The sequence below is a fragment of the Rutilus rutilus genome, assembly GCF_951802725.1.
Source record: "Rutilus rutilus genome assembly, chromosome: 1".
In the NCBI taxonomy this organism is placed as follows: Eukaryota; Metazoa; Chordata; class Actinopteri; order Cypriniformes; family Leuciscidae; genus Rutilus; species Rutilus rutilus.
Genome location: NC_140209.1, coordinates 38,932,903 through 39,050,978, shown reverse-complemented (window position 1 = coordinate 39,050,978; position 118,076 = coordinate 38,932,903). Strand labels below are relative to the sequence as shown.

Here is a 118,076-nt window from a genome sequence, read left to right as displayed (position 1 = left end):
GATCTCTGCAATTTTCAATAACCCAAACTTTATAAACATTACAAAACTCTTTTTCTCTTTTCTAATTTCTACTGTTCCAATCTGCCAACTTAAAATATGGCAAATGTAAAATTGTACTGATCAATAAAAAAAAAAAAAAGCCTTTCTTTTTTGAAGATAAAGTAAAAGATGAATAAAACTAAATATACAGTATGTAATATATATTCACACACATATAAAATAAATTGATACTTACATGCTATGGTAACCTCTTCTTGGTTTTGCAGTGTCAGTGTATGCATAGAGCAGTATCCAAAAAATGAGTTCCTTGGATGAACTTTATTAATTTTGGAGTCCTAATTTATGGACAGCCTTAGCTTTGGTGGGTGGAGCAAGTCATTTGGACCATCCTACAGCTGAATTTATCTGAATAAACTACATGAGCTATTGGCCTATGCAAATTATGAGGCTTTTCCTCTGAAAGGCATGTTCTGTAAAGGTCATTAAACACTAAATGACTATCTGCCTCTGTCAAAGTGCCTTCACTGAAGTCATTATTAAATATTTCTGTTTAACCTGGTGAGTATACCTGGTAATTGTAGCGCTTATCCAATGGACAAAGTCAGCCATAAAACTCATCAAGGTCATGTTTATAATTGGCATATTATGGTTCAATTTCATAACTCAAACAGTTTCTTTGACCCATAGTTGTCTAGAATGGCAAGCCGTTTTAACATTTAAACCAGAACCAGTATCTATTTTCAAGTTGCGCTCATTCAAAATTACCATAAATACGAGATTCCGACTTGTAAAAATAAAAAAAAACCTCGTAAACTCTGAATTTTCTGAGAGCTCTGACTTGTATCATGTGATCGGTGTACCATTTGACCTCTGCATATTAATTTTGTAGTTGATGGTGTTGCCATAAACACATAATTCCGAGAATGTGGACAGCTCCGAGTCCAAGTAGGACGTCACAGTATTACGACATGCGGTGAAGTACTTTTTTTTAGCTACTTGTATACCGTATAGTCAAAGTAAAAAAAAAAAGTAATAGTAGCCTATATTACAGTAGGTTCAGGATATCCTTTGTCTAGAAATTACTTTAGGTCTTTAGGTAACTAATTTATTTCTACTATTTGTTTTAATCTAGTCAAGTATAATCAAATAGACTATAGTCACTATTAGAACTATTTAGCCTATCTAGTATCAGCCGCTGTTTAAATAGGACAGAACACATCTGAGTTAACCTTACCCAGCAGGTTGATTAAATTAGTTCATTTTTTACAAAGAATACAAGTTTTTTTCTTGCCATATTTGACGGTGACCTCTGTTACGTCAGTTATTAAATTGATAAAGTAACAGCGCCCTCTATGCTTCAACTCACACATCACACTTCCATACAGGTCCCTATCATCACCATAACACACAGCAGTGGTTATGAAACGGAGGCAGTGTAAACCCAGCACGCTATAACAGATCCTTCCTGCGGCGAATGGGTATTGATAGTTTCTGCAGTTTGGACGGTTCTGATCCGTTTTGGGTAAGTAAATAAACAATTCTACCGTCATGAACTATGTTTTACCGACGATATTGTTTTCAACAAGATTTTGCCGGGTTTGGGTTCCACAGCATGAGACTCTGGCTGTGTCTCAAAACATAGCCAACTGTCTACATAGACAGCATTTTTTTTGGGCGTCTTAGGCGCGTTTGAACGACCGTTTCGAGGGCCAGATAATTTCTGGACATCAAATGCGCTCGTGAAGAGTTCACTTCGGATTGAATGCGCCTATAATGCCGAATAATGCTGTCAAGGTAGTAGGCACTAGGCAGCTCACTAGGTTTTGAGACGCAGCCACTGTTGCTAAGCTAACCGGTTAGCCACACAGCAAACTAACATACGCATATCTCCCCGGCCCGGAGACTTGCATTCTGTAACGTTAGTGTTGATATTCCTCTATGACAATTTAACCGTCGCATATAAGAGCGATTTATAACACTGACACCTGCTCAATGTGTGTCTTTATCGCCATGTGAAGCTTAAGAGTTGACTTGTCACTGCTCTGACTTGTTTTTGTTTAGCTTATTCCTCTCATATCAGACATTATCCTTTTAACTAGAGAATTTGTGTCATTATTTGTCATATTTAGAAATAATTAAGCTTTGTTTTTTTTGTGTTCCAGTTTGTGGAAGGTCTGACTAGTCAGTGGATTAACAGTATTAATTGTAGTCTGACAGGTTTAAGTTAGACAGTCAAGTTTGTCCTTCGCGATCAGAGGGCCAAAACATTAAATAATAAATCACTCTGACAGATAACATGCATGCCAAGAAAGCGTGTTGCTTCTTTTGAAATGCTCTCAGCTGTTATGTTTACAAAGTCCTTTGTTTGCCCAAGGATTTAATGCAATGAAAGATTTCGAAGTTTGTAAATGTATTACAACTTGTATTAAAATGTATTAAAACTATTGAAGTCATAGGGCGAAATAGTAATAATAGAGGAAATATAATTACTTGCATACACAAATTAAAGAATTTTAGGAACAAATGATCATTCACAACCATACATTATTTTAATGGCAAGTCAGCACATTTGAACTCTTGTTTTGTTTTACGTACAGCCCCCCTTATTTTTGCATTTCGTAAGGTTATTTTTTTTAGTTAATTTATTTTTACCGTAATTGAAAAAAAAAAAGAATAGTACAACTAATACCGCTATGTGGTATTTAAATAATTTATAACTTAAATAGCATATTATAAATTTTATTTTATTATTCATTTTTCACATTTTTCCTTGTCATAGTACTAGAAAATTGAGGGGAAAATGTGTTCAAGTGTAGCTTTTTGTTTTGTTTATTGTTTTTTCCATATTATTTATTCAGTAAAATTAACCATCTTTTTACTGTAATTTAAGTGCATCAAATACTGCCATGACAAACACAATAATGTTTTTTATAAATTTAGCCTAATTCTTCATGTTTGTTTTCTTGTTAAAATGCTGTGTTCAGCTCTTATTAAAGTATATTTATGTAGCTTTTTTTGTTAAACTTTCTGGAATAACTTTGCTATAATTCAGTAAATTCAAATATATGATCATTTTCTTTAATCAAAGATATGTTTTTTCCTGGTTACACTATTGTGAAATATGTTCTTGACAGGTTTTGAAAGATTCACATGATTGCTGTCATTACAGATGATGATGGCAATGCTGTTCAAATGCATTTAGTTCAATAGCTCAAATGTCAAGAAAATCACATTTCATGTCCCGTTCTTGAGAATTTAGCAGAGTAGCCTTTTATTTATTGATCTATTATTCTCTTGCACATATTGATCTATTTGTCCTCTTCAGAGACAGGTTTATGGGAAGAGATGCTCCCTACAGAGAACAAGATTAGATTTTCTTTGTAAGAAAAGGTTCAGTACATTTTTTTTTTAGGCATGTTTTGGATGTCACTTCTTAAAGGAGACTTTTTTTGTCAAGAGGCTGAAGACTTTCCTCCCTGCTCTATTGCGCAGAAAAGATCCTTGACTTTGGTTCTCTGAAAGAGCTGCTCAAGAGTTCTGGAGTGTTTGTTCCTTGCACACATCATTGGGTCTTTGTGTGCTTTACCATTCGGCCAAGAGCTCTTTGCCTACTCCAGTTGTTACTTTGTTTCTAAGTTCCATCCAAAGAATCTCCAAAGATGTAGAATAGAATGAAACTCCCCCCCTTTATCCTCTCATGTTTTCAGGATTGGAACCGGACATGGCAAACACACAAACCAGACCTGACACCATGTTTCCAGAACACACTGCTGGTTTGGATACCCTGCCTCTACCTCTGGCTGTTTGCACCGTTCTACATCCTATACATCAAAAGCCATGACCGTGGATACATATGCATGACCCACTTCAACAGAGCCAAAACAGTGAGTTTTAACAAACAGGATTCCAGTGCAAGTAAACAACTTGCTTTTATCTAGCAGCGTGCTTTATGACTGAGCTGTTTGAAGGTCATGTGACTCTCCTCCAACAGGTTATTGGGTTCACCCTATGGCTTATCTGCTGGGCAGATGTTTTCTACTCTTTCTGGGAAAGAAGCTGTGGGGCTACAATAGCCCCAGTCTACCTAGTCAGCCCCACAATGCTTGGCATTACAATGGTGAGATCCATATCCTTTTATTTTTCATATATATACAGTACAGGCCAAAAGTTTGGAAACATTACTATTTTTAATGTTTTTGAAAGAAGTTTCTTCTGCTCATCAAGCCTGCATTTATTTGATCAAAAATACAGAAAAAAATGTAATATTGTGATACATTATTACAATTTAAAATAATTGGTTTTCAATTTATTATACTTTAAATTATCATTTATTTCTGTGATGCAAAGCTGAATTTTCAGGATCATTACTCCAGTCTATCACATCATGATCCTTTAGAAATCATTCTAATATGATGATTCATTATCAAAGTTGGAAACAGTTCTGCTGCTTAATATTTTTTTATAACCTGTGATACTTTTTTAGGATACTTTGATGAATAAAAAGAAAGAAAAAAAGCAGCAAATGTTTTAAAAATAGAAATCTTTTGTAACAACAATATACACTACTGGTCAGTGATTTGGGGTCAGTAATTTTTTTTCTTTCTTTTTTTGAAATAAATCAATACTTTTATTCAGCAAGGATGTGTTAAATTGATAAAAAGTGATAGTAAAGAAGATCTATATTATTAGAAAATATGTTTTTATTTTGAATAAATGCAGTTCTTTTTAACCTTTTATTCATCAAATATATTAGGCAGCAGAACTGTTTCCAACACTCATAATGAATCAGAATATTAGAATGACTTCTAAAGGATCATGTGATCGACTGGATGTCACATGTGACACTGAAGACTGGAGTAATGAGTCTACTATTCACATAATTTAAAGTATAATTATTTTTAATTATTATAAAGTATAAATATATAATAATATATCACAATATTAAAAATATTTTTCTGTATTTTTGATCAAATAAATGCAGGCTTGATGAGCAGAAGAAACTTCTTTCAAAAACATTAAAAATAGTAATGTGTCCAAACTTTTGACCTGTACTGTGTATATATATATATATATATATATATATATATTGAATTATACTACTTTGCTTGTAATTTACTCTTTGCTTTGCATTTATTTCATATTCAAATGACATGAATGTGTTCCTCTCTTCTTGCCTCAAGGAATTTTATTTGCCTGATGTTTACAAAGTTGAAATGTTGTGTAATTGAATGTGTTGTTAAATGTTTTAGTTGCTGGCTACGTTCTTGATCCAGTATGAGCGGATGAAGGGGGTCCAGTCCTCAGGGGTGATGCTCAATTTTTGGCTGATCGCCATAGTGTGCGCTACAGTCACCTTTCGCTCCAAGATCCTGTTTGCATTGAATGAAGTAAATATGACTTTTGTGCTAAAACTGACAGTTTCTGCAGTCAGTCCACATTCATGTGTGATATGTCAGATTTTTTTGGTAGTAGGTTCTTTTGTCATTCGAAATACATTGTAATATCACACAAATTGCGTAGTGTCTGAATACACTCATTTTGGTTAATTCTATCCTCATAAATTTCCTCATGTGATGTTCACTATGTCAAGAATTGTGCATGAGGGAATGAATCAGCAGTTTTGAGTCCAGTATATTCACAAATGCGTAAATGTGTTGCTTATGATCTCTCATGTGTCATATGGGTTCTGCACCGCAGCAGAGGCCAAATTTCCCGTTTCTTTCTACACTGACAACTAACTACTCATCAGTTTCTGTAGAAGAAAGTCTCTCAGTATTACGCTGACTGTTACGTCATTACTATAGCAACCAACACATAATTAATGATATGCAGGATGTTGAATAAACTGGACAAATGGATCATAGTTCACCAATTTAAAAACCAAATCAGATTTGTCTGTAATGCGAGCAAAGCCTTAAAGTGTTGTTTGATCCAACAGTCTTTCTTTTCAGCCTGCCAGTGTGGATGTGTTCAAATATACCACATTCTACATATATTACACCATGCTGCTCATCTCTCTGATCCTGGCCTGCTTCTCCGACCAGCCTCCGCTCTTTTCACAGGCTGTCAAAGATTCGGTTTGTGAACTTTACTTAATGAAGGTAAAGGAATGCTTCATTATATGGATGTTGAATAGATGGCCAATACTGTGAATGTTTGTGTACAGAATCCATGTCCAGAGTTGGGAGCTTCGTTCCTGTCCAAAATCACTTTCTGGTGGATCACAGGGTAAATAAATAAAAATAACAACAAACAAATTACTGCGCTTCTAAAATTGCTTAGTGGTTAGTGCATTGCCTCTGACGCATGGGGCTATCTAGAAGTTGTAGTCTGACTCATGTAACTACTTGATCCCATTTGTCCTATAATTTTCTGTATTATTATTCTTAGTATTATCTATATCAGAAAAAAAAATTCTTCTGAGTATCCTTTTTGAAGGATCCTTCATTTTGCTGATGTTTTAAAGGGTTAGTTCACCCAAAAAAATTCTGTATTTAATTACTCACCCTCATGTCGTTCCAAACCCATAAGACCTTAGTTCATCTTCGGAGCACAACTAATGAAGATATCTTTGGTGAAATCCGAGAGATTTCTTGACCCTCCATAGACTGCAATGTCATTACCACTTTCAAGGCCCAGAAAGGTAGTAAAGACATAGTTAAAATAGTTCATGTGACTACAGTGGTTCAACCTTAATGTTATGAAGCGACGTGAATACTTTTTGTGCGCAAAAAAACTAACAAAAATAACGACTTTATTCAACAATTTTTTCTGTGTCAGTATCTGACGCTGTTCACGTTGTAAACACAGTATAGCTCTTCTGGGTTCTACATCAGAACGCTGGCTTAGTATTGGCTGGCTCCCTCGTCAGCATCACACACACGTGTGTCATGGTGCTCACGTGAACAGCGTCAGACACTAACACAGAAGAAAAGATAATCTATAATTAGAAATTAAGTAGTTATTTTTGGGGGGGTTTGTGCACAAAAAGTATTCTCGTCGCTTCATAACATTAAGTTTGAACCACTGTAGTCACATGGACTATTTTAACAATGTCTTTACTACCTTTCTGGGCCTTGAAAGTGGCAAGTTGCAGTCTATGGAGGGGTCAGAACGCTCTTGGATTTCATTAAAAATATCTTAATATGTTCCGAAGATGAACGAAAGTCTCACGGGTTTGGAACGAAATGGTGCGTAATTAATGACATTAATTTTTGGTGAACCAACCCTTTAAACTTGTATTCAAGCTGGATGTTGTTTCTTGATAGTTAATTCATGTCCCATACTTTTCCTCACAGATTGATGGTGAAAGGTTATAAAAGGCCTCTGGAGGAGAAGGATCTGTGGTCGCTCAACGTGGAGGATAAATCTCAGAGAGTTGTGCCACAGCTAGTGCGGCGCTGGGACCAAGAATGCAACAAGGTCAAAAGGTTAGACTCAAGGAGTTACCTTTTTTTGTATTACCTCCTCAAGGAGGTACTTTTTGAATGAAGTGTGTGGGTTTGCTACTCAAATTACTAATCATCTGGTTTGTTTATGGTTTTTGTGCCAGGCCAGTAGATAAGACACTCTACTCCCCAAAACGAGCAGCAAGGGAAGAAAAGAAGGATGGACAACCAATAGAAGAGTCCGAGATTTTGCTTGCGAAAACCCTTCTGAAAACTGGCGATCCGTCCCTCTTCTGTGCTCTCTGCCGAACCTTTGGACCCTACTTTCTTGTCAGTTCTCTTTATAAGATTATTCATGACATCCTGATGTTTGTTGGACCAGAGATTCTCAGGTATGAATTTACAGCATCAAAATGAGCTATTTATGTTTTCCAGGTGTAATTATTCCCATCTGTTGTGTTCAGGAACAATAGTACTCTGCAGGGGAAAGTGCAAGCCTTCCCCCTGTGTTTTCACAGTCATGTGGTTAGAAATTACTTTAACTCTCTGGGAACGACACAGTCAAAACAACAGCTGTGGCTCTTAAAAAGAGCTCCAGTGAAGAGTTAGTTTTGGCATGCTGGAAGTCGTGCCATCAGATTGTGCACTGGACCATGTTCAAATCCTCTCTAATCTTCTTAATATATCACCTGAACTCTCGGCAGTAAGCCTTTAACCAGTTTGCCCACTTTCCTCACTTTCCTTTTGCTTGAATCCAGAAGAACTGCATTCTGCTGCATGAAACATAATTGACGTATCAATTTTTACTCACGTGAGTTCTGTCTTTTGTATCTTAGGCTGCTTATCCAGTTTGTGAATGATTCAAGTGCCCCTACTTGGCTTGGCTACTTCTACACCACCCTGCTTTTCGTTTGTACCTGTTTTCAAACCCTCATTCTGCAAAAATATTTTCACGTTTGCTTTGTGACTGGCATGAGGTTACGTACGGCTATCGTTGGTGCCGTATATAGGAAAGTAAGTGGACTCTTATTTGATAAAATGTGCATAACATGGTGTAATAAGGTGGTTATGCACATTTGGTGTGTATTTGCTACATCACATTTAGACTTCAAATAATGCATTGTCCAATGTGAATGTGTCATACTTTAACTCTCAGAACACAAAACATTTTATTTATTGAAATAATAAATAAAAGAAAAGAAATGCAGTATAAAATCTGACTTTTAAATTGCATATACACTGCAGTTCAGAAGTTTGGGATTGGCAAGAGTTTTTTTTTTAAATGTTTTTGAAATAAGTCTCTTATGCTCACCAAGGCTGCATTTATTTGAACAAAAATACATTAAACAATTTATGCCTGTGATACAAAGCTGAATTTTCAGCATCATTACCCCAGTCTTCAGTGTCACATGGTCCTTCAGAAATCATTCTAATGTGATGATTTGCTGCTCAAGAAACATTATTAATAATGTTAAAAACATAATGTTTGTGCTGCTTAATATTTTTGTGGATAATTTGTTTTCAGGATTCTTTGGTAAATAGAAAATTCTAAACAGCATTTATTTGAGTTAGAAATGTTTTATAACACCATAAATGTCTTTAATGTTACTTTTGATCAATTCAATGCATCTTTGCTGAATAACATTTTTAATGGTAGTGTAGATTTATAATGTTTTCCTTAATTCTGTCTAGGCCTTGGTTATTACCAATGCTGCCCGTCGAACATCCACGGTCGGAGAGATAGTGAATCTGATGTCTGTAGATGCACAGCGGTTTATGGACCTCATCACCTATATCAACATGATTTGGTCGGCACCTTTGCAGGTTATCCTGGCTCTGTACTTCTTGTGGCAGGTATGTGCCCAAACAAAGGAGTATTATTGGCATGTTTAATTTGTGTGCTCATTTAATTAGTAATACCAGTTTTTTTCTTTTTTTTGCTCTCTTTTTTTTTATTATTAGAATCTGGGTCCTTCTGTGCTTGCTGGAGTTGCTGTGATGGTGCTGATGGTTCCCATAAATGCAGTCATTGCCATGAAAACCAAAACCTACCAGGTTTTTAACCTCTTTTCCTGCTCAGCAGGTTTATTTGCTTCCATTTCATTAATCAAATCATCATTGTTTAATCTGATACACTCACCCACAGGTTGCCCAAATGAAAAGCAAAGACAATAGGATCAAGCTTATGAACGAGGTGCTAAATGGCATTAAAGTGCTTAAACTCTACGCATGGGAACTGGCGTTCAAAGACAAAGTGTCTGCCATCCGGGAGAGTGAATTGCAGGTGCTGAAGAAGACCGCTTACCTTGGTGCCGTGTCCACCTTTACTTGGGTCTGCGCACCATTTTTGGTAGGTGGTGCCTTTGAGTGAATCATTTGACCAGACTTCCAGTCTTACATGGGCTCTTTCATTATGCCCATTGTTTTTGATGCTACCTTATGGTTGTAAGACCTTCACTCATGTGATCTTGTTTCTTTCACAAAGGTTGCCCTCTCCACATTCGCAGTGTACGTGTTAGTGGATGAACATAATATTCTGGATGCGCAGAAGGCGTTTGTTTCTCTGGCTCTGTTCAACATCCTGCGCTTCCCTCTTAATATGTTGCCCATGGTCATCAGCAGCATGGTGCAGGTATTCTTGTCTTTCTCCTTCTTTCTCTCTCTGTTTCACTGTTTTTTTTAAAGCTGCATGTAAACCTTATAATAAGAATGTGGTTTATGTTACGAGAACTCAAAAGGTTTTGGACCCCGAACACAGAGCACTTGTGATCTTCTCAAGCAAGACCCAGGAAATCGTTGTCTGCCTAATTTTGAATTATGACCACGAAATCTATTGTTTCTTTAGGCCAGTGTATCTTTGAAACGTCTGCGTGTATTTCTGTCCCATGAAGAGTTGGATGAAGACAGTGTGGACCGGCCAGCCATCACCGGATGTAAGTTCAGTGATTCACAAGCAGTTCAAATCTACAAAAGACCCAATGATGTGCTGTGTCCTGTGTTGTGCTTTTTCTAGGATGCTGTGCATGTTTGACTCTCAAAGCTCTGCAGTCCCCAAACTGTTTCAACCGACAGGGGGGGAAAAGGATTGTATGAGAGAGTAGCACAGCTGTTCGATGAATCTGTGGGTTTAAAGTCATCTCATGTGTTTTGATGTTCACTTAAGAGACTTTATTGTTGTTTCCTGCTCATTCAGCTCCTGACTGCATTAGGGTTGTGGACGGAGCTTTCAGCTGGTCTAAAGGCGACCCCCCTACTTTGAAGAGGTAACATCATTTTGCAAGTACTATATGGTACAATGAATAGCATCTTGTTCAATGTTATAGAGTACTAGGGATGGGAATTGACTGGAATTTTAAAATCCTGCTTCCGATGAACGATTCCATGATTATTTTTTTATTATTATAATTTTCGAAGAAGCACCACCCCCCTCCACAATTAGTCCTAACTAAACAAATACAATATTTTTTTTATGCTATTTGTTACAATAAAGAACTGTTAACGTAATAATGTCATGAAATTCATTTGATTTTGGTTTTTATTTGGTTCTCAATTCCCAGCCCTATGTAGTACTCTACACAAATGTAGTTATACTATGATATATATTTTTCAATGCATCAAAATGACTTTTAGCATTGACTTGAATATTGCGGTTACATAGAGCAGAACTGGTGAAACGGGCTTCTGAGGACATGACAGGCAAGTACATGTGCATGAACCCCGATACAGGAGAGCGTCAATCGCCAGAGGAATTGTAATCTGGTGAATCTCCATCGATATTAATGAGAATGATGAAATTTGGGTTGCCGAATTCCTTTTAATCTTAGCTTGATTTCTACCTCATCTACTTCAAATCATGCATTAAACGATTTAATTTGTCTTGCGTTATTGTTCACTGTAAATTCACTTGTTAATATCAGTACACTAAAGGATTTGCCCATAATCTTCAATCAACAATGAAGTGAATTAAGAAATCCTAATGAATGAATGAAACTCCTTTATACCGTTTTGACACAATGCCGCCTGTGTCCACATGATGTTTGAACTGTTTGTTGTTCATTGTATCTGCTCTTGTGTCAGCGTGTCTCTCTCTCTCTCTCTTCAGGATTAATGTGCGTATCCCTGAGGGGGCGCTGGTTGCTGTGGTAGGGCATGTGGGTTCGGGGAAATCCTCTCTGCTTTCAGCTTTGCTGGGGGAGATGGAGAAGCAAGAAGGAAATGTGTCAATCAAGGTACAGACTCAAGTTACATATCTGAAAACAGTGGCACTTTTAAATATATAGTGCAATGTTGTATTCAAGTTTAACAGAATATACAGTACAGGCCAAAAGTTTGGAAACATTACTATTTTTAATGTTTTTGAAAGAAGTTTCTTCTGCTCATCAAGCCTGCATTTATTTGATCAAAAATACAGATTATTTTTTTTAATATTGTGATATATTATTACAATTTAAAATAATTGGTTTTCAATTTATTATACTTTAAATTATCATTTATTTCTGTGACGCAAAGCTGAATTTTCAGGATCATTACTCCAGTCTTCAGTGTCACATGTGACATCCAGTCGATCACATGATCCTTTAGAAGTCATTCTAATATGATGGATGATTCATTATGAGTGTTGGAAACAGTTCTGCTGCCTAATATATTTGATGAATAAAAGGTTAAGAAGAACTGCATTTATTCAAAATAAAAAAATATTTTCTAATAATATAAATCTTCTTTACTATCACTTTTTATCAATTTAATACATCCTTGCTGAATAAAAGTATTGATTTATTTCAAGAAAAAGAAAGAAAAAAAATTACTGACCCCAAATCACTGACCAGTAGTGGATATTGTTGTTACAAAAGAGTCTATTTTTAAAACATTTGCTGCTTTTTTCTTTCTTTTTTTTTAAAAACTTTTTATTCATCAAAGTATCCTAAAAAAGTATCACAGGTTATGAAAAAATATTAAGCAGCAGAACTGTTTCCAACTTTGATAATGAATCATCATATTAGAATGATTTCTAAAGGATCATGTGATAGACTGGAGTAATGATCCTGAAAATTCAGCTTTGCATCACAGAAATAAATGATAATTTAAAGTATAATAAAATTGCAAACCAATTATTTTAAATTGTAATTATATATCACAATATTACATATTTTTTCTGTATTTTTGATCAAATAAATGCAGGCTTGATGAGCAGAAGAAACTTCTTTCAAAAACATTAAAAATAGTAATGTTTCCAAACTTTTGGCCTGTGCTGTACACTGGGGCTCAAACATTTGAGACCCCTAGGGAAAATGCTTATAATTTTGCATTATTATTTTAATATGTATTAGATGTAATTTACTATATATTACACGTATTAATGTTTTATATTAAATATATGATCATAAAATATTTCATAATGTCTCAGTATTTGATTTCTTCCCTTTTAATGACAGCAGCACTTGAGCTGCATAAACTCCACGAGATTTGAAAATGATCCAAAAAGCATCTTAAGCTTCAATGGAAGCAAGAACATCTGACCGTCACATAATCAATGTCCCAAATATACTTCTTTGATTTAGAATGGTGCAGAATCTGAAATACTTGTTATTCATTGTATGTCATACATTTCTTTGTTTTGATTTCTTAAAGACAATGTCTTAATGACATTTAAGGTTTAAATAAAAGATAAGAGCCAAGGCTTTTGGAACCCTCTGTGTATTTGGATAACTGTAATAATGGGATAATAAAGAGACACATTGAGTGTCTGACTGTGTTTTTCAGGGCTCTGTGGCTTACGTGCCTCAGCAAGCATGGATCCAGAACGCCACCCTCAAAGACAACATCTTGTTTGGACGGGAAACCAAAGACAGCTGGTACCAGAAAGTGGTGGAGGCCTGTGCTCTCCTACCTGACCTGGAGGTCCTACCTGGAGGAGACACTACGGAGATTGGAGAGAAGGTAAACAGATTTTAGAATGATTCCTACATTTTCTCTTAACCAAGTACGATAAAAAAGTGATTGAAGCTACATACCATCAAAGGCTGATTTTAATGCAACAGTCAAGACTCTATAGACAATACATGCAGTATGCACGTTTAACTGTTTGGTTTTATTACACCTCTTCTTCATCTTCTAAATTTAAATTACAACACATCATTTATTAGTCATTTTATCCACCTTATTCCAGACGAGCTTACTGCATTTATGGGTGGAACTTCCATTCAAAAAGACTGAAATGAATCATTTTAAATCATAAGGTTGCCCTACAAATAAAGCTGATCCGTCAGTTTTCCTTCATGATTTATTTTCAGACATAACACTTAGCATTTTAACATGACATGTTATAACAAGAATATTGGCAATAGCTCTTTTCAGTCACTGCATTTCTTTTCCTCATGATTCTTTTCTTTTTTCCCTTTGCATTCCACTGTAATATGTAATGAATGAAAAATGACAACATCTACTGCACATTTGTGGTCTGTCCTCCCGATTAAATTTACGATATATCCCATTAATAATTCACTGGAATGCACAAAGAATCTCTCGTTTTTCTCCTCAAATCCTCACGTCTCTTTCCAGGTTTGTTTTCACTGGTAAATGCAATTTATTATCTGTCAAAATGACGGAAATCACTTTGAAATATTATCACGCAATGCTGAAGTTAATGAACATTTTTGATTGAGGCAACGTATGTTACATAATACAGATATATATATTACTACAGTGATATTGAACCCGTCCGTTATGGCTGTGGAAAGAATCGCGCTTTTGGGATTATTCATGGTCTGTTGAAAGTACCTTGTTGATGCCTGTTGAAACATTTTTCACGCAAAGGTCATTTTCTTCCTGCATCGAGCCAGAAATCTCCAGTTCAGTAGCACTTACATATCTGGTAACATTTTATTCCTAAAAACATTGTGAACATTGTGCCTGTTGACAGTATTTTCTGATTTATGGAGTGATAAAAGTGGACATCCAAAATCCAAAACTTTTACTTCTAATATTTCAGCAAAATGAAACAAGAATTTTAAACCTGGCTTTATACAAAGCTCAGATTTCTGTACTAGAAATATATGCAAATTAGTGCATATTTATTTGGATAATGCATCATATGCATATTAAACCAGCACATTTCATAAAACTTGGAAAACAAAACAATTGTGTTAATGTATTGCGATTCATTAATTGGGAAGTATGGTAATTAAATTTCTTTTAATTAACATTTTTACCCTATTCACCTATGGTGTCTTGCCTTAAAAATATGATAACGTATAATTGGGTTAATCATGTGACACTGTGATCTTAGGGTGTGAATCTGTCTGGAGGTCAGAAACAGCGGGTGAGTGTGGCCAGAGCTGTGTACTGCAACTGTGCTGTGTATCTGTTGGATGACCCGCTCTCCGCCGTGGACGCTCATGTAGGAAAACACATCTTTGAGAAGGTCATCGGACCCCAGGGCTTGCTACAGGGCAGAGTAAGGCCATTTCCCATGCATTATCCAAATATGTATACATCTCTTACAGACATTTCACATCACGCATGGTGCTTTTTTCAGACTCGGGTTCTGGTGACCCACGGGCTGAGCTTCCTGCCCCAAGCTGACCTGATCCTGGTGATGGTGGATGGAGAAATCACAGAGATGGGCTCTTATGCCGAGCTTTTGAGCAGACAGGGCGCCTTCGCTGAGTTCCTGCATATCTACTCCAACAAAGAGCAGGAGGAGGAGGAGTCATCAGGGGGAGGTGAGGCTAGCCTCCTCATGTCTGAACTTTTATGCTTTCATGCATCTGTCCTTTCACAAAGCCATTTCCTCTGAATGATTACCATTGTTCACATTGTTGTGATCTTCCCCCCCAAGTAATCCATGTCTAGAGATAAATCTCTTTTTGTCTGTGTGTATATATGTCTTCATCTCCTTGTGTTCCTATTTTTTGTATCCCCTCTGTTGGCTCTTCAGAAGAGGGAGGGGAGGCAGAGGACGAAAAAGGGAAATCTGAAGGTTTGAGGGTGTAATTGGTCCCCGGGCCATATAAATTGAATAGGTTTGCACGTACTGCATGTTAGAGTAGGGCTTATTATGCAGATCTGAAATATTTGAGGTTTAGACTGAGTTAGATTCCTTAGTACGTTCCAACTTCATTACCATTGGATTATAGCTCACAACCATTACATATTTGATATATTACAGCAATATTGTGAGATAGTATTACAATTTTAAATGAATATTTTCTATTTTACTATATTTTAAAATGTAATTCATTCCTGTGATGGCAAATTTACAAAGCTGAATTAACATCCGTCAGAAATCATTCTAATACGCTGGTTTGTTGCTCAAGAAACATTTCTTATTATTATCAATGTTGAAACCAGTTGTGCGTCTTAATATTTTTGTGGAAAGGATGATAAAGTTTTTTTCGATAAATAGAAATATTTGAATAATTAAAATATTTTGTGATTCTGTACTATCATTTTTGATCTATTTAATGTGTCCTTGCTGAATAAAAGTATTAATTTCTTTATAATCTTTCTGCCCCCGAACATTTATACATTTGTATTTTAACATCAAAAGACATTTAATTCAACGTCGTATTGCCTTCACATGCTGCTTTTCATGAAATGTTCGGAAGTAATTTAAATATATAAAATGCAAAGTATATAAGTTACTATATTTGATGCACACGATATTTGTAAATAAGCTAATTTCATGTCAGACACGCAGGGAAAGGTCTTATAGTATGTGTAGGACATTTACACTCATTACTCTGCTAGAATGGAGTGAATCACTGTGAATGTGCTTCAACCTTTGACCTTCACCAGTCTTGTGTCTGTCTTGTGTCTGAGATGCTCAGCACTGTTACAGCGCAACCTGCTGGTGATTCTTCTAACTGTGACCCACACCTCTGAGCCTAAAAACATTGCTTTAGCATTTGTGTTTTTGTTAGACTGTCTCTCGTTTCAACTGGCCTTAGAGGTGTGGTTGCTTAGAAGCAAATTATTATAGTGTTTTACTGCTATTTTAAATTTAGACGTTTGTACTCAAGGGCACACTGATGCTCTAGTTGCTGCTTGATTACAAAAATTCCATAGGCATAGGCGTTGCATAGGCGCTTTTGAATTACATGACTTATAGATAATAGTGAGAAAGGTTGAGTTCTGTTAGTGTAAATGTATGGACATGGAATGGCATGAAGCATGCAGGAAGATGTATGTAATTCTATCTGATTTAGTCAATATTTTCTCATCCACAGATGCAGTCCCACGGAAAGGACTCGAAAATGGGGGCCCTGCTGCCCTTTTGGGGTAAGGAATCGGTGATTGTCTTTTCTAACTCATTTCTTTGTTCTGAATAAACTCTGTGTCCAGACCTGTTGCGACGGGACCTGCAAGCGAGTCAATTTTTCTGTCTTGCTTTGTACGCTGCATTCTGTATATCCTCCTGGGACCCAGGAATAGACTTTTGTCCACTGTAGTGGCCATTACATTTTAGTGAATTTCTCTAACACCATACATGTCACATTGTATGTCTGGATGTCCTGTAAAGAGCACATTCAGGGCTTTTCAAAGATACCAAATGTTTGGAGGTTTTACCATGAAAACAACTTCTCTTTGGTCTTTAAAAATGACTGGCAATAATTTAGTGATCAAAATTGTGTACTCTTATGGAAATATGAGAATATTTTGTAATTATCATTTAAATCTGACTAATTTTCAAATAGTTAGCCCATAACATTTTCCTGAACTGTTGATTTATGACAATCAAAATATGACTTTCTGTTAGTTACAAAACAGGGCATTGATTTTATACATGTCCACTGTAGAAGACATCAGGACTTAAAGCATGTTTATCAGTCATTTTTAGACACACAACAAGTGAATAGGGAATGAAATTATACATCAATATTCCTATGAAGTATTAGATAATATTGTGAAAATGTTGCCAATTATTACTTGCTTTATTACACCTTTTTTATTACATGTTGCCCCAAGAACAGATTAATATGCAAATTAGATACAGTGTATAGATACAGTGTATTGAATGGCACTACACAATTATGCCCATTTTACTCACATATTGACTATTAAGTAAACACATAAGTAAAATGGTATATCAATTAATTCCATAATATGTTTCATAACATAGTTTAGAATCATCTTTATAAAAAGTTTGGTTAAAAAAAATCCTGAAACCTAAAAATTGATTGGTGAATGAAAAATAAAAAATCCCATTGTTTTTGCCTATATACATGTCATTTCATGACTTTATTTTTTAAACAACTGAGTCATGGTGGACATAGCATAACATATGAATAAAATTCAATACAATTTTCTCCAATTGTTTCTTATGTTCTAAACAATGTAATGACGAAAAACCTTTTTCTTTCCTTGGTCTCAGAAGAATAAGTCTTTTGAAGTCATATGACAGCTTTGTGTGGGAAACAGATTGAATTGCAACTAGTTATTCACTGATAATTTCATTCTCCGTGAGAAGAACTGTTGTGGCCAAATCAGAGTCAGTGAATAAGTCGTTGCCACATCTCTCATGAATTCCAAATTCTGTCCATCAGAATGAAAACCAAGAACGAAACCATGTAACTGATGCATCAGATGTGCGCACTCGCTCATTTGTGCTAGATTCTAAAATTACTTGTGTTAAGGTTGATTAGGACACCATCTAATATGTAACAACCATTTAACGTTTAAATCAAGTACTAATAATATTTTAACATTATTGACTAGCCTGGTGTTTCTCTGTGTCCTGTAGAGAGAGTCTGAACTCTCTAAATGCAGCCGGGACAGGTAAAACACAGAAGACTGAACCAAACGATGCTGATGCTGCAAAGAAGACCAAATCTGCAGAATCTGCCCGACTGACCGAGGCAGACAAAGCCAACACTGGCAGGGTATGAATCCACCGTCTCTATGTCAGGATGTGAGAGCATGATTCCCTGAGGACATATTATTTGTTTTTGGTTATGGTCAATAGTTTCTCTCAAAATCATGTCAAGCCTTAATTTGTGTCACTTGAGCTGACTGGTTCCTTTTGATTCTGAGATTTTGTGAATTATGTTTGTTGTGTAGGTGAAGCTATCTGTGTTTTGGGAGTACATGAAGGCTATCGGCTTGCCCCTGTCCATCTTCAGTATCTTTCTGTTCTTCTGTCATCATTTGTCCTCTCTGGGCTCAAACTACTGGCTCAGTCTCTGGACAGATGACCCTGTTATCAACAACACCCAGCCCAACAGAGAGATGCGTTTAGGGGTTTATGGAGGCCTGGGACTCTCACAAGGTGATTTTAAAAGAACTGACTTTCAGTTAATTGCATTTGATTGTATAAATTCACATTTTAAATTCCTGAAAACTGTTATTAATTTGGCTACTTGTACTCAAGGTCCAAGTGCATTACACAACTTCTTAAAAAGTTTTACCAAAGTAAAGCTTTTAGATGTAGATATATATGCATATATGGATAATGCATATACCATAGCTATTTGGAATACTAAGATAAAAGTCTCTGAGACCAAAGACCATATTGAATTGCTCTAATTGAAATATATATAGACATTTAGCAAACATTTAGCAATTTGTAGGTTGCAGTTTAACGTGAATATATCAGTTCAAGAATTTCGTTTAAAAAGTCACAAAAAAAAAAAAAAAATATATATATATATATATATACAGTGAGGAAAATAAGTATTTGAACACCCTGCTATTTTGCAAGTTGTCCCACTTAGAAATCATGGAGGGGTCTGAAATTGTCATCGTAGGTGCATGTCCACTGTGAGAGACATAATCTAAAAAAAAAATCCAGAAATCACAATATATGATTTTTTAACTATTTATTTGTATGATACAGCTGCAAATAAGTATTTGAACACCTGTCTATCAGCTAGAATTCTGACCCTCAAAGACCTGTTAGTCTGCCTTTAAAATGTCCACCTCCACTCCATTTATTATCCTAAATTAGATGCACCTGTTTGAGGTCGTTAGCTGCATAAAGACACCTGTCCACCCCATACAATCAGTAAGAATCCAACTACTAACATGGCCAAGACCAAAGAGCTGTCCAAAGACACTAGAGACAAAATTGTACACCTCCACAAGGCTGGAAAGGGCTATGGGGAAATTGCCAAGCAGTTTGGTGAAAAAAGTTCCACTGTTGGAGCAATCATTAGAAAATGGAAGAAGCTAAACATGACTGTCAATCTCCCTCGGACTGGGGCTCCATGCAAGATCTCACCTCGTGGGGTCTCAATGATCCTAAGAAAGGTGAGAAATCAGCCCAGAACTACACGGGAGGAGCTGGTCAATGACCTGAAAAGAGCTGGGACCACCGTTTCCAAGGTTACTGTTGGTAATACACTAAGACGTCATGGTTTGAAATCATGCATGGCACGGGAGGTTCCCCTGCTTAAACCAGCACATGTCAAGGCCCGTCTTAAGTTTGCCAATGACCATTTGGATGATCCAGAGGAGTCATGGGAGAAAGTCATGTGGTCAGATGAGACCAAAATAGAACTTTTTGGTCATAATTCCACTAAACGTGTTTGGAGGAAGAAGAATGATGAGTACCATCCCAAGAACACCATCCCTACTGTGAAGCATGGGGGTGGTAGCATCATGCTTTGGGGGTGTTTTTCTGCACATGGGACAGGGCGACTGCACTGTATTAAGGAGAGGATGACCGGGGCCATGTATTGCGAGATTTTGGGGAACAACCTCCTTCCCTCAGTTAGAGCATTGAAGATGGGTCGAGGCTGGGTCTTCCAACATGACAATGACCCGAAGCACACAGCCAGGATAACCAAGGAGTGGCTCTGTAAGAAGCATATCAAGGTTCTGGCGTGGCCTAGCCAGTCTCCAGACCTAAACCCAATAGAGAATCTTTGGAGGGAGCTCAAACTCCGTGTTTCTCAGCGACAGCCCAGAAACCTGACTGATCTAGAGAAGATCTGTGTGGAGGAGTGGGCTAAAATCCCTCCTGCAGTGTGTGCAAACCTGGTGAAAAACTACAGGAAATGTTTGACCTCTGTAATTGCAAACAAAGGCTACTGTACCAAATATTAACATTGATTTTCTCAGGTGTTCAAATACTTATTTGCAGCTGTATCATACAAATAAATAGTTAAAAAATCATACATTGTGATTTCTGGATTTTTTTTTTTTTAGATTATGTCTCTCACAGTGGACATGCACCTACGATGACAATTTCAGACCCCTCCATGATTTCTAAGTGGGAGAACTTGCAAAATAGCAGGGTGTTCAAATACTTATTTTCCTCACTGTATAAAACAAAAACTCTATTTCATCAGCACTGCCAATTAATAATGGTAGTATTTTGTAAAATGTTTGAATTCATTTTTAATGATAAAATTGTGTAAGAAATGTTTTCAATAAAATGTTTTTACCAGTGGTCAAATTAAAAATACAAACATGTTAAATTATAGCCCCTAATATTAATGTTAATGCAATTAAACATCCTTATTGTATCCAAATTTTTTGTTTTACTTCTATATAGATGTATAGGTAATTTTTATGTAAATTTATATTTTATTGATTATTGTTTTAGTAAATTGGTCCAGAAACTAGTTTGATTCTGAAAAGCCAGCTTTTTATACTTTTTTTTTTTTCTTTTCTTCTTTTCTCTCTGTGGCAGGCATTGCGGTGTTCTGCTATTCTGTGTCAGTGTCTATTGGTGGGATCTTAGCCTCCCGCTACCTGCACCAGACAATGCTCTACAATGTCCTGAGATCGCCCATGTCTTTCTTCGAACGCACACCCAGCGGCAACCTGGTCAATCGATTTGCCAAAGAGACAGACACCATTGACTCGGTCATCCCTAGCATCATAAAAATGTTCATGGGCTCACTGTTTAATGTGCTGGGCTCATGTGCTGTCATCCTCATCGCCACGCCGCTGGTAGCCGCCATCATCCCCCCACTGGGTCTGCTGTACTTCTTTGTACAGGTCAGTCAGTTATTTTACATTCTGAATGCTAGCAACTCTTTACGGTAAAATAGATTTGAGATGGAGAGTTGCTGCTCTAATGTGTCTTTCCGTCTTTGTTAGCGTTTCTACGTGGCGTCTTCCCGGCAACTGAAACGACTGGAGTCTGTGAGCCGCTCTCCGGTCTACACGCACTTCAATGAAACTCTGCTGGGCACCAGTGTGATCCGAGCGTTTGGAGAGCAGCAGCGCTTCATCAGGGAGAGCGACGGCAGAGTGGACCACAACCAAAAAGCTTATTTCCCCAGCATTGTAGCGAACCGGTGAGAACTCACAGAACCTCACTAGGTTTTAGGTCTCTTTTACTTCGGTATATTAGTGTTTTGTTGTTTGGAAAGTTGAAGTTTTCTGTGTGTCTTTGTGCCTCTGTGTCTTGGAGATGGCTGGCGGTGAGGTTGGAGTTTGTGGGGAACTGTATTGTGACATTTGCAGCTCTTTTTGCTGTGATGGCCAGGGACAGTCTGAGTCCAGGAATCATGGGGCTTTCCATCTCCTATGCGCTGCAGGTCAGTCTGACATCTTCAAATGCTGAGATACAAGGCAGATGAAGTTCTTACTACTCTTGTATTTCACACAGGTCACAGCATCTCTGAACTGGTTGGTGCGGATGTCCTCTGAGCTGGAGACTAACATAGTAGCGGTGGAGAGGGTGAAGGAATATGGAGACACAGAGAAAGAGGTCAGTGCACCAGCAGGCAGATTGTGTGTGATCATTCTGTACTTCTGTAGAGTCCAATCTGTGATTAGCCTGGTTTCCTTATCTCACACTGTACTAGAGAGATAAGGACAGTTAGCGCCCTGGGAGGGGCGGGGACTAGTTTATGTCTACAAGATGAGCCACTCGTTTCCAGAAAGAATTTGGTCTCCATGGATTCTTTGCCATTATGAGGGTTTTAGGTTAAAATGTATGTGAAATGTATAAAGGGAATGTGTATATCTGAGATTTTGTAACTGGTCATTTTTTACCATTTGTCTTTCGCTATTTCTAAATGTAATTTCTTCACTAGTTCATTATAAATGGACCTGCAGTGTGACAGATAATTCTTTTCAAGTACAAATATGCTATGTTCCTTTATAATTATTACATACAATTATTGAACTTAACATTAACTATATACACTAACATTCAAAAGTTTGGGGTCAGTCATTTTTTTTTGGATTAATTTATTCAGCAAGGATGCATTAAATTGAGCAAAAGTGACAGTAAATACATCTAAATGTCACAAAAGCATTCTGTATCAAATAAATACTAGTCTTTTGAACTTTCTATCCATCAAAGAATCCTGAAACAAAAATGTATCACGTTTTCCACAAAAAAAATTAAGCAGCACAACTGTTTTCAAAATTTGATAATAATAAATGTTTCTTGAGCATCAAATCGCCATATTATAATGATTTCTGAAGGATCATGTGACACTGAAGACTGGAGTAAATCACAGGAATAAATTACATTTTAAAATATATTAAATTAGAAAAGTTATTTTAAATTGTAATAATATTTCAAAATATTACTTTTTTTACTGTAAAATAAAGGCAACTTTGGTGAGCATAAGAGACTTTAAAAAACATCAAAGAATCGCACCAACCCTAAATGTTTGACCGGTAGTGTAATTAGCAAAATTAGCAGATTAAAATAGTATTAGATGTCTGCTACGAAATGTTATAGTTCATGTCAAAGTTAACTTTATTTACTTTCAATCATTTGTTTCAGTGTTAAAGATGGATTGTTGAGGATGTGATTGTTCTGTGCTGTATTGATGTCCCTGTTCACAGGCTGAATGGAGGTTGGAGAATTCAACTCTTCCTGCTGGCTGGCCGACCGTTGGTCACATTGAAATCCGCAACTTTGGCTTGAGATACAGAGAGGACTTAGAGCTGGCTATTTGTGACATCTCGGTCAACATTGAGGGAGGAGAAAAAGTGTGTGAAACCATTTCAATATCCAAAATCTGTTCATGCTTTGACTTTATCAGTAAACAATGTTCATTTAGGAATCTTTTCACCTGCAAAGTCAATCGTGTCTGTGTGTTTTTCTTAGGTGGGAATTGTGGGTAGGACCGGAGCAGGAAAGTCCTCTCTGACATTAGGGCTCTTCCGCATCATTGAGGCAGCTCAGGGAGAGATGTGTATAGATGGAGTGAACATTGCTGAGCTGGGCTTGCATGAGCTACGATCCAGAATCACAATCATTCCTCAGGTATCGCGCTTGAATAGACCTAAACACTCATTTAAGTCACTCATTTGCTGTTATCAATAATACAGTTGTCACATTGTTGGTTTCCTTTCAGAATATATATATTTTTTTCCCTGTTTACTTGCCAATGACAATTGAACTATGCTGTTTTTGTTTGTCTTTTGTTTTTTCTCAGGATCCAGTGCTGTTCTCAGGCTCCTTGCGTATGAATCTGGATCCCTTTGATGGCTACACTGATGAGGAGGTGTGGAGATCTCTGGAACTCGCACACCTCAAGAACTTTGTGTCTGGCCTTCCTGACAAACTCAACCATGAGTGTTCAGAGGGTGGAGAGAATCTCAGGTACAAACTCTTGACAAGATTCCTCCCTCTTTATCACTTGACTAATACCTGATCTGATTGTTTCTGACTGGATATTCTGGGCTTCAGTTTGGGTCAGCGGCAGCTGGTTTGCCTGGCTCGAGCTCTCCTCAGGAAGACCAAGATTTTGGTTTTGGATGAAGCCACTGCAGCTGTGGATCTGGAGACGGACAATCTGATACAGTCCACTATCCGAACTCAGTTTGAGGACTGCACCGTTCTGACCATCGCACATCGCCTCAACACCATCATGGACTACACAAGGTAATCTGCATACTTATTCTTTGTTTTTGTTCTATGAATTTGCAAAAATATCAAATAAAAACTATATAATTTAAAACAACAACAATGTTTTGTTATTATATTTTAATATTTAATAAATATTTATGCAAATAAATACTTTTTTTTTTTTTTTCTCAAGGGTGCTGGTTCTCGATAAAGGCAAGATGGCAGAATTTGATTCTCCATCCAGTTTAATTGCCAAGAAGGGAATTTTCTACAAGATGGCCAAAGACTCAGGTTTGGTCTAATAATTAGAGGGGCTGAAGAGCCCTCTGTTCATCTAGGACATTTCACTGGGTAGAGCCCATGGAGAGTGGACCTGGTGAGATGTGGACTCTGAAAGGTACCTCTTCTGTGGGCCTGGAGCTCTTACACACACACACACACACACAGTGTGAATATGACACCACTCCCTTCTTCCGCTCCTCAGCTACTGTAGCCCTCCGTTTTTCAATCGCAGAAAGGTTTCGCAGCTTTTGAAGTTTGTTTGATGCCAACATTTGGGATGTTTGAAACTAGTTTGATTTCCTCATCACTGTATTTGTTGTCAGTTTTCATTTGAAAGACTTCTAATTTGAACTCTAAACCATGCTTTTTCTGGTAGTTGTTTACTGATGGAAACCTTTGTTTGCAACATTGTTTCACTTGAAGGAGTAAAGAACAAAGTTTCTCTGTGCAGTGTACCTTTGATGCATTGGTCAGTTGTATACTGACCAAACAGCTGCTGTGAAATCCCTCCATGAGCATGAGGGGCTTCATCCCACGCCAAAGTTCATATTTGAAGCTATTCTCATCATCAAAGTTCTGTAAAAAGAGACATTTGAGTTTTATCTCCAGATAGCCATTGTTTTCTCTCAATTAAACTTTATTTATACTTTAAGAATATCTGTTACAATATATTTCTTTTCTTTCATATAATATTATTTTATCATATAACATATTTATTACTGGGTATTACCCAATGATGGTGACTTAAGCCTCGTCTTACCATTATCGTGCAGTAGAGGCTACTTTGGCCTACTGCTTTCATTGGTGAATGTATTTAGCTGGCGTATTTGATTTATGATCCTTGTTTACTGTTATTGTTTTTCAGTGATCATTTTACCAAAAACAATGAATGCACTTATTGTTCTGTGTAAAAAAAGGTCAAAACCAATTTAAGGTCAGATACCCAAATTGTAGTAGTTCTGTAAGGACAGGTTGACTTGCAGATTGCTGTACCTGCTGAGCTGTGTGCTGTGTGCTTCACTCGGTGTGCTGTATACCATATATCTGTTGAATGTACGCTTGAGTGCGCCATGTTGTTTCATTCATCAGTTCCTCCTCTCTAGATCATTTAAGCCTTTTGAGTTTTTTTTCAAGGCCAATTTTGTTTTAAAAGAACTGATAAAGACAGACTTTAAATGAAAAAAAAAAAATGTTACATACTTGTATGATTTGTATGTAAGCATAAAGGTAATTATTTGATATTTGTATACATGCACTAGTTTTAAGTGTACTTAGTTTCCTAAATCAAGCTATGTAAAGGGGAAATATGAATAAATTTTTGTAAAGAGCCCATAGTCTGTTTTTCTTATCTTTTATCTCATTGTACTTAACCGTTTAAGAACCTGTTCTTCTGAGAGAGAAAGAAAACAATTACTTTAATCAATACTACCAACATTTATTTTTACTGAAGCTGTCCAGAGAATACAAATAGCATTTTCAAGTCTGACAGTCACACATGAAGTGTGCATGGAAAGGTTATAAATATATAAAAATACAGTTATCATACAGTACAAAATACATAAATACTGACGTAAAGTTTTAGAGTATGGAAAACGTACTACTATTAAAACAGGCAAATTCTTTATAAGGATGACTGTTGCATTGTTTTTAACATGAATCGATGTTTCTCACATCATAAATAGCTTTCACCTTTATAAGAATTTAGGGTTTAATGTGCTGACATGATGATTAATAAACTCCTTCAAGTAGAATTTTGACTAGTTCTATAGCTGTGTCTTTTCAGGATCTTCTACAAAACTTCAATTTGACAGCAATGAGAGATGGTGGACATGGCTATAGTCTGACCATCTGAAGTGTGCATTATTTTGACCTCTGCAGTACATTAATGTTACTCAAGTCTTCATTTTCTGAGATGAGAATATTGACGACATGAGAGAATCAGTCTGTTCCTTTAGCATCTCAGACGTCAGTTAAAGATTCAGCAGGATAATGCCGAAGCACACCGCTTCTGTAATACTGGAGAAAATGTGGACACCTGCTCTTGTAGAACGGCTATTACGGACAATACCTCTTCATCCTGAGCTTTGTGCTTCTCTTGATTGAGAAGGCAAGACATGCCCTTTGGTAAGTACTGTGATGAAAAGTTTCAGGTAGTCTCAGAAGGTGTATTGGTGAGATGTTCTGCACCATTATTTTCATAGTCTCTCACGAGTGAAGAGTTGATTCTGTCACCGGTGGTTCTTTTACAGGATCACACTAGCCCAGCCTCGCGGCACATTCGGTAGAACTGACCACGCTGAGAGATCAGATTGGATGGAGAGTCCATCTCTGTGATGTGCCCTCTGTCCATCACAATCACCCTGTTGGGAACAGTTGAATAGGACTGGGTTAGAACATTATCATTAATCATAATAGTATTCTACTTAGAAATACACGTGCACTTTTTTTTGCACCTTGTGTAGTCCATGATGGTGTTGAGGCGATGTGCGATGGTCAGAACGGTGCAGTCCTCAAACTGAGTTCGGATAGTGGACTGTATCAGATTGTCCGTCTCCAGATCCACAGCTGCAGTGGCTTCATCCAAAACCAAAATCTTGGTCTTCCTGAGGAGAGCTCGAGCCAGGCAAACCAGCTGCCGCTGACCCAAACTGAAGCCCAGAATATCCAGTCAGAAACAATCAGATCAGGTATTAGTCAAGTGATAAAGAGGGAGGAATCTTGTCAAGAGTTTGTACCTGAGATTCTCTCCACCCTCTGAACACTCATGGTTGAGTTTGTCAGGAAGGCCAGACACAAAGTTCTTGAGGTGTGCGAGTTCCAGAGATCTCCACACCTCTTCATCAGTGTAGCCATCAAAGGGATCCAGATTCATACGCAAGGAGCCTGAGAACAGCACTGGATCCTTGGGCAAAAAGGTGTGGTTGTAATTAAAGCACTCAATCATTGAATCTTTTTTTGAAAGTTTGTGTCATTGCTGTGCTATTAAATATTTTTCCAGTTTCAGCTGTACCTGTGGGATGATGGTGATACGAGATCTCAGTTCATGCAATCCAATCTCTGCAATGTTTATCCCATCTATGTAGATCTTTCCTTTTGCTGCCTCAAGGATCCGGAATATTCCGAGAGCTAGAGATGATTTCCCAGCCCCTGTTCTTCCCACAATTCCAACCTGAGTGGATTAGATGAACGGCTTAGTACGTAATAAAAAGTAAAAACACAAAATGTGTTTATTTCCTCCAGATGTTATATTTACTTTTTCTCTCTCATTAACACTGAGGGAAATTTCTTTCAAGGCCCAGTCAAGACCCCTGCGGTACTGAAGTCCATATTCCTGGAATCCAATGGATCCTGATCTGGGCCAGTGTGACGGGAGTGGACTGTCCTCGAAGGTCCATGGTGCCTGCGACAACCCAAGACAGACTTAGTGACCTCAAGAATTAATGTAAAAATATACTTTGGGGTCACTTTGCATAAAGGAATTTATGTGAAAAACAAAGCATTTAAACCAACATTACCTCCTTTTTTGTTTCGGCATATTCCTTCACTCGCTCAACAGACACAATGTTGTTTTCTACATCAGTCCATGCCCTCACAATCCAGCTCAGGATCCCAGTTACCTGAAATGTATTTTTCTTGAGAACTTCTTCCTTAATAGGCAGAAAATAGCATGCATGGCTTTTTGACTTGCTTAATAAGTTCCTTACCTGGAGAGAGTGGGACACAGCTAGCCCTACGATTCCAGGGCTTAAAGTGGCCCTTCCCAAAACAGAGAGGATAGCTGCAGCAAGGACCAGCAAGTTACCCAGAAACTCTAGATTTACTGCCAGCCACCTTTTGGAATAACATTGAGGATATTGTACAGAGTTAGACTGAAGGGCCAGGACTAGTAACAAAGAATGAATAAGACTGAACCTGACCTGGTGGCCACAAATCTTGGGAAATAAGACGTTTGATTGTGGTCCACGCGGCTGTTAGCCACTAGGATGAACCTAGGCTGTTCACCAAAGGCCCGAATCACGCTGGCTCCTTGAACTGTCTCGTTGAAATGAGTATATATGGGTGAACGGCTCACCGACTCTAGTCTACGCAACTGACAGGACGTGGCCACGTAGAAGCTCTGAAAACACAGGAGAATAGATGTCAGATAAATGACTGGTGCTCCTTGTTATAATACTCTTGCCTGCTGAGCAATCTGTAGAAGCATACCTGGATAAAGACATAGAAGAGAGTCAGTGGCAGTATGATCACTCCTGCAAAAGGAGTTGCCATCAGCACGATAATGCAAACCTCCAGAAGTTTGAACACATAGCCCAGCATCATCTTTAGACCATCAGGGATCATGCAGTCAATGGCATCTATCTCTTTCGAGAAACGATTGAGAAGATTACCACTGGGCGTACTCTCAAAGAATGACATGGGAGAGTGAAGTACATTGTTGAGAAGGTCCAAATGAAGATGCCTGGAAGCAATTATTCCTCCAAGTGAAATAGCCACAGTAGTCCCAAAAATTGCAGTTCCTGCAATACGACATCACAGTTAATGATCAAGAACAATACAAAGCCCAAGGAGAAATATAAAGGATATTTAACCTTGTGCAAAGCCGAGAGCTCCAAAAACACCAAGCTTCAGATCTGTGTTGACCTGAGTTCCATTCACAACCGGCTCATCTGCCCACAGGCTTAGCCAGTAGTTGTAGGCCAGGGAGGCAGCCTGCTGAAACGCATAGAGGAAGATGATGGGGATGATGAGGGCCAGGCCAATGGTCCTGAAGTACTCCACATACAGCTCCAGTTTCACCTGTGTGACCCATTATGAAGAATGTGTGAGGAACAGTACTCTGGATGATATAGTGCCACTTTCAAGCTATATTATGGTGTTCAGAACAATGAAGGCAAAAGGCCTGTAATCAGGGCTTGAAATTAGATCTTTGTGGTGACACAAGAACATCTGAAACGCTTTATGCTGTAGCTGAGCTTTAAAATTGACCTTCCAATCCAATTCTCTGGCTTTTGGTTACATATGAAGGTATATTTTGATGCATCTACCCATTGTTTGCAATGTCTGTGGATGTGTCTTTATAACTTACTCGGCCTGTATGGGCTTTGTCAGCCTGGGTCAGTCTCCCAGTTTCCTCTTGGTCCTGCTCCTGTTCTGTGTCAGATATGGCCTCCATGGTTTGTATACTGGCACTTCCCATGTCTCCACTTCATTAAATAAAATTGGCAGAAAGGTGAATATGTATTCTTCAACAACGGTTGCATTTGCATTTTCAAAACTTGGTTACCTGATGAGTTGCTCCTGGGAGAGGTCAATTGAGAAGTCTGTCATGCTGAGACGAGAGACTGATTTCCTGGTCCCTAAAACAAAGTGAATCTGCATTTTTAACCGCGTTAACATGAAAATAGCGTTGTAGTGTTTAGTCATTTGTTAAGCTGCACTCAATCTTTTTTATCTTACCTCTGTGGGTGGCACTTTCCTTGCGTTCGCTAACAGAAAAGGCTTGAACGAAGTCAGCAAAGGCGTTTTGTCTGCTCAAAAGCTCGGCATAAGAGCCCATCTCTGTGATTTCTCCATCAGCCATCACCAGGATCAGGTCAGCCTGGGGCAAGAAGCTCAGCCCGTGGGTCACCAGGATACGAGTCTGTTTTAGGGAGCATTATTAAATAAGCTAGTTAGTTAGTTTGTTATTTTAAGCCTGTTCATGTCTGCTGCAGGGTTGGACAAAATTCAGAATTGAAGAACGTTCCCTTTTCATTTAAGAGTTGGAATTCAAGTTAAATTGTCCACATCATGATCCACATAAAGTTTAATTGGAATGACAGGATGATTAGCTAAACTGCAATTCAAAGAAATTCAGGACAGGTAACCCTATCTGTCTGTCTTTGTCTGTCTAGCATGTCAACCTTTAAAGCTTTTTATTTTATTTTATTTTGATCTAAACTTGCTTTTCTAGTTTAAAATCACACTTTGCATTTTGAATTTGTTTATTTTAATTCTACTTGCATTCAAATTCAAATTGCTACTTCAATTTAGAATGTAGCATTTCACATATTAGTTTTTAGGGTCACATATTTTGTTTATCTTACTCATATTATTTTATTTGTACCTTATTTTTAAGAACTCCATTAGGTCCAATGACCTTTTTGAAGATGTGCTGACCCACATGTGCATCCACAGCTGACAAGGGATCATCCATCAGATAGATATCAGCCTTCTTGTAGACTGCGCGTGCCAGACTCACTCTCTGTTTCTGACCTCCTGACAGATTCAGCCCCTGCGAACATTGTAGAAATGCAGTGGGAGTTTTACTCTGCTGGTATCCCTCCATATTTGAAATTTAAAATAAATGTGATTCTTCTTTTTTTTTATATATATATATAGCTTTACACTTTATTCTATCATGTCTGGTTCAGACACGGTGTAACAGTCATTCTCAATCTATGTTTACCTTCTCTCCAATCTCTGTCGAGTCTCCTCCGGGTAGGATCTCCAGGTCTGGTAGGAGAGCACAGGCCTCCACCACTTTCTGGTACCAGCTGTCTTTCCTTTCATGTCCAAACAAAATGTTGCCTTTCAGAGTGGCATTCTGGATCCATGCTTGCTGAGGCACGTAAGCCACAGAGCCCTGAAAGAAAGTGCTACCAAAATTATATGTGGAATATGTGAATGATGCCAATATATTTTTTAATAATGTTCCTGAATGATTTACTGTAACTGTGACGTGGCCACTTTTCTTTTCCATCTCTCCCAACATCGCAGACAGAAGAGAGGATTTTCCACTGCCCACATGACCTACCACAGCCACCAGTGAACCACGTTGCACTTTGACATTGATCCTGCAGAAATTAATCGTTGCCGGATTATTGTCTTCATATGCTTAGAAATGGTGGATCTACAAGTATATATTCAAAGTCACCTACCTCCTGAGACATGGTGTACTATCTTTAGACCAGCTGAAAGTGCCGTTGTCAATAACAACACCATCGACATCTGACAAAAGAAGGAAATGAAGAGGTGAGCTCATGTTGTTCCAAACCTGTATGACTTTCTCTACTCTGCAGAATATTTGAATACATTTGGAAGATTTTTCCATGCTCTTTTCAGTGCAGTTGCAGTTCTCAAGCTTCAAAATACAAAGATACCATAATAAAAGTGTTCTATACAACTCTTGCACAATCACATTAATATTTAAAATATTTTGAAGGCATTTGAGCTTCATGGACTGCTTGAAGTCTATGAAACTTTGTGAGAGGCATAGACTAAAATTATTTTCACTGAAACCATGAAAATAAAAAAAAATCCATGTCTTTTTCATGTGAGAAAAAGACAAATTTATAATGCAATACATATATTAAGTCAGGTCTTTTATAAGAATCAGCTAACCTGTTAACCAGAAATGAACTGAATCTGAATTTTTATCACAAATCTGACTGATTCTGTTCTCAAGTTCAATTCACTGATTAAAAAAGTTAATTCTTATAAAGCCTGTTGCTGAGGTTAACAGCTCACTGGTACATTATTCAGAATAGTTCCTTTTGGTTATATGGAAGAAAGAAAGCCATACAGGCCATGAAGTTGAGTAAATTGACACATTTCATTTTTGGGTAAACTATCCCTTTAAGTGTGCTTTGCATTTGAGGCTCATAAAACTATACCACAAGTTAATGAGGGAACAGGATGATGATAATGATTTTGCTTTATACATTTACATAATTTTTTTTTGACCATAATCCATGGGATATTATTGGCTTGTCTCCATTATTCGGATGAAGTAGAGAGAAAGACACAAGCATTCTCACAAAAACTTCTCTTTGACCTTTGTTATAAAAAAAGTTGCATTTTAAAATGTGTCTTTAACACACAAAAATGTGGAAAAAGTCATATAAATATAATTACAGCTCCAAAGCTGAAAATCCCCTTCCAGTGACCACTGCATGAAGTCATCATACGAATTTCAGCCACTACCAACACCCACCTCCTAGCCGCACAATTTCCTTGTAGTGTTTGCAGAATTACAGCATTTAAATGAATGTTTCTGACTGACTGCCTGCACAAATGGCCATGTCTTGTATTAAAACTGCAAAAATATTCTTCAAGGTGGGTCTTTTTGGCAGATCAGTAACTCATTATTTTTGTTTTTTGAATGTCGGGTTTTGTTATGGCTTCCTGCATTAGGATTCCACCATCACATTGATGAGGAAAAATCTCTTTACTGCTCAACATGTATAACAATGTTGGTCATCTAAGGCACATAAAGCATTTTATAAGCTTCAGGAAAGTTTGAAAACAATGACAAGCTAATGCACTCACCAGGATTGTAGGGAGCTCTCTCCACACTATCTGGTTTCAGCTCGTCTTGACAGAGAAACTTTCCGAGACGTTTGAGAGAAACCACAGCCTTAGAAACAAGAAGAAACAAAGATAACTTCTTTTGGATAATTGACTTGAAAATACACAAATATATAAATACATAAGCGTTCAAATATTTGAATTGCGGTAATGCTGCTCACCTGCATGGTAGTGCTCATTGCGAAGGGCAGTTGACTGAGTGGAGCTTTGAGAATATTGATGAGCGCCATGGACACAAAGACCTTCTGAGCATCCAGAACATGCCTATCATCTATCAACACGTACACTCCAAACATGGCAAATGCAATCTGAAGGCAAAGTGGTGTACAAGGTTAAAAATTTTCAGTTGTTAGGACTATATTCATTTGTTAAGATGATGAAATGTACCAAGAAAGTTGAGGAGTTGAAGGAGGCGATCGATATTGAGTACAGGATCTGAGACTTCTTCAAAGCATTTAGCTCTTTTTCCCTGTAGCCAAGAACACGTTCTCTGAAAGCATTCTCCCAGGCATAAAACTTCAGGATCTTTATTCCGCTCAAAATCTCATTCATAAGCTTAATGCGGCCGTCCATGTACTTCATCTGGACCTCCTGAGTGCAGAAAACAGGTTAAAACATGTGTGAATTGAGAATCATGCAAGCCAAGTTGTTTATAAGACCAGAAAGAAACCAATATGGGCAAGTTTCAATTCTTTAGATGTTTCAGTCAAAGCTAATAAAGACATTTCGGTTTTACAACAAATACTGTGGTTTTTATGGACAGAACTGGACTGACTGGCCTCATGCTCATGTTTTAAATTATCAGTAGACATGAAGTTCCTGGGATGACGCTGTGTACCGACACGACCTCGCCACTGCCCGAATATTATGGAAATGTTATTTGACTCCATGGAAAAACATGGATGATACCTGGAGCTTGCTTCTCATTTTGGCAATTAACCCATTTAAAGGGAAGATGAGAATCACAGTGGCGATGCCAGCCAATGCAGATGGGCCGAGATGCTGTACAGAGATGAGACATTGAAATGAATGAATTTTACATCTGCACTCTTAGAAAAACTGTGCAAATATTTTAGGACATCTTTATACCTTATTTATCCCCAAAACATTAGTAGTCGCTTACATATGAACACATCTTTATTGCTTCTCTTCGTAGAAGCAGCACTTCTCACCTGCCAGAGGAAGAAAAGGCATAAGGCGACTTCAATCGGGGCCACCCACACTGCATTGAAGTACACCACGAAATCCATGAGTTTCTGGGTGTCAGCCGAAACCAAGTTCACTATCTCTCCGACTGTACATGTTCTACGGGCCGCGCTGTTGATGACCAGAGACTGTGGAGACAAAAATGAATGTGAGAACCATTATATGCATCTTTGCATTTCATAGCAAACAGTTCAAAAACCTACCTTCCTGTACACTAGTCCCATAACTGCAGTTTTAACCCTCATGCCCACCGTGAAGCAGGTATACATGTACTGATGGTTGAACAGGGACTGCAGACAAGACAACAGGAACATCAGAAAGGCAAAGAGGTAACCCTTCCACAAGGGGGCATCTTCATCCCTCACAAAGCCGAGCAGCAGGCTGAAGAACAAGAAACAGACATTGTTATGATTTACTGACACCCAAACAGTAGCACACCATTTTTGCTAGTTAAGTTAAATTTAATTTATTTTTGTCTTTATTTAACTTGAAATATAGCAAACCCAAGCCAAACCTAAAAAAAAACTGGGACTGAACAAATATGGCCGAGCCCAAACAACAACCCCGGGCACATGCATCAACGTTTCTCAGAGTGCACAAACTGTAAAGGGGTGTTTTGATAGCCACAGTTCCTGTGGTTCTGGAGCAGTGAACCCGCCACACTGCTCTTGGCTAGTTATATGCCAGATGAAATGGCTTAATTTGATGATCCAACTGCAGTTTCTTTGCATTTTTAGGGCTAAAGCTCAGCCACAAACAATATGATGCTGCAGAGAGCAGACTCTCCTTAGCGTCGTGGTGCATGGGACAAAATTAACAATGTGTGGCTATACCACAGCAGGATGTGGGGGGCTGGCTGAGTGTGAACTCAGTATTGAGTTCACACTCAATACTGAGAAAGGGCAACAAGTTCATAGACGGTTAAGTTTCCCCTTACAAATTTCTGTTTTTGCTGCACAACACTTTAAAATGATGTGCCAAAGTTCTTGCTCTACATTTTCACAATGGCCTTACACACTGTGGATGTTTTGGTTTTGCGCACAAAGAAATGAATAGGAATGAAAAATATTTTTATTTTTGACGAGATTCGACATTTGAGCTTGTCTTGTGCAGTAAAGTTTTGTAGTAAAGCAGTCAACACATTCTAAATACACTACCACTCCAAAGGAGCAATGTAAGATAAAAAATAAAAAAAAGAATTATTTTATTCAGCAAGAATGCGTTATATAGAATTTTTATGAATGTCTTTACTGTCACTTTTAATCTATTTTTAAATAATGCCTTTCTATCCATCAAGGAATCTTGTAAAAATGGTTTCCACAAAAAAACTAAGCAGCACAACTATTTTCACCATTGATAATAATAAGAAATGTTTCCTGAGCATCAAATCATCATATTAAAACTATTTCTGAAGGATCATGTGACACTGAAGACTGTTCAGTTATGATGTTATGATGTTATGATGCTTTGACTTCACAGCAATAAATTACATTTTAATATATATATTATAATAGAAAACAGTTATTTTAAATTATAATCATATTTTTACTATGTTGCTGTTTTACTGTATTGATCAAATAAATGCAGCCTTGGTGAGCAGAAAAGACTTCTAAAAACATAAAAAAATCTCTCAGACCCCAAACATTTGTACAGTGTATGTTTTGCACTATATACAGTATCACTGTATATGCCATGACAGAATTACTGCCTCTCTCACCTTAACACTTGCGGTATGGAGAACATGAAAGCATCTTGAATGACCAAACAGAGAGTCCCAGTCAGAAAGTAGGGGCCAAAGTTTTTGGCTAGTGTGCGTAGCAGACAGAAGCCTGAGCTTTGTTCTGTATGGAGTTTTCTGAGCAGCTGCTTCTGCTCGCTCAGCTTATAACCAAGAGCTTGTGATCCGTTCAGAGAGCTCCCTTGCCTGTGTTTGAAGGAGAGAACACAACATTTGTAACCACACTTTAGTCTCTGGAATGGCATTGCTAGCATTGTTGCAACAGTAAAAAGTAGCACTTTGTTAACTAATAATACAAATAAATCAGTAGTTATGAGCAGGCAAATCATGGATGTTACATATTTTACTGACTAAATCTCTACTTGTGCACAGTATAAATCATCATCCCAGGATGGAAAACATGCAGTTAAGGAAATAGCAGGTGTCTTACTGTTGCAGTTTGGCGCGTTGCTTGGCCCACTCTTTCTCTAGATCACAGATGATTTTTTCAGATGTATCCTCTTCACGTAGAGACCAGAGGTCTTCAGCTTTTAAAGGTGAGCGGTAGCCCTTTACCACCAATCTGTGGAGCACAAATATGTGTGTTTCTCTATATCTCAGTGGGTTTTTGTTCCCCAGACCTTCACAAGAACCTCAGAAGTTCATGTAATGAGAGACAAAAAGATGACTCTACCTGCCGTACCACCAGAAAAGTATTTTTGAAAGGAAAGAAGCATCCTCAACTGGACATGGATTCTAGTGCAAAAAGCAATATTTCCAGGTATTATTTTTGGACCGTTTTCCAAATAATAGTTTACTCATAAAAATCAACACTGATGACACTCTACCTTTACATATACAGGTTTAAAAGTTGCTGGGCGTTTATCAGCAAAACAGCTGAGGATGAGCTGAGCCAGCTGGAGAGAGAAGAATGTGAAAAATGCCACGAATCTCATCGCATCCGCAGAGAAACCCTGAAACACACATGACTGGATATCAGTAGAATGTAGACAACAGTGTGGAGAACAATACGGTCGGTGCACTGATTTAAAATTGGAAGCATAAATGTTTCTTTTTTCCATGCTTTTTTGTGTGGTGATTTTAGATAAAGTATAAAACATAACAATTCATAATGAAAACTTATATTTAATTTGTTGTGGTAAAAAGTATTTTTAATCAGCTAATAATTCATCTGTAAAATAAGTACTTTCCATGCTAAGTATATATAATTGCTTATATTAATATATTATAATAATAATGTATATACATATTTTGTTTAATGCATGTTTTCATTTCTTCATAAAAATTTGATCAAACAATAATTTTTAGATCCCCTGTAGACCTGCCAGGCAGTACTGAAAAAACATGATTTGCTTGATTTCTTAGCACAAATTGAATTATACGACAGATGAATTATTAAATAACCCTGCATGTTTTCATTCTCCCCTTCTGTGGAGATGCACATAAGTGATGCATACACATTTGCCAGGGATTTCCCAAGGAGTCATTCGCCACATAACCTGCATGCTTCCTGTGGGACTATAATCCGTATTTCCTCTTCTGCCTGCCCTAGTACCAGTGCTGATCTGAGATCAGCCGCCCACTTTGTCTCACCGCAGTGTGCAGAGGCGGGACTGGTGGCTGATGTGGGGAGTGTTCTTTTGGGGATGATGCCTGCTGTTCCCCGCCCTTCCTTTCAAAGACCTCAGCTTATTATAATGACCTAAATGTTCCATCAAACTAGGATTAATGACACAACAAATCTATTTATGAACACCTCTAAATCATGGTATAAAAAATACAAACCACAGAAAGATCTTCATGCCAACAGACTGAGACTCTTCATTCACAACCTCTAATAGTAGAAAGTTATTGGTAATGGTGTTCAGTGAGTATTCAATCGCACACTGGCCTGTGAAGCTATCTTGTCATTTTTCTCCTGGTATCCATGCTCTTGTCATATTTGTGCAGCCTATAGGAAAAATTGCACATTTTATTCAAATATTAACTTGTTAAAGATTTTGTTAGCATATTGCGTAGTTGTGTTCACACAGTGAAACATGCTAAATTGTGCAGACATAGTTTTTTTGGGCAGGCTATCATACAAAGAAATTATGAACAAGTATATTTATTTAAAGGTATAGCGAAGGATTTTCTTTTTCCGGGTGGATCATCAAGACTATTGGTCCTCCTAAGTGTCAATCATTCTGGTGATATGTTTATGTAAGGCCGTCGTACGTGCTCGCGCACACGATTCACACGATGGCGTGCGCTCAAAACACAGGTTGGGCTTCCCACTGATGCCTCAGTCGCAAAGTTTCGACTTGACAGGTAAAGTTTGGCATGCTATTTGGAGAAATCCATTTAAAATCACTGCTAGTAAAAGTTAATGTAAGCTATGATTAGCTCGTGCATGCTCTCTCGTGCACACGTTTAATAGGCGTTCCCTCTCGGGAGCAGGTAGAGTGTTGCGCATGTGCATTTTTTCAAAAAGTGGATAAAATTCGGGAAAATCCTCCGCTATACCTTTAATTAAAGGGGTAGTTGATTATGATTTAACTTTTTTAACTTTAGTTAGTGTGTAATGTTGCTGTTTGAGCATAAACAACATCTGCAAAGTTACGACGCTCAAAGTTCAAAGCAAAGGGAGATATTTGCTTTTAAAGAAATCACTTTTTAAGGACTACAACAAACGGCTGGTAGGGACTACATGACATTCCTCCCGGGTTAGTGACATCACCAACCCTAAAATTTACATAAACCCCGCCCCCCGGAACACAATTTATGGATTATCAAGACAGAATATGCTAATCAATGACTAGAAAATACCTACACATCAGCTACATAAATTCATCAACTAACCATTCAGAAACGTCCTGTTGCATTCTACATGTTGTCACCTCTTCTTGAGTCTCTCCATCACTGTCTGAATCCGGTTTAAACATAAAAGGTTAAACGTTTTAGAAATTTTCAGTGCATGTCTGTGTGAGTGCAAGCTGTTGAAGCTCCGCCCTCTGTGCCGGGAGCAGCAGCTCATTTGCATTTAAAGGAACAGACACAAAACGGTGCGTTTGTGCTCACCCTCAAATATTTACAATTTTAACATGCTATATAAAAATATCTGTGGGGTATTTTGAGCTAAAACTTCACATACACACTCTGGGGCCATCAGAGACTTATTTTACATCTTGTGAAAAGGGCATTATACCACCCCTTTAAAGATAATATTTATGAATTATAAAACACTTTTGCTTATAGAGGAATAATGCTGATGTTTGTATCATTGTATTACAGTTTTCGCATTTGTTGTTTGGGACAAAGTTTTACCACCCAGCACTTGATCTATGTGTGTAGACAGTGCATAATACAAGGTTCAAGATTTGTTCGAGAGAAAATATGCCGAGGCCTGGATCTGCTGCTGAAAGTTTTACAGGGGCCACAGAAGGCATCCATTCCCATGGACTTCTGACAGAAATGGTGTCAAATGGCCAAGCTACAAGAGAAAGTGACAGCGCAGGCCTCTTTAAGAGTATGTAAACACAAGCTTTACTCAAATGGTCACAGTCCAAACTCTGGACACCACAATGCAGGATACTGTGATTATTTGCCTGCCCCACTTTATGCTTAAACAGTTTGGAGAAACTCAAATTGGTTAGGGAACATTTCCTCCCACAGTGTGGTATGAGAGGACCAAGCACCAGTTATTTTGCTGTTTCTTTTGGACCTGCTGCTCATTGCCAGAGGGCTCATTTGGGGCACAACAGATCCCACCACAAACCAAGCTTCAGTTCCTATGTAAACGATGTCATCACTGAGCTTTACGCGGCTTCATTACTTTTTTTTTTTTACTTCCTTACTGTACTTAAGTAGCCTAGATTTTTCAAGTATCTGTTTTCAAAAGTCAGTATTTTAATTTTGGGAAACTCACTTTTACTACATGTAAAGAGGGAGACTTGATCTGGCGGCAGGATGGCGCTGGCTCTGACACACACACACACACACACATTCTAATTGCAGGTCTCCCTCTTTACACTACAATACATTCCAAAGCATAATATCTTTGAAAGCGTACATTTATTATATTTTAAAATCTTGCAGTTTTGGTCCATCAGACTGTTGTAAAGTGGCATATGGGTTGAGCCTGTTTTGTTGCCATACTTTTATCACTTTTGTTGAGGGGGCCCCACGGTGAAACGGACCAAAGAGGACCCCACCCAAATTAACCCCACCCCGGAACGCTATCAGACCGAGGGAGGGCCCCTCTTCCGCTACCTCACACTGGGCCCCGCCCCATGCTTGGAATGGCCCTGCTGGTAGCCACATAAATAATATAAATATACAACAAAATATAGCCCTAAAGATTATACATTCCAAACTCAATATATTGCCTCGGCATGTGAGCTACATATATATTTCCCCTTCCAGTGTCAAGCTATTTATTGTTAGTCTGTGACAAGATGCAGTGACATAATTATGGATCATCACAGCAGACGAGATACAGACAGACCGATGAACACAGTAACAGCATCCGCAGACGTATGCGGCTTCTCCTATCTGTCCCGGAAAAACACCAGCGGCGATTGTGGCTGCTCTCCCCACTGCCTCAGCCTCAGACAAAGAGGGCACTGAGGGAAGTGGAAAGGGAAAACCGACAGGCCTGCCCAGAGAAGAGCACCATCTGTAAGCACTCTGTGTACACACCGCTGTGTTAGGCTCTCAGACACAACACAGTTAAATTTAGAGAGTGAGATTGAGTAACATTCATTTGAAAAAACCATTCGAGGGCCCGTGTTACGCATACGTAAAGGGTGAACAACAAAGTTTGTCATGATTCCTGTCTTGTGTTCCTCTTGTCTCGTGTGGACTTTTATGCTATTTTCCTGTTCTGTGCCATGTTTTGTGGTCGTTTGTAGTTTTTCTTGTTGATTAGTTCCTGATTGTTCCCAGGTGTGTCTTGTTTGCCAATCTCCCCTTGAGTGTATATATACCCAAGTGTTTCTAATGTTATTTGTCTGGTGTTATCCTTAGTGGATGTTTTGTGTGAGTTGGTTTCAGTTCTGTGTTTGGATGTAGGCTACTCTGGTTTTTCCCTGTTCCCTGGATGTTTTTGTGTTATTTTGTTAATAAACTGCCCTACTGCACTTGGATCCTCCTCTTCCTTGTTTCTGAAACACTCCGCGCTACAAAAGTATAGACATTTTGTATTGCCAGAAATTCAGAGATTAAGGCAACAAGTCAAATGTACTCATTTCTCAAAGCACCATTAATGGCTTTTATATTAGAAACCCTACAAAAAGGGGTCCAAAAGTTTGTGACCACAAGTATAAATGCTTATTTTTTTGTATTTTTCCAATTTAATCTGTTTTATTGCTTTTATTATTAGTAATACAATTATATTGTCAGCAGTACTCCTAAAATAGTGCAGAATCTTTTTTAGAATCCTAAAACTTTCTGGGGTTTAAATTAGATTTCAAATTTGAGATTTTTAACGTACTATCAGACATTTGAGCTCCTTAGTACATATTGAGTGAACTAAAAAAAAAATTTCACTAAACTAAATTAGAATATATGCTAATAATATATTTTTTATACAGTAGTTTGGTATACTAGGGATATACAAACCTCGTCTATGATGGCTTGTATGTTGGCTCTGAGAGGCACAAGCGAGCAGACGATTGCAAGCGTCCAAAACAGGAAGAGAAAGACAGAGGACCGAAAGCCCCTCAGCCTCTCCAAATGAATCACCAACACTGCCAGTATCTGAGGACACAGTTTATTTCAGTCAGTGTGCTAGTTGAGGTCAATAGAGAAATCCAACACTCACTAGAAGAAGAGGACTGAATACCATTAGACAGCTTAGACGTGGAGTTTTTGTTGATACATTTTGTATTGATTCTATGCAGGTAAGCATAGACTACTGTGAATGTTTAGTCTGTGCCAGGACTTTAAAATTGACTTATCTTGTTAGGCAGATCTGGGGGAGAAAAGTCATTTACTACAACCACTGTTGACACTGCTGTCTGCTGTGACCAGAGGTAAAAGAAGCTTATTTATCCTGACCCCTTCAGGAAACTTCTGCCAGACGTCTAGCCACAAAGAGATTTCTTCATTCAAGCTTAAATATAACAGATCATAAATCTTAACTATCCTCTATAAAAGAGTTAATTGAAAAAAGAAATAGAATTCCAAACATTTGGACCCTTATAATTCTGAAATCAACATGGTATTTCATAACAGTCCTTAATGGAAAGGGGAGGTTCCGGAGAATAGTAATATTGTGATTTACCATGGTAAGGCTGCGAATTATAGGGCTCAGGAGAAAGACCATGTGATGCTCGATATCTCTGCTCCTTTCCACCAGCAGATAGACCATCTCCAGGAAACCAAAGGAAGCCAGACAGAAACCCAAACCCTACAAGACATGAACACAGACTTGTAAGCATTAACTGCAACATTGTGGTGTCATGCCCCCCCCAATTTTTATTAACTTGCATTACCGATCACAAGTCTCTTATGCTCATCTATAGGCTGCATTTATTTGATCAAAAATACAGCAAAACAGTATTATTGTTACAATTTAAAATAACTTTTCTACTTGAATCTATTTTAAAAGTAATTTATTGCAGGGATGTCAAAGCTGTATTTTCAGCATCATTACTTCAGTCTTCAATCTTGAACAGAGTTATGCTGCTTCATAGTTTTTGTAAAGCAATCTTTTGTAATATTATAAATGTCTTTACGTTCACTTTTGATCAATTTAATGTGTCCTTGCTGAATAAAAGTTTTTTTCTTAAAAAAAAGGGGAAAAAAATAACCTTACCCCAAACTTTTGAAAGGTATGTGTGCTCTATTAGAATTGATTTACATGTCAACTAGGTCGTATGAAATTATATGATCTGTTTTTCTTCCTGTAGAACCATTTTCCTGCCTTTTACATGCTCGTTAATGATGTCACTTATTTCCAGTGTTGGGATAACTCATTACAAGTAACTTGAGTTACGTAATCAGATTACTTTTTCAAATAACTAAAGTGACGCATTACTTTTAAAATTTACAACAAAATACCTGAGTTACTTTTCAAATAAGTAATGCAAGTTACTTTGTTTTCCCATTTATTGACTGACAGCTCTCTTGTCCCTCATGTTGAGACAAATCGAAGTGCGAGGGGAAATCGAGGCGTTGTGTGTAAACATGATGGTTATTGTAGTAGACTAAATGTGAGCATGCATTTACTCATCTCACTTGCACAAAAAAAGATTCAATATTCCTCAAAACGAATAAAATCATTGAAATGCAGAATCAGAATACTATGCAAACCTCCAATAAAACATTTATTTTTATGCATTTAATCTCACTTTATTGTCCAATGTACTCACTGCTGACCTTCGATGATTCAATTAAACCATAAGCAAAAATGACTATACATTTTTTTTGTTTTTATTGGTAAAGTAAGCGTTAAACTTTTTTCTCCTGCATCCTATTATTAGGATGTTATCCAGAACAGCAGGACAGCTGAAAGATTTGTTTGAACTGCTCCCTTTACTGTACAACCGTGAATTTCCTTCAACCTGGGTCTTATTATTTCACTTTAGGTGTGAAAAGGTCTTTACATTTGCCCAAAAATATAACTTTTTTGTTATAAAAAAACAAGCCCAGCCCAGGTGAAAAAAGTAACGCGAAAGTAACATAAAATGTTGCTTTTCTAAAAAAAAAGTAACTTAGTAACGCAATTAGTTACTTTTTATTGCTTATTTCTACATTGCCATGCACACAACAATAGCCTGTGGGTTTTTCAGGTGACTGATGCTATATTCAAGTCAGGGTCTTAGAGAGGTGGAAACTAGATCTTAGTTTCAACGACTCACCGTCTTGGCACAGCAGAGGCTGGATATAGATATGCGTCCATTGTCGTAGAATTTGAGGTACAAGCAGTAGAAAGGGGCACAAACCCAGAGATAGAAACAGGGGAACCACACCAGTATTGTGTGCTGGAAACACTGGGTGAGGTCTGGATGTAGTGTGTACCATGTGACGTTCCAGTCCTGAAAACACAGTGTTAAACCATTAGTCCTCTTTAACTTGTTACATGAGTAATATAATTATTAATAACTAGCTGCAGTTTACAACTTATTCGATTTCATTCACTCATACTGAATTACTTGGTGAACAAAATACAGTTCATCAGATTGCTGAATGTTCATTGATGTTCCCCAGTATTTGTTCAGTCCAAATGGCTCTGTGAATTTGTGATTTATATTAGTTGTCTTGCAGTGTTTGCAACAGACAAATTGTGTGAAATTGCAGAGAGGTGAAAGGTAAAGCTCCTGTAATAAATCTTCACTGTTTGCCAACTGGGTTTATGATGAGTATAGCTGGATTTGTCTTGGTTGTTTTCAAGTCATGACAGGAAAAAAACATCTTTACCTCTATGAAAGTGCACTGATCCTTTTTGAGGCAGTGACTTGACATGTCGTTCAAATGTCTAGGTGCATTAAATATTTTTTTCTTTGTTTTAGCCCTAGGAATTGACTAGAACTTTTACGAAGTATGTTTAAAATATTATAGTCATATCAGCATAAAAGCTGCTTTATATTACATCACATGAACAGTCAAATACAAATTTTGTAGATACCAACACAACCAGCACTTTTAATCTGCAGCATGTATTATCCTAGTTTTAGTTTCACAGCTTGTTTACCTGTAAAGATAATGAGGACAAAGTGAGGTACTATTAATTTTCCCCTATTCTGATTGTAGAAAACCACCAATTTCCACAAATGTAATGTACAAATAAACAAATTAATTTAAAGATTTCCCTGTAGGCAGATATTGTTTCCACTCAGAAGCATTGCAGCAGAACAAAAAGCATGTAGTGTGTACAAATATTGACATTGTAGAACAGTTTGTACAGTTTGTACACATTTGATAGATTGATAGTCTGAAGTGAGTGTTGCTTTCTTTAAACTGCATTATTTAAAGTAAATGCAAACGTATTTCACAGCTGAAAACAAGCAGGCTTTGATATGTGACAAAAATGCTGATCTGTGCATTTCGATTACATCAAAGTTGGACAAACTCAGTTTGAAATCATTGCCAACACTTCTCTCTCAAGCTGAATTTCACAGGCTCGTTCTATTCAGGCATCAGTAATTCACACAGTATCTCTTCAGTTATTTCTGGCTTTTCTATGTTGGAAAATAGGCTGATGTCCAAACGTAGCTGTAGAGCTGTTATGTTAGGTTTTTTTTTTTTTTTTTTTTTTTTACTTTCTCTGGACTAATGAGAACTTGTTTGGCTGTGCCTTATGCTGTGGTTATTCCAGCAATGGCACATCTCTGATAAATACTGCATGCTGGTTGGAAGGAGTCTTGTGGTATGGCAGTATATAAGAAGTGCACCTTTGGCAAGCCACAATGTAAACCCCATATACACCATGAGAACGGCCATGAGCACCAGGCTCAGCTTTGTTTAAGCTTGTTTGCTCATGTACATATACAGTTGGCTGATGGAGAAGTTCAACAGATCTCCAGTGCATTATCTGAACATATTTTCTCAGCCTTATGTTGTTCCCAACCCCATTTTTCCATGAAACACAAAAAGAAGATTTTTGACTGATTAAAGCTTAAAACTTCGAAAAGGATGCAAAACCACCATAAATATTCTGAAGTCATGCAAAAACTTTTTGAGGAATAGACCAAAATTTAACTTGTTCTGATAATCTCTCCCTCCATTGATCTGTTCACTGTTGCAACCATATTTTTGAAGGCTCAAGAACTGGATCAGATTCATATTGGTTTTGTGAACTGGATGACCTGATTCTATTAAAGTCTGAATCAAAAGTATGATTCATTTACAAATAAAACGTCTTAAAAATTTTTGCTCATGAATGCGCCAAGGAGAGTTGTCAAGATTTTCCGTTTTGGTCTTTATTTCACGTCAAGTTTTGCATGATTTCAGGAATGTGGAATATAGTGCAAAAGTCAAATGGACCACTTTTATGATGCTTTCTTGGTGTATGATATGATACTCTTGTATGATATGATATCTATTTATTTAGACCAGTATCTATAACCCTGCAAGTGCAATCCAGTGCTGCAGGTTCAAGATGAGACACTCTGTTCATTACATTGTTGTTTTGGCCAGGATATGTCCTCATCTATGAGGGGGTGTACTGTGGTCTGGGCCCAGGAAGGGAAAGAGATTCTCATTCATGTGGCAGCGCACAGCACAGTCACAGTTTTCCACAGGGAGTTCAATGGACACCGTCTTCTACCCATCCTACATCCTCTAAGACTATGTTTGCACTGGTCTAAACCCAATGACAACCACAGTCTCAGGAAGTGATTCAGAGTGGTGTGTGTACCCTTCCTGCAAGTGTAGGAGTACAGACTGCCAGTCTGCACAAAGAAACGTTTAAAAATTACACCGCTGATGTTTGGATTTATGTAGAGGAAATTTGTAAGGGTGGCTTGTAGTTCACAAATCTCAAGTTATTTCTTTTGGAAATGGAAATAAATACATTTTATTTTGATTGTGCACAAGCAGGTCAAACAGTGATGCTGTCAGACATTCTGCAATAGACGTGAGCTTATAGCCTTGACCTCTTCATCTCATTTCACATGCTTTCCCAGCTAAAAATTTCATGTTCTAAGAATGTTGTTCTTATGTTCCCATTACATTATGAAAACGCTATTTCAAAAAGTTCTGAGAATGTTCACAATGTTGTTTTAGAAACAATTTTTTTTTTCTAGGTTATATGAACGTTCTGAATAATGTTCCATTGGGTCAAACAGGATTGCACAAAATTATATTCTAACAACAGTAAAACAAAATAAGTAATAGAACTAACGAAACACTGTAGACTGTAAGGCAAAGTCCCATTCAAGGGAAGTCAGTTCATCCACGGCCATAATTGCAACTCGTATCTACTTGAATGGGGAAATAATCACAAAATCTCACAAACTGTTTTCCAAATTCACGTTTATTAACATATTTCAAGTCAGCAACAAACTCGGACATGAACTGCCACAAAAACATTGTTACTTCATATGCTCAAATAAGATTTAATAAATGTTTCAGGTTGGTCCAGTCAGTGGACATGTGCATTGCCAAGTGTGAGTCTGGACACTAGCTGTTTTTATGGCAAGCTGAGTTTATACCAACTCTTTTATTTATAAGGTATGATTTATTCTGCCAAATTGTGTGTTGTATTTTCTCCCATTCATAGTATTCATAGTGTGCACCTTGGTACAGTATATATACAGTCTTCTGATTACAGTTTTGATCAGTTATCAGTTGCTAATGCCATATTGCTCAAAATGTATTAAATAGTTCTCTGTGCAATAGTCTTACCCCTCAAACCATCTAGTCATTAGTTCATCGTATAAGTCATTAAATGCAAAATGGTTGATCTAGTTGTCATAAACTGTCAAGCATATTTTCTACACATTTCTATTAGACTTTTTGTAAATGTGCCATGAATTGATGAATTGTGCAGGTGAATCTTGACATTCACTAATGAAGAGAATGTAGATCAACCAATGAGAAACCAATTCTCTGAAATAGCTCAAAGTTGCTTCAATTGGCAAGCATATATATAGTGCTGCATGCAAAAGCAAAGTTCTGCCTAAGGGGTCTTTCCTGTGTTTGCCTTTCTACTGTTGTATTTTCGCCTTTGTGCCCCTATTTCTTTTTCTTTTCTATATCACACTAATATTGGAAGGTTTTTTTTTTTGTTTTTTTTGTCAGACCACTAGTAAACGTTTAACTGTGAATCCTATCCAGTCTCTTTCAATAAATAACTTTTGAAATGGATATATGGCATACAGAAGAAGCACAGCTTTGTACATTTCAATACAGTAACTGTCATCCAAACTGTTGCCATTGTTTACATACTAACAGAGTGCAGCGTTTCACTGACAACACGCATCTTGTTTGCGAACAATGACACAAGGACTTTTCATTCTGATGCCACTGATATGTTCATTGCCAAATACTTACTTTTGAGAGATGAACTAAAGATTTTAAGTAACAGGCTTTTGCAGGTAATCCAATGTGTGGTGCTGTTTGTACGAATTGTTTTGAGAATGCACATACTTCTTTGCAAATATTAAGGATGATTTGAGAAATGCACCAAAGCGACTGAGAAACACTGTAAACTAAACTTGATTCATTAACTGCTGATTCGTTATTATAAAACAACAATGGTCAAACTTTTCCTGTAGTGACTGTGAAAGAACGGTGCACTAATAATGTATTAATAAAGCCGATATAGTGTTAAAAGTTTGGTCTGTTAATGTTACTGCAAGAACGTTTTGTTTGTACATTTTGGCAACTTTCTGAGATTGTTCCGTTAGCTGGGCTGCAACTCTAGAATTTTAAAATCATCTACAAAATGTGGCCTGTTACTTATTGAATGTACATCATCTGGTCCACAATCATTGTGCAATGGTAAATATTGCTTAATGATTAGTGTGTACCATGGAAGGCCCTAATAAATAAATATCATTACATCTGATTTTAAAAGAGCCTTGTATATTCATTAATCTTTTATTTATTTACCTGAATTTCAACACTGGACATCTGTAAACATTGTTAAAAATATAGTTTAAAGTCCAGTTACATCATGCACTGCACACTTGCTGATACCAGCTGTTTGAATGTAAACACACATTTAAAGCATGTCAAAAAAAATATTTTCACACATTTAACAAATGTTATGTGTGAGCGAGACAGAATAACCATATAACTGATGATTAAAGTTTTGCATTCTGTCCTGCATTCAATCTCAGTCAATGAATGAAAAATTCACGACTCACCCCAAATGTATGTTACAGTGTCAAAAACAATGATTTTTCCAAGAATAAAGGGGCATGAATAGCAAAAACTGATTACTGGATACAGTTCTTTTTAAGCAACCTTCATATATTTTTTATCTCTGTTTTAATTGGCTATTGAAGTGAGTGAGTTTATTATTCATCTGAGACTCACCCAGAGAGGGTCCAGGCCACTGAGACTGCAGAGGGTGTCCATCCAGGTTCCTCTCTTCTTCACTTCCTCTAGTAAATCCCTGCTCCCTGGACTCAGCAGTGTCCCACTCTCCTCTCTATGTAGTCTCTGTTGGCAGAGCAAGTGTTTTTGATAGTAAATGTGCCTGTGTGTGTGTGTGTTTCAGCCCCTTTTTTGTAAGCCAGCCTCCCTTCTCCTGACTTGCGTCTCGTCAAAACTAGTCTGAGGCCAGGTTTGTGTAACTGTCCTGTTTATGAGTGCTGGCCTGCGAGGTGGGTGGAAGATTCGGACTATCTTCCCTGCTCTCTTTCGTCACTCTGGCCCACATGTGCCGAGGCCACAGTACCACAAACACTCCCCTTGAGGAGATGAGAGCGCCGCAGACCTGGCCACACCCCGCTCTCCTTCAGGTCTTGCCTCTGTAAACTCCCCCAATCACACCCTCCACCCTCCACCCTGGTTTTCAATAGAAAGGGAAAATGTTTAATGGCAAGTGTGATTTGTATTCTTCAAGTAATGTGTGTCGTTTTTTAACAGGTGGTGTTAATTGCATTTTATGTGGGGTTTAGTGGGGCTACAGGTCTCCTTGAAGGAAAATGTGATTATTTATTTCTTTATTATTATTATTCATTCGGGTGGCACAGTGGGTAGCACTGTCGCCTCACAGCAAGAAGGTCCATGGTTTGAGTCACGGCTGAGCCAGGAGTCCTTTCTATGTGGAGTTTGCATGTTCTCCCGGTCCAAATACATGCAGGTAAGGTGGGTTGGATATACCAAATTGGTGATGTAGCATTTTATTTTTAATCACAAAAGTCTTGTGTCTAAACAGATGTGTATTATTTTTAGGGATTTATTAGCTACATAAATCTGTGTCGTTTTAAAAAATGATTATAATAAATTTTAAATAATTTTATCACAAAAACTTCATTATCCATCATTGCACATAAGGCCTGCATAGTAACAAATAAGAATAGTGATTTTGGAGAAAATACATTAAAAGGGCCTTTAAATGAATATGAAATTCCTGTCATTAATTACCCACCCTCATGTCGTTCCAAACCCGTAAGACCTTCGTTCATCTTTGGAACACAAATGAAGATATTTTTGATGAAATACGAGAGCTTTCTGAACCAGCCATAGGCAGCAACGTCATTTTAACTTTCAAGGCCCAGAAAGGTAATAAAGACATAGTTAAAATAGTCCATGTGACTACAGTGGTTCAACCTTAATGTTATGAAGCGACGAGAATACTTTCTTTGCGCAAAAAAAACTAACAAAAATAACGACTTTATTCAACAATTTCTTCTCAGTGCAGCTCTTCTGGGTTCTACGTCAGAACGCCAGCTCATGCGTGTGATGCTGATGCAGGAGCCGGCCAATACTGAGCCAGCGTTCTGACGTAGAACCCAGAAAAGCTGCACTGTGTTTACAACGCTATCAGAGTCGGAGATTGACAGTGACTAACCCTTTAAGGGAGTCTTCAAATTCTATCTTTTCAATATTGTTGGCTGTAGGTGAAGATAAATAATGAATAAAGAAAATAGTTGTTTTGCTTATTATGTTGTGTATAGTGAACATGTGAAGTATTATATCTTCTCCAGCACAGAGATGAGAATGACTCAGATGAGGTGAGTGTGTCCAGAGGTTCTGCAACCCATCCCTACACACACACACACACACACACACACACACACACACACACACACACACAGTTCCCTTATTCCTGTACATATGGTGGAATTATGACATAAGCTTCTGTCTTTATTTTTCATTCAACTCCGACTTCACTGTACAGACAGTCATCAAAACAAACACAGGGATGTTAATGGTACGTTGGAAAAATCATCATTTACAAATGAGAATAGCGAACATTTGGTTGGTAGTAACATTTTATATTTGTCTAAACATGTTGATGTGGAGCAAATAACCACAAAAACATTTAATTTTCACTGGAACTGCTTATAAGTGTTTTTACAGTGAGACATTGCTCACTATTTCTGTATTCATTAATGGTTACTGTCACAGCCTGTTTCAACGCTTAATGAATGGTCATTTCAGATGACAATGGAAACTTTCTTTTGCAATAATTTTCAGAAAGCAATGGATTTATAGGCTAAAAATGAAAAATGTGTGAACTGATAATTCTTTCCAGAATGCCCCAAAAATATGCAGATTGTCATACACACGACTTGTCGGTGACTTTTCATATGCACTCACTGGAATTTTCCTCATGATTTATTGTGATGAATACTTAATTGTATGGCAGGGTAACTATACTGCGTTGTATTTGTAGTCTGGGGTGCATACATTCACAGCCAGCATTCTCCAAAGCTCAAAGAGATGATTGTTTGCTGAGGCACTGGCCCGTGCTTTTGGCATTGTCCACTGAAAATGAAAATCACAACAGTGAAATTTGGCTGAAAAATTGCTTTGTGTTTTGAAGTAAACTGCAATTTCTCCTGCTGATTTTCTTTACAAGTAGAGTGTGTTTTACAGGTAAACAGGGATAATTGCAGGCTTCCTGACCATTTTTCAGGTCAAAAGAGTCAACAATGGGTGAGTCTATTTAGCTTTTTGTCTGGTTTTTTAGTTTTTCTGAACTACTTGTATACAAGTCTATGCAGCCCCATACATCTGAAGACAATGTTGCACAACCAAATTGTTTTTTAAACCATAAACAGGCCTGGAAAGTGTTGTATGGTTGTCAGCTGAATGGCATGCATTCTTAGGATGCTTGCTTTGAAAACCTCATAACTGAACATCCCTACAGGCCAGAGGGCAGTCACTTTACTTAAAGCTTGAATATTTAGTTATCGTAAATGATCATTTCTTGGTTTTTGCATTCACTATATGGAAAAGAGCAACTTAAATATTCTTCAAAGCAACACAAGTTTTGAATAACATGAAGGTGAGTAAATGATCTTCATTCTGTCTTTTGTTTTGGGTTGAACTATCCCTTTTAACACTTACAATGCTGAAGTCTTATTATGGTTATACTTTCAAAACTGTGTATTTCCATGTTTATTCTGGAGCAATGCCTTGCCTTAAAAATTTCCATTGTAAGTGGAATACTGTAAACATGTTTTTTGTTTATTTTTACAAACTGAGGGGCAAATCAAATGTGCGTATAAGAGCTTGTATCAGACTTTTCTTCAAAAATACCTTTATAATGTACTATATATAAACATAATTCAGGCTTGAAGTGTTACTAAATTAGTCTTAGTAACTAATTACTAAGTTAGTAATTACTAATTACTAAGTTACCCCCCCCCCCCCTCGTGCTCTTTCTGTCCTGTTGTTGGACCCCTCTAATGGAACGTAATGCATGAGCACTTCCCAAACCAAAACAGAAGGAGGGAGCAGACAGAGGAAGTGTCAGAAACATACAGACAGCTGCCTCAGAGGCCTCGAACGCGAGCTCCGCTGAGGATAACATAAGCGGCCTGTTTGCATAAGATGCTGTGGGAGGACTCACTGACTATGGGGATGCAATGAGGAGATAGACTGTTTGGATCCCAGCCACCTCCACACTTTCAATTACAGCGTTTGGCTGCGCCACTTCTGGCTGGCCGCGAAAAAAGCGGCCTCCGCCAGACGGTCTGGAAGCAGCAGCCATGCAGTGGTAAACCAGACGCAGATCACCTACACTTCCTCTGGCTTCTCGCGCTGCAGCAAACTGTCTAGTCAAAATAATAGCGTATGTTTCTTTTTGAGTTCTCAGACAAAGTGTAAATATACTCACATCAGATAGAGACAGAAAGACAATAATTCTTCTCATGAACAGAAAAAAAAAACTCATGTCAGAAAACATTGTGGTCTTTTAGACCTCTGTTACACGGAAGTCTTCCTGATTAAGCAATATTGTACTGCTGTACTGAACATTAGACTGCAAGTAATCAGCCAATATATTGATATTCACAGACCAACAGCAAATGTGATTTTGACAGTTCATGAAACAAACAAATTTATGTTGAGTGAATAGATCCGACAAAATTGGGCCAGTTTGTATATTTTTCTCTGGCCCACCAATGAAAATAGTTAGGGGCCATTCTCACAAAAGACATTGCTTTTCTCTGTAAGCATGTGCTGTGTTTGTTTGACCATTACACTCCTCTTGTAGAGTAAAATTTCTTTAGACCTTGCGTTCTTCTTTTTTTTTATTACACTTAAATGCAAAAATGCGTTCTGTGTGAATTGAACCTGAACCTGAATTTAATCTACTGGCCTGCTTGAGGACCAATACTAAAAGTCACATAATGTAGGACAAAGCACATGAGATGATGAAATATAATGTTGCTCAACTACACGAGCACATCATCATGAATGTAGTGTCTTTTATTGTTCCCATTTGTGCTAGCTTACTGTAAGTACTCCAGAGTTCATTTCATTACTCATCCTGTGGTTTTCACTGATCTGCCTGCCAGGAAGAGGTTTAAAGTGGGGGATGTAAAAACTTAAAATGTAAGTTGGACTTGAAGGATAATTTTCTAATGTACTTCAAAAGATTTACTCTTTCATTTGGACCTATATTCATTTATATTCTTGGTAAACAATAGTTACGTTTAACTCAAAATTCAGAGTAGTGGTCAACTGGTTTGTTTTTTAAATGTGGGTTCTTGAATTATTGCAATAGTTCCCCCTTCATTTTGAACATGATTAAATTATTGATACTAAACACTTCTGTTTCACTGCTAGAAATCAAAATATTTCTGTCTCCAAATCTTTATATCATCATAGGACATTTTCTGCTTTCTGACAGATTGTTGCACTAACAAAATATGCCCTTAAGAGTAAATGTCCTCACAGTTCATGCTGTGGTGCATTTTATATAGTTTGACAACTGTTAAATGAGCTCTGAATGCTAAAGGTGGAAAATTATTCTCTAGCTAATCAGTGGTCTTGAGACTTTGTTTCTCTCATTACTCCTAATGTAAGACAATCTCATGTCCTCAAAGAACACCAAAAGTATCTTTCATTCTCAGGAACTGGTGTGTAGATGATTTACAGGAATTTGGAGCCCAAGGGCAAAAGACGATGATGCTCTTGTTCTTTTCAGAGGGTTTCAGAGGTTCAGACTAAATTTCCCTGAAGCTTTTACGACAGTACCAGTAACTGACTGTACAACAAAAGCTATTTCATATGAATTTATGTCCAGTATTCTACACATTGTATTAAGGGCTACATTTATATGAGGTGTCGATGATTTGCTTCTTGTTAAATTAGCTCTTGTTTGACTGATTGGTCATTATAAAAAAAAAAAAAAAAAAAGCAAATATAACTAAGGTTATTATATTTATTTGCTATATGCTTCTGAGCTGGTATTTTAAAGGTAGGGTAGGCAATTTCGGGGAGGCTAGCAATAGCAAGTTAGCTTTGAAAGAATAAGATCCCACCCTCCCTTTAGAGCACTCATAAATTGGACCGAATGCAATGATTGGATGAAATTGTTTTTTTTTTTTTTGTCCAAAGACTTCCACAGAAGATATATGTACATATTTTAATATTTAGACAACATCTATCATCAATTGCTATCAGGATGTGAAGAAATTTTCAACCAGTATAACTAAAAATGGGTTTATAAAAAAATTACCTACCCTACCTCTAACTAAACTCGTGTTTTATATGACAGCTGAAAAATTGTGTTAGTGGCATGTGTAATTATATATAATTATTATAACAGCAAAATGACTGCAGGCATTTACGTGTTTTTACAGGTAACGTTCCACCACTCGTATAAGAAAATTGTGATAATGTATGTATTTAGCTCACTTTAGCAACTTGCAGAAGAAAAAGAACAATACTTTTGTAGTTTTAGACAAATTTCTGTTTATATATGAGTAGCTTTCATTGTTCAGCTAATCTTTTCATTCATATGTGCATACCTGTACTTGTACATACCTCTTCTGTTTGTTTTCTTTTGCTCTCACGTCACAAGAATGGGAAGACATATTGTGTAACACCATGACCATCAACAAATAGTTCCTAGCGTGCCATTGGTGAAAGACATTTTCACGATGTGGCATCCCACACTCCCCCTCTGACCACTGCTGTCTGTCTGAAACCACCACGCCATGGTCATTGTCCAAATGAAATACACTGGCTGACCTCAAGCCAGACCACATTTCACACCAGCAAAGCCGACAACACTCTTGGCCTCTCAATGGGTAATTGCATGTACCAACAACAGTCTAGTTTAACACAGTGAAACACTGAACTCTGAGTGTCTTTATAGACCTTGGTCTGACATACAGAACTTGAGCATTCTTCCGCTTTTTAGTGTCTGAACTCATCAAGTGTGATCCGGTTTTCTGCCACATAATGCAACCTATGAGATTGTGCTACACCAACACAATAGTTGCATTGAGATTGCTCTTCCACTTTTTGAATTAGAAATAGAATTAGTTATGCAATGAATAAATATGGCTATAATTGGCTGCATATTTCTGTATTATTAAAACAACTACAACAACAAGCAAATGCAATATAGCTATAACAAACAAACTAATTTCTAAGTTTTGCTGCCATCTATTGGCACAATAGCTACAGCCTAAGAATTAAAGAGCTGCTCAAAAATCCTAATGATTTTCAATCCTACAACTACTTCAGTGAAAACACTTAGTTGCATGTTTTTCACAAACCTTCATATCTTTCAAACCATTTTATATAATCTATGCCATTTGGATATATTGAGGATACTGTTTATAATAGCTTTTATTTACTGTTGTGTGTTGTTTTACTTGTTTTTTATGTCAATTGTAGTCCATTCCCAGGCTAGGGGTCAGCTTAGCCAGCCATGCAGAGGGGTAAGATGAACCATCAGCTCCTTGTTTTCCATATGTAGTAACGTTTAGAATGTTTAATAATGAAATGGGGATTGAGGATGGCAATAACAATTATTTCAAACAAATAAATTACCACTCTAAATTCATGCAAAACATTTTAAATGCTCATGTTGTCTATTTATACTCCTCGTCTTGACACAAGTTTAATGTGAGTTGGGTCAGTCCAGCAAACAACGGGTTGCTTCATCAGATACTAACAGCCACACAAATGTATGGCATTACTGTTATATATAACTGCAAATTTGTGGATAAACAATGAATCACATAAATTGGGTTAATATGAACAAACTGTTTCTATTTGCAGACCATAACATCCACACATTTTTTCACAAAACGTGTTTGGACTCTAGGTTACATACACACACACACACAAAGTCCACATCCTTTTTCATCTGTCCATATATGTATGCTGAAATGGGAACGCAAGCAGGAGAACAAGAATGACAATTCCTCTGGTAAGTGTCAGAAAATGTATTTTCAAGATACTGTATCAGTGTGCCGTTTTAGGTGACATTGCAAAAAATACAACAGCACTTACAACACAACCATGCTGGAGATTCATCAATACATTCCCTTCATATTCCTCATAAACCTTTTTGAATTTAATTACATTTCAAATTCTTCTTCATTGTGTCTGTCTTCACTTCATGTTTTTTTGAGTATGCTTTAATCATTCTCTCCGTTCTTCACTTTTTGTTTCATGTCTTTGTTCAAATCAATATACAACATGTTTAACTTTGAGTACTTAAATAGTGTGAATGAACATTGTTAACATCTGTTGAGCTATGAAAGTTTTACGAAGAGCTCCCCAAATATCGAATACCACGGTAAAAAAAAGGCATGTACTCCCTAAAAAATAAAATAAAATAAATAATAATAATAATAGAAAAATTGTGAAACAGTTTAGAAGCAAAGATCAGCATTAAATAATTGCAGCAGTCTGAATGAAGTTCATTCAAATGAACACTTTTGGCGAGATAACATTTTGATAGGATATTGAACATAACTTTTTATTGGATTTGGATAACTCCAGTTTAAACCACTGGGTGGCAGTAATGTCACATAAATCTTCTCTATTAACTCATTTTTAGAGACGTTTGTGTAAATGGAACAGAAACGAACAAACCAGTTAGGTCTTATTGTCCATAGCCGGTATTCAAATTTGATAGACATGTTTATTTTAATATGCATTCAAATTAAATTGATAAAAATACAGAATAAAACGGGTTAGCCAGAAACTCGTGAGTAGTGCTGTATGCACTGCAACTGTAAGATCGCTGGCCAGGGGAGGGTACAGATGTGAATCTGTGTTTTGGATCAGTGCCGGGGATCTGGCAGTAATGAAGGCCAGGAGCATCTGGCCGGCTGTGAATGGCTGATTGCTGAAGATGTGAGGTGTGTCCTCTCTCCCGAGACACGTGAGAGTGACACCGGATTGGGTGATCTGTTTGCGGAGGGCGTGGCCTGTGCCTGATCTGAGCCGGAGGAGGACGAGGACGAGGAGCAGAGCCGAAGAACGAGACAGAGGAGGAGGAGGAGGAGGAGGGTGATTACTCTCGTTCCCACCACACCCTGCCAGGCCGAGTCCCGACAAACACATAATGTTTCACACAGTGTGTGTGTGTTTTACAGTGGATTACTAACCTACTCTTGCAAAACATTGTAGTGAGCAGCAATATACCTGCAGAAAAAAATATCTTAAAACTGGTTTGAGAGAGGTTTAGCAAAATTGTTTTTAAGGCTGACCAGGCTGGGAGACCATCTTAAATAAGTTGTTTTTACAGCAGTGATTTCATCTTAAATTCAGTTGTTTATACTATGAACAAATAAGACCTTGTATTTTTAATTGACTTTAATAGAGTTCACTGGAACATGATGTAAGACTATAAACAGCTTCTTCTTTCTTTTTTTCTTTTTAACTCTCATTCCAGCATTTTCCTCTCCAACATCAACCCTTCTGTCTGAGGTGTGAGGGTAATTTTAAATATTTGAGCTCTCTGTCACAAATCCTTTTCCATGTAGAGGCAGCACAAAACATGAAATATTATTAATATGGAAGGTTGCAAAAAGGACACTTTTACTAAAATCACAATAGACTCCAGGTAAAACATGTGGTTTAATTATATAAAAACATTTTCAATCAAAGTAAAATGTGAAGTGTAAAATTATTCACAGGCTCTTAAAGTGGTTCTGTGAAGTACATTATGTCCATTAAGAACACTGTAGACATACACAAAAGCATTCTAGTATAAGTGATGTGAAAACATGCTGTCCTTCACTTATAATAATCCATTATTGAAATAATTATAAAACACAAACAGAAATCTCATTCATGTGGCCACATTGATATAGTAATTATATTGCTAAGTAAATTACAATGCAGTTCTGTGTAAAGGGCATACACTTATAAAATTAAAATTAGTAAAATGAATTGGACAATGCAAGTAGACATTACAATCTATATAAACCTCCATTTTCTGACATCCCCTTCCCTCTCACATGTTTTTATTTTATTTTTTATTTCCTCAGAAACATTTGTACGTCATTAACTTATATAAATAAACAGATATTCAATAAGCTGCCTGTTGAAATGGACACTTTCATTTGGCTTTGTTTTGTCATGCATTTGACTCATTTATGCTTAATTCTTCAATGACTGTCACAATAAATTTAAAAAGTCAATCTTTATGACTTGTGTCAAAATAGAAACGAAAAGACACTATGCTCAGAGTTAGCTAAACAGCTCATGTCACCAAACTAACAGCGAAATCTACATTAAAACATGGGTTAAATATTTCATACAGTGCATAAGGTGGACACTCAAATCAGTTTATGTTCTGTGTTGTGATGTTTTGTTCACCTGGTTACGTATGCAGTGCATTTGACTGCTTCAAATGAACCTTTTTTCCATTGCCATTGCCATTTCACATTTTATATTTCATTAGATTATGCATTTACATCCTGAAAACCTATATGTGCAGTTTGTAGATGTGATTGTCATAACAATGCCTTGAATTATCTGAAATGCACATCATCTGTAGGTTAATGATAAATATATACAGTTATTTCATTGAAGTACAGTAACATTTTCCAGTCAGAAGTCACCCCTAGAGCAATGCTCATCCTGCATGCTGGTTTATTTGAACCTGGAGTCGACCAGGTGCACATTCACTGCAGGGGAGTGTTGGGCCAGGACATTATCCCGGAGTGGGATACCATCCCGAATGAAGAAGAAACGAAGCAGAATAAGGAATAAGAACAAAATCTTCTTGCACCTGGAATCTTCTCTAGGACCTCCTGTCTCCATTTTTAGTCTTGAGAACAACTAGGACCACCATGGCAGGGATTAGGCATATGGGGGTCATGACAAGGGCAAGGATGATGCTGGGAGGGGGGTCCCTCAGTGCCTCTGTGGGGCAATCTTGAAAATAGGTGGTGTGGATATCCACAAATATGCTTTCAACGAACTTATTCGGCCAGGGAATCAGCAGACATTCAGCAACAATCTCAGTACACGCAGTGAAATTGTTGTATGCACTGCCAGAGAAACAGACAAAAAGAAAGCCACCAATAACTATCAAGCACATACATTAATATATGGCATTTGATAATGAATCCTTAGAAAGTACCTTTTTACTCTCTCCAAAGAACACCAGTCAGTACTGTTCATGGAATCCATAGCCACTTTAAAATTATATGCACAAAAGTGCTCCACCAGCAATTCATAGCATTCTTGAGTTCTCAAGGAATTGTTCTCACAAAATGAACAGTATGTGTCACAGTTGATCTTGTTAGCACAGCCTGTAATAATAATAATGAGTGATATAAGTCACTTACAGTGAGTGAATTATCTTGTCATACATAATGTCGTTTTTGCATAATGTATCTTTTAGGTGTCACAGTCAAGTTGATATAAAAACAGTAGCCTAGGCTATTTGACAAGTAATGTAGGCTACATACCAAATGTTCCTCCATCTCCACGGCCAGGATCTAAAAAATGTAAGTAAATCTTATATCATCATTAAGTTCATCCTACATCATATTCATCATATTAGATAACCGATTTGTGACATCTTCATCCGGCAAGCATAGATTTCTCATGCACTGCTAGTGTCTAATTTAGGTTTAATGAAAGCTGAAGTTGTATATCGACGCACACAAAACTTACCACAGAGAAAAGACAGAAAGATGCCAAAGAAGCTGAAGGATACCCTCATATCAGAGCAAACGAGCGCTGGCGAGATGGTCGAAACCCGCCACTGAATGTGCCTGAACTTTTACACCAAAGAGCGCGAGGCATAACAGGAAACGCGACGGGTGGAAGCGTGATGCGCCGTATCCACATGTGGAACCGGGGTTACCAGATGTTCAGATTTAGAAAGCTGCTGACCGAAAACGCTTTAATTTTCCCACGTAATAATGCTCCACCTCTGGCCGCCCCTCTCTCTCTCTCTCTCTCTCTCTCTCTCTCTCTCTCTCTCTCTCTCTCTCTCTCTCTCTCTCTCTCTCTCAGACTTGAACAGAAAAAGACTTAAACTTTTTAATGCATTTTCAATTACTTTTAAAGGAGGCATAAATAGGCCCTATACAATCCATTAATTAGCCATAACTAAATATTGAAATATTAAACAGACAAAAACCGTGAATGAGATTTCAGTCATAATTTTTTTTTTTTTTTTTTTGTAGCTACTATTAATTACAAAACTCTTAATGTCTATAACTATGTTTAGCTATGTAACTATATACCTGTCAGTTTCCATGTGTCTCACAACAAAAGCCTTCACAAGTAGCTAGGCTGTTATAACCTCTGGTTCATTTGGAGTTGGACATAATATCTTGCGTTCGACAGCGATTGTAATTCTTAAATGTGTTTTTGATAAAGAACCGCTTCATATGAGTAATCAGCTCGGGAATCGGGACCACACGGATCTACTGTATTTTCTGATTCAAGGGCAGCTAGCTCACACAGGACTGAATGTGGTGCTCACTACACAACAAGGTTTAAACCAGTTTGACTTTATTTCTGTCATACATGCTCAAAAGTTCTAATTGAGAATTAACAGAGGTTTAGATGTTGATGTTTTATTGAAAATAACAGTTTGATGTCACCATTTTGGTGATCAGTGTTTGCTTTAGTTGGGCGACTCTTTACCTTTAACTTAAGTTGTTGTCTGGTTGCTGTAACTGTGCTTGTCATGGCCAGAACAATAGTGAGAAAATGTGATCAGATGCTGTTGGCTACTTATTGGTGATACAGCTATAATCATCAATTCACTGATCTCATCCAGAAGCTAATCTTTGATTATGTAGATGTTATTAAAGGAACACACCCCTGTTTATTAAAATAGCGGTTATTCACCGCCTCCCCTACATTTAGATAGGTGGGCAAACGCATTTTTGTCTCAGTGCATGCATTGTCTTAGTCTGGCAGCGCCGCCGCTAGCTTAGCTTAGCATAATGAATGAAATCCTTTGTTGCCGGATAGCATGTCGTGAGTAAAGCACAGGTGTGATATCTCTGCGCCAAAAGTAGCAGTGCTTCACCTGTGCTTCACCTCAATATAGTCCCAAGTCAATATCTGCCTAGGAAATCGCCTAGTCTTAATGTGCATTGCTATTTGCACTCGTTGTGAATACGCAGGCCACAAGAAGTATTTCGTTTTTTTTTGGATCACTTTTGGACATGCTATCCGGCAACAAAGGATTCCATTCATTATGCTAAGCTAAGCTAGCGGCGGCGCTGCCAGACTAAGACAATGCATGCACTGAGACAAAAATGCGTTTGCCCACCTATCTAAATGTAGGGGAGACGGTGAATAACCCCTATTTCAATAAACGGGGGTGTGTTCCTTTAAATTCACGTGATTGATTATAATAAACCTGCGAAAGTAGTCCAGCATGAGATCCAGCAATTCTTTAATCATAATCTGAAGCATTAAAAAAATCCTGGTTGTCATCTGTCGTCGCCTTTTCATAGCAGCACGCATACTATGCAAAACAATGCTGACAAGGTGCAAAAACTACAAGATATTTGGTCAAGAGGCCAACAGCGCAAAAAACTCGTTCTCACATAAATTCACGAGAGAAATTCATGCAATTACGAGATTTTTTCGTTTATACCATCTGCACTGTGATTGGCTGGATTTGTTCCACCTTGTCATTGTATAGAGTGGTGCAGGTATGAAATCACGCTGAAGGCCAAAACACAGAATTAGCATTTTAGATCTTCCGGTTCCATCGTCCTGAAGTCAATGGGTTTTTTGGTTAAATGGCTGAAATAAGTTATGTGGTGAACACAAGCTCAAGACACTTTCAAGTTTTATTGTATGACATAAAATACATCAGTATTACCCCACTCATGATTTTTTGTTGCTAAGTGGCTAAATGGGACTACTGAGGCTGTCGAGGGGATTAAATGTCATCACGCCGAAAAGGTAAGCTCAGTCCGCTTTTACAGCATTATCATTGTGCTCTTACACTTGATCTGTTGATTGTGCAATACTACAAGTTGGAACTAATCTAGCCAATCACACTGCAGATGGTATAAACGGAAAAACTTTGTAATCATATACATGAATTTCTCACGTCTCACATTGCTTTGGACTGCCTCTTGACCAAGGCTAGCTGCATCTGAAATCGCATACTTCCCTACTATACAGTTGGTGAAAAACAGTATGTCAAAAGACAAAAGATGTATGTCCAAATTCACAGTGCTCATAAATGAGTAGGCAGAAGGTACCGGACGCAGCCCTAATGTCTTGTAGTTTGTGCACCTTGCAGCGTTGTAGTATGCATGCGCACTGCTATGGCAAGATTACGACAGATGACAAGAATCCTTGTTGTGTAGCGTGAGCTCCACAGCAATTCAGGTAGTCCACAGTCCTGTAGTGTGAGCTTGCTCTTAGTAGTTGTGTTGTGGTGAGTAGTAGAGGGAACTTTAAGAAAGAGGAAAAGTTAACTGAGCTTCATGAAAGTCCTTCTTGTTTTAATGGAAATGTTTCTGCATAAGAACTGGTTCACAGTTCTAGTCTCGATTAATGATAAAGCACTGTTGTGTTTAAAGGATTGCTGTTTCCCCGAGGCGCAGATCTTTTCTGAGCCGAGCACACCCAGGCCAGATGCACATCTGCAAACGGGTCTCCCCCTTTAAAAAAACACTCTGTTTCTCTCAGGTTGATTCCTCGTCGGCTCAGTGGTTTTGATTTATTTGCATTTTTCGCATCTGTTTCCAAACAGGAAACATCAGAGCAGGGCGGCTTGATGGAACGGACACTTTTAAGAATAACTGGGTCATATTAAACAGATCGAGTTCGGGAAACGATATAATCAGAGTTTGCCATCTGTGCTTGAAGGGCCGCACTTTTGGTTTAAGACCAGCTGTGATTGAAACAAACTCTCAGCTCACTCACTTCAAAGTAAGAGAAAGAGGCGAATCCAGGGCCGAGGGAGGGCTGGAACAGTTTATGTAACACTTCTGTGTTTGTGGATCTCATGTTGACCATGTGAGTTTGTCTTCAATCGGTATCAATAGATTAAGTCTACAGGAAACCATTTAGTGTAGCACAGATTTTTTTTAAATAAAGTTTTGATCTTTCACATTTTTTTACCAACCCTATTACTTTCAGATTTTGGACGATATATCACCAATAATTTTTTTTAGCATTGATTTTTAACTCTTTTCCCTGCCATTGATGGAAATTTCCGTCATTTATGAGACAACGCTTCCCCGCCATTGACGGAATTTTCCGGCTTTTCCGTGATTTTACTGTTATACGGTAGGGGGCTCTATGAAACATCTTCTGAAAGAGTACTGAATCTCCTGATCAAAACAGAGGTGAAAAAAGAAGAAACAAGCAATATCATATGCATATGCATATGTAAATATGTAGATCGTCAACATTAAACAGCATAAATCAAAACTGCCTATACATTACTGAATGAAATGTCGACCCAGGATGAGCTACAGGACTGTGAAGCTTTGGGGTGTTGATGGACTCGATCTACTCCATGTTTTTATCATGGTTCTGAATCCGATCTGTACAACGTCTTTGACAAAAACATTATTTTCTCGGCTTTTTGCTCAAAACGTCCTTTTAAACGTCCTACAATACCGTAGGACTCCCATTGCAAAAAGAGTGGATCACTCCTGTGAAGCATTGCAAATGACATGACAGTCTCCCTAACATCAAACAAGATGTTTTAATTGTTAAATTAAAGATGTTAAATTATATTTTTGCAATAAGCGTCACATATATTTTTATTTTTATTTTTAATTAGAATTAATGACATTGTTGATAGTTTTGATTTACTGTTTTATTTTATTCAGTTGTCATTCACAAAGCTATTCATGGGATAGGCTACATTTACTACATAGTTCATTCTTACATAGGCCTAAAAGTTTTTCTCATCTTCAAATAATTTTTTGCTTCAAACAAAAAGTAATGTTAAGATTCAACTCAGAGCTGGTTGGTTTGGTTTATATTAAAGAAATGCTTCTTTTTAGAGCTTTAGATTTTAAGGTAGAATAAAATATTTATTTCTATTATATATATATATATATATATATATATATATATATATATATATATATATATATATATATATATACATATGAGCTTTACTCAAATTAATATATATAAAAAAATAAAAGGTATGAAATTAACTCTTTAAGTGAAAAAAGTGAGGAGAAATAAGGACTTTCCTTTGTATGTGTGTTAACAAAAGCAAACAACAGAGAAAGACAACATTTATTTATGTGAATATGCTTTATAGGTAGCATGCCGTATGCTGTATGTGTTGTTAAACGTCATATGTGTGCGACACTCAGAGAACAATGCAGTCTTTGTTTCTGTTTTTGGATCCTTACAACAGGCCAATCTAAATCTCCCCTGAGCCCATGTGTTTATCCAAATATCAAACTGAAGCAGTTGGTTTATTCTTCGTTCCAGAGACTCTCCCGTGAATATAAATATTAGGGGAAAAAATCAGATTGAAAGTGTCAACAAAATCTCTCACCGCAGTGTAGAATTGCGACACAATATTCTTTACACCATTATTATGCTGTTACCTTCCTAGCACTGATTGTCTGCTGTTCTTTGTTATACGTGCTTTTACCGTATACATTGCAGCACATCAGCTGCTCAAAATGGACTCAATTCAATCCATACACTGAAAACAACTTCACAGTATGGTTTATTTGGACATACAACTCAGAAAAACAAAAAATTAGCCAACATGTCTGTCATATTTATACAGCTGTATCCCTCACCTGCTCTGGTGTAGGCAGTGGTTTGTACTTCGGTCGGTGGGGTTGATGCAGTCGGCCTCTATAGGGCACAGAAGAAAAACAAATTTTAATGAGAGACAGAGCATGGGTTTACAAAAATAAATTTTTTGATAGCCAATAGAATTCTTAAATAGAACTTTTAAAATGTGCATATTTTTATCAGGAAAAATGTCAACACAACTCACCACAGCGTGTTTCTGTTCGTTTTGTACAAGGGTCTGCAGAGTTGAGACCATTAGACACAGACAGACTATCATGAAAAATAAACTTTGTGTTATACACATGAATCACACTTAAATTCAGAAACACACTGGGGTTTATTCGTCATTATATTGACATTGACAGGCATGGAAAAAGATGCAGGAAGGGAGGAGATGAAGGGAGATGAAGAGCACATCCTCCCTTTGTCTTGTCCAGTTGGATCATGACAGTCATTTCCTCAGAAGTGTTCTAATCCCTTATTTATCTATATCTACCAAAAGAGAAACTTAAAGCATAATTTTAAAGAGGTGAACAGTATAATCTATCTACATGATATTCCATTATATTTTCTTTATGGTCACAAGGGCAAAAATGTAAAATATGAATAGGCTACATTTAAAATACAATTCAATATGATATATATTTTCTAATTAAAGATGTAGAACAATAATTCCAATGTGTTCTCTAGTGGAATATATTTCTGGCATTGCCACTGATGTACATTATATTTTCTTTATGGTCAAAAAAGTTTAGAATATTGATACATTTAGAATACAGTATAATATTTTATATATATATATATATATATATATATATATATATTCCACTAGAGTTCACATCATTGTTACAAATATATTGAAGATAGCTACAGTACTTCTTTTTAAGACCATTTTCTCTTGGATAATGCCTCTGATTTTAAGTTTCAAGCACATAAAGCCAAACTTTTATTCTGAAGGTTCAGATCTTACCCCAAAACAGAAGAGTCCCTCGTGGTTTTGAAGTAGCTATAGATATGTGCGCCATTATGCTTTAATCCTGGGATAATTCTGTCTGTCTGTCTGTCCACCTCAGCTTGCACACATCACATGTATGAACTCTTCAACAGGAAGACTCTATTAAAACAACAGGATGTGCTCATTTCCTTAAAGGGGTGGTGGATTCATAGACATTACAGATAGAGTGGGCTGTCTAATATATCCCAATGTTGTCACCATTTGTCTCTCTGAATTTCTATCTCCACCAAACATTTCTGGCTCTTCCAAACATAGTGATGTATATACTAAAATATGTATCATACTACATAAAGTCAGTGTGTTTGTCACTGCACACCTTTGTTTAACAGCATTTTTGTTGTTTGTGTACATTAATTTGAGGATGTTGTATGTTTTTCCTCTAACACTATACTCTCAATCAATTTGAGAAGCAGAGTGGAAGGACTGAAGCTTAGAAATCAACAAAGCATGAGCCCGATTTTGCTTTTACTTAAGTTTAGTTCATTTGTTTATCGTGTAGTGTAGAGTATATATGAAGAGTTCAGATGCAAAAGCATCTAAGTGCCATCTGAAATTTTCTTCTAGAATGATCATTTTTATAAAGCTTGTATATTTAAGTTAAGTAATTTCACTTAAATGACAATTAATAGGTCATTTGCATTGCCATTTAAGTGAAATTACTGAACTTAAATATACGAGCTTGATAAAAATGATCATTCTAGATGAAAATTTCAGATGGTACTTAGAGGCTTTTGCATCTGAACTCTTCATATATATATGTATATATATATTATGTGATGAATGATGTTTTGGTCAAAGACCATGGCATTTATTCAGAACTGAGGAAACAGTGCGGAAATGGAAGAATCTGGTGTACAGGATGCTTTACATATTGCTGTTTACACATATTTCACTTTTTAGTTTCATTAAAAAGTTGTATTTATTAACAAACTCTCTCTCTCTCTCTCTATCTATCTATATATATATATATATATATATATATATATATATATAACAATTGAGGAATTGCGTCCTGCTCGCCACAATACACAAAGCTTATATCTTCCTCATATTGCTTCTATTGACAACTACAGGCAACACATCATTACATTTTTATAATGACATTTCTTTCAAATGTTAAACCACAACTGGCTTCTGTGGTAGGTCTCACAGTGTTTATTATTGTAGAGTTGAGTAAGCAGCTTCAATCCAAACAGATTGTTTCTTTGAATGTTTCTGGCTGGGATTCGGTTAACCTCATCGGGCTCTGCAGGGGGTCTTACCCCAGGTGCTTTGGAGAGTGAACTGTGCTTCAGTGAGGAGGGGAAAGATAAAGACTGATGACAAATCCACCCCCTGAGCATTGGCTCAGAGGAGTGTCTATCCTCGCTATTGACGTACATAGAGCTACACCACTGCCATTGACGCATGTGCACTATGACCACCAGTGGCGTGCACTCGGTACAGCTCAGGAGTGATGCAAGAGGAGAAAGTATCATTCCCTTAGAGTTTATGCACACACACACACACACACACACACACACACACACACACAGATGTACAAGTCAACGTCATCTGGCAATCCCCCCTCTCTCACTCAGCTGGACTTGGTCTGGTGCCTTGTGAAGTTCTGACGACCTAAATTACTTCCACATTTGATTCACATTAGTAAGGAGAGGCTTGTTTTTCACCCTTAATTGGTTTGCTCTGTTTGTAAAGCAGATTAAGTTAGAGGGACAGAAAACACAGGGTTTATTTACCAGTTCAGGACACTTACATTTCACAAAATTGGAGCTCCAAAAGGCAAAATCTGAAGACATACTTCCTGATGTATACAATAATGAATTTTACACATAAGAATAAAGCTGATTATGAAGTTTAATAAATTCAAAAGTCATTTTTCCCCTATAGAAACACATGAAAATGCCCCTCAAGTCTATTGTCCTGCAATGGGATAAGTCAGTTGTTTAGCAAACTATACGATACGTGATACGTGAGACAAATGACTCTTATTAGTCTGTTATTTTAATGAATCTTTCAAAAAGACAGTCTCAGGAGTTTAGTTTGAATCCTTTATTGAATGAACTCTGAATCGGTGAATATTTAGAGACTATTTCCTCAAAAGTTATTTGTTTGTTTGTCATTTTCTTTGTTAAAAGTTTAAGTGGGTCCTATAGCATGAATCAGTTTGGGAACCTCTGTCTTAGGTCATTGAAGAGAGAAAATAATTATAGAGGAATTTAATGGTAATAATGCCACATTATTATAATATAAAATATGTGCAAGATTTTCCATATATCATTCTCATACAGAAAGCTTGTACACTTTTGCATTTACATGCTTTAAAGCCTCTGTATCTGGAGCTGTAAATGTCACAGCCCCTCTGATATTTCATCTCATCCTCTAAACTCCGACCTCAGAGCAAAGAGGCCACCGGCTGATACTAATCTTCATTTGACGAGCCAAAACCAACATCCAGGGTTTACACTGCACATAATTAAAAACTTTCCATAGATAAGACCTCCCTCTTATGTCTATCTTTCTGCCTGTGCTTGCTTCTGTTGTGAGGTCCAAGATAAACACCGGACTGGACTAAGAAAACCCCGTTAGGATGGGCCCATTACTGAGATAAGGGTGTGAGGAAAAATTGTGTTACCACTCTATCTATCACATACTGAACTGATGAGCAATTCCACCTCAACCCTACACCGACAAAAGAAGTTAAAACACCTGCACATTGCCAGTCTTTAGCCAAGTCTGCATAAGCTCAAACCAACACACACACAATGTCAGTATCAGAAAGTTTTAATTGTAAAAGAAAATAAAATAAAATCTGTAAACAGTACAAAAACTAAAAGTTCATTACAAATGTTCAGAATGTATCCTTACTTAAAGGGACAGTTCACCCCAAAATGAAAATTTACTCCCCTTTATGTTCCAAACCTGCATGACTTTCTTTCTTCTGTGGAACACAAAATACATTTTCTGAAGAAACAGTTTGGGCATTGACTTCAACTGTATGGACAAAAAACCCTGAGACAAAATCTCTTAATCTCTTATGTTCCTCAAGAAAGAAAGGCATACATTTTTCGAATGACAATTATTTTTTTTTTTTTGGTGAACTTGTCTACATCTGTGTCACGGTATCATGTGCACTAAGCATGTAGTTTAAAGTGAATGCTCCACTACTGTCTATTTAAAAAAACTTTTTCCTAAAGCTATTGATCTGCGAAACCAAACCAAATACCAATTGTTCCTTCAACCATGACAAAAAATGTCTTAGTAGCCTAATGCTATATAGGCAGGGAAGTTATACAGTCAATGGGATATTAAGCCAAAAAAATATTGAAAATAAAAATCCCTATGTTTCAAACTTGACTTTCGTGAAACACAAAAGGAGTCCCCATTCACTTTCATTGCATAGCCTATTTTTCCATACAAAGAATGGTGAATGAGACCGTCCGTCTGCCTAACATCTCCTTTTGTGTTTCACGAACGAAAGAAAGCCAGACAGGTTTGGAACAACTTGAACTCGAGTAAGACTTTTTATTTTTGGGTTAACTATCACTTTAAAAAATAGGACCGAGATTTAACAATAAATGGCTATATGGCGACATCTAGCGGTATAAAAGTACAAATATCTCAACATCTGTCCGTCGAAAGCATTCTTTTATGAATCACACGTGAGCCAACAAGAACGCCCTCGAGAGATAGCAACGCAGTTTAATAGTAAGCCCTATATTGCTACTGCTATTAAACAATAAAATAAATAAATAAACAATAGTATAGTGAAAGCGTAGTAATGCAACAGCTACACATGCAACTAATAATAAAATAATGGATTATATATATATACATATACACACACACTCCTTATAAGTTGCATGTGTAGCAGTTGCATTACTACGCTATCACTCTACTATTCTTTTTTATTTTATTTTATTTTTTAATAACAGTATATAGGGCCTAGCCTACTATTAAACTGCGTTGCTATCTCTCGAGCGCGTTCTCGTTGGCTCGCGTGTGACGTGCAGAGAAGGGCAGAGTCTTGAGTGTAGCGCGGCGGGCGGACCTCACGCAGTATGGCAGGTGGGATTGGCATGTAAAACTATGGTTTGATTAACCATAAACATATTTTAGATATTTACAATTGTATTTCGACAAGTCATAGTTATATTTTGACTAGTCAGAATGATAATTAGAGATATCAGCAATTATAATTGCACTAGTAAGAAATTAAATTTGAGATATAATTCGAGAAATGTCTTCCTAGTCAAAAATCTGATTGAGATATCCATAATTACATTGCTGATGTATTTAGATGAGATTTGACAAGGAAGAATTCCAATTCAAGATATCTCTTTAAGTTATGCCTAATCAAAAATCCAATTCAAGATATCTACAGTTTAGTGGCCTGCAGTAGTGTTCTGAAATGAGGCAAAGTCCTCACAGTTAAATTAATTATTTTTTATAAATCAAATCAAATCTAAATTCATGTCCCAGACACTTAATATTGTCACATTTTCCTGGTTAAATATGACTTTACATTACATTAAAAAGATACAATTCTATTTTGTATTCAACTATGCAATTCTTTTGATTAAAACCAAGTATAAATCTCATCAAGTTAGTGTTTTAAGCATTTTTATATTTATTCCAAAATAATAAAAACAATATATTTTATTTGTGAACTGATGTTCAGCTGTTCTACGACAACTTATTTTCAGATCATCAGTCATGCTCAGTAAACACTGGCCACAGGCACGAAGATGTAGGCCTATCTTTAATTTCCCCAAGCTGATTGCTCACTAAAAACCTGCAGTCATCATGTTTTCAGACCATTTCAAGTTTGATTTCGGCATGACATAAAGCAGTGATATCTAAGTGAAAGAGCTGTTAACTTACTTTTTCATTAGCCTTCCCATTAACACCATCATTTTGTTCGTTCAGACTGATTCACGAACGCAGAACACGCTCGAAAACAAGAGGCATGATTTATCGCGTGAACCAATCCAATCATAACCAATCATAACGCTATGGAGGCATTGCCTCCTCTCACGTGACTTTCCCCCATTCAGTCTCAATTACCCCCATCAAATCCACCGCAGGCTTTAGGGGGTCTGTTAAAAGTCAACGGGCTCAGGGGAATCAAGAGAGACGCCGGCTCCCGCTGTAACTTTACCTGCTGGTGTCGCTGTTAGACAGTGTTACTTTAGAAAAGTGATTATGTCATGTCTTTAATGTCACACTTTGTTATATTTGCGTTGTTTTATTTTTGCAATATGGATTATTTTCTCATCCAATTTTTTTGAGCAGGCACTGTCTCCCTTGACTCTTCGGAGGAAACGCCCCTGCTACAATTGTAATTTGACGAGTAATACATTACTTTGAGATAAATTTGAGATATCTTTAAATTAGAATGATTCCTAGTAAAAAAACAAAAACAATTATAGATATCTTTAATTACAATTTTTACTAGTTAAAACTAATTTCGGAAAATAGTTTCCAATGGACGTCAATTGGAGAATATGACTATAGTGAGAATAACATTGTCGATATCTCAAATGTAGGCCTATTATGACTTGTCAGAATCATGTTGTAGATATCTTAATTCCAATTACGACAAGTCAAAATTGCAGAATAGATATCTGGTTTTGGAATTTTGCCTGAATTAGAACTAGTAGAGCCAGGAATATTAGGGATATCTTACAAATAAGATATTTTAAAGAATGTCAGTAACCTAACAGTTGATGGACCCCATTGACTTCCACAGTATGGGAAAAACATAGCCTACTAAGGGCACATCAACCGTCTGATTCTTCAAAATATCTGCATTGGTTTTCAGCAGAAGAAAGAAACTCATACAGGTTTGGAACAACTTGAAGGTGAGTAAATGATGACAGAATTTTCTTTTTTTGGGTGAACTATCCCTTTAATGCTAAAACGGCTTGCCATACTCGCTGCCCTCGCTCGCTCTCTGGAGGAAAACAGTACATGCTATGCTGCGGATCTCAAAGGAACCGTGTCAAAACAACAAGCATTGGATCCTCAAGCCAAGCCCCTTTGCGCGGAGACTTCTGTCTCTGCATATATTAACATCCACGTGTAGCCTACATATCACGTCTATATGACTAGGTATTGCTATAAAGCACATTACTTACTTAAATGGTTTATATGGCAGCCGTTTTTTGTTTGTTTGTCACCAGCACTTTCATATTTAAAATACTTTAAAAAAAAAGTATTGTAATAAAGCACGCTTTTAGGGACTACTACTACTACTAATAATAATAAACATATAGGCTATAATCATTATTATCATTCGGTTAATTATCATTTTAAATTCTGACAATTAAATGTCAGAGCTCATGCATATGTTTGTATTTAGTATTTTAATTATGCAGAAAATAAGTTGCATTATTAATTTCCTCCACAGTGCACTCGCAGCCTGTGGTCCAGCCAAAGAGAGCTGGAGTATGTTCATAATAAAGACGTCACCCTGTGCTTTGACCGTGCCAACCAAGTGCGCAGCTCTTAACTGTACAACTACAATCTCGACATGCTCACGGACGACCGAGGAATCCTCACATCCCCTGCGCTCGTCAACACAAACATTCTGGCACCGATATCTGCAGTGGGTCGGTAGCCAGGACGCCGTTTTTCACTATAGGACGTTTGTTTTTGGGCACGCGGACTTCTTTGCTGCGCACTTGAAGCCGAAGCTGATTCGCGAGGATTTAAAGGAAGGAGAAGCCAGGGACTCTTAAGGTATTTCAAACTGCGACAGCGATAATAAGTATCGTTATCCAGCATGTGCGAGAGAGAAAGAGCACGTGCGCACGACATGTTTAAATCGTCTCAGCGTGTATCGTTTGCTTCACAGCGTCTCGTGCAAATATTTTCAACGTGTGGCGTTGTTGACGCTTAGCGTCCTTCATTATGAACGCTTTCGTTCGTGGCCCGTCTTACGTTATTCATTTTCAAACCTTTCATATTTCATTTTAGTTTCTCGAAAGTTCGAGAAAACAGTATTTGAAGGTTAAGAAATGGTGAAAAGTGTACTACGCACTTATCCGCACCGTGGTGAAATGAGCTCGCGAGAGAGACACGCCCACTTCCAGTGTGTACGCGCGAGGAGCGCGTGTTTTTCAGTGCAGTGTCACTTGGATGCTGTTTGCATAACCAGTTTTGCTCTCTGACAGCCAACGTGTTCTTGCCATTTCAATTAAGTGATTATCGAGTTTCGTTAATCTTAAGTACTAATCTGAATTGGAGACCTTTAAATGGTGTATAATGCGGAATGCTAGTTGTGTTTTGTGAACTGCAGGGGGCAGTGAGTGAGTCCTATGTCGAGTCACTACTGAATGATAAAGTTTGAGTCATGAATGCGATTTATAGGTCCCTTGAGTGTGTGTGTGTGTCTGTGAAAGAGAATGAGTCACTTCTGACGGGAACCCTTCTGGAAGGTACCGTTTATCACATCCCAGAGTATATGTTTCACATGAAGATGAAGATATAGAATCATGCGAATAAATATGAATACATTTTATGCACAATTATTATATGTATTTTCAAATCTATATATTTTTTTAGACTGAAATTTCTGGTAACACTTTGTTTAGGGTCCAATTATCACTATTAACTGGTTGCTTATTTGCATAAATATTACTAGGATATTGGCTGTTTATTAGTACTTAAAAAGCACATATTAATGCCTTATTCTGCATGATCATATTCTACATCCCTTAATCCTACCCAGTACCTAAATATAACAATTACCTCACTAACTATTAATAAGTGACCACATTTCAAATATATATATTAATTAATTAAACACACACACACATTATGTAATGTATTATACATTTTGGACAGAAATTCTAGACAGTAATGAATTTGAAATATTTCATTTTACATCCTAACTTGTATTTGTTGTACGTTTTATAAAATCCTTAAACATTCATTTTTTTCCCCCAGCTTTATGTCAGTGTTTTCTGAATGTGAGCTAAACTATACGTTTTTTTTATTACATACATAAGCATTGCTCCTGCGATGGAGGAGGTGTCAGGTCCCCGGTCCTGCACTGCAAAGCCTCCCCGCAGTCTGCTGGAATGGAAGAAGAGAGTCAAGTCTGAGTACATGAGATTAAGACAGTTGAAACGCTTCCGCAAAGCTGAGGAGGTCAAGGTAGAAGGCCTTTTGCAGTTGCACTTACTTTTACTCTGTCAGACCTCTCACTATATTTTATTCTGTATTTTTCTTTTCTCACTTCTCACAAAGTTTTTTTATACACTATTGTTCATAAATGTTATGACCGTAAAGACATCTATAATGTTACAAAAGATTTCTATTTCAATAAATTCTTTAAAAAAAACAACAACATTCTATTCATCAAAGATTCTGAAAAAATGTATCACAGCTTTCAAAAAATATACAGATCGCCACCATTCCATTCAGTTTATTTCGTTTCATGGACTTTCAGTTTGTTTTAATTTGTCACGTGTCTTTGTTCAGATTACCGCCACTCATCCGTCTCCTTGGTTACCGTCCTTATTAGTTCATATGCGTCAGCTGTGTTTGATTTATTATCCTCGTTTGAGTTTACTACTTAAGTTGTTCCTTTACCTGCACCTACCTGTTGGGGATTATATGAAAAGTAAACTTTGTGTCGAAACCTCATTCTTCGGTGTCTTCTTCTTCCTGCCTACATACACCGTAACAGATGACCGGACCAAACTTGGATTGGAACACAGGCTTTCTTTCTTTTTCTGCTCGGTTTTTTCGTCTTGCCGTCATCTGCCCTCTCGACGACGAGAACCTGAAGACCACGGAGAATGCGCGAGAGCCCCCCGCAAACGTTGAGGGACCACCCGCCGTGACGTGTGAGCCAGAGCCTGAGGCCAAAAGGACAGAGTTCACCATCGCCTAGAAAGTTGAGTCCTCCAGCCCTATCACTGCTAAGCTTGCAGCCCTGCGCCATCTCTGGAGATGCCCTACCGGGATGTCAAGCCGCAGGTCGAGCAACCAGCAGCAGCGCCAGCACTAGAGGATCCTGCGGCTCTGCCTCCGGCCTCGGATCCCTTCGCTCCATCTCGGTCTGGTGACCTGTCGGCTCTGTCCTGGCTCCTTCCACCTTCGGCTCCACTAGGGACCCTCGGCCTAGTGACTACACCGGGTTCCCTCGTCTCACCGGCTCCCCTTTGGTCAGTCATCGTCCTACCTACGCCACGGACATACCTGTTGCGCTCCGTCCCTTCTCCCCTACGTCTGCAGTGGGCTCCTTCCTCCCATCAGCATCACCTCTGTCCTCAGTCTCAACGGCATCACCCCAGTCCTCGGGTACTCTGGCTCAACCTATGATGCTCGTCGCCGTGACATTGCCTGGGTCTCTAGCACCAGCGATGTCACTCAGCTCCTCCAGCGGCCCTCCGTCTGCACCTTCGGATCCGGGGCACTCGTCTTCGTTGGTCATCGACAGCCACAACTCCCAGAAATCGACAGCCACAACTACCACATCTTGGCTCCTCCCGCCTTCGTCTCCGCCGTGGACTGTCGGCTATGTAGAACTCTGGCTCAGACTTCCTCCACCTGTACCATCTGGGTCTCGTTGTCCTGCCATCACCAGGCCTTTGTATGGTTGTCCTGCTATCATAAGCTCTTCGCCACATCCTCGCCCTCCTCTGGAACTCCCCATGCACCCCCCAGACCTCCCTCTTGTCTTCGTTCCGTTACAGCGCGAGGTCGCACCTTGCCGGAGGGGACTTTCTGTCACCATTTAGTTTAGTTTAGTTTCGTTTTCATGGACTTTCAGTTTGTTTTTATTTGTCACATGTCTTCCTTGTTCAGATTCCCACCACTCATCCATCTCCTTGGTTACCGTCATTATTAGTTCAAATGCGTCAGCTGTGTTTGATTAATTATCCTTGTTTGAGTTTACTACTTAAGTTGTTCCTTCACCTACACTCCTTGTCCAGTCACCGTTATACTGAGTGTGAGTGAGTGTGAGTGAGTGTGAGTGAGTGTGAGTGTGAGTGAGTGTGAGTGTGAGTGTGAGTGTGAGTGTGAGTGTGAGTGTGAGTGTGAGTGTGAGTGTGAGTGTGAGTGTGAGTGTCCTGCTACCTGTTCTGATGTTACCTTTTGGGGATTAGATGAAAAGTGAACTTTTGTGTTGGAACCTTATTCTTCGGTGTCTTCGTCTTCCTGCCTACATACATACACCGTAACACAGATGTTTTCACCATTGATAATAATACTAAATATTTCTTGAGCAGCAAATCCTCATATTTAGACTGATTTCTGAAGGATCATGTGACACTGAAGACTGGAGTAATGATGCTGAAAATTCAGCTTTGCCATCACAGGAATAAATTACATTTTAAAATATATTCAAATAGAAAAAAGTTATTTTACATTGTAATAATATTACTGTTTTTAATGTATTTTTGATTTAATAAATGCAGCTTTGATGAGCATAAGAGACTTCTTTCAAAACCAGAAACATTTTTACATACCACAAACTTGAACGGTAGTGCATATCTTTTAGATTTTTTCACCATTCTACTTTCTTTTATTTTTCTCTATATTTTTCTATGCCATTCTAATTTCGTAAATGTATCTTCCAATGCATGTAATTCAGTCTTTATAACTATTAGGCTGAGTCTTTGTGTGTGTGTTTTTCTCAGGCTCTATTCCAGTCGAATCGCCTTAAGATTGAAGGAAGAACTGAGCTGCTGAATGAGGAATGGTCCAAGCTCCGAATCCAGTCCATTCCTCTGTCCACAACCTCTCTGCCCAACAAAAAGGCAAGAATGACACAGCCGGGGACCTTGACTACCACTAACCGCTGTCAGTCATCCTGCATCTGCTCTATGACACTAGATCGCTTTACAGTGAATTGAACCTGCTGCTAATTCAGCACAAGACTGTCCCCTCTAGCTGATTTATGAGCTGAATCAATACATAGTCAGCTTTGCCTTGCCATTTTCCAAACCTAATTTATTCAAACAAAATGCCAGTAATGACTCAAGATCAGGTGCCACAGTTTGCCTTCTTATTTCCTGCAGTACCCACTTTATCATATCCTACCTGACAAGTGTTTAGATCAACTTAATGATGTTATTAATGGACTGACTGTGGCACAGTTAACCTCTAATTAATTAGTCCAGGCAAATATTACCAGTAGACCGGTAAAAATGCAGCAAAGTGGGATTTTCTTTTCACTTTATAAAAATGCTCTGTTGCCAAAAATGTATTTGTATGTTTGCCAAGTGAGCGCTCAATATCTAAAACTCCTGTGATATCCACAATAAAAGCAGCCGGCAGGCACAGCAAAGCTTAGTTCTCTGTGGAAAACAGAGAGACTGCTCCACATACCAGCACAGCTGGATCCTGCATGCAACAGCTCTGCAAAACAATACCATACTTTAAGTTCTTTAGATACACCAAACCAAATATTTTTTTGATTAGTGGATTATGATCACAAATCACAATTGCAAATGTATATCGACTAGTACACATTTGTACCCAATTTGATTATTCTATCTAATAGTTTGTGTCACTGATTTGGTGTAATATTTTAAAGGGATAGTTCACCCCCAAAATGTAAACACTTTCATTATTTACCTTCATGTTGGTCTAGTATGAACAACTAGAACTTGTTCTAGTATTCCCATGCAATTGCAGTAAAGCGGGACTGATGCTTTCAAGCTTCAAAAAGGACACAATAAAGTTATATAGGTATCATAAATGGTCTGTATGATTAGTGCATTATTTTCCTTCTGAAGCCATACAAGCTTTGAGTGATGAACAGACAAAAAATATAAGTCTCTAACACTTTTGATATCCACCTTTGATCTCATTGCCATGTTTATGAGAGAAACGTTTATGAATTGTGAATCTTTTCAATGAATCAGTTGATCTAGTACACAAAACTGGTCTAAATACATAGTTAAGTCATGAAACTCTTACCGTGCACTGATTTGTTCCTCTAGCGGACTAGCGCAGTGGCATTAGCCAACCAGGCGTACTTCCTAATCCACATAACCACATATATTTCATACCCTAGCCTGCGATCTCCCTGCTGCACGATTATGAAAACTTCTGTTTACCCCTCCTCCTCCCCAGTGCCACCTGTAGAGATCTGCTATAGGGGTTTTAATATATTCTTGCAGCAACAGTACTTTCTGCATGTTATTTTGACTAAGGTGAACAAATTCTTGTATTTGCTCAGCAGCGTAGCAGATTTTGTCCGCCAAAATCAAACATATGTACATTCCATGCCCCATGCCAATAAATGCTGGTTAAATAATTCACTCATGATTGAAATGATTTTGCCACAAATTAGCCTCATCAGTTCAACTTGATTCAAACGATTTACAACTAAAATATGGCTTCAGAAAATTCAGACTTGGATTACAGTGCATGCATTGAAAATACTACTTTTATTATGTTTGTACATCCTTTTTGAAAGCCTCAGTCCATATATTTATTGTAAAATGCATGGAAAGGAGTGACAAATATAGAAATTTAACTTCTTTTGTTTTCCTGATAAAGTAAGTAATTTCGGTTTGCATTAGCATGATGGTAAATTATTACAGAATTAAAATTTTTGGGTGAAAATTTCCTTTAATAGTAGATAATTATTTCTTTTTATTCAGTGATCTGTTTGTAATCTGAGAAATTCAACTAATATAAAATTAATATTTTCAAATTACATTGGCTAATTAATATATATAACAGTTCTCTAATAGTTTTGTGTGACACTTTGACTTATCATCTGTTTTCCTGTGTTCCTTTTCTTTTCCGATCACAGTTGTGCATGGTAGAGTTTGGCTTTCCGTCCTTTCCGAACCAGGCAGTTGCCATGCGTCCCTTGACAACTGTTGCTGGGATACCATTCATGTACTCCTGGTCCCCTTTGCAGCAGAACTTCATGGTACTGGATGTGGACAATAAACACACACACACACACACATTAACACATTAAAAGCACTCAATCGTGATCACCATTAGCAGCCTGCGTCTGCAGAATAAGAAGGAGAGAGAAAAGCATAATTTTATGGCACTGGTCATTTTGAAAGTAGGTCACCCTGCAGCAGCGCATTCACATGTTCTGACAGCCCTAAGCATGTGTTTTTGAAATCATCTCTCAGGTAGAGGAGGATGTGCGTCTTTAAACGCCTACACTCGCTTACAGGCACAAATATAGGCATATACAAAAACACCCACTCGCAATACACATTTACAATATCGTGCATTTCTCTCTCATTTAAAAAACTCACTAATGCAGTGAAAAATCACAGCCTTCTTCCTGACGTCTTTTCCCCCTGTTTTTGTTTCTGAGGTGGAAGATGAGACGTTTCTGCATAATATCCCCTACATGGGAGACGAGGTGTTGGAACAGGATGAGGCTTTCCTGGAAGAGCTTATTGACAATTATGACGGAGTGCATGGTGACAGAGGTGAGCATCACAGAATACTGTACGTATTTACACTCATTACCAGAGGCGTCACTAGAACTGGACTGAATCTCTTCTAGAAAGACCTGAACATTTTAAAGACGCAAGAGTAAAGAAAGTGAATAAGTTTCAATAAAAATGGCTATAAAATTATTTGACAGTTATTACCATGTTATTCAACCACTTAATCCTAACATATACTACCATCAAAAGTTTGGGCTGCATTTTTTGATGGAAAATACAATAAAAACAGTCATATTGTGAAATATTATTACAATGTAAAAGAACTGTTTTCGATTAAAATACAGTTTATTCCTGTGAATCAAAGCTGAATTTTCAGCATCATTACTCCAGTCATCAGTATCACATGATCCTTCAGAAATCAGTCTAATATTTCTTATTATAATCAATTTTGAAAACAGTTGTGCTGCGTAACATTTTTTCAGGATTCTTTGATGAATAAAAAGTTCTGCATTTTTTCAATAGTAACCTAAACTTTTCAGTAGTAATGTAATGCTGTTCCAGTTGTGATATCAATATATCATATGTTTGTGAATGTTAGACTGGCAGTGTGGTGTACATAAGTATCTTGTACCTTGATAACAGAGGGAGGATTCATAAATGATGAGATCTTTAAGGAGCTGGTGGAGGCATTGAGCCAATACTCGGACCCAGAGGAAGAAGAGGAGGAAGAGCCCAGAGAGAGTGCAGAGAATAAGGAGGAGGAGGATGAGCAAGGCATGCAGAAAAGTGCTGCAGAAGGACCAGAGGAGTCAATAGTTGGCTTGTTCAAGAGAAAGAGGAGCACTGCTGAAGGTGAGTTGGTTTTGAACAGAAAAAAGAAATAAAATAAAATTGGATAAAGCTATTATTTGTTTGTTTAAATTATTTCATTTAATTGTATTCATTTTTAAAGGAAAGTTGAGTTTACTGACTAATGACCTGAATTGTGTAATGGTATTGTGTTTTTTGTATTTTGTACAAAACCAATTGTATTTTGATCTTTAAACCAATAAATAAATAAAGTTTAATGGCCATATGCTGTATCAAATTACCATAGAATTAGGGCTTTTAAAAGACAATTTTCAGTTGAATTTCACTGGTTGAACAACAAATAGACTAGAACGCACATGTGTTGCCCATCAGTGTGTCTGTGTCTGCGTACAATTGTTTGCTCTGAGCGTCGCCTCTATTCCCTGTGAGAGCTGGGTAAACCTGTTTGTTCACTCAGTTTGTTTTAGGCCAGAATCCCATTACAGTACACACTGACCCTTACTCCACAGCAGGGGAAACATGCACGCACACACACACACACTTAAACACTAGTCTGCTTTTACTTTATAAGTCAAATTCTGGACAATGCTGATTTTATTAATGCTTTTCCATCACCAGGAAGAGAGCTGTCCACCAATAAGAAGATTCCTCACGACAAGATTTTCACAGCTATTGCGTCCATGTTTCCATACAAAGGCACCATGGAGGAGCTGAAGAACAAGTAGGCCACACTATTGAACATCTGAACCCTTTGTGTGTGTGTGTGTGTGTGTGTGTGTGTGTTTAGACTTCCCTTTTAGAAAGGAATGAGATTAGAATGTGAAGCAGGCTGGATTCAAACCTGCCTCTCCCAAATGTGCAACATGTAGTGCGTCGATCCCACGACATCTGTCAACATCTGATCTCTTTAATAGTGAAACTTTAGTATATGTAAATGTGAACTGTGTATTTGAATAACTCTTTTCAAATGTTTCTTTCTTTTCTGATTTTCTGAACACTCCCCTGTCTTCCATTATCTGGACAAACAGGAGAGCTTGTTTTAGATGGATTTTCAGTTCAGTCCAAATAAATCCAATTCATTTAATTTTAACTTATTTTGATTTAATCTCAAAGTTGCACACAATGTGAACAATGCAGTTCCCCCAAATAAGCTTTATTCAACAAGCTTATACAACCATAATGGCAAACCTAACATGCATGCACATTCTTCACTTGAGTAGGAAAGAATATGTCATGCCAATTTAAAGCCGTGGTAAATGAAGGTTCATGGGAAGCTCCTCTGGCTCTGCTGTCAGCTGGCTGTGCAGCCCTCGCAGCAGCAGTGGAAACAAAAACCCGTCACAGTCTGCATTATCATCCAACTGTTTACTGTTTCATGTCATCATTGTTCATTCCACCAGCTGTGCTCATTTTATTTCTTTCCGCTGGCTTGGGGAAATCTGTGGGCGAGAGTTGTATTAAATGGCCTGATTTGTTATTGTAAAACTAATTCAGTACTTTAAAGGGACAGGTCATCCATAACAGAATATTCTGTCATCATTTTATTCACCACAAACATTATTTTTTTTTTTTTCTTGGAACAAAAAATATACCATGGCTGTTAATAATGTAACAGACCATGGCTGTTAATAATGTTTTTTGAACAACACGAGGGTCAGTAAGTAGGCTTTAAGGAAAGAGTTACCCTTAATTTTTTGGGTGAACTAATGCTAAAAGTATCTACTGATCTTTGACACTAGGACAAATTGATTCACAGACTCTAAATCCTCATATAATGCACCGTACTCCCACATACACTACCATTCAAAGATTAGGGGTCAGTAAGTCTTTATTTCGTGAATACTTTTATTGTCAAATGATCAATGATACATACAATTATCAAAAGTGACAGTAAAGACATGTATAATGATTCTTTTGAACTTGCTATTCATCAAATAATCTTTAAAATACGAATCATGGTTTCTATAATATTAAGCAGCACAACTGTTTTCAACATTGATGATAATAATATGACAGGTTTTTTGAGTAATGATGCTGAAAATTCAATTACATTAATAAATTAAATTTTGAAATATATTCAAATAGAAAACGGTTATCTTAGGTTGTAATAATATTTTACAATATTATTTACTGTATTTTTCTCAAATCAAATAAATGCAGCCTTGGTGAACATGAGACCCCAAACTTTTGAACAGTCTAAATGTAGATTAGCATTTCTCATTTCATGATACATTCTCAGTCAGGGCGAGAAAGGGACCCCACGTTTTCATATACAGCTCATGACGTCCTGATGCTCTGAATATCACGCGTTCATACAGTTTTAGATTTGCAATTTTGTTTGCTGCTATTGCAAGTAATAATGTAACTGTATTTTTCTCTCTCTTGCAGGTATAAGGATCTCCTGGAGCCGTCCAGCCCTGTGAAGTTGCCTCCTCTCTGCACGCCCAGCATAGACGGCCCCTTTGCCAAATCTGTTCAGAGAGAGCAAAGTCTGCACTCTTTTCATACACTTTTCTGTCGCCGCTGCTTTAAATATGACTGCTTCTTGCACCGTAAGACATTATAATGTTCTTCTCTAGTCTGCATTGCAAATTATTTTGATGTTTTATTGTCATATTGTACAGTCTTGATCAGTGAATCAAACATACAGATAGCTGTTTAAAACAGCCATTAAAGTTAGTCTCAAATGATCTGATCACAAGTGGTCAGCCAAGATTTATACTACAAATGTGATGTAGTCACACATGTTTTTGACTGCCTCCAAATGGGGTTTTGGGCCTTATTTACCACTGTATTTAGTGCTGACCACTTGTGATCGAATCTCTCAGAATGGGCGCAAATGAAACGTTCATGTTGTTTGTGCTCAGCTTTCCATGCATCTCCTAATGTATATAAGAGGAAGAATAAAGAGATCCGAATGGAGACAGAGCCCTGTGGACTGGACTGCTTCCTGCTGCAGGTACAGTTTTCTAACGATTTCATGACTTTACTGTCAATTTATAATTGAATTAGAACCTATTTACTTATTAATAATCTTTATCTTTCACCCTTCTTTTGGTCACAGAAAGGGGCAAAAGAGTTTGCTGATCTAAACATACTGAGGTCTCAAAGGCCCCGGCATCGACGCCGACAGCCCCGCCCCTCAAGTTCATGTGGCCGCACAGGCTCCGGTGAGGACGGAAAAGAAGGAGACAGCGACCACGATACCAGCTCCTCAGGTACACACACACCAATGTGCATAAACACAAACATACAAAACATATCCACACCTTAATGTACAGTCACAGTGGATAAAGGGTTAATAAAGACCAAAATAATAAACTTTCCATTGCTAAAAATAGAATTGCCATAATAAAAAAAAGAACTCTTGCCGCCACAGAATAAATTATGTCACAATTCTGACTTTTTTTTCTCCGAATTGAGAGTTAATATCTCGCAATTCTGACTTTATAAGACACAATTGCGACTTTAGAGATGTAAAGATGTAAACTCGCAATTGTGAGATGAAAAAGTCGCAGTTATCTTTTAAAATGTTTTATTCTGTGGCGGAAACAAGCTTCCATAGTTGTTTGACTGTATTGCACCAGAGCATTTATAATGATACAGATTTATACTTCAAATAAATGCTGGATAAAAACCTCACATTTACCTGTGTGAATGTTCGTGTGTCAGAGAGTAACTCTCAGTGTCCCAGTCCCACCAAACTGAGACCAGGAGAGGAAGGAGCAGAGGAGTCCAAGCCGCCGCCTCAGTGGGGCGGAGCAGAGGAGTCTCTGTTTAGAGTTCTGCGCGGCACATATTACAACAACTTCTGCTCTATTGCACGACTGATTGGCACCAAGACGTGTAGAGAGGTATGTTCAAAAATGACAAAGAACAGGTGGTCAAATATGTAATTTTTGCTATAAGTTTTATAAGCAAATCATGCTTGTTTGATGATGTACCTTTGTAAAGGAGTACATTACTGCAGATTTAAAGTGAATGCAATCATATTGAAAGTGCAGAAAGTTCTACAGAATTTACTCAAAAGCAAAGACTGTTTAAATGTAGGGCTGTGTGCATGTGTGCCTGTGAGTTTTTCCCAGAAAGACATGTGGTTTGGCTAACTGGAAATGTGATTACCTCAAATCGTGTGTTTTTCTTTTATTTAGGGAATGGTCCAAATCTTTTTCTAGAAGAGCCTTGTTTTGAGTGTGTGTGTGTGCGAGCTCATATGGCAAAGATCAACATGATAATGAGTGGTTACGTCTCAGTTGGGTTTCAAAGTACTGACTAACGCCCATTAAGTGTTGCGGTGTGTGTGGGGGAATGTACATGTTGCAATGCTCTGTCTGTGCTTATGTCTCTGTGTGTTTGTGTCAGGTCTACGAGTTTGCAGTGAAAGAGATGCTGATTCACCGTGTTCCCCTGGAGGATGGTGGGATTTCACCTCAGAAGAAAAAACGAAAGCACAGGCAAGATGTTCACACACTCTCCACCTTCACCTGCCAATCAGATTCATGCTGTAGTAAGATACGAACATACGAAGATACAAAATACGAACACTAGAGTTCAACAGTGTTTTTGTTTTTTTGATAGATTATGGGCAAAGATACAGCTGAAGAAAGGTAAGACTCTCAACTAAAACACCAGACTTAGACGTGGTTTTAGTGGCTTGGCAGGTTCAGGAATGGACAAACAGAAGGAAAAGTCATGGAGACTTCTATAGTTGGGGCGATTATGGCATTATGGCTGGCGATTAGTAGTCAGACAAATTATTGCAATTATTAAATTAATGGTCTGTTTTGTTTATGTGCATTATACAACATGGCAAAAGGCCTATTATCTGTAGTCAATATAATTCAGTTCTAAAATATTAAATTCTACTACATATACTTATTGAATATACAAAATTGCAGTAACGTTTTACAATAGGTTAAAAAAATTAAAAAGTTAGTTAATGCATTAGGTATTATGAAATAACAGTGAACAACAATTTACAGCATTTATCTCTGTTAATGTTAGAAATGTTTTTTGTTTTTGTTTTATCTTTATGCAGCAATCACAAATGACTGGAAACATAATGGAATGTCTTTGTTCAAATTGCATGGGAACCTTGGTTATTACTCTTCTTTATCTCCCTGTTTGTTGTGCAGACAACTCATCCAATCAAGTGTACAATTATCAGCCATGTGACCACCCCGAGCACCCGTGTGATAGTTCCTGTCCATGTGTGGTGACACAAAACTTTTGTGAGAAATTCTGCCAGTGCAATCGAGAGTGTGAGTTCAACACAAATGAACATGCACAAACATGCAAATACAAGAAGTATAGACATGAGTAATGAGTTCCTTAATATCTGCACACCACTAGGGGGCGACAACAAAACAACATCAGATCACTAGTGATGCATTGCGGTGAAGAAATGAAACACTTTCTTTAAAAAGTCCCCATACCATTTTGACCTTCGCTAAAATTATGTCATTTTGAACATTTATTTCTTTTAATTTTAGTTACATCTCAAACATTCACAGGTCACTGTGACCTAGTTTTGCTCTGTGTTTTGGTTCTAGGTCAGAATCGGTTTCCTGGCTGTCGCTGCAAGACTCAATGTAACACCAAGCAGTGTCCGTGTTACCTGGCGGTGCGGGAGTGTGACCCTGACCTCTGCATGACCTGTGGGGCCGCAGACCACTGGGACAGCAAACAGGTCTCCTGCAAGAACTGCAGCATCCAGAGAGGACATAAGAAGGTATGAATGAACTACTTTTCAGTGACACTGAATAATCAACACGCGTGTCTGTGTATCTGTCTGTGGAGGACAGTAACAAATGTATGCACTAATCTTTCTTACAATCAAAGTGAAATAACTAAAGATGCTTTAGTCACGTGAATGTTGTTTAACCTGTTTGCCAGCACCTGCTCCTGGCCCCATCTGATGTTGCAGGGTGGGGTACATTTATCAAAGAGCCAGCCCAGAAGAACGAGTTAATCTCTGAGTACTGTGGAGAGGTGTGTGGAAATAAGCATTCGATTCTGTGATTCTTCTGTTACATTCTTAGTGATCTGATTAATGCATTGTTTGTGTGTGTGTGTGTGTGTGTGTGTGTGTGTGTGTGTGTGTGTGTGTGTGTGTGTGTGTGTGTGTGTGTGTAGCTTATTTCCCAGGATGAAGCAGACCGGAGGGGCAGAATCTATGACAAGTACATGTCCAGCTTTCTGTTCAACTTGAACAATGGTACTGGCTTGATTCATTATGTTATATTATATGTATATTATATTATATTATAAATTGGTTTTCACAAGTGTTTTCATTTTATTCCAGACTTTGTAGTGGATGCCACTCGAAAGGGGAATAAAATACGATTCGCCAACCACTCTGTCAACCCCAACTGTTACGCAAAAGGTACTTTATTTCATCATATACTTATCAATGTGCAAAGACAACACTGAGTTGAAGCTATTAATCATGTCTGACACTGGTTATTATTGCAGTTGTCATGGTTAACGGTGATCACCGCATTGGAATCTTTGCCAAGCGCTCCATACAACAAGGAGAAGAGCTCTTTTTTGATTACAGGTAGGTTTTGTTAAACACTCATATATGCATTCTAATGAGATCGATGATTTTGCGACGTTATTTTATTTTTCCTGTTTCTTAGGTACAGTCAAGCGGATGCATTGAAGTATGTGGGCATTGAGAGGGAAACCGACGTGTAAATATGCATCTTGAGCGTGTCCGCATTTAGCTGGTAACATGTTTGCCTACCCACAATGCTTTGCACTTCACTGAGGGTGAGATTTAAGAATTCCCATGAGGCATGATTTTGTAACGACATCACAGATCGATCTGATGATGCATTCAGAGGGTAATGTCACTATCTTAACCTGTGGTTTAACTGAATTGTCTGAACAAGCGTTTTTTGTGTACTTTTTTTGTGATGATATTTGTAATGACATTGAAGAAACCAAAAGGCGTCCTCAAATCGACAAATCCACTCCTCCACATTTGCACTATATCGCCAATTCCACAGGATATTGATAGGTGGCATCATTTTCTCTGTCATGGAAGGAAGAATGCCAGTTCAGACAATTGTCTTGAAGTTTTTTTGTTTTGTAATACATTCAATCTCTCCATTCAAAAGGCTCTGTAAACCATTTTTTTTTTTTTTTTTTAAATAGCTATAACCTCTATATGCTCAATATATATTAACTGAAAACTGAATGCATCACACCTAGCCGTCGTTGTTGTTTCTGGTCAAAATATTCGGTAGTGCAAAACATCAAGCAATATTTCATTGTTACATTTGCACTTATAGTCAGTCAGGTCAGTATCTTCTCTTTCTAGAATAAACTTCAGTAAACTTGTCTGCAACCAGATGTCATTTGATGTTAGCCTGTTACTGTAATGTGCATTGCTCTTGCAGTCCCTATCTATCTATCTATCTATCTATCTATCTATCTATCTATCTATCTATCTATCTATCTATCTATCTATCTATCTATCTATCTATCTATCTATCTATCTATCTATCTATCTATCTATCTATCTATCTATCTATCTCTATCTGCTGTAAGCTGCTTGCTGTATTGCACAAAGCTGGCTCATGTTGTCAGATTACTATTCTAACTAACATAGCACTAAGGCAGTTAATCTTCATTTCTGCTTAAACTGTATGAGGTTAAATATTGTTAATGTTGTGTAGAAATAAACAAAACAAGTAACCATATAAACCGACAGACTGAATGTGAACTGTGAGCTAAAGGATATTGTTTAGCAGGCTTTTTTAAGAGTGAGTGTACAAAATAGGCCTAACAAGGGTTAGGGTTTTGGTTTCATTGTACCATTTTATGTAAAATAAAGAGCTAAACCAAATTACCATATTTGTTTAATATGCCCTAGATTGTAACGGCACTTCACGTGTCCACTAAATGGAAATACATGCTGAGAAAAGAATTCCTAGTGTCTTGTAAATTTAGTTGCATTTTTATCTGTGGGCTTTACCAAAACACCGAAGCCCACAGAAAAGAGCTTTCTGGAAAAAGTCGAGTGCAATCGAATTTACAGACGTGTTTAAAAGCAGGTATACATGTAGAAAATGTAGTGACGTGTTTGACACGTTTAACTCAAGACATGAATCATGTCTGCGTCTGTCTGAAATGATTCATTATAGAAAGAGTCCGTTTCCTTCAGACTTTTTATTAAAGTGTCATTTGGGATGTGTTGTTTCTACAGTCATGGTCATTTACAGTGAGAATGACAATCAAAACCAGAACTAAAGAATGAAGAAAACTCAAAATGAACACCTTGTCACACCTGACCACAAAGCTGAAAATACCTCCTTGTAAGACTTTGAGGGATAGCATTATAATGTTTTTGTCTGATCTCACAAAGCTAGTTGATCTTTTGCCTTGGGCGTTATCACAGGAATAATTTCGGCAGATGTTTCACATTCACAGGACCTACAATTACCCTGAATCAAACTCACGGGCACAGTGGTAATAAAAGATGATTGCGATCATCACCTCAACATAAGACTGAATCTGCAACCTTTGTGTTAGTAGCTCTAAAGTCAAAGTTAGCATGAATCCTAGAAAGGAAATAATATCAGAAGCATTCATATTTACTCTCAGCAGATGCCATTTTCTCTATCCATCAAAAGTTCAGGGTCTTTGAGTCTCTTATTCTCACAAAGACTGCATTCATTTGATCCAAAATTCTGTAAAACAGTAATAATGTGAAATATTACATTAAAAATAAGCTGAATTTTCACTCTCCAGTCTCACATGATCTGTCAGAAATCATTCTAACATGATGATTTGCTGCTCGAGAAACATTTATTATTATCAATGTTCAAAACTATTGTGCTGCTTCGTGATGCACTTTTTCTTTTATGAATAGAAAGTCCAAAAGGACATCATTTATTTGAAATATAAATCTTTTTTAACAATATAAATGTCTTTACTGTCACTTTAGATCAATATAATGGATCCTTGAAAACACAATCTTACTGACCCTAAACTTTTGAATGGTAATGTACTGAAAAGTAAATAATGGTATATCAACAAATATCATAATTTCCGATTTGGTCAAACGGGAGTGCATGTATGTATGTGCATTTGGAAAAGATGAGAAAGACAATATTTCACAGTGAATTACATGTAAAATGTCACGAATCTATTGATACATTTCTCCAAATGAAGCAAACAGACCTCCACATGCTGATCACTGATGTGGTTTTCTTCAAACATCCAGTTAAATGTATGTCAGTGAGGTAACATTCATTTTAGCTGCAGCTGGTTAAAGCATTGACAGAGACCTCATTTAGTCAACCATACATCACACAAACTAGTGCTGAACACCAGCCATTTACACCGGCCGCTGTCTTCTCATGTCACGTGAACATTCATTTGAAAAATACCAGTCTGACTCACTTTTTAAAGAAATATCAAGTATGAGGAGACTTTGAAAGGTGTTCATCCCTGTGCAATTTAATAGCATTTCATTCTTCATTCAAGACTCTTTTCAAAGTAAAAATGAATTGAAAGTCTATATTCCACTGGTTTAGGGGATGATAGAAGGGAAGTAGTAAAAGAATGAGGGATACATAATGAAAAAAGATTAACAGAAGAGACAAAAGAGGTTTAGAAACCTGGCAGAGGTCATGAGGTTAAAGCTGAACTTATTCAACACTCGTCTATTCAAAATAGTCTCACTTGCCTGCCTTTTTTATACAAATTAGAACGATAAAAAGAGAAGTACACTTTATTTATACATATACATTAACAGCATAATCTGTGGGTGAATATTTAGCAATCTCTTTGATAAAAGCTCTTATGGCTCTGTTAAAGAAACAGACTAAAGAACATGTGCCTGGCACTGGAAGCAGCGGATTCTTCTTTTTCTTATTGCATTTCGATGAAAAGTGCAGTAGTCATGCAAAATGCATAGCTTCTAAAGATAATATGTGTTCTACCTTATTTGCTCTTTTTTTGTTTTGTTTTAATAGCTCATTTTACATCCTGAAAGACGATGAAAGTGATCTAAGCTCTGGGTAAGACCGCCATCAAAACAGCTAAGAAGCAGCAGCAGCAGCAATAATGATGTCCTACAGCAAATGCATGAATGAATTTATAATAAACCATGACTTTATACATGGGAGTCTTCCATCCACGGACTTCAGTCTGGGATGTGTGAAAGCCTCTCGAGCACAATAACCAGATTTGTGCTGAACTTGTCAAGTCTTTCGATCATGACCTTGCGCAAACATATCAGCTGTTTCTGTCCAAAATCTGGATGGTCTCGTTTTGAACTTCCTTAAACAACCAGATTGCAATTTGTATAACATGTTAAGTTTGCTGTTCCTCTATATTCTAAAGATGTCATTTTAGTGTTTCTGTCACTCAATTATTGAACCAAAGCTAAAACAGGAACAGTCTGTTTACTTTTTGGGTTTTTTTCCCGGATCAATATATAGGCCCTATAGATTGTAGACTCCACAACTACAAGTAAACACATTCAGCCAGCAGAAGATAAACACACTATAAAAGTGCAGTCTGTCCAGAACAGTTCCCAAACTTTCGTCTTGTGTACATGATAGGCCCATCAATAAGGCTAAAGTACCCCATTACCATTTTTACTGAAGAAAAAAAAGTATTATGAATGCAAAACCAACCACATAAATATAAAACTTGCACGCATTACAAAATGTTTTCTTTCCTTGAAAAATAAACTGGGAAAAAAAAAGATATTAATTCCAATAGGTTTATTTTTATTTTTATAAATATTCCCCCGCCCCCTGTTTTTCCTGGTTGGGAATCACTGGTCTAAAATACTTTTTTTAAAATCATGAATATTATGTAGACTGAACAGAATATGACATCGTGGTACACTAATATAAAAATCTATAGCAGATTGCTTTGGCCCACAGGAAGAATTCTCTTGAACAGACCGAGGACACGAAAACGGCTTAGACAATCTCTGATCGCTGAAAACGTATTCCTGCCTGCATTGGGTTTGTAAAATATAAAGATAGGTCATTGTGAAGAAGTTCAGTGTCGAAATGCCTATAGAATGGCTTGAAAAGGCTGGTGTGTGTTGCTGTAGCAGCAGTGAGAAGAACACGTAGCTCTCTATCCAATGCCCATCATGATCAGTGGTACCAACTCCGAGACGTACAGTACAACACACCACGTTCATGTCTGACGCTCGGAAAAGATGGCTAGACGTCGCTCATTGGCCTTCAGTCAAGAAACTTTTCCTAGGATCCAATTTTACAAAAATGTCCTAATCTTTATGAATGTTAAACCTCAATGTTGTTCGCAAGCAATATGGCTACTATCACAAAAACACCTTTCTGCAGTTTTTGATATGCCACAGAAACAATATTTCCCCAGACAGATTATTGTTCAGCACATTAAAGTCATTGTGCTCTAAAGAAGCTGAAGCCATTCAATGCCATTCGACTCTCCATTTCTTATAAGCGCCGCAACCGAATTTAGGCAGTAGTATAACGTATACTTGAATACCATTAGCATATTCCTCCATACTATAGGATAAAGTAGTTTCAGTGATGATAAAACAGATATGTGTAAACATATCTACATCTTCAAAACTTTGTACTCTGAAGGTTGTTGTGCATTTTGTGCAGATTCTCTCATTAACACAACAAGCATGACTATGAAACACTTAAATCTACACTACTTTTGCCAGTACACAATAATGAGCCAAAAAGATTTCACATAGAATATACAGGGCTCCCACATCATTAGACGAATGCATTTTACATTTTTCCAGTCATTTATGATATTATAATACAGATTTTTTTATTATATTATTTATTTTAGTTGTATTATTTATTTTTAAATCATTGAAAAGTGAATTTTCAACCAATAAAATATAGATGATGGACACAGCTAGAAAGATTGATAATGACTACAGAAATTTCCATAACCTTTTTTTTTTATATCGCACTCACAAAAAGTGAATTTTCTAACCAATAAAACTGTGTGAAATTGGCATACCTATACAGATTTACATTGGGTGTACAGAAAGTTTTTTTTTTTTTTATGACTTTTCCAGTCATTCTTGATTTTAAAAAATATGCATTTTGTACAAATAATATCGAGATTGCATGCAAAAAAGCGAATTTATAACCAATGAAATACTGCTGAGATGGGCATAATTATAAAGAATATTAATTTTCAACACAAATTTACATGATTGTATTCATTTCCAATACGTTTTTTTATAGGCCTGGAAATCACAATTCTAAAATTCCCTGATATTTCCAAGTCTCTGTAACCGTGGGAACCCTGGATCAGTCTTTGAAAGTTTCCTGTAAAGTTGCTGAGGCACTTCAGTCGGCCTGCACTGCCAATGCTCATTGATCAGATGGTAAATTGACTCTAGCCTGCTTATTTTGAACCCTGCCAAAAGCACCAAATATCAGATTACACTGTAAAAATAATGGGACAGAAAAATAAATATACAGTAACATTACCATAAAGGCGAAAGATACATTTAAAAAAAAAATCACATTTGCAACTCATTCGTCAGTCTCCGCCATTTTACCTCCCTCATAATCACCAGGACTTCTCTTTTTTCTTCCAGACATCCCTCAGTCTGTAGTTGTGTGTTATTCATTGGGACTTTCCTCCTGTATTTCCGGCATGTTCTTTCTATCCTTGCGCAGGGTATCAGTGAGGGGCCGAGCGGAGCTGGGCGACTCGAGCTGCTTCGGTTCATTCGTGTGGTAACTGCCTTTATACCTGTACAGGTAAATGTAGAGGCCGTACAGGATCAGGAAGAGCAACATCAGAGACACGGTCACGATTACTGTGGAGAAACACACACACACACACACAGAGAGAGAGAGAGAGAGAGAGAGAGAGCAGTCGTTAACATTAAGCTTAATACTCTTATGGTGCCCTAGCTGAGCTGTCTGCAAATGATGGATTAAACATAATTTGTATCATGTTGCAGAATTCACAGGAGAGACTGCTGACTGTCTGTACTCACAAGCTTTAAAGGGATATTCACACAAAAATTTAAATTCTATATATATGCTTTTCTGTGAAACACAAATGGAGAATTTTAATGCAACTCAATTCATATATTCATTTTTTTATATATTTTTTTTATTGTTCTAGTCACAGTGACATGGTTGTTATTGTGGAAAAGAGCTGGATGAAGATTCTTCTATTTTTTCTTCTATTTCTATTTTTCTGTGAGATCTGGACCCGCTGGCAAAGAGGATTAAGTGTGTGTGTGTGTGTGTGTGTGTGTGGGAGAAACAAGTCTTGTTTATCCTGGAAAAGAGATGACAATCAGACAGTTAAGAGAAGAAGAGGATTTGAGTTAAGCAACAATGGGTGACTGCAAAAAAAAGAGCAAGGATACTGCTAAAACTTTTTGTTTTCAATTTGAACAAAGTTGCATTGTTCTGATGGGTCTTTAATCTCAAAATGATCTTGTTAGTATTATAAAAGAGGTTCTGTAACATTTACAGCAAAAAATGAATGTATCACATACTAAAGTAACAGTAACATATTGTCCAGAATATGGTCATTTGTAAAGATCTGAAGCTTAATACACCTTCATTTATTCCATATACGGTATATTATCGTTTTATCACTGATGGTACCAAGTTTCTGTCATTTGCAGAAGCTCGGCTTTATGCAGAAGCTTATATTCCCATGAATGTTCGCTAATCCTGTGTTCTGCAAATTAAGAGGATTTTAAAAATAGGTTTTAGCTTCCCAAACAGAGAAGATCAGCAAAAATGGCAGTTCTGGATGAAATGGAGTAAAAGACAAAAACAAAACAACAAAACAAGGAGAACAGAATATAGAATTGTACTTACATTTAACAAAAATAGTTTTATTGTCACTTTTATTGAGAGGATGGTGGAAATGTGACATCAAGTATAAGAAGGTGTTCAGGAAATAGCGCTAAATATTATTTAAAACGAAGTGTGACTGTAAACTTACATGTCATCCAAGGTGGGGTGACATCATCATGAATGTAATAAAAGACTAAAAAAAGAGAGAGAAATACATTACTTGAGGGTTAAAAACAACATTCAATCACAGTTCAATCACCGTAAGAGAAGAAATGCAACACATTTCGCCCTACTTTTTTTTACTTACACTACCATTCAAAGGTTTTTTAAATAAATCTCTTATGCTCACCAAGGCAACATTTATTTGATCAAAATACAGTAATATTATGAAATATGAATAGAATTTTATCAATAGAACTGTTTTCTATTTGAATATGTTTTAAAATGTAATGTATTCCTGTGTGATGGCAAAGCTGAATTTTCAGCAGGTTTGAAAACCATAATACATTTCTGACAGGATTCTTTGATGACTCGAACGTTTAAAGGAACAGCACTTCTTTGAAATATTTTTTTTCTAAAAATATAAATGGCTTTATTGTTCCTTTTGATCAATTTGATGCATCCTAGCTGAATCCAAGAAAAATATCTTACTGACCACAAACATGAATAGTATAGTGTATGGTGCATTCATGTGAATGTCAGAATATGTAGTCTTACACAGGCCAGTGAACCAGGGGTCATCCTCCCAAGGAACATATCCTAAGACGGGGGGAAACGCCCCACAGTTAGACTCCACCACATAGCCTTGAGTCGTTACCGGTGGATTGGTTACATTGGGTCGGAAGTAGGCCTTCAGTGGGGCAAAGATATTATAGCGGACCCCTGATATACAGCCCGTAAAACCTGGACTGTTGTGCCTCTGAATTTCGTAGTCTACACCTCCCACCTCTATGAAGAAGAGCAGAAAACAAATCAATGCACTGTTCATCTAGTAAATGCAACTTTTCATTCACATGCAACAAGTTAAAGGTACACCATGTAACTTTTTTTTTCTTCAAAATTGACAATACATGATCAATCCTTCTTCAAAAATGTGTATTTGTCTTACCCTAATTCACTATGGTAAGCTTATTATAAGTGTTTATATTTTATACCTGATACCTATATATTTATATATATATATATTTATATCTCATCATAGCCGTAAAGTCAAGTCACCTTTATTTATATAGTGCTTTGACACTACAGTTGTAAATAGAGAAAAGTTGCTCTGGCTTTGACGCGTGAATGGTGTGGTATAGGTTAGTCGTTAGAAAGGTTGACATGGAGCAGCTAAATGGCAGTTTTGTTTTCTAACAGCTACAGGGCCAAAAGTTACATAATACCTTCAAGATAAAAATGCTTGTCTTACCCATGACTCTACCCAAGAATATAGACTTTGGTGAGTCAAATCTGGGAATCTCTCCTGGTATTAACTTCTCAATCCACGGATCCATGTAGTCCACCTAGATCCAGGTACAAATCCATATACAAACAGTGTGCTTTGGGTATGCTAATAACAGTGAAAAACATGTCAGATCTAGTTTCCTACCTGTGTCCATACTGTGTAGTTGTGTCGGGTGATGTTGACAAAATGAGGAAAGCCATCGGCCATGTTTCTGTCAGTCAACTTAAATTTGTAGCTTATTATACCAAGCCGATATCTCAGTGACAGAGTACCTGCAAAGGAAGTGACATCAGTGCTAAAGCTAATGTTTTGTATGCTCTGGTGTGATTGTGTGTGTGTGTGTGTGTGTTTACCATCTTTCTTGAGCAGGACGGCGATGTAATCATTGCCGAAGGAGCTGATATAGAGGAGCACAGCTGGAGCCTGTAAAGTGCTGAAACTGAACTCTATGTCATCAGTTGTCGTGTTGTATCCGAGGGTGAAGTTGTGCCAATGAGGCTCTATCCAGAAGTTCGCCCACCATGCGTCAAAGGAAATGGGCTCTTTGCGGATGTCATACCGCAGCCACGCTCCAACATCAAAGAACGCCCCGATATCTAAAAGGATGTGACACAAGCAGAGATCATATTCTTGTTTATGGGTACCCCTCACACATGCTGATTTAACGTTTAAAAAAAAAAATCAAATAGACATGATGGACAAATCTTTATAAAACATCATAAGACTTGAATAGTCTCATCATTGGCAATCCATCATACGTAGAACTGTAACAGTTTATAATATTAATAAGGATATTATTCTGACCTCTGTGGGATTTGGTCTTTAAATTGTACATTGCAATTGCACATTTATATCCATATTTCTTAAATCTAAAAAATCCAGTCCTCGAATCTGATTGGTCAAGCCCATTATAGTTCAACAGCCCTGGGACTTTTTACTGTTTTACTTGTCAGACTATTAGTCTTTGCATTAAGCGGGGTGGACACTGTGCGATTTTGGCCACGATTTGGCCGTCTGAGACAATATTTGCAAATCCTAACAGATTCCGCTGATCCTTGGCTAAAATCGGAAATCTTTGATCGTTATTTTGGCATGTTCACCGACAGCCAATTAATGACCGTTGCAATTAAATTTTTACCACCGACGATTTGACTCACAGTCCTGCAGTGTGACTTCTCCTACGACGACCGTCAAATTGTCTTCGTTTTTCAAGACAATGACCAAAATTAACGTTAGAGATTTCTTTGTAGCCACCATTTCAATCCCGCGTGTAATGCAGCTCACTGTCACCGAACGTGTCACTGATGGATGATGTAAAACTCTGGACAAGTTTTCCTGCGTGCGTCCGTTTTTAACGCATCTACACTGACGTACAGTCTGAGTGACATTTATGACAACTGAGATCTTACAGTGTGACATGGCTTACAGCGATGATCATGTTCGTACAGTCTGACAGGCAACAATTGTAAAGGACTATTATAAATTGCGCGCCCGGCTTTAGTTGTGGGGATTTTACAGTGCTTCTTTCTGCAGGTTACAATTTTTTATGTTTTATGAGTGAGTCATTGAAACGACTCATTCAATCGATTCAGACTCAATCGTTCTTCAGCAAAAAGTCATTGAATCATTTACTCAACCGGTTTCCTTCATTCATTCATTCATTTACCAAATAAACATGACTTTATTTTTTGATGAATGATTATGAATCCTGCTGGTGAGTATATTAGGTGTATAGATCTATGCCAAAGTTTTAAATATTCTCACACAGATCATCAAAAAAGAGCAGTTTAATTCACAGATCAGACAAATCCCTTTTAGCCTAAATCAGCTCTGGATTTAGAGGCTTGAAAGTGGAAACTAAAGCCAAAGTCTGTCACTCTCTTCTCAGGCAGTGACTCTCACTTTAACAGGTTCTCAGAGGCATCAGTTTATTTGTTACTCCCATTTATTATCCTTAACTAGAATCTGTTTTGATCTTTTAAATCTCCTAAGTCTCATAAAATTAAAATGCGTTTGTAATAATTAGTCTTTCCCCAGCTAAAGATGAAAAGATATCACTTTCAATTTGCATATGTTTATTAGGAAACAGCTGTAGTCTGTATTGCACCATGTCAATTTGAGTCAGCGTGAGTGTGAGAGAGCATATGCAAATGTGTGTTAACTCACCTAAATGACAGTAATACCCATCGAAGGCTGTGTTATTGCAGTCACAGATGTATGAAGCGTATCCATCAATGCACTGGCCTCCGTTTCGACACGGTATAGAGGCATTCAGACATGCTCCAGTGCAGTTCCTACGTATCCCAGCACTCTCGTCAACCTTCCCCTCCAAATCCACAGGCACCCCGTTCATCCTCAGCCCACGCAGACAACCCAGGAAAGGCCTTAAGGTGTGATTGGCCGCACCTGAATTCAGATGCATGGTATGTTTTTGTATCAACTGCTTGAAGCAATGTTTTCATATTATCTCTGCTTGAAACTCCAGCTCTATGATTCTTACCTACGAGCAGGGGTTGTGTAAACTTCATTGTGATGTAGGTCTGGCCTGGGAACTTGTGTAAGGCCGGAGGAAGGAAATCAACTTTGAGCCGAGCCATTTTTACATTGATTTCAGCTTCTACATAGTGCCATTCATTATCATTGAGAGGTTTAGGTGAGCGGAGGGTGACATTTCTAATTCCATCACCCACCATGAAAATAAATACCACCTCAGTTGTAGCTGTGAAAATTTAAGGAGAAACTGATGAAGGAGGTATCAGAATCAATATATATGGCATATATTTTTAAGATTTACAGTGGCATTCACAATGCCACTGCCATGGAAACGACACTCACAATTGAGTTCAATTCGTAAGAAATTACGGAGGTGGTCATCTGAGCTCTCTACAAACACTCCGTAAGTGCGGTAGGTCCTGAAGTGGAATGTAATGTCGGCACTGGTCCCGGGCTTGAAGGTGGGGAACTTCAGATAGGTGGGCTTGGTGAAAGCTATAGTGTTCCAGATACTCCCTAAGAGAAGGATTTCTCATGAACAAATAACAATGACATTATTTGGTAAAAGTAAATATGTGTATTATGGAGGAAAATGTACAGTCAGCCATTAAAATAAACTCTTTCAGGGTCATAGGCCGCTCTGCTTTGTGTTTATTTTGTTATAATAAACCAAAAGACTGTATATTTCCCTTTACGAACAGTTCAGGAAGGATCTTCTTATCATATAAGAAAAACTTTTCCTCCATTGTATCTTTGTAATGTTCATTACTCACTGTCTCCATGGCAGTACAGCGCGCCAACACTGTAGCGAGCTTCTGAACCGGTGCGGTTAGTGTCCCCTATGACAATCCTCCTGACAGGCAGATGATCACGGAACGACAGGTAGCCTTTATCTGAGTGCCTAGTAAATGTGAAGAGTGAAGTGTGAAGTAAGAGTAAAACTAGCCTTTAAAATAAATCAATGAATGTTTAGCTTGTAGTTATACTGCATATACTGTACTACCGTTCAAAAGTTTGAGGTCGGTAAGATTTTTTTAATGCTCACCAAAAGATTAAAATGACTGTTTTCTATTAATATACTGTATATTATAAAATGTCAAAGCTGAATTTTCAGCATCATTACTCTAGTCTTCAGTGTCACATGATCCTTCAGAAATCACTCTAATATGCTGATTTGGTGCTCAGAAATAAAAATGTCTTACTATTATCAGTGTTGAAAAGAACAGCATTTTTTAAATAGTAAACATTTTTAACATTATAAATGGCTTTTCTATCTTGATCAATGCATTCTCACTGAATAATTTATTATATAAATTACAAAACTCACTGAATAAAATGTATTTCTTTTAAACAAATCTGACCCCAAACTTTTGAAAAGCAGTGTATATATACCCAGTTTTTGTCCCGAGTTCATATTTAAATGTCTGCCATTTGCTTTCTATGTATTTATATATTTTTCTGTCTTTAATAACATCAAACACTATCATTCATACAAAGTTTAAAAGGTACATTTAGATGACATAAAACATTTTTTATTTATTCATTCTTTCTCATCTCAGTCTCACCATTGACGGTAGTCGGCATCACAGTTGCACCAGTACTTGGAGTCGGTGCAGGTTTGATTGACAGCACATCCACATTTTCCACTTTCAGGAAAAGCTCCTCCCCAGTATTCATGACTCTCATTATGCCGACCAATCCAGTAAGTGTAAGGCCTTCCATCTGTTAACAATAATAAGTAAAATCAAAGAAAGACTCAATGGGGTGCAGTGGCAAACTACTGGTAATGTAGACAAGCCAGTCTCATTGGGGTCAACAGAGCAGGGGGCCATAATGACTGGGCCTTACTATAGCTTTGCAAAAATACTCAGTGGTAAATGGTGACTGAGAAGATTCCTATAAGTGTTACTCAGCAGAGAAAAAGGCTGAGAAGGACACTGACACTAATTATACTCAAGCTCTGGGCAGTTCAGCTGAGTCAGACTAGTCAGACTCTTCTAGTGCGCTGAGATCAATGCTTCAACAGCCAATTAAAAACTCAAAGCTGAGGTTCCTTTACACACGATTTTTTTCCTATGCTATACAATTCAGATACACAGTGATGGCTGCAGATATATACCACACAGTAAAAGAACATTCAAATAGGTTCAATTATTTGAAGGGATTGTTCACTCAAAAATGAAAATCCCAAACCTGTGTGACCTTCTTTCTTCTGTGAATTTTTGAAAAACACCTTTCCACATTTTTTATATAATGAAAGTGAATGAGAATTGGGGACATCAAGCACCAAAACCAAACAAACAAAAAAACGTCATAATGGATAATAAAAGGATTTTATTCCCTGTCTTCTCAAAGCATAAGTCATTACTAACTCAAACACTCTACCATATACTGTACCTATAATGAGCCGTTAACTGCTGTGACTATCTTTGATTAGTGAGCTGAAATCAAGAACTGGATCAGTTTGATTTGTGAACAAATCATTCAGACCAGTTTTGTGAACTGAATCAACCGATTCATTGAAAATATCCAACTCAAAGTAGGATTTGTTCATGAATTTGGTCATTGTGGATTGCCTCGTGTCTTTAAAAATGAACATTTTGAGTTAAAGTCATACAGTCATTCAGGTTTGGAACAACATGAAGGTAAATAAATGATGACAAAATGTAAATTTTTGGGTGAACTATCCCTTTAACTTCATTCATGCATTAAATGACCAAGAATATTCATCGTACATCATTGTGAAAGCTAACTTACGCGGAGTATTGAGGAGGCGTGACTTGTAGCATGAGAACTCAATCCACTGTTCGCAGTATAAGGAGGTGTTTGCTAGGGCAGTGACTTCATCCCAGGATGCGTTTACATACTGGACGTCCCCAATATACGGTTGATCCACAGTGGAGCCGCTCACCTTGGTGCTTTTCATGCGGTTGTGCTCGATGACGGTCCATGATTTTTGCACTAAAATGTGACGTGATCAATCTTAACTCACCAAAATCACGTAAAACCCTTCGAAATTGATTTCAACATGTCAATCTCTTCCACATCATACATACACATATTGCAGTAGACCGTGAAAGGTTTCAGTGGTCCGCTCAGATCTGGATCTATAGTGTAGTTGCCTGACCAATACTTCCCATTCAGTCTGTAGGCCTCGCATGACTCCCTGTAGACGGCTGGGATGGAGGGAGAGAGACACAGAGAGAGAGACTTAAAATAGAGTGATTCTCATATTTCACCAACAAAAAGTCAATATAGAGGAATCTCCTCAGTGAAAGACACTTACAGTTATGACAAACCTCCCCCTTGTAGCCAGTGTTGTTACACACACACAAGAAGTCATTCCAGGACTGTATACACCTGCCTTCATGTTCACATGGGTTTGGAGAGCACCTGAAAGAAATAAGAGAAGGCTGACACTTTAATAATGCACGTCTAAAGATATTACATTCTTGGGCATGACATTAGACTTTAAGGTAATAAATGAACACTACACATGTATCTCACACACGTTAGTTTATATATCATGGTGGTAACTTTCCGTTGACTTTTATTCTTTTTATAGAGCTGAGCTCATATGTTTTATCTCCAGTTTTCCTGATGAAGACTGTTTGCTTGGATACTATCATTGTGAGGACATTTAGTCCTTCAGTGTTAGCAAAAACCCACACACACAAACTCAATGAGTTGCACACACACACACACACACACACACCTATCAGTGATACCGCAGGTGCCCAGCAGGATTTCGGCGTATCTGCCCCATTTCCTCTGCAGCATGACATCTATATCCACCGGCTCATCATCTATAAAGATCTGCTGCATGCAGCCGTGGAAGCGAGACAGCTTGGTCACACAGCGAGCCGTGTTATTGGTCTTAGGACAACCTGCAACACAGCAGATATTAAATATTCCTCTAATTATCTGCTATACAACTATAAGGCACTAAATATATCTCATTTAGCATAGATTATGAACATTAAGGTAGCATTTATGGCATTAGATGTGCCATAAATGTATGAATAATAGATAAACAACATGCATTGTATTGTAAAGCATTCTTGTTTACATTAACACTGATTTACAGACATTTTTGTGGCAGTTTTGGAAAAGAGTGGGACTCGGTTTTAGCCATGAGGCACTTAAACATAACAGACTACTTCTCCTCATATTCTGTGATCTGTTACTCACCCCCGAAGAAGTAGCGATCTCCTGTACGAACCGTGAAGGGGTTGGTGATCTTCAGTGGTGAGCTTTCATCTTCATCTATAGTGATAGTTAGTAAGTTGTCTTTGGCGGTCAGGTCTACTGTGTGCCAGAAGCCGTCATTGAGACGGTACCCTTAAACACACAAAAAAAAGTCAAATATTTACTGTATATAATCTTAGACTGGACCAGATTTGGTCCTGCTAAACTCTTGGTCTATAGGTGTTCCATTCAGTCCTCTCTTACAGAAATAGAATTCAAAATGTCATAACTAATGTTATGGACACAATCATACCATACCTGCAGCAAAGCGTAATCTCTTGTTTCCAGGCTGCATGAGAGTGACGTTGACCTGTCCTTCACTGAGGCCAAGCTCCAGAGAGCCCAAATCATCTGCAAACCTGGTGAACATCAGTAACCCTGTGTAGTCCCATGACCGGAACTTAAACTTTACCGCCAGGCGGTTCTTCCGGAAAAACCCGGGCAGCTGCAGGTAGTTGTTGGGTCCTGCAAAGGTCATGGGCTTCCAGAGGAGGTCACGGCAGGTATAATGCATCTTTTTCTGAAATATACAAATAATATCTCAAATATTTTGCAATACAATGGACACCCAAATGTGATTTCATAAGTGATTATAAGTGTCATATTAATTCACCCCACACTACACTCTTGCAAAACTCTACATACCTTTTTAGGAGCTAGTCGAATTTCAGGCTCCTGGTACTGTGTCATGTAGATGATATTGATTCCATTGATAAAGACGTTCTCCATGCAGCCACGGAAGTTCACCTTACCGGGCAGGTGGGGTGTGTCTTTCTCAATCACACCGCCAACATAAATCTAAAGAGAAATGGATAATCGTAATGATCAGATTGCAGGGAACATTCACCAATGGCATGAGTTTGGGGCGGGACTATCTTATTGACTGACCAATGGCAGACAGGAGTAGTGTTTGTGATACCTGCTTGAAAACGGTAATTATTTTACTCCATTTGGTGATCCTAATGGCACAGAAATTACACCCTTCACTTTTAAGAGAGGCACCAATTATTTTTGTGTTCTTCATTTGTTCAGAACAAATGTGAGTCATCTGTAATTTATCACTGAAGTGTGATACAGTGTGCGTTCATAGTTCATGCGTTTGATCTAACATGTCACCTGTTTGTCCAGATCAAGGTACTTGAACTCTCCATTGAGGACAGCAGTCTCAGTCTGGCCATCCAAGGTGAAGTTAACCTCTCGCCCGTAACGCTTGATGGTGACGTAGTGCCAGTGCTGGGTGTCCAGTAGGTTTCCCAGCATCATTGTGGTCATCCCATTGGTGTTATGGACTGTGCTGCTCCCTTAAATAGATAATGCAAACATGTCCTCATGATTATAGATAGAAGGTTAGACAGACAGACAGACAGACAGACAGACAGACAGATAGATAGATAGATAGATTACCCAGGCTGATATGAAAGTAGAGCCGTCCAGTCTTTAGTTCCAGAGTGACAGAGTCTCCCTGCAGACCCTCACTGTGCAGGAGAATACCATCCTTCTCCAACGTCTTAAAATTCAAAGCGTAGTGGTCCTGAAGTGTCCTCATCCTGCCCCGTGGGAAGGAGTATGCCACCATGTCATCCGCCTCAAACTGCATCACATATGAATCTGTTAGGGTCAAAGGTCAAGAGTATGGAGAGGATTGTTAAAAAGCTATATTACAAGATTTTATTTATGCTAAACCAAACACAACACAGACGTGCCACTTTGTCTATCTGTTTTCTTTCTAGCCACGAAATCAGTGACCTTGGCCTACACTGATGCCCAGATCATCAAGGAGTTCACATTGTTCATAGTTATTGAATTTACACATACGTTTTACAGGCAGTATGTGCTGTACCTGGAAAAAGTATTGGTATTTTTTGCAATGCAAAAACATGATACATACACTGCATGGCAAACTGCAAAACTACATTTTATACTCAGTATTTTTCTTTTGATTTTCACTGTCAGTATTTAAAAATCCTTGTAACAAGATACAAAGCACTTGAGAAGAAAATATATATATATATATATGTTAAGTCTAATTACTTGTTGTAACCATAAACCTAATTTTTTCATTTCTCTGAAAACAACTTATGAGATATATTTACTGGAAACCAAGATCAAAATACTGATTAAAAACAGATTTTCTGCAGTGCAACTCAAAGGACCGGTTAACATTACAAGGCACTGAGGAGATTTTCCGTATCATGATATGCTAAAGTTCTTGGCTGCTGATAAAACACAAACAGTTGGCAGTGCCTCAGTCCAGACATGCGCCGTTTACCGTAAGGACAGCCGTAGAGCTCTACTCGAAGGCCGATTTTGCCTCCGTTCTCAGTATTCCAGCCCATGGGATAGATGCGCAGATGTTTGGCAGTGATCGCATAATGAAAGACGTTCCTCTTTACCTGGTAGTAATTCCAGTTGCCAGGCAACGTCTGAGAGACACGAAAATCTGATATTAAATCTGATATTAAAGGCTCTATGAATGTTCCACACCATTTAACAAATCAACAACTTCTCTCACCTACAACTAATCATACATCAACAATGTATTTATAAAAGGTTGAACTCAAATTCTGATTGAATGAGTCATGTTCAAGGTCAAATAAGATACAAAAAGATGCCTGTCCTGAACTCTGCTTCAAAACATCAGGACTTGATCAACACAAATTATACTTTTTAGTGGGCTTTCCAAACACTAATAAAACATAGATAATTTTTACCATATTGCCTCCTGTCATGACATATGGAGTCCATGCGTCGAATCGATCCCCGTACAGCAGCATGTATTTGGTGATCCAGTCATAAGAGTTGAAGGTACCCTGAGTAGCAATGGCCATGATACGATACTTCCTCCCCAGGTCAATCTGCATCCATGGCTGCCTGTCCCGAGGGGACGGAGACCAGCCACTGCTCCCTACATCAGCACACACACATTTGAAAATCAGCTGAGAAAATACATGCATGTAGACATTTAGTGCTTCAGATTTCTTGTCATGGGCTAGCCAGCAGTCCTACTTATTTTGGCCATATGTAAAATGACCGATATTGTCATAAAAATCCAAATAATCTACATTATTAAAAATGGAAAATTAAGAGACACTTCTGAAAGATTTGTGATATTTTTTTTAAAGAACATGGCTTGTGTGATTATTTATTTATTTAGATATAAATTTATGTTTTCTCCACCAAGGTAAAATAACCTGAAAAAGTACATTTAAAATAAAATAAAATAAAATAAAATAAAATTTAATTTAATTTAATTTAATTTAATTTAATTTAATTTAATTTAATTTAATTTAATTTAATTTAATTTAATTTAACATTTGGTTCAATGTGATTGTTTCTCCACCACAGTTATGTTCCAGACTCTTCTAATGGATATAAAATATAATAAATCATTTTGATAGCCTAATTTAACATTAGAGGACAATATGCACTATACTGAACCATAAAAAAATTTAACAAAAGTGCAGCATTTCAATGGAACAATGGAATGGAATTGCGTTTCAATGGAACAAAGTAATCTTATGAATTTTACATATTATTTCTCATATTTTAATTGAAATTTTGTATCCGTGGCTCAGTTGTCACATCCACTTTTATTCACAAAATCAAGACTTTTTTTTTGCTTCAAAAGGGCAAATGTATTGGCTAAATCAAAAATGTGAATAGGAGGTCAATATTGTTTCTCATTAGTATTCTCAGCCAGAGACCTATTCAAAATGCAAAGTGCAACCCATAGCTCTTGTGGCCAAGGCACTTACCATACAGTTTGGCAAAGTGTGCAGAGTAAAAAAAGTTATATCTGGAAGAAGCATGGAAAGAGGATGCATAGAGAGGAGAAATCAGCGGATCTAAGCATGGCCCTGAACAGAGAGAAAGAAAAAGAGAATTATAGAGAATATTCAATGACATTTTCATAAAAGCAAGATGACTTTTGTTTTTTTGTTTTTACATTTGACAAGATTTATTTAGCAGTTTATTGAAAATAGGATAACACAATGAAACTGTCAATTCATGGGAAAAGTTATGTACATACATTATCTGATATAAATACTTTTAGTTACTGTTATTATGTGTAATATTTCCAACCAAAATTGCAGCTCTTAAAATGATACATTGTGCTTTAAAGGTATACTATGTAACTTTTGGGCTTTAGCGGTTAATAAACGACTGTATATGCGTCTTGTAGCCAGAGCTATACTTCTCCTTGTTTATGTATATGACTGGGCTATTTCTCAGCGGCTGTCTAACATAGCCAAAATATTTACATATTAAAGTTACATAGTGTACCTTTAACTGGTATATGATATACACAAACAGTATAATAATAATAACCATTTGTTACATTTATATAGCGCTTTTCTAGGTACTCAAAGCGCTTTAGATAGAAGAGGGAATCTCCTCAACCACCACCAATGTGTAGCATCCACCTGGATGATGCGACGGCAGCCATATTGCGCCAGAACGCCCACCACACACCAGCTTACTGGTGGAGAGGAGACAGTGATGAAGCCAATCAGTATATGGGGATGATTAGGAGGCCATGATGGACAGGGGCCAATGGGCAAATTTGGCCAGGATGCCAGGGTTACACCCCCACAGAGAGTCAGGACCTCGGTTTAACGTCTCATCCGAAGGACGGTTCGTAGTTTGTAGTTTATCCAGTTCATTGAACCACCACAAATGCAATTAAACCCATCATGTGTTCTAAGTACCTGTGATTTCAAATATCCATTTTTCCAAAGTGTAAATATTATTTAATGGAACATCCATTGGTCAGCATAAAGGACTACTGTGGCTGTTAGCTGAGATTATTACTAGGCCGAATAAACAACAATAACATTTGACACTGCACTAAAACATGCATATAATCTACCATGGCAAAGCAAACAACAAAACATTTACATCTGTCAGAGCAAATTACAGTATGTTCAGATCTTTAGTTCTCATTTATACTTTATCAAACATTACCAAACAAAACCAGGCTCTACAGGCACATTTTGTGGGTTGATGTTGTTAGAGTCTCATTTTCACAATGAGCATATGAACGGATCATGTGCGAAACAAGCCTTGCAGTTGTACTGTACAAAATGTATGTCGTAGTGGATCTGGGACACAATATAAAACAGGCCCATTTAGCAAGTCTTGCCATGGCATTTCATCAGTACCTCTGTTAGACAAATCCCTGCTTCAATTAGACCTGGCAACATTTCAGCCTAATCTAAATGGCAGAGTCAGATAAACCCACCTCAATCTCACCCTCTCACAGAGCTCTAATAAAGCCATCTGCCCAAATGGCATCACATCTCACAGCCCATCCACATCACCTCTCTAACTACAGCCGACACACTTTCACACAGCCGGTTCATTTCAGAAATACTGAATGTGCCTTTTTGAAGATGATTCTGAAGTGCCTTCGGGTCTTTTTTTGAAGATTGTGAAGGGACAAAATTGATAGAATGGAGTTGTAACAGAAGGTGTTAAGGATCTGGAAAGTAACTTTGGGCATTGTTGTGATACTGAAAAAAGTGTTTGCAAGCAAGGATTGTGGTCCTATGCCTCATAGGTTATATATGTGTTTGAGAAAACATCTTGTAACTGTGATATAAATCACTGAATTTTTACTTTATATCTTAAAATGATAAGCAAGCAGCTGACAAAAAAAAAAAGATAAAAGTCACAATTGCATTGCAACAATGACAGCAACAAACTGCTAAAAATGTTCCCAGAAGTTTGATAGATCTTAAAAAAACAACATTGGGGATGTCCTCAAAAGGATGGTTCGTACTGTAAATAAACTAAATAAAGCCTTATAATCTTATGATGTAAAGAGTTTTCTTCTGGAGGTAAGATTGGGTAAGTTACATTTTTAGTATTTATAATGTGCTTTCTTTAAAAACAACAGAAGTCCACTATGTTCTCAATTGTATTTCTCAATGAAGTATTAACATGTCCTGTAGCAGCCTCAAAGAGACTGCAGGGGTCAGACACAGCAGAGGTCATTAGTATTCTGACCACTGCAACTGCCAGTGAGGGAACAGAGGGGGAGAAACCGTTTGAAGGAGAGAGAGAGAGAGAAAGAGAAAGAGAGAGAGAGAGATGGAGAGAAAAAGCAAGGAATGTAACAGAATATTGCATGAGTCATCTAGTTCATTCTCAAGTGATTTCAATTCCCATCTGATTCACAGTTCTCTGCTCAGTCATCTTATATAGCTGGATTTATCAAGCCATGAACTCCATTATGATAGTCTTCTGAAAGAAATGTATTTTTAGTGGAAACAGGTCGTCGTGATTTTGCCAAGTTAGACATGTTCCTGGATCAAAATCTTCTGCTGATGCTGGAACAACATTCCTGTCCACTAACCCTATCCCTACCCATAAACCTAATTCAACCCGTAAATTATCCCTAAAATCAGAGGGAAATGATGGATGAATAACACTAATGTAGAAGCCCCTAATCCTTGATTTAAGCCTAAAATTGACATTAACTGTAAGCCTATCCCTCAAATCTGATTGGTTAATTGGAATGTTGTTGCGGGATCAACAAGGATGTTTATCCAGGAACATGTTCTACTTAGTGAAATCACATTCACCGGTGGAAATGTCCTGTGATTACAGGTGATTCCATGGGAGAAACTGCACGTCTGTTCACTGAGATATCACTCAGCGAAAGACATGCCGACCGAAATTGACCTTGGCTGGTCAAAGGAGAGGTTGGTGTGTGTGTGTGTGTGTGTGTGTGTGTGTGTGTGTGTGTGTGTGTGTGTGTGTGGAACCACCACCAGCTGCCTGAACCATTGATATAAGGCAGGATGGATCCATGCGTTCCTGTTGTTTACTCTGACTCTACCATTGTATCCTCGGTTGTAAGTGGTTATTTGAGTTACTGTTGCCTTTCTATCAGCTTGAACCAGTCTGGCCATTCTCCCCTGACCTCTGGCATCAACAAGGCATTTTCGCCCACAAAACTTGCCCCTCACTGGATATTTTCTGACCAAACCCTAGAGATTATGAGGCTATGAAAATCCCAGTAAATCATCTTGCCCATGTCTACATGCCAAAATGAATTGAGTTGCTGCTATGTGATTGGGTGATTAGATATTTGCATTAACAAGCAGTTGAACAGGTAGCCTATAGGTGTGTGTGTGTACAAGTGTACAGATACCTACATCTTTAGGAATCCATTATTAATGCATTTTATTAATTAATAATACTGAGTATAATTAATGAGTATTTGAATGGATTTGCTAATTAAGCATCATAATAAGTAAATACATGAATATGGCACTATAAGCGTAAGCTTGAAGATTCATGCAACACAGGGTCCATGCTCAGTCTTTCTATTCATTAAAGTCCAAAAGTGGTCCTTTTCCTGAAAAGGGTTGATGACCCTCGTCTAAGATTAGAAATCCATATCATCCCGTTAGCAACAGCTGCAGTGCAATATTCTGATTCACATTAGGCAGATAAATGAATCGATTGAATGTGACCCAGCCTCATCTATCTTTGTAAAATATAAGCTGCAGAGATTGTCTGTCTCTCTTCACCAGCTCTGAGATAAATGATTTTCACCCTGTGCTGTTCTCTTAGCAGCTGTGCAGAGCAGAGAGGAGTTCCTGCCCTGCAGGAGAAGCATTACAGTTATTAAAGCACTCAGTGCAGAAGAGCTGCAGGGGAAACTGGGAATAAGCAATGAAAGCCTCATGAAGATAAATGCAGAGACTTACAAATACGCCCGTGCAAAACATGTCCATCTAAATTCAAAAGTTCTGTTCCAGAACCTACCAGTGAGCTTCCTTGCTTTCCACAGCCCACACAGGCATAACTGTTATAATAAGTGACAGATTCTGAATTCTCACCTGTGAAATAGCACAGGAGACTCATCTCACAGTTGGTTTCAATAGTGTTAGATGTTAGCATGTAGCTAAGCTAACAGCACAATCCTTTAATAAGCATAAAAACAGCATACATAAATATTGTGTGAACACTAAACTATTTTTAATTGATAATTTCCAGTATTTTATCAAATATTACATCCCTATCTTGCTTTGTTTATTATCTTGTTGTTGTTTTTTTCTTCATTTTTTGCATTCTGGGATTGTCTTCTCTGCGAAGGACACAAGAAATTCTATGGAAGCCTGTTTCCGCCACAGAGTAAAAAATAATTGCGACATTTTATCTCACATTTCTGACTTTTTTTCTCACAATTGCGAGTTTATATCATACAATTCTGAAAAAAAAAAAACCTATAGGACATAGGAGAATATGGAGCTCACACACAAAAATATGCCATTTGTTGCAGTTGATGATATTTATATAGCCAAAAAGTAAGATGAAATTCAATTTTTGCAAAATACCCAATAGGTGCAATTTTAAACTATTCAATTTCATTCCCCTTTGACTTTTTTCGCTCTCTTTTTGTTCAATGCCTTCAATGTCCTTGGCTGCTTTCCACTCACAGATAAGGGAGAACAGTGACACATATGAAGGAGCACCTTGAACACACTCTCTCTCTCTCTCTCTCCTCTCTCTCTCTCTCTCTAACACGTGTGTTGAATTACAGGCACTCCCCCAGTCTATGCAGGCTGACACAGCACTTCTGCTCAAGGAGAATTGAGTGCATATCATGTGAGCTATCTTTCATAGGAGAAAGCAGCAATGCACTTGAGTCTAGAATAAGACTGCTAGTTGGATCAAATCTCTTTGGGCTGGTTAGGATTTTAACTATCATCTAGGGGGAGAGGCTGTGGTTAGCATTTTTAGCATGGACGAATGCAGAATAGAGGGTCACGCTGTTATAAATTATTTAGAACAAGACTGCAGGCACAGTAGGTGGCTGTCTTTGAATGGAACAAAAGATAAGCTCAAAAGGGACTTTAAAATACAGAGCCAATCCAAGACGCCACATCACGTCATAGACAAGCATACACACAAGCATCATCTCTTAATCTTTCACACCTTCCTCAACAGGATCTCATTTTTTAACAGACAGACAGGGCATCGTAAATCTCACTAAAATGACATTTTTCAAACAGTTTTTCTGTATCGTCAGAGCACCCATTTTCAGTTTGGATGCAGGTTTCCGCTCCTTCCCAAAGATTTATGCTGAATGAATTCTTAAAGCGAGAGTGCAGTGTTCATGCTGTCTCATTTCTCTTCTCAGAGCTGAGAACTGGATTATCTTCTTTACACAATACATCTTCAGCTCTCATTGTTGTCAAAGAATTTGTAGTGAAGTGGGAGCCTAGAAAAAACCCTATTTTGGGATTTCACAAAACCTCATTGTTTCAAGATACAATGTGCTATTACGGTTTCAACATTACACTGCATTGACAAACAATCACTAATTAATTCTATTTAGTAATAGAACTCACACTTATTAATATAAATAGAGATATCCAGACAGGACCTAAATATGTTGTTCAGTATTTGTTAAGTATTTACATTTTCGAAATTTAATATAGATATTGACTGTACTCATTATTTATTCATTATTTTGAACTTGAGACCCACTCACTTCAAAAAGACACACTGCAAAACTGTGCAATTTCAAACATAGTGTGCACATAATATTTGTGAGAGATTATTATATGCTTTGCCTTAATAGATAAAACAATATTTTTCTGAAGAAAATTGTTAGAAAAATTGCTATCATCATGAGTGGACCTTGTACAGTACCTTGAAATATAGAATGACTCATATGCACTTTGTCAGAACAAAATCATTTTAAAATCATGGCACACAATCAGATTATTTTTCTTCTAGCACCTTATTTACTTGAATGAGCAGTGTTTTGTAGATATTTATTAGTAATAAGAATATCGATTTCGTTAGGATATATTTTGCATCATTTTGATGTTTTGAAGATTGCAATACAGTCTTAAAGGTAACCTTACGTCAGGATTCGCATGCAGTGTTCTACGTCATATGAATTTGGGAGTTCGGTGAGTTACTGCGCCCGCCCTCCGTCTCCGCATAGGGCTGCTCCCACAAGCAACTTCACGGAATAGGATTTTTTCACCACGCCATTTCAAATACACCGACAATCTCAACTTTTCACCCTTAAGACACTAAAGACACGGCTAAATCTGCAAATAGATGCTTTCAGCAGTCTCTGTTTAACAGCAGGAGAGTGTGTCCTTCCCGCGTGTCCCCTGCGCAAGACGCACCTTTCCATGCAGAAACTTGCCCAAGTGAGCGCGCGGAAGCACTGCAATGCAGAAAGAGCCCGTAGACACACAGGCACAGTGGCGAGCGCAGAATCAAGACTATATTAGCGCTTTACTTTCAGCCCAAACCTTCTAGACTGAATACTCTAAATATAGAATAACAAACATATTTAACAAATTCGCGCTGTTTTAAAACAATGCAAGCTTATAAATATCGCAATTTTGAGATTAAAATCATTATGTCATAGCTTTGCTGATGCACTTGTTCTGATGAAGAATAACAGTCACCTATATGGAAAATAAGTGTACATTGCATTTTCATTGCATCTTGCATCTGCAGTTTCACTTACGTGACGAGCAATGTTGAAAGGCGAGAAAGAGTAAAAGGCTTGGGGCAAGAATTTTGATAGCCATCCTCTCCGGGAGACGGAGTCGCTTTTAGATTAGTAAATCAAATGTTATCCTCTCCTCGTCAACGGACAGTACAGCATCGTTTAGCCGTCCTTTCGGCCAACTTTAACTCTCTCGGCCGGGATGGTGATAGACTCGCTCGCTAGAGGCGCGCGCGCGCGACATAGTGGTGCTGATGCTGCGTTTTGGCGGGAGCGCGCATACTTTCATTAAACCAAATTCCTTGAAATTTGGAAAGCTGTGACAATCTGGTTGAAATAATACATGAACTCTCTTTTATTTGATATAGAGGGAGAGTGGAGTCCTATGGTTTGGGTAGACAGTGGACAGCCTCGACTTTAGTGTAAGGGTTCTCAGTCAGGGAGGGGGCGCAAGATGAGAACAGGAAAAAAAAGTTTTGGACTCGTCATAATGATGGGAAGTGCGAATCATTTCCGCGAATCGGTTCTTTCGAACATTACGTTAAAGAACCGGTTACTACGATTCTTTTACGTAGGCCTATAGTGACGCGCTCACGTTGTCCCTGACAACCTGGCGTAGAGTAGGCCCATACTGTAGATGTTTGTCATGTATCCCAGTTCAGTTTGTTGCAGACTTGATATGTCGTTTAAAGCTTAAATATATTTTTTATTTTTTATTAAAAATAACTTTTTACCCAATTAGCCAAATCCTCGGTTCACTCCAAATGCTCAAATCGACAAATGTGACAAGACGTTTTAATGAATTGGTGAGATGTTAAGTTGATGATCATAGTAAGTTGAACATGTCTGAAAGAGTCGGTTCTCGATTCAGTCAGTTCAGAATAGTAAAAGTATGATATTCTTTATTCTGAAAGTGATTAACTAGAGAACTGATCTATCCGATTCATTCGTTCACTATCCAGATATCACTCACTGTGAAGTATGTGCAATGTTTCAACTATATATATTTTTTAATTGTGTCATGTGAGAAATATAATAGTTCAGCCCAGTTATAATACCAATGCATAAATCTAACATTATGCCCTTTAAAATTCACAAGTCTGCATGGTGCCTCCCTTCCCTGGTTTGCCCGGAGAGCACCAGTTCATTACTACAATCAATCCAACTGGATACAATCAGATTTGTTTGTGGGGGTCGTTTGTACAAGGTGGGTGGAAAAGCCGGATTTATGTTGGAAGAGGCGGTCTGTCCATGATTCTGTGATATAAAAAGGCTTTGGGATTAAGAAGTGGGTTTGTAGGGCAGCCGCAGAGCAGGGTGGGAGAAGGGGCTACAGGGTCAGAGAGGGATTTGCAGTGTTTCAAATCAGATTGAAGTTCCTCCCTGGTCTTACAATCATCTTGCACACATCAATACTCATTCATATGACTATGCACCGGGACGAAATCTCTTAAGATGTCTTTTTATTTAAGAAAGATCACTATCCTCATGCACGCACACAATTCAAGCCAAAATCGCTCCACTTTTGAGGAAAGTTTATAAGTAACATGGTTTGTGACTATATATAATAGTTATAGTTATCTGGTCATCTGGGTGGGCAGAAGAAAGGTGAAGAGCATTTCAATCATAACTCTCAAAATAGTTTTAGTATGTTAATGAATATATTGCAATGTTGAACTTGGCAGACTAGATGAGCTACGCTGCTGCTGTTGATTATTGCTACTGCTGCTGCAGAGTGGTGGACGAAGTACACAAAAAAGTACTTGAGTAAAAGTACAGATACTCTTAAAAAAAATAGTAGGCCTACTCCATAAAAAGTATTAGCTACTCCTATTAGTATAAGCTACAATTTTACTTGAGTAAAAGTACAAAAGTGCTTGATTTTTAATGTCCTTAAATTTTAAAAGTACTGATTGATGAATGTCCATTTATTTTGCACCTAAAAAAGAGTTTTATTTATTGCCAAATCTTGTCATACACTCATAACTACCCTACTGATAAATGCTGATAATTCAAGTGTGCAAACAAGTGAAAATAACAAAATATAACATATATTAGAAATGAGGAAAAACTAAATGTGTGTAAATGTATGTTGACAAATATAAACATACAACATTGGCAAAATGCGGTTAATAATTTAAGAACGCCGCCAGGCAAACGAGTCTTATATCAATTTGAAACTGCTGTGGCAATGGGGAAGATGTATGCGCTATAGTGATGTTACATTTGACAGTAAGCTTCAAAGCGCGTATCGAGTACGCAGCGCAATTTCTCATGAAGCTCTGTGCTGGAGCGCGTGTTGTTTTCAGAGAAACACGTGATCAACGAAAAACGAAGCCTCACTTTTTTCCAGTCACGTGAATGCTTTACTTTGCGTGTCGGAATGTTTGAACCCAGACCACTACTCTAAAGGTTTTTGGAAGTTCCATTTAACCTACTAACAATTATTTTCTTTTTTTATTATATATATTTTTTTTTAATAAAAATAAGCCTATAGCCTATGCTACATGATCATATATTCTGACACATAAACAGCATAGAAACCATCAAATAATTAGACCAACATTTACTTGCATCAAGCAACTTATTTTTTTTTTTGGTATTTTTATAATTAGTATATTGTTACATTTATTTTATTGCCACACTTTAATATGTGAATTATACTATCAGAAAACTGAACATTTAGCGTTGTTAGGCTTTTATTTGTGCTTAATGGAAAAAACACCACCACTGCGCACTCAGCTGCTCATAAACACGGCTGCTATCAATTTGACCTGCCACAAGATGGCGCTGTTTTCGACAGTCTTGATGCTTCGAATCTTTTCCCGAAACATTCCGTGGAAAGCTTCAGTGCTTCATGAGGCTTAATTTGCCCATCCCTAGTATGCGCATTCATTTGCGTTATTTTAATGTTATTATCATGTCTTGGTTGCAGCAGAGAAGAAACAGGATCTAGATGCAGCAGTCTTTATTAATCTCAAACTAAAAATAACAGAAATACTCAAGATACTCAGAATTCTAATACACGGAACAAAACTAAGGAACAGACAAGACAGGATTAAATACACAGGCAGGATTAAATACACTTGTTAATGAGACTGATTAACAAGACACACCTGAACTCAACTAACACAATCAGTAACCATAGAAACAAACAGGGAGAGAACAAAGGAGACCTGGGGCACGTTCAAGTTCAAAACGTTGTGCAACGTTTTGTCGGGGCTGAACGCAGCCCTTGAGTAATTAACAGATTAGAAGATTAACAGAGAAACTCAAACATGAACAGAATTTAAAACATGACAGTTGTTTAATTTTTACCTAAAACCTAGCCTGTTCAGATGGTAATACAATGGTCTTAAACAGCTCACACTTTTACAGCAGATTTAGTTCACATTCACAAACAACTGACAATCCTGACCTAGGCTATACAGTAATAGGATTTTAATTTCATACATCCTAAAATTCCGCATTAGTAACTTACTTTTCACGCCATCAGTCACACACACACACACACACACAGGTTCAACCAACCCTGAGTTAAAACTTGAACTCTGAGTGAGTTAGTTCAATCAACTCTGAGTTGACTTACCCTGAGATGGGAAACTCTGAGTTTTCGGTTACAGAACAGCTGAAATGAGTTAGTTCAATCAACTCTGAGTTAACTGACTCTGAGTTAAGCGCGTGCACCACAACTATAAAAAGCCATTATCAATGGAATTTAATTAAAGGATATACTCTTAATTATTCTGTAATTTAAAGTAAAATCTGATGTTATTGCATTAGACTATAGAACAATTCTGTATATTTAACATACATTTTTAAAAGGTATATTTTTAATATAACCTTCTCCCTCGACACACTTTGGTCAATTCAAGAATAATTCATGCAAGTGTATATTGTTTATTTGAAAGCATTAAAAGTGCAGTTTCTTGTCTCTCCTTGTATTGTTCAAGTGGTTGGTTGATATGGGATTTAGTAATTAGTAATAAGTAGACCAATACTTTATAAAGATGGTCATTATTACATTAATCTAATTACACTGTTGAAGATGTCTTTTGTAGTTAGTAATTAATAACTATTTTAGAGTAACTTACCCAACTGTTATAATATCAGAGGTGAAACTGGAAGAACAGTATGTTATTCAACCTAATTCTAATGTTCATGTAGGAGCAATCCTGCAGGTATTAAAAGAACATGGCAGGAGCTGAAAATTAAATATAAAAACATAATTCAATCAGGTAAGGCTTGAGCATATCATGGGTGTAGGCAGGGGCGCCGCCATCAATTTTGGGCCCTATGAAAGAATATGAGTTTGGGCCCCCTACCGCACCCATTCCGTTAATAAAATCGATCTCTGGGGCCCCCAAAAGTGCCTGGGCCCTTAGAATCGTCCTAACTTTTTCCTAACAGTCACTCCCGAAGATCCAAGGGCCTTCATAAAATGTAAGAGGGTTACATATGTGTTATTTTTTATATTGGCTATTTTTGATATTTCCATTTATTTTACGTTGGGTTGGGTTTTTCTTTGGTCCCAACAGATTCTGATGGTAATATCTGTCTTTTGGAGCCTCCTGTCCCAACAGAACCCCAGGCAGTTGTAAGTCGCCTACTCAATACACCAGAAATTATGACAAAGTGTTTTAAAGTGTACTCAACCAAATGCTCATCTTCACAGGACGATGGGGATAAAGAGTTTCTGCTGCCACAGAGAGGCCTACTGAGGTAATGTTAATATTATGTGTCTACACATCAAACAATCTACACATTCAGATTTTTTTCACATTTTTATGTGGAGTAGCCTGTAGAATCTAAGTTTAAATCTAAGTATAAATGGGTATTCTTATCTCTCCCCCCGCCCACAGAGTGTGGAAGAACAGCAGGAGGACGGTCCATCAGCTTCTGGTGCACAGATCAACACAGTTCAGTGATTTTCAGTAAATGCCACAGTTTAATTCTGTAGAATTTGTTTAGAACTACATTATGTAACTCTAATTTACTACTGTATTTTCAGTTGCCAGTTAAGGAGTTAGGCCTATATAGACGACTTCTTATTAAAAAAACATGTACTGAAAGAATGAATGAGGTGTTTAAACACCACTTCCTCTTTAAAAAAGGGGAGGAGACCAAAAGAAACTCTGGGTTTACCGAAGAAAACCTGCTCCCGACCAGGTTCACAGAGTAAGTTACCATGGTAACTGAGTATAAGTTACTTCTCTTTCAGAAACGGGTTTGACTTACTCTGCTTTCTCAGGTTTGACACACCTCCCATTCTGAAACAGAAAACCCAGAGTTTCCCTCATTTCAGGGTTAACTTACTCAGAGTTTTCACTTAACCTCCTATCTGAAACAGGCCCCAGGATTTACCATTGCTGGTCAGACTTGTAAATTCAATTAACTGTTAACTCGCTCTGATCGGATCAGTTCAGTCAGTGAGTTGTTGACTCGAGAAAAGATGCAGTCGTGTTGGTCCAATTCACAAATTAATCGTTCAGTGCGATTTGCGAACCGATTTAACAGGTTCATTAA

The 118,076-nt window shown here is 37.6% G+C and overlaps 5 protein-coding genes across 6 annotated transcripts; 2 read left to right on the top strand and 3 right to left on the bottom strand.

Moving 5' to 3' along the window:
- The first annotated feature begins 1,383 nt into the window (after window positions 1-1,383).
- On the top strand, window positions 1,384-25,762 carry abcc1 (ATP binding cassette subfamily C member 1 (ABCC1 blood group)). The gene is made up of 31 exons (XM_084424088.1): window positions 1,384-1,522; window positions 3,708-3,884; window positions 3,992-4,117; window positions 5,250-5,387; window positions 5,952-6,077; window positions 6,167-6,228; window positions 7,299-7,430; window positions 7,553-7,780; window positions 8,225-8,402; window positions 9,081-9,242; window positions 9,351-9,443; window positions 9,535-9,738; window positions 9,874-10,020; window positions 10,234-10,321; window positions 10,582-10,651; window positions 11,491-11,617; window positions 13,149-13,325; window positions 14,674-14,841; window positions 14,923-15,109; window positions 16,616-16,667; window positions 18,130-18,268; window positions 18,447-18,654; window positions 21,022-21,332; window positions 21,435-21,634; window positions 21,751-21,877; window positions 21,949-22,050; window positions 23,145-23,291; window positions 23,410-23,568; window positions 23,741-23,907; window positions 23,995-24,189; window positions 24,347-25,762. The coding sequence occupies exons 1-31, from the start codon at window positions 1,475-1,477 to the stop codon at window positions 24,453-24,455; spliced, it is 4,554 nt and encodes a 1,517-aa protein (XP_084280214.1). The 5' UTR covers window positions 1,384-1,474; the 3' UTR covers window positions 24,456-25,762.
- Window positions 25,763-25,852: 90 nt separating this feature from the next.
- On the bottom strand, window positions 25,853-48,819 carry LOC311300031 (multidrug resistance-associated protein 1). The gene is made up of 31 exons (XM_084424104.1): window positions 48,698-48,819; window positions 43,573-43,749; window positions 41,994-42,119; window positions 41,330-41,467; window positions 36,556-36,681; window positions 36,402-36,463; window positions 36,159-36,290; window positions 35,708-35,914; window positions 34,194-34,371; window positions 33,957-34,118; window positions 33,694-33,786; window positions 33,172-33,375; window positions 32,946-33,092; window positions 32,746-32,833; window positions 31,356-31,425; window positions 31,145-31,271; window positions 30,884-31,060; window positions 30,542-30,709; window positions 29,893-30,076; window positions 29,720-29,792; window positions 29,522-29,639; window positions 29,025-29,232; window positions 28,642-28,952; window positions 28,353-28,552; window positions 28,140-28,266; window positions 27,951-28,052; window positions 27,689-27,835; window positions 27,446-27,604; window positions 27,171-27,337; window positions 26,889-27,083; window positions 25,853-26,795 (listed from the first exon to the last, which is right to left on the bottom strand). Exons 1-31 carry the CDS (start codon window positions 48,737-48,739, stop codon window positions 26,687-26,689), a joined length of 4,524 nt encoding a protein of 1,507 aa, XP_084280230.1. The 5' UTR covers window positions 48,740-48,819; the 3' UTR covers window positions 25,853-26,686.
- Window positions 48,820-57,654: 8,835 nt separating this feature from the next.
- On the bottom strand, window positions 57,655-65,935 carry ramp2 (receptor (G protein-coupled) activity modifying protein 2). Its single transcript, XM_084393085.1, has 6 exons — window positions 65,793-65,935; window positions 65,028-65,092; window positions 64,825-64,882; window positions 59,518-59,547; window positions 59,187-59,358; window positions 57,655-59,094 (listed from the first exon to the last, which is right to left on the bottom strand). The coding sequence occupies exons 1-6, from the start codon at window positions 65,845-65,847 to the stop codon at window positions 58,845-58,847; spliced, it is 630 nt and encodes a 209-aa protein (XP_084249211.1). The 5' UTR covers window positions 65,848-65,935; the 3' UTR covers window positions 57,655-58,844.
- Window positions 65,936-72,263: 6,328 nt separating this feature from the next.
- On the top strand, window positions 72,264-87,391 carry ezh1 (enhancer of zeste 1 polycomb repressive complex 2 subunit). 2 transcript variants are annotated; one of them, XM_084427873.1, is made up of 20 exons: window positions 72,264-72,581; window positions 73,853-74,000; window positions 76,496-76,615; window positions 78,625-78,747; window positions 79,156-79,273; window positions 79,877-80,086; window positions 80,663-80,765; window positions 82,433-82,596; window positions 82,912-83,003; window positions 83,109-83,262; window positions 83,717-83,898; window positions 84,407-84,498; window positions 84,623-84,651; window positions 85,180-85,305; window positions 85,597-85,775; window positions 85,940-86,035; window positions 86,180-86,261; window positions 86,349-86,429; window positions 86,519-86,603; window positions 86,686-87,391. In XM_084427873.1, the coding sequence occupies exons 2-20, from the start codon at window positions 73,866-73,868 to the stop codon at window positions 86,741-86,743; spliced, it is 2,229 nt and encodes a 742-aa protein (XP_084283999.1). In that variant the 5' UTR covers window positions 72,264-72,581; window positions 73,853-73,865; the 3' UTR covers window positions 86,744-87,391. The 2 variants fall into 2 exon arrangements, with proteins under 2 accessions (XP_084283999.1, XP_084284000.1); XM_084427874.1 differs by lacking the exon at window positions 72,264-72,581 and adding an exon at window positions 73,188-73,279.
- A 4,714-nt stretch (window positions 87,392-92,105) lies between these two features.
- Window positions 92,106-112,974, bottom strand: cntnap1 (contactin associated protein 1). The gene is made up of 24 exons (XM_084427750.1): window positions 112,569-112,974; window positions 105,811-105,912; window positions 104,767-104,960; window positions 104,325-104,478; window positions 103,460-103,663; window positions 103,172-103,356; window positions 102,701-102,853; window positions 102,314-102,575; window positions 101,999-102,148; window positions 101,523-101,694; window positions 101,094-101,200; window positions 100,864-100,983; window positions 100,565-100,768; window positions 99,373-99,529; window positions 98,581-98,708; window positions 98,150-98,323; window positions 97,815-98,033; window positions 97,481-97,720; window positions 95,668-95,910; window positions 95,459-95,586; window positions 95,279-95,372; window positions 94,585-94,815; window positions 94,016-94,060; window positions 92,106-92,861 (listed from the first exon to the last, which is right to left on the bottom strand). Exons 1-24 carry the CDS (start codon window positions 112,630-112,632, stop codon window positions 92,662-92,664), a joined length of 3,930 nt encoding a protein of 1,309 aa, XP_084283876.1. The 5' UTR covers window positions 112,633-112,974; the 3' UTR covers window positions 92,106-92,661.
- Window positions 112,975-118,076: the final 5,102 nt, after the last annotated feature.

Bases quoted from the DNA above. Each gene is read 5' to 3' on its own strand.
- abcc1 (XM_084424088.1), top strand. From the start codon at position 1,475: ATGGGTATTGATAGTTTCTGCAGTTTGGACGGTTCTGATCCGTTTTGG. The intron at 13,326-14,673 runs GTAAACAGATTT...CTGTGATCTTAG, and splicing joins CTACGGAGATTGGAGAGAAG to GGTGTGAATCTGTCTGGAGG. The intron at 24,190-24,346 runs GTAATCTGCATA...TTTTTTCTCAAG, and splicing joins ACCATCATGGACTACACAAG to GGTGCTGGTTCTCGATAAAG.
- ramp2 (XM_084393085.1), bottom strand. From the start codon at position 65,847: ATGGCGCACATATCTATAGCTACTTCAAAACCACGAGGGACTCTTCTG. The intron at 65,093-65,792 runs GTAAGATCTGAA...TTTTCATGATAG, and splicing joins AGGGACTCTTCTGTTTTGGG to TCTGTCTGTGTCTAATGGTC. The intron at 59,548-64,824 runs GTGAGGGATACA...TACATTTTTTAG, and splicing joins CACTGCCTACACCAGAGCAG to ATCCTGGCCGTGGAGATGGA.
- LOC311300031 (XM_084424104.1), bottom strand. From the start codon at position 48,739: ATGGACACCCTCTGCAGTCTCAGTGGCCTGGACCCTCTCTGG. The intron at 28,953-29,024 runs GTTAAATATCCT...GTCGTATTGCAG, and splicing joins AGCTCTCGGCTTTGCACAAG to GAACTGCAATTTTTGGGACT. The intron at 27,836-27,950 runs GTAATGTTGGTT...GGGTTGTCGCAG, and splicing joins ATGCCGAAACAAAAAAGGAG to GCACCATGGACCTTCGAGGA.
- cntnap1 (XM_084427750.1), bottom strand. From the start codon at position 112,632: ATGGCTATCAAAATTCTTGCCCCAAGCCTTTTACTCTTTCTCGCCTTT. The intron at 105,913-112,568 runs GTAAGTGAAACT...CTCTCTGTTCAG, and splicing joins CTTTCAACATTGCTCGTCAC to GGCCATGCTTAGATCCGCTG. The intron at 104,961-105,810 runs GTAAGTGCCTTG...GTGCTGATGTAG, and splicing joins ACACTTTGCCAAACTGTATG to GGAGCAGTGGCTGGTCTCCG.
- ezh1 (XM_084427873.1), top strand. From the start codon at position 73,866: ATGGAGGAGGTGTCAGGTCCCCGGTCCTGCACTGCAAAGCCTCCCCGC. The intron at 83,899-84,406 runs GTATGTTCAAAA...TGTTTGTGTCAG, and splicing joins GCACCAAGACGTGTAGAGAG to GTCTACGAGTTTGCAGTGAA. The intron at 86,430-86,518 runs GTACTTTATTTC...TTATTATTGCAG, and splicing joins CCCCAACTGTTACGCAAAAG to TTGTCATGGTTAACGGTGAT.